Below are 137,216 nucleotides of genomic sequence, written 5' to 3'. Positions count from 1 at the left end.
ACTATTTGAAAGATGGGCACCCATATGCAATTCTAACAGATGCATCTATTAAGGGAAATATTAAAACAACTATTAAATTTTTTTCCCTCATATAGTGAAAAATCCAAAGACGTAGCTAACCATATAATGGTATATGTAGCAGATTCAAGATTATCAATGAATTGCATGTCAGCTTTCTGATCTGATAATCCCTCAGTGAATTTGGCAAAATCCAGAGTGTATTTACAGAATTTAATTAACAAAATGTTGGTTACGACATGTTCCTAATACCCGCCATCGATGGAATTTTAAAATTTTACATACCTTTAAAAAAATCTTTCTTAAATAAATTATAAAAGCTATCCTAACAATTTGAAAGTAGGAAATCTACTACATGCTGTTAATATGAAGTTACAATCAGAAGAATCTTTTTTAATAAAGATTCACAAAATTATGCTACAGATGTGTTCATAATTTACAGTAAAATTGACAATAAATTTTAAGGCGCCATTGCTAAAAATTTATTAAAATGTTCATTTTAAAAATCCTTATAGACATTGATGTCTTGTTTGTGATTTGCCAGAATATTCAAAATATTAATTTTACAATGTAAAAAATATATTTATTTTATGAGATTATATAAATAAGATTTTATAAAATATAAAAAAAATATGGAAAATTAAATAGTTATAATGTTAATTATATTTTATTGAGATTCAAATAATGGAACTAAACGATTATTGAGATATTTATAAAATTCCTGGCATGACATATTATAATTTTGTTTAACCTTTAGCTCGGCCTCTAAGGTTGTTAAAGCAATCCGATTTCTCTTTTTTCTCCAGGCACTAAAGCAATCCGATTTCTCTTTTTTCTCCAGGCACTTCTCATCAGGCTAAAAATGCGTTCCGAAAGAATGAGGTAAGGAGAAAACATACTCGCATATTTATTCCAAGCATTGGGATTTATCTTTATTACGAAAAAATTCTACCCATTTCTCTGCTTTTAGACCATCTAATTTAAGTATTCTGGCAAATAGTGAGAATTACTATCTCCTCAAATAAGACATCAATGTCTATCGGTATTTTTAATATATTAATTAAATTACAAAACCATCAATGATGGTTTCCGTTCCAAGGCCATAATATTAATACATTTGTAAATAGAGTTATTAAAATCAAATTTTGATTGTAAATATTCTAAAATTGCCTTAATAAAAATATCTGCCTCATTTAAAAATATATTAATTAGAGTTTTATTTGAACATTTTAATCTAATATTTTTAGCAATAGCGCCATAAAATTTATTATCAATTTTTAACTGTAGAGATGAATAGTGCTGTAGCATGATTTTGTGAAGAATCTTCTGATTACAACTGAATATCAACTGCATGAAGTAGATTTCCTACATGTGAAACTAATCTCAAATATGCTTCTGCCATTTCATCCTCGAAAAAATTTTTCAAAATTTTTGGACACTTTTTAAAATCTTTATTTAAGAAGTATTTTTTAAAGGGTTCTTAAAATTTTAAAATTCTATCTATGGCAGGTATTAATGATCCTGATAGGTAGGTGTCGCAACAACTAACACCATTTCAAGTCAGACCACTCCACCAACTTTTTTAATTCATTAATAATTCACACAAATTGAACGTTTCAACGCAGCAAACGCAAATAATGCATTAAATTGGACAGCATTTATTTTATTTTAAATTTAGACGTTCATATTAAAAATAATAAAAATTAACGGTTACATTTAAACATAGCTGCGTTTACGTTTAATTGTTTGCTTATTTAAACGCTGCTTTGAAAAGTTAAATTTATGCGCACTATAACTCTTTTACTTGATGAACTAAACCGTTAAAACATTTATCATAATTATTTCGACATACGGATAGTAGATTCTTTCCCTTCTTTCAAGAATTACGTAGTATATGGCATATACTGTCAATTGATATTAATTCATTATTTTGCTGCCTCAATTCGGTAAATACACTTTGGTTTGTGCCAAAATCCACAGAGGATTTATCAGCGCAAAAAGTTGACATGCAACTCGTTGATAACCCTGAATCAGGTATTACCATTATGTGGTTAGCTATATCATTGAATTTTCCACTATCCAAAGAAAATTTTTTTAAACATTTTTATTGAAATGAATTCTTGTTGCCCTAGATGCATCTGTTAGAATTGCATATGGGTGCCTATTTTTCAAATCGTCTAGAATTGACCTCTTGGATTCAGGTCCTAAAACATTTGTGATAGCCTTGCTCATTTTTGTTCTACCACAAGTAAAGTTTGCACTTATATATTGGAGTCGTTAAATATTATGTGGAAAAGATTCCACCTTGTGATAATAGAGCTCTGTGAATGTTGAACCACATGATAGGTGTATTCGATTTTCGCAACTGTAGTTGCATCTGTATTATTTTTTATTTTTGGAGAATATTTTTGTATTGCAATCTGTTGATATAATCCCCTATACTGATTTATGAATGAAATAATGTTGATTTATTATTGGATAAAAATAAAACAGGATGGAAAGAAATTTACAAACTAGATATGTTTTTCGAATAAATATTTAAAATTTATTTTAAAAATATAAAAATAATCAATTACTGTCTCACAAAATTATTATTTATATATAAAAAAACGTTTAAATGCTAAAAAAAAATTGCGAGAGAACTTAAAAAATTGCGGGAGATTTCCAATTCCGGTAGTTTTGCGGGAGTGAGATGTCTGCCTGCAAACGAAAAAATTACGGGAGTCTCCCGCTGATGAGAGGAGACATGGCAACCCTGTCTACGAGGCGATAGTTGTTAATATTCAAAGAACTTAGTAATTATTATAGCGTTTACTTTAATCGCTAACAATGCGTTGTCCTAAATATGTTATTTAAAAAAAGGTATTTTTGATAGTTTTATTTTTATTCCCACGTGATTAAAAGGTTTCTTGGTCTGTGGGTTCTGTAATAATAACATGATTTAATCACTCTTATATTTTGGTATGCCTTTTAATAATTTTTCTATAACCTTGCAAATACTTGGCATATTAACTATCCTAAAGTGAGAATATCTAAGGTCAAAATAATTTTTTGTGTTCTTTGTCAATTTCTATCTGTAGGTAAGCGTCACAAAAATCTAGTAGTAAACATACTACCACCTAATTTGCTTATGTCTTTGAGTAGGCTTGATTGATTAACTGTTAGATACGAATTTAAAGTTATATAAAGTCTCCATAAATTCTTACTACCATCTTTCTATAATAAATTTATAGTTTGAATAGCCTATTTAATTGAGGTTGTTGGATTAGATCACCACCCTTTATGACTTTACCCATCACTACAGATATATTTATTGCACTTGTTAAAATATTCTAAAACTTATCTAGATATAGATACAATTTTTATTATACATTTAAGGTTTTCATGCCCAATTTGTGATATAATTGTTAAAATTTTAATTTAGAATTTAGTTAGAAAATTTATTGAGTTTGATATTGTTGTAGCCGTTAAAAAAAAGAAGAAATAACTTTAATATAATACACTAAATGTCAGTCATTTTCTGATATTAATAATTAATTTTTCCTTGGGGATGAGGGATTGGTGTTGTGAAGGGGAGGAATTTTGGGGGAGATCACCTGATGCAATTGTTGCTGGGAAGAAAGGAAAATGATTTCAAGACTGAATGAAGAAACACAATGATTATATAATTATATTGATAATATATTGATTGTTTTAGATATATTAGATGACTTTTGGATACATTATATAAATATATGGATAATAAATATTAACCATTGAATTGAGATTGGTAAATATTGGGAGATTCAAAAGATATCTCATCTATTTTCAACATATATAACTAAATGAAAAATAATGATTGTTAGATTATAATGGGGATTTGGGGTTGAAACCTCCCCCCCCCCCCCTTATAACTTCCGAAAATTTTTTTTAGATTAATAAAAAAAAATTTCTAAAAATTTTTTAGTTTTTTAATTTTTTTAAAAAATTTTTTTCTTATTTGCGAATAATTTTATTTAAAAAATGGTTTCAAAATAAAATTATAAACGATATGAAAATGAAATATATTTATAAAAACAAATAAGAATTTCCAATTTTAAATGATAACATGGTTTGAAAATATATATTAAAAATTATATGTAAAATATTAAATAACAATAAAAATATATTGTAAATTTTTTCCATAGTTAAATTAGATATTTATATATTTATTAATAATTATATTTTTAAAAAAAATTTCGAATAAAGGATAGGGTTGTTTAAAAAGAGTTATTGTATACCCCATCAAATATTTAATTAATATTAAATCCCATATGTCTTCTTTGCATACCTGTCCTTCATGTCAAAAACTGATATATCTTAGAAAGGACGGATGCTTACAAATTCATGGTTCTCCTTCTGCTAGATGTCAATACTCCGGCCTTCCTCCACATTCCATTATCAACAATTCGACTTTTATTTCCGCAAATATCGTTCCACCTCCTCAAAATTCGAATTCAAGCTTTTCAGATTTTTTCCTTGATCATCCAAAACCTAACATTATTTCAAGGATCCCCAAAGGTGCAAGATTGACTGTGGCCAAATTCTTTACAGATTGTCTATCATCCCTATTGCTAAACTTTAGTAATGAAAACGAATGGCTTAAATTTCTTTTCTATAATTATAATGCTTTCAAGGTGCCAGACAAAACTTCACATAAATCCCTAACCCAGCAAATCAAGGATTCTGCTTCAATAGTTGTTCCTCATCTATACGAACACGGGAAGACATCTGTTGTCAAAAATAAAATGAAACCCTCTGCTATCGAGCTGAAGGCCAATTTAATCACTAAAAAAATTGACAATCTTAACATCAAAGGTGCACTTAGATTGGTTTCTACTCAAGACTCCCTAGCTGAACCTTCAAACGACACATATTTGAAGCTCTGCAAAAAACACCCTTCTACAACTATAACCCCTATATCTCTACAGCCTCACTCTACATGCGCATCACAATTTACCACTGATGAAGTGAGGAAAGCTATCCTTTCTTTTCATCGAGATTCAGCACATGGCCTTGATGGAATCCGTCCTATATTTCTCCAGGACATTACTTCCCCCTCTATATGTTCTCAAACTTCAATTCTTTCCAAAATTACAAACTTTTGCAACAAAATCTTAAAAGGTGATCTGCCAACCTTTGTTTCCCCTATTCTTTTCGGTGCCAGGCTAATAGCCCTTCAAAAACCCAATAATGATTTAAGACCGATTGCAATTGGCTCGACCTTTCGTCGTTTAGTAGCTAAAATGATTTCCTCTCGAATAAAGCATGAAGTTTCAAATATACTAAGTCCTTTCCAACTTGGTGTTGGTATACATGGCGAATGTGAAGCTGTTGTTCATCTAACGAGAATACACTTAAAAACCCAGCCAACCAGCGAATCTTTAGTCAAAATCGACTTCAACAATGCTTATTACACTCTTTCTCGGAATTCCTTTCTGAGCTCATCGAGTATTCTCTTTCCTGGTTACACTAAATTCTTTTATTCATGCTATCAACAGCCTTCCACTCTCCAATTTGATACTTATAAAATTCCTTCGATTGAGAGCATACAACAGGGAGATCCTCTAGGCTCTTTATTTTTCTGTTTAGGGATCAATGAAATTGTTAAATCTATTAACGAGGCATGTTCATTATCATTGCATGCATGGTACATCGATGATGGAATCCTTTGTTGTCCAAACGACGAAATCAATAAAGCTGTAATGATAATCAAGGATGCAGGGCTATCCATTGGTCTATCAATCAACCATGAAAAATCAGAATTCATTCCAATTAATTCATCAGAAAACAATTTTCATAATTTCAAACAGATTACTCTGGAGGAATTATCTCACTTAGGTGCTCCCGTTGGTGGACACACAGCCATATCATCCTTCCTACAATCTACACTCGAAACCCTTAATGAGTTGGCTGACCTATTTTCCCTTCTCCCCTCTCATAAAGCCTTTTTTTACTGAAAAATTTCTTCAATATCCCAAAAATTCTTTACGCGCTCCACTCTACCCCTATTTTTAAATTTCCCACTTCCTTATGCATTTATGAAAATGGGATTATAGTCCTAATCGAAAGTATCCTTAATCTAAAATTCCATGAATTAGCGTGGACACAAGCCACCCTTCCTACCAAGATGGGAGGACTAGGCATCAGATCCCCTTCCGATCTTGCCTACCGCCTTTATATCGAGCTGTCTTTTCCAAAAATTTAGTCAATCCTAATTCCTTAAATTCTGACTCTTCCTTTGATAGTGCCATCATTGAATGGAAATGTCGATTCATTGCCGACCAATTAATTCCAGAAACGAACAAGCAGAAGGACTGGGATAAGCCCATTATTGCAAGCTGCGTTGAATCTCTCCTTTCCAGCATGCAATCATTGGACCGTCCCTTATTCTCCTCTCTGCTTAATGGTTCTGGACATGAGTTTCTCGAAGCCATTCCATCCACAATTACAATTGACCCGAAATGAGCTAACTCATGCTATAGGCATCCGTTTAAATTGCTTAGTAACCCAACCGCACATCTGTGCCGGCTGTAGTTCTGCTGTTTTGAGTAATGGAAGGCATGGTCTACATTGTCGTTGCCGCATCGTTAGACATAACATTTGCAATTCTATAATTCTTAGAGCTCTGAGATCCGCTCAAATTCCTTATATTCTCGAACCCTCTGGTCTTTTCAGATCTGATGGGAAACGGCCTGACGGAATCTCTCAAATTCCCTGGAAGCGAGGTCAATTCATGGTCTGGGATTACTCTTGTATCGATCCATTGGCTCCTTCCAATCAATCTCTTAACATTCTGGACAACAAAGAGCTTCTAAAAATTGCAAAATATTCAGAGATATCCCAAGATCACTTATTCATTCCCATCATTTCCACTACCTTGACTACCTTTGGGAATCGTGCTCTTTCTTTCTTCAAGGAACTTGGATCGCTAATCCGCAAACTAACAGATGAACCTCGTGAAGGCTTCTTCTTAAGACAAAGACTCGCAATAGCAATTCACGGGGCTAATTACATCAGCTTCATTGGCAGCCTCATCTCACATGATGATTAGAATATATTTCAGAGACCTGCAAGCCCAGGCCCTAAACCTGGCCCGGCCAGGGCAGGGCCGGGCCGTATTTTAAATTTTTTAAATATACCAGGGCCGGGCCTAAAAATTTTTTTTTAAACATATCCGGGCCGGGCCGGGCCGGGCAGGGCCTAAGATTATTAAACCCGGGCCGGGCCGGGCTTTAATATTTTTTATAAAAATTTTTACATTATGAGTTAATAGTTATAAGATTATATTATATTATAGTTATGATTAATATAATATTGGGTGATGGTTAACACTACATAACAACCCACAGATCGATCTAATTATTAATTTCCTGCAAATTTATTCAAAGTATTAATATATTTTTTTATAATTCATATCTAAATTTTTACAACATATTTTACCAAAACAATCAAATAAAGGAATATGTTAAATAAGCCCCAATATTCAAGTATTATTAATATATTTTTTTATAATTCATATCTAAATTTTTAGAATATATTTTACCAAAACAATCAAATAAAGGAATATCACTTCTTAAAGTTTATAATACCTTTCAAAGCGAAAAGGAGAAATAAAATTGATTTTACTTAATATAAAGCATTTTTTAATTGAAAAATTTGTTTTACACAAGTATCATTTTATTTCTCTTTTTCTCTGTCCCAAATCCAAGCAATTACGTATGTAGTCAGGGACAGATCGCAAAATGACGGAAAACTATATAAAAGATTATATTAAATTACAAGAAGCTCAGGAAGTATATGAAATACCATCGACCAGTCAAATTACGACTGTTGTTAAACAAACTGAATCGTTTTATGACAAATGGGGCGATGGTAATTCTGGTAATATGTCAATACCCGATGATGAATATTATAATTACATAAATAATAAATAAAACATTTAAGGTGGATAATTTGTTAGAGTGGTGGGCGGCTCATCAAAGCGAATTTCCAATTTTAGCAAAATTGGCAATTCCTGCTTTAAGTGCAAGCTGTGAGCGGAATTTTTCCACTACTGGGAGAATTCTTGAAGAAAGAAAAAGTAATCTTCAACCTGAAAAGGTAGATATGCTTCTCTTTCTTCATGATAATTTGTGAATTTTTAATATCTTTCTTGAGTATAGGGTTTCGTCAATCATGCTTGTTTTTTACTTTTCAAACTGTCAAATATTTATTGCATTTATTATATTTACCTTGAGTCATGAAAGTTTTTAATCCAACATTTTTCATTATTTTTTTTACAATATTATATAATACAATTATCTTCTTTTATTAAAAATTTAATATTGTGCAATTAGATTATATTTTCAAAATACTATTTATATACATGCATTTTTTTAAATAGCGATTTATTTTTATTTTATAAATTTAATAGTAAATTAAATACAATATATTATATTCTCAAAATATTTTCCATTTTTATAAATTAAATATTAGTTTTATTTTTTTTAAATGTAATATAAAATATAGTATATGACAAATATTATTACCATTTTTATGAATATTAGTTTTATTTTTATAAATGCAATATAAAATATATTATATGCTCAATATATCCATTTTTATAAATAACAGTTTTATAATTTTTATAAATTCAATATAATATTCTCAAAATATTAGCTTTTTACATGTATTTTTTAAATAATAAGCGATAATACTCGCTGAAAAATATGGTAAAATACCTCATAGGTGAATTTTTGTATATACCAGATCGAATATAATTTTTAAAAATTCCGAGCCGGGCCTGAAATTTTTTTAAAAAAATATCCGGGCTGGGCCTTAAATTTTTAAATCCGGGCCGGGCCGGGCCGGGCCGTAAAAAATTTTTTAAAAAAATATCCGGGCCGGGCCTAAAAAATTTAAAATCGGGCCGGGTCGTGCAAATGGTACCTCTGCAGGTCTCTGATATATTTTATATAATTTTAATCGCGTTATATAAATTTTATAATATTTATAACTATATATTTTTTCGAATATAATGTACATGTGATTTTTTTTAAATTACGAAAAATAAATATTAAAATTTTAACAAAATAAAAAAAAAAAATATTAGATAGTTTTAAAAATTTTAATAAAATCATTTAATTAGGTAAATATAATGAGAAAGTAAAGGTGATCGCTAATATGTTCTAGATTAAAAAATTTTAATCTAGAGTAGTTTCTAGATAGTCCAATCGCTTAAATATTGATGCATTTACGATTGAGGATTTTTATAAGATATATATTTTTACTTCCCTTATTAATACATTTATATTTCAATTAAAGGAAAGATTTATCAGTCACAATTTTATTTTAAACAGCTTTTATTTTTATTTGCCCGTTGAGTCTAAATACACTTGAAACGAAAGAGGATATTAAGAAAATCTCAGAGTTTTATTCTGATGAATTATCAGGATTGTATGATAAGTTACTTTGTGATGTCGAACTGTGGTATAAAAATTTTGACAGAATAAAGTATGAGACCAAAATATGCTTTGCAGGCCCTTTCCATATAATTGCACTTTAGATTCTCTGCCTAATATCAAAACATTGCCTTTTATTTTAGCTACCTTACCGATTAGCACCTACTCTAATGAAATCTTTTTCAACTTTGAAAAGGTTAAAAACCAATAAGATATAGCACCGGTGAAAGCCGTTTAAATGGATTCGCAATATTAAATATTTATAAAGAGATTATTCTAGATAAATATTTGATTCTAGATGAATTAGTCAAATCTCAGAGAAAAGTAAACCTCTCTTTATAAATTCAAATTATAAAATTGCTATATTATTAATATGATCTTAGTCATAAAATTTTTATATTCAAAACGTAATTATAATGAATTCTTAGTCATAATATTTATATATTATACTATTTTTAATAAAAAATATTGCATTTGCACTAAGAAGTGATCTGCCTCGGGGCTAATTTTTCAACCCCGCCCGAAATTATTTTATAAAAGATTTGCCGGCCAGTACCAAAAATCTTTTTAAAAGGTTTTGTCGGGTTGGCCCTAATTTATTTAAATATAGAAATTCATTTTTATAATTACACAAAATAAAAGATATATGATATATGGCGTCTAGTTTTTATAAATAAAATCAAATATTTTTATTTTACATAAAAAATTTAACATAAAATTGATATATTTAGATGTATTTTAAAATATTTCCAAGGCCCGACGCAGCCCGAACCCAATTTTCCTACTTTTGCAGATCTCTAATAAGAATTATTTATGTTTTAGTAATATACTCATTTGTATTAATTATAATTGTTTAATCCTATTCAAAATATGACAATTATTTAATAACTGAGGATTGAAAAAGACCAAATCCAAAGCTCAAATTATAAATATTTTGGTTTCCTTTTCGCGCCCAGCGAGATCATTTGTCATCAAAATTTTTAATCAATTAATTTTTATATTTAAAGAAACTAATGGTTGTTACTTAGAGATATTAATTTATAAAACAATATTTAATATTTCGTATTTTATCATTAACCTGTCAAAATCATTATTTTATTATATCAAAATGTCAAAATCATTATTTTATTATATCAAAGTACAAGTATTTTTTGTTCATAAGAAATATTCCGGGCGCGAAAGGGTAAGCTTAATTTTAAAGATTATGATTATATTAAATTTGATAAAATAATATGTAAATATATATTATTTAGTATTATTTTTTGTATAGATGATATTATATTTAAAGAAAAATTGTTTTTAGAAATTTTATAAACAAAATTTTTCAATTAGTTATTTTACAAATTTTTACATATTTTTATATAGTTGTTTTAATATTTTAGTGTTTTATCATTTCTTTTTAAAATTATCCAATAACTATTTTAAATATTGAATAATAATAAAACAAAAAAATAAGTATCACAATTTAAAATGTGTTAGCATTTAGCAGGGACCCAGAACAAGGGCATCTTTGCGTTCCAGTTCTGGTTAAAAAATTGTTCCGTTTCGGTTTAGTTCTAGCTTTTGGAACGTATCTGAATATCATCCTTTTGTAAGTTTTGCTGGGTTTCTATTTTTTATCTTTGGACCTTAGAAACATTTCTAATTTATTATATTCTTGTCCTTTTTCAAAAAATTTATTCCAAATTACTTATATTTAGACATGTGCGCCGCCTGTATTATAAATAATATTTATGAATTATAATTAAAGGAAAAATATTAAATATTTTTTGAATTATTAAAAAATGCGATTTTATTTTTTAAAATCAATAAATATTATTTGCTATAAATTTGATTTGCAACAATCCATATAATACATATTCGCTCACTTTGGGCAGGTCTGTGACCAACGTGCTAGATAAAATAGGATTAGGACATTAAAATAGAAAAGGTATTGATATTATTCTAGATTTTATTCTTTTAATTTTTGATGCTTCAAATATTTTTAATAAAACCATAATGCAATTTACAACTCGTTATATACAATTTATTTTTTATCATAAAAGGAAATTTTAATTAATGATTTTTATTTTGTTGCCATTATAACATATATAAAAATAGCAGGACTAAAACAAATATATTAGATGCACATTGCAATACCCTGTAACAAAATATAGTATATCCTTGCAAGCAAAACCTTCTTTTGCATGGAAACATTTTGGATCCATAATATTAAATATTGACACAAATAATAAGATAACCAGTGTTGCTATGCTACAGATAAAGTCTTTAAAGATGGTGAGGATGAAAATAATTATTCATTTTCAGAGTAAATTTTTTGATTATTTTAAAAATATTTGTCATATTTTTAATTAGTTATCCAATCAAATCTTTTTCAAATCAACATGACTTATCATGTAAAGAAGAAATTGTTATGTTCTACCTCCCCCCCCCCTTTTGTCCCGTACAACTTATTTCTTTTTTTCTACTTGTTTCTTTTGTTTTCCCATCTTCCTTTATTTTGTTATGAAATTGATATATTTTACCTTATTTTTATATTGCATTTGAAACTGGTTCTTACCATCATGAATGATTGTATCGCGATTAAATAACAACTTTTTTTTTCCTTTTTGTTTGAAAAATTATAAAGGTTGAAAACAAAACACATTTTTGATCATTAATTATTTTAGTGTTTTTTTTTATGTAAATTGATATTTTTTTTTTATGAAAATTTATTGTGCGTAGTTTTTAATTATTTTGTAAATTGTAACATTTTAACAATAAAGTTAAATTACTAAAATTACTCTGGATGATGACAAAGTTAAAAACCGGTCCCACGAATTCTGCCGATCCCTCACCTTATCCCACGGTAGAACCGTTTGCTGTCGTGGCCTCAAACTAAACAGAAATATCTAAAAAAATTTAAAGTTATTTTTCAAACCCATGTAAAAGATACAACTGACCCTATAAAAGATAAGAAATGGATTCTGGTAAAAAAAACTGTTGAATTTTTATCCATCCAAAAAGGAGTTACTATAAATTTATTTTTATTATTTTTTAGTGAAATTGATCATTTAATTGTAAAAGAATATGATAGTCCTCCCATAGCATCTCTAAAATATGCTTACTAAATTTGATCATAGATTTCCAGTAACCGATCTTCAGGTAGTATTTTAAAATACAAAAATCATTTTTTATATTATATCTCTTTGTTTTATTTTTTTACTTAGGTGTTAGGAGCACATTTGGATCTTCGTTTTCAATTTATAAATATAGTAAATGAAAATTTAAAGGAAAATAATATTACTCCGGTGCAATATGTCAAGTTAATAAACTACCAAATCAAATTAATTGTATAATTTAAAAACAAAAAATAATTAGAAAATATTAACGGGCAACAAGTCAAATACATAAAATTAGTAAGCAATATTTTATTGACTCTCTACGGCCTTACACTGATGAATTAAACAATGTGAAACGATGGAAGTTGCTTCAAAACTTGATTATATGGAATAATGTGGATCATCACAATGTAATTTGTATAATTTTTGTTTATTTATTTTGGTATGAATTTTTATATTATGAATTTTTGGTATTATTTAATAAAAGGGGTTTTTTTAATGCATTTGTTTCAGTTAATGTTATAAATTTCAGCTTAAATATTGGCAGGGGTGAAAGTAAGGGGTTTTAATAATAAACTGGAACAACAAGACTATTTAACTAGTTTAGAAAAAGAGTGTTATTCTTTTCGCCTTATAATTCAGAGATAAAAGATGTCTTAGATATTTGAAAGATAAGAGCATTGGATCTTCCTAAACTTTCAATATTAGCTAGAAAGGTTTTGTGTGTTCCAGCTATGAGCACACCCAGCAAGCGTGTATTTTCCATAGCTGGACACACTCTGAACTCTAAAAGATCATTATTATGTATTATAAATCTAAATAAAATAATATTTATACATGATAATTATAACTTAATAAAACCATTAAATTATAGTTATAAACATAATAAAGCATAAATTTTATTTTAAAAGTGTTTCCAGTGAATTTATAATTTTAATTAAAAAAATTTAAGCTAGAAAAATATTTGATGCCGCACCGCTGCCGCCAATTTTTGTGGCGGAGTTTAAATCGATTCGCCGCCGCCAGCCGATCATTTTAAAAAAAGAAACGCCGCCTCCGATAATGCTGTCGGCGCACATGTCTACTTATATTTAATGCTTTATCTTTAAAATTTTTAATATGTTCCCATGTCGTCAACAAATAATTTATAGCTATATTATTCCTCTTCATTCAAAAGAGACTAGGATCTAGATATAAGGAAGAAATTTATTTATCAGCATTTTTTGCCTTTTGTTGAGAGCTGAAATTAAGTCTTGTGATAAGAAAGAATCAATTTTTTGAAGTTGAATTATAAATTTACCTGGACAAATCTCTTTTTTGAATATTAAGCTTGCTTCCTTTAGCGACTTTAATGAAGCTACCATTTTACAGTTTACCAATCTTCGTCAGCGATAAATATTCCAGGGTATACCATTTTAAAAATTAACACGAAGTTCTTAAATCAATAATTTTTAGTATATTCTATAATGAATCCCGTCTACTGGTACAATCAAATATGACGAAAAACATTCATCTTCTTAATTTGATACGTATAGGTAGACGTTATTAGCTTTTATATCTTAATCTAACTTTGATGATAATTGATCCTAGTTTTTTTCCTTCAAATCATCAAGAATTCCAGTTGTAATATATGCGCATAGTATCTTATTCCAACTAAAATGTTATGCTCGACTTACATCACATATTTTAGTAATATTATCATCGATTTTTTCTAGAAATTATTGAATCATTTATTATATCAAAATTTTTATTTTCAATCTAATTTTTTTTTAAATATATCAATAAATTTGAGCATATTATGACCACCATTGTCAGCCGTTATCGAGTATATATTTATTTCATAAATTTGCAAAACTTCTTTGACTTTTGAAATTATGTATTGGCAGAGCTTTCAACTCCAGGATAGATAAAGTTAGTAATTTTAAATTATTTTCTATAATATATTGAATATATTCCTAAAATGCTTCTATCAATACGTGTTGCTTATTAATTTATGACTAATATCACTAATAATTTTATTTCTAAAATTTCTTGACCTAACAATATGTCTATGAAAATTAAAATGGCCGTAACTGGTTACTATTTATTAAAAAAAAATAAAGTCTATAATAATCTCATGAATTATTGTTAAGTTAGTTTAAAAAAAGGTTATTTATTCACTATTTTTATAAATGAGTTTTTAAATAATCTTAAAAATTTTTAAACTTTTAGCAATGGGATCAATAGAAAGCAGTCTACTATTAGATGACATAGTGTAACAAATTCATCCCAAAATATTTTCCCACTAAATAGATTGAGATATTATGCTTCTTGGTAGTGCTAGTAGTTAAACAATAGAAATTTCGGTTTTTTTTCTTTTTTCTTTATCAATATTTTTTCCGTTTAAGATGTCAATAAATTTCCTATGATGCTTCCGTTTAAGATGTCTTAATAAATTTCCTTTATGTTTTCCAATAATCTAGGTTTCACAATGCCGTTTGATTGATTTTTTATTATTATCAAAAATAAAATTGTCCATTTAAAATTTTATTTAAAAAAATTTATTATTATAGAAAAAAAACAGTTAAATAAATTTTTTTAAATTTGATAAAAATGTTTCCCCTCATTTTAATTTTTAATTTACTACTTGTTTCCTAATTGTTATTAATTTGATAGTTTTGTATAGTTTAATATGATTAATGATTATTTATTATCAGGGGCGGACTGGCCATAAGACCCGGTGGGCATTTTGCTCACGAGGCCGCAAGAAAATGTCGATTTTTGAGGCCGATCAGAGGAAAATATCAAAATAGAGGCCAATTAGAAAAAATTATTATTATGTTCACATTATTTTCTCTTATCATTTATTTATTTTTAATGATATCTCTATGATTTAAATATCACATTCCTTGAGAATTGTCATGTCGTTTACTATATTTTAATGCATAATATATTAATAACGTTGCTTGACGCTACACATCATTACCACGTTCTTTTCTTTGTTTTATTTCAAATGAAATGAAAACGTTTCCGTTTGAGTAGAGTGAAAGCTAAGTTTTATTTTATTATATTATATTTTTATACATTGATTTATTGTAGAAATAATATAGCCAAAATTTCTTGTTCTTAATTATTGAAATCAAATAAAATCCAGGTCGGTGAATCAGATGAAAGGATGGATGCTTGGGTGAAACAGAACATCTGGCCAAAATAAGTTGAGAAGGCTGCAAAAAATAGGTGAGATAAGGTGGTGGGCACGTGAAAAGGCTCTTAGATGGTATATAGTAAAGATAGCTTGCTCCCAATAACGATAAAGGCACTTCAATTTATAATAGATAATAAATAATTTGAGACAAATAAATAATTTGAGACAAAAACTTCATAATTTATGTAAATTTAAGACTCTAGGTACAGCTATAATATATTTGGAAATTTTTAAATAATGAGGCCACTGTCATATCTTGAAACTAAAAAATTAGGTACTTTGACAGCATGGGAAATGAAAGAAGGTGCTAAATCTTCTGTATAATCGATTATTACATCGATTCATAATAAAGCATAAAAATGGCTGCTAATTTAAATCAAACATTTTCATATTTATAGCTCCCGGAGACTATCTGAGACAAAATGCTCTGTAAAAAGATCGAATAGGATGAGCGAAGAGAATATATAGTGATAAATGCCAAGATAAACGTCCTCAAGAATCGATTGACCTTTATAGGTTCGAACTATTTCGTCATATAATTGATCTAATTATAAACAGCTTGTCGGAACTACTTTCGAATTGAGAGCTTATCTTGAATGTGCAATATTTGCATCCAAGACATTTTGATGAAATAAATAGTAAATGTATTTCTGAAAAGGCCTTGGAAAAATTATCACAATTGTCATATATATTGAGTGTTAAATTTCATAACGAATTATGTTCATTTGCCAGTGTATTCGAAGATTTGGTAGCAGAATTAAATGAAACGGACGATGATATCGCATGTACAAGTGAGGAGTCAAAGAAGATGGAATATTACAATATGATAATAAATCAGAGTGCGATAATAAATGTAACAAGTGTTTAATATGAGTGTATGAAATTCTTAAGAGAACAATATGCATACAAGTGACACTAATTTATTTTTGGCATATAAATACATTTTAACTTTATCCTTTACGCAGGTTAATTGCGAGAAAGCATTTAGTAAATTAAAAATTATAAAAATAAGCGGTGAACCTAATATTGACCAAGAAAAATTAGAAAGCGTTTTTAATGATGTCAGTTGAACAAGAACTATTAGCGTAGATTGAACTAAAAGATATTCCTGTATATTTGCGCAAAGGTTCAAAGTTAATGAGAGATTTATTAACGTAAAAATTATATATTTTCTTAATTCTTTTATTAGAATCTTATTAATATTATTTACATTATGATCGGTGCCTGATTTTATAAAAGTGCAGCAATTTTATTCTCTGTAATATTGTATTAACTGCAATAATTTTATATTTATAATTAATTGATTTAATATATTAAATATGCATTTTTATTATATTTGACATGTGATGTATGGTTTGAATTTATAGTGCAATATCGTTGTAATCTAATATAAAATATAGATTTTCAATGAATATTATTTTATATAGGTAATGAATATGATTTTAGATGTGCATTTTTTTAAAAATAAAATATATGATTATCGTATAATACTATTCTTTTTTTGTTTACTAAAAATGTAAAACGTTTGAATATTTTCAAAAATAAGAAGTAATAAAAATCATGTAAATCAAAGAAGCCATTTAAGGGAACCCGGTCGAAGATTGGGCAAAAGCGGGCAGAAGGCCCGCAAAATGGGGGTATGGGGGCGAAGCCCATATATAAACGAGGCCGCTATAAAAAATGTTCATGAGGCCGTAGCCTCGCCAGCCCGCCCCTGTTTATTATTATAAAATTATAAAATAAAATAAAAAAAAAAAAATTTCCGTTCCATATCCCTGGTATTTAGCTATAATATGGTTAAATATAATTTATATTGTATTATAGAAATAACAGAATATAGTACAATATAAGAAATTTATAGTGTAAAAATATATAAAGAATAACTACGTCGTCTTTAGCAGGAAAAAAATTAATTACAGGGTTTCCCATTCAAAAATGGAAAATTCCCAATCAAAAAAGGAAAAGTTTCAATCATAAAGGGAAAAGTCAGACAAAAGGAAAAGGGTCAATCAAAAAAAGGAAAAGGTCATATCAAAAAAGGAAAAGTATCGACCAAAAAAAAAGTCCCAAAGATTTAGGAAAATGTCCGAAAAAGGAAAAGTGTCAAACAAAAAAGGAAAAGGTTCAATCAAAAAAGGAAAAGTGTCAAACAAAAAAGGAAAAGGTCCAATCAAAAAAGGAAAATTCCCAAAGGAAAAGAAGTGTCAATCAAAAAAGAAAACTCCCATTCAAAAAAGGAAAATCGTTATTTTTTAAATTTTTTTAAAAAAATATAAATTTTTATTTTTCTTACTATATCTTTTCTTAACTTATTTTTTCCCTCATTTTTGATAATTCTTTTCTCTTTTTAAAAATAATTTATAAATTTTTCCTGTTATTTTTCTTCACTGCTTCTACTCGACTTTTTATGTCATTTTTTTAACAATCCTTTCCTCTTTTTTCACCTTACATTATTTTAATTTTTTATAATTTTTCTACTTATATCAAATTATTTAATTACAATTGCTAAATTAAATTAATTGTTTGGTTATAATGTACCTTTTTAAAATTAAATATTTGAACTATAATACCAAACGATATGTAAATTAATAAAATCTATTCATTTTTAGATTCTTTAAAAAATAAAAAGCAAAAAAGAATAAAAAAAATGAGAAGATAAAAAAAAATTGAAAAAGTTGAGGAAAATAAGGATTAAAAATGACTTAAAGAGATTGAAAAGGTTAGAAATGTATGTAAAAGATTACAATATAAATCTAAAAAATTATAAAAAGTCAAAATATATGTAGGATAAAAGAGGAAATAATCATCAAAAATGACATAAAAATCGAGTAGAAGCAGTGAATAAAAATAACAGGATAAAATAATAAATTATTTTTAAAAAGACAAAAAAATTATTAAAAATGAGGAGAAAAATAAATTGAGAAACGATGTAGTAAAAAATTTATAATTTTAAAAAGATTTAAAAAATAGGATTTTTTTGAAATGACACTTTTCCTTCCCTTTTGGGAATTTTCCTTTTTGATTGACATTTTTCCTTTTTTGATAGAACCTTTTCCCTTTTTGTTTGACACTTTTCCTTTTTTAATCGAACTTTTTCCTAAACTTTGGGACTTTATTGACACTTTTTCTTTTTTGATAACCTTTTCCTTTTTTGATTGAATTTTTCCTTATTATGATTGAAACTTTTCCTTTTTTGATTGAAACTTTTCCTTTTTTGATTGAGACCTATTATTCCTGATAATAGGAAAAAATATGAACAAAAATGTACAATAATGCTTAATGATATAAAATATCTGGAAATAAAAATTTAAGTTTTTAATAAAAAAAATCATATTTTTATAAGTAATACCTTATTTTTAAATTTATCGTCAATATATGTTTTTTTTACCATCAATATATTTTTTTTAATATACCACGCATTCTTTACGCTCTAAGAACTACTCCTGTTTTTAAATATTTTAGTCCTTTGAATGTACATAAATGGGAATCAAGGAACATACCGAAGAGATTCTAAATCTTAAGTTTGAAAAAATTGCTTGAACTCAAGCTTCTCTCCCAACAGTATTTGGCTGTCTTGACATCAGATCTCCTACTGATTTAGCTTTAACAACTTTTATCCTAAGTTACTTATTAACACAACCTATTATTAGCGCTCACTCTCCTGAGGACGATTTGTCATACACTGTGGCATTAGATCAATGGAGATATCGAATTCTTGACGACATCCCTTTATATGGCACTTGCAAACAAAAAGAATCGGACATCCAAGTTTTTACTTGCTGCATCGAAACTACAATGAAGCCTGCAACCCCTAGACCGTTCTCTCTTTTCGTCACTGCTAAATGGCTTTGGGAACGAGTTCCTTGAGGCTATCCCTTTTGTTAATCTTCAATTACAACTCATCAAAAATGAACTCATTCATGCTATTGGAATCCGTTTTAATTGCTCAATTACCCACCTTTGATCTGGATGTAATGTTCCTGTTGACTCGAAAGGATGACATAACCTGCACTGCTGTTCATGATAGGACCCCACATACAATCATTATACGTGCCCTTAATTCTGCGCAGATATAATCGATTCTAGAATTTAGTGGTCTTTTTAGATCTGATTGTAAAAGTCTAGATGGCATTACCCAAATTCTTTGGAAGAGAGGTTTTCCTGTATGGACCCCCTTAGCCATTGCAAATTTTAACCATGTAACGACTTTTTCTTGATTTAATGAGTACATTCATAACAAGTTCTTCTATTTTAATGTATTTAATAATCTGAGAAGTTGTTTTATTTTTTTTTAAAAGTTTTAATTTAAATATTATTATAAATTTTTATCAAAATTTTTTAAACCTTTTCTAAAATGACGATTGATGTTGATACAAGTATAATATATTTTTCAAACATAATATTTATAGTTAGGAAATAAATATTTCATTTTATTTAAGAAGTTCCTCATTCATTTGGCAGGTAACAATGGATAGAAGGAATCTCTGTGTTAAAGTCTCAAGATATAAAATAAACAATGGTAAATGACTTCACCATTCTTATAACGGTAAAGTAATTTTAGACTTTATAAGAAGAAAGGAGTTTATAAAAACATTTATAACCGAATATTTAAATCGCCATTATTAGCCTTAAACATAAATATAAAAGTAATATAATTTTTAAAAATCCTAAGCGGGCAGAATTTTTTTTTAAAAAAAATATCTGGGCCGGGCCTGAAAATATAAAACCTGGACCAGGCCGAAAACATTTTTCTAAAAAATATCCGGGCCGGGACATGCAAATGGTACCTCTGAAGTTCTCTGACTAAAATAAGTAGAATTGAATCGGTTATAATTTTATCATTTGAAAAGGAAAATTACATATGTGAGATTAGATAATAATATTCAAATAAATTAACATAATTATTTATTTTTATTCAAATTAGCGCAACTTATAAAACAAATTTATATAATAACCTCTTAACAACAAAAAATTAGAGGTAAAATAATTTAATAAAAAATATTAATTAAATGAAAATGATGTTCGCCATTTTTTCAAATATATCAGTATCTAAAATGTATTTTATTAAATGAAAGCAAAAATTAAATAATCAATATTTAAAAATATAAATAAAATTATAACTAATAGAGTTTATTTAGGTAAATAATTACGTTTATACACAATGAAGAATAATATTAATGATCATCCCAATTATTTATAATAAAAAATTTATACAATGGATAAGTTTCATAGATAATATGTATTAAATTTTTATATAATTTTGTAAATTGGCTTTAATTTAATAATATTTTTTATGGAATTACTTTCACAATTGATTTCTATATTATTCGGATTGTGATAGAGTGCATATATTTATGGGTTGCAGTAATTCTATACCTATAACTAAAACAGGAATTAATATTGATAACACTAATTCAATTTCTAAAAAAATAGCTACTTTAAATTGTGATGTGACCAATTCATTAGATGATATCAAAAATCGACAAGCTAGACCTGAAATAAGTTAAATCATTTAATAATTTATATGTAATTTCAATTTAATTCAGATGCTTTATCTAATAGATTTTTGGCTGTAATATATTTTTGGAGTATATAATAAATAATATAGATTTGGGGGGTTTATTTCGGAAAAAACAAAATTTTAGATATATCATTTCAAGAAAAAGATATATATGGAATACTTAAAATATCTTTCATAAATTCTTATTGATATGCCAATGTCCTAACTTCACCTAATGCCTATGAATTTTCTCTTTAAAAGTTAAATATTTTAATTGGTCTTGAAGGCAATAAAATAATTCCATTATTAAATAAAGCTAAAATAAATTTTAATAATATTCCAAAAATCATTATAATTTTACTAATTATTTTCCTTTGACTCGCTGTAGTACTACTTGTCCCTTGACATTATTGATGCATGTATTTTGTCAATAGGGAGTAAAAAATATTGCGGTAGGGAGTTAATTTGGGCCTTTTGCTTCCAATTTCTTTCCTCATGAAGATGGTGATAGATTCTTATTGAAGTGTGTGTCATTGGTTAACTCAATATTTAATCTAGAAAAATCGAAAGCCTGATGATTTTGTTTGTATGAACAAAGGTTTAGACATCTATTAGCAAAATCTCGAGGCTTAGAGCAATATTTTTCTAGCTAAAATATTGAGTTAGCCTTTTAAAAATTGACTCAAAACTTGCCGTTTAACAACACTAATTAAAATATATTTTCTAGTATATGTAAGAATGATACCCTTTTTAATTGGCTTGGGTTAGCGTATTAAGTTGATGAACAAAGGGAAGGAAGAGATATATTTGTAGTCCCAAAATATGTAGAGGACCCAAGGTATGATTATCATACCACCAAGCCTTCATTCATCTACACGAGATAAATTTGTGGTCTCAAGTGATTCGGAATGTAGGCGGATGTCAATTTATTCATGGCTTATCGCTGTGTGGCGCTCGTGACGCCCTTGACTATATACAATTGAGGGCGTGCCTATCCTTTGAATCTACTGGTGATTTGCATTTGATAAAAGCATGTGGTCCAATGTCACAACTTGACATAAAACAATGGACTCTCATTTGTTCGTCTGATAAGAGATAACCAAGGTTACAATTAGGGAGTGATTCTAACCATTCATGAACACCAAGTCTAAGCTGATTGATGCAGTTGAATGTAATCTAAAGGTAGATTGAAGGATATATCGGCATGAGCTATAAAATATAAATTATACTTTTAAAGGCAATATGTAAATTCACTACGAATGTTTATTCAACGATCATATTAATGTATTATATTGTATATTTGCATTTTAAAATTTTTCAATAAAAATAACTAAAATTTTCTATGAGTATCTGACTATTTTTTTTCTCTCAAAAAATCTTTCCTCCTTCAAAAAAAGCAGTTGCTCCCCCCCCCCAACTATTCCTGGCTACGCACTTGCATTCATCTCATAGGTTTAATAATATCAATTAAAAAAAGTCACCTTAAAAATGATTTCTCCACTTTATTTAAAATATGGTATTCAAATGAATGAAATATTTGATTCGATTTGTAAAATTGGAGCATTATACTCCTTATTTTTTATTCATCTTTCATATAATGTAAAATCAACTTTTATTGTCAATTTTAAATGTTTTTAATATATTTTCATTAGAGACTACAAGGTTAATCAAAAATAAATATTATGATTAATTTAAAAAAAATAAAACATATAAAAAGCTAAATGAACCGAAAAAATTTATATGAAGTGCGAAAGCGGAGAGAACGGATATAAATTTGTTTTAAATATACTTAGTTTTAAGATTTTAATATAACTAAGGACAACTGAAATAGAACTGTATCTATATACTAGACGGTTCAACACTCTGGATTAAACTGCAGCTGCAGGTAAATTTATTTATATACTCTTTTAATTAATTTCTGATTTATTTTCTTATAATATAAACAAATCATTAAAATTAAATTACAGAATCATTTGATGATAAAATAATATAAATTAATAATGATATATATTTCTTTCAATCTGATAATAAATATCTTTTCATTGCAATCAAAATAATTAGAATAAGAAGATAGGTAATCGATAATATTTATTTCATAAGGACGCACATTTTATTATTAAAAATTTAAATATCATTTTATTTCTTGGATAAAGTTTGGTGAGTTATAAGAATTGCAGGTATAGGGTTGGCTTATTATATATTTAAAAAAAAATAATGAATTTATATTAGCTTATTATTAAATATATCCAGTAATTCAATTAACAACTTGTTTATATTATAAGCAAAAAAGAAATTAGAACCTTAATTAATAAAGTATATAAATAATTTATACCTGCAGAATTTTTAATCTAGTCATTTACAGCCTCTCTAGACATTTTTAAACACCAATATTGAATATAAAGCTGATGTTTATTATGTAAAATTATTAATAATATATTATCGGAATTAAATAAAATATTGTGATAAAAACTTAATAAAAATTATTAAAAAATAAAAGTAATAGGAAATATGGTACATGTTTTATAGCTATCAACAGCATTGATTCTCAGATTCAAATGTGTTGTACAGTGTAATATAAAGAGTTGACTGAGGCAAATTGGTAAAATATGATTTTTGAGGACCTCATTTTTTTAGATCTGATTTTATTTTTTCGATCAAAACGATTTATTTATATATTATGTAAAATAATTAAAAAACATGTAAAAATGAAATTTAAAACCCATAAATTAAAAAAAATATATTAAAAATTATATTAAAAAAAAATAAATAAAATTTTATATAAAAAAATTAATGATAATGAAATTGGATAGGGAAATTTTGAAAGAAATCTGTCGACGAAGGCCTACTCTTTCGTTGGGATCACTGTAATGAATCTCCATTTTTTGCCGATGGTTTTAATAAGATTGAGAGCCTCCTTTCCGAAAATCCCTTAGGTGGAAGTGACCATTGGTATAAAAAACTGTGTCCAAGTGGCTGGCGTATTTTCTTTAAGATGCCTTATAGATGGCGGAAAATGGGAGATTAAATATCGCTTCAAATTAAAAGCAAATGTAGTCCCAGGTCAGTGAGAGACCGTTTGAGATATATACCTCGGTGTAAATTTATTTCTTCTATTTTTAAAAATAAATGTACAGTAATAGTTGGCATATGAAAAAATGTCTATAATGATTAAACATATATTTTTCCACATAATAACTAAATATTTTATAAGGGAATGCTGTTCAAAAAAAATCTCCGAAGATTATTCTAAAATCTTTGTAAATTCCTTGGTATTTTTTGCTCAAAATTTTATTATATTTTGAAGATATCTTTGTAAAAAATCTAATAGGATTAAATCAATTTTTATTATATTTTGAAGATATCTTTGTAAAAAATCTAATAGGATTAAATCAATTTTTATTTTATATATCTAATATTAAAATAAAATTGTTTCCTACAAATTATTTTTAATAGTTTCATATAAATATTATATTTGTAATAATCGATATTTTAAAAAATTTTCAATCTTTTTTAACGAAAATAGGAAAAAGGTAAAAACAAGATTTTAAATTTGATGCAATACTAAGTCAATAATAATTTTATTTAAAACCTAAAGAAAATTGTCAAAAATATATATTATAAACATGTTGCATTGTAATTTCCAAGATAATGTATCCTGATTAGGTTATAATCGTCATAAACTTTATTTTATAATTTTTTAAATATTATTTATGTAAAAATATATTTTTATATGTTGTAGTGTAATTTCAGTGATAATATATCCTAGTTTAGTAATATTTGTTATTAATGTTTTAATACCATTTTTTTATTTTTGCAGAATATATTTATTTTATTTGAGAATAATATATTTAAGAACAGTTTCAATTTAGAATACAACATAGAAGATATCAAAATGAAATTATGAAAATAAATATTTTATATAAATTTCATCTTAAAAACATTTAAAAAAAATTTAAAAACATATAACCCTATAGAGGAGTGAATGCTTAGGAAATTGGACCGGCAGATGAAAGAAATCTGCTGATGAAGAGAATCGAAGTCGCCTGTAATCTATCTTCTTAGCTTAGGTTTTAATAAAAAAGGGCCTTATTTCTGAACATTCCTAAGATGTTGTTAACTATGAACGCTGTGTTTGTGAGGCCAGTATATTTGTTTTTTAAGGAATTCTGCCTTTTCTATTGCAGAAAATGAAGATTAGACTTCGCTGCAAATTTGATATAAGTATAATCCCTGGTCAGCGAGAGACCGTTTGTCCAAAGAGATAATAGATATACCACTCGAGCGTAGGGCGTATTCATTTAAAAGGATCACTTTTTCAAGAATAAATGGGATATTAAATTTTTGATAGCAAGGAGAATGTTGTTGTTTGTTGGAAAACTTGCTGTGCATGAGATTGTAGGTTTCGATTCGATGGACTGGCCACAATTGATACAAATGGCGGGTACAACTACATTACAACCAAGGAGAAGAACTATAGATATGGGTAGTTGTTCACCAGTCATGAGGAGGCCGAGATACTGGGAATGGCTTCCATCTATTCATAGCCTTGAATTTGATAGTATGTTAATGGGGTTTTCATCGAAAGGACCGGTTTGAAATGAGGTATTAAAAAACTGGCGATCAGAAGCATCCCAGTCTTTTTAAATGCTGGACGGCAGGGGCAAACTATTGCTATACCAAATGGTAAGGGCCTTAGGTAGGTTAGGATCTAGTGGATACATTATTGATAATAACTTGAACGGCTAGATAAAGCGTGTCGCGGAGGAGTATGAAATTTTTTCAATATATTTTCTAGGAAACCCTTAATTTGTATTCCATGAGGAACTAGTAATTTGCTACGTTTGTAGATCCCAGTGCAGAGAATTTTGGGAATATTTGTTTCTATTAAAAAAAGATTGATGTATAGGAAGGTAATTAAATTATAAATATTTCAAACATGTTGAAATGTAATTTTAATGACAAATTACTTGCCATCATAATCGGTTTTTTAATCTTTTTAAACTAAAATTTGCCGAGATAGATATCAAGCATATTGCAATGTAATTCTAAAATTTAACATCCTGGATAAAGATTTTAATATTTTAAAATAAAAATAGGTAAAAAAAAAATTTCAATAATGATACATCCTGGATAAAGATTTCAATGTTTTAAAATAATATTAAAATGAATACTTTAAACATGTTGCAATATAATATCATGATAAAATTTATACTAGTTACTGACTGTCTTAATTGTCTTTTAAAACTTTTTAACAATCTCTAAAATAGGTATAAATAAATATTGAAATGTAATTTCAATGGGATTATATATTCTAGTTATAGTAACATAGAGGTTGAGGTGCTTTTCGCCTATCTAAGAAACGCCAATAAATGCCAATTACTGCAAAAAAGCGCCAATATAATTTTTTTTTGATAATTCTTTTTATATATATATATACTAATTAAAAAAATATATATTTTATAATTAAATTAAAATATCGACTATTTGTGTTCTCAAAAAAGAATCGTAGTTATGTCGGAATATTTCCAGTTGTATTTTTTGTTTTATAAATAAAAAGTAATTCTTAGTAAAAGTCTGATTTTTACGCCCAGAGTTTTTAAAAAATTAAAGTTTTAGGCGAAAAATGACATTTTTGTAAATAGAAAAATTGTTAATATTATTGTATTTTTTTATTTCACTAGTGTTAAAGGGTAACTGTTGGTATTAGATTGAAATAATATGACACAACTAAAATCCCATATTAAAGATCTACCGAGGGCCCATGGTAGTAATTTCTTCAGGTCTTAATCTGTCTGCAGGGGATAGATTAGTGGGCTCGAGGTGGTGGTATATGAGAGGTTATTAAACATGTATTTATTACCTGGTTAATTGAAGAGTGGCGTTAATGTTGCCATTGTGCGTATAAGCAGTTCCAAACCGTGTCTACCTATCGTATCTTCTATAATAATACATTTGACATAGATATAATGCTGGACCATGTTACACCCTAGGCGTAATCTGATGGTAAACTCTCAATTGTTCATCGGGTCAGAGATGTCCAAGTTAAAATTTTAAAAATTTATCTATGAAAAGCCTAAAGGAGTTAAGAGGTCTGCTGAAATTATTTAAACAACCAACCATATTGGGTGGTTGGTTGTTTAAATAGAAAAGTTCTGTTTTATTTATATTAAGTATGAAGCCTGAAGAATAAGAATCTGTTTCCACATATCAGAGACCTGCAGAGGTACCATTTGCACGGCCCGGCCCGGTTTTAAATTTTTTAGGCCCGGCCCGGATATTTTTTAAAAAAAATTTTTACGGCTCGGCCCGGCCCAGATTTAAAAATTTAAGGTCCGGCCCGGATATTTTTTAAAAAAAATTTTTACGGCCCTGCCCGGCCCGGATTTAAAAACTTAAGGCCCGGCCCGGATATTTTTTAAAATTATATTCGACCTGGTATATACAAAAATTCACCCCTGAGGTATTTTACCATATTTTTCAGCGAGTATTATCGCTTATTATTTAAAAAATACATGTAAAAAGCTAATATTTTGAGAATATTATATTGAATTTATAAAAATTATAAAACTGTTATTTATAAAAATGGATATTTTGAGCATATACTATATTTTATATTGCATTTATAAAAATAAAACTAATATTCATAAAAATGGTAATAATATTTTGAGCATATACTATATTTTATATTGCATTTAAAAATAATAATATTAATATTTAATTTATAAAAATGGAAAATATTTTGAGAATATAATATATTGTATTTAATTTACTATTTAATTTATAAAATAAAAATAAATCGCTATTTAAAAAAATGCATGTATAATAAATAGTATTTTGAAAATATAATCTAATTGCACAATATTAATATAATTTATTTTATAATATAAATTTTTAACAAAAGAAGATAATTGTATTATATAATATTGTAAAAAAAAATAATGAAAAATGTTGGATTAAAAACTTTCATGACTCAAGGTAAATATAATAAATGCAATAAATATTTGACAGTTTGCAAAGTAAAAAACCAGCATGATTGACGAAACCCTATACTCAAGAAAGATATTAAAAATTCACAAATTATCATGAAGAAAGAGAAGCATATCTACCTTTTCAGGTTAAAGATTACTTCTTCTTTCTTCAAGAATTCTGTGAAAATTCCGCTCACAGCTTGCACTTGAAGCAGGAATTGCCAATTTTGCTAAAATTGGAAATTCGCTTTGATGAGCTGCCCACCACTCTAACAAATTATCCACCTTAAATGTTTTATCTATTATTTATGTAATTATAATATTCATCATCGGGTATTGACATATTACCAGAACCATCGCCCCATTTGTCATAAAACGATTCAGTTTGTTTAACAACAGTCGTAATTTGACTGGTCGATGGTATTTCATTTACTTCCTGAGCCTCTTGTAATTTAATATAATCTTTTATATAGTTTTCCGTCATCTTGCGATCTGTCCCTGACTATATACTAATTGCTTGAATTTGGGACAGAGAAAAAGAGAAATAAAATGATACTTGTGTAAAACAAATTTTTCAATTAAAAAATGCTTTATATTAAGTATTTTATTTCTCCTTTTTCGCTTTGAAAGGTATTACAAACTTCAAGAAGTGATATTCCTTTATTTGATTGTTTTGGTAAAATATATTCTAAAAATTTAGATATGAATTATAAAAAAATATATTAATACTTTGAATAAATTTGCAGGAAATTAATAATTAGATCGATCTGTGGGTGTTAGGTAGTGTTAACTATCACCCAATATTATTAATCATAACTATAATATAATATAATCTTATAACCATTAACTCATAATGTAAAAATTTTTATAAAAATATTAAGGCCCGGCCCGGTCCGGGTTTAACAATCTTAGGCCCGGCCCGGATATATTTTAAAAAAAATTTTTTAGGCCCGGCCCGGCTCGGGTATATTTAAAAAATTTAAAATACGGCCCGGGCCGGGCTTAGGGCCGGGCCTGCAGGTCTCTGCCACATATTAAAGTACATAGTACATTGGCCTAATAGCAACATATTGTTCCATCGTCTAAATACCTTAAGTTAAGATCTAAGTTAAAAAAAAATTTAAATTAAGCGACCAAATTATGAATTCTAAAACAAAATAATAGAGGTCCTAATAAATCCTTTTGCTGAATACTCTCTTGAGACATTATTGTTGTTAAAATTGAAATAAGACAAATGATAGGAATTTTTATTTTAAGTGTTGGAATGGAAATAAGATGGTCTCAGACCTTTGAGGTTGCTGGATGAGGTTTTGTTGATGGAATTGATAGCATTGAGGATTATGTTACTGGCTATAATTTATATTTGATGGTCTAAACAAATGGGCAGATTTAATATGGAAGCCTCACGGTAAAATTTAAGGAGTTGTAATATTTCTGAGTTAATAGGGGCAAGTTTATTGCCTAAAAATACTAATTTATCTTAATGTAATTGTTCTTATATCTATGTTATAATAAATGTTTCTTATTGGCATCCATTGGTGCTTATTAGTGTTCCTTAGGCGAAATACTTAATGGAAGAAATGGCTACTTATCGGAGGCGGCCCTTAGACGAAAAGATTGGGCGAATATAGTCAAAATGACTTCTTATTGTAGCTCCTTACGCAAAAAGCTATAGGTAAATTTTAGGCAAAATAATTACTTTGGCGTTTATTGGGTCTTCTTCAAAATAGCGATATGCGAAAAAGCTAAAAATGTAGTCAAAATGACTTCTTATGTAGCTCCTTACGCAAAAAGCTATAGGTAAATTTAGGCAAAATAATTACTTTGGCGTTTATTGGGTCTTCTTCAAAATAGCGATATGCGAAAAAGCTAAAAATGCGCTTTTTAGCGATAAATAGGCTAGATGTTTTAGGTGAAAGGTATATAGGTGAAAAATATTAGCAAAATGTCTAGAGTTGAATAGCCGGTATACTATTTAAGGAACCCATTTTAAGAATTATAAGGATTTCAAAGTTAAAAAATAAACTTTTATAAAACTATTTAAATTTTACCAGTAAAAATTTTTATTCATTTTATTTATAGATTCTGTTTACGGTATTTTTATATTTTTAATATGTTTACTTATAACATGAATGATAATAATCAAAATTTCATATATTTATATAATAAATTATCAATTAATAAACCATTCATATAAAATCATAAAATAAATGCCAAATATTTGTTTATGAGATAAATGCATCAATTAAAACAATATTGTTAATTCAAACGTTTATATTATTATTTAAAAAACTGATTTATTGATTTTTCTCAATCTTTTAAATATAACAAAAATAAATCTAATGTACCTCTATTCAATTTAATTAATGTCAAATTTGTTTACTATCATTATAAATTTAATAATATTTTTAAAGCCAATCATATTCTATTTTTTTTGGTTTACATTTGTTTATAATTTGAATTCTACTGATTATTCAATTTCATGAGAAATTATTTAAAAGATTCATAAATACTTTTTGTACATCATTTAAATAAATATAATTAATAACCAAAACATGTTATGCAATTGCGTAAATGACTACAACTATAAGAGATCCAATTAATAAAACAGAGTTAATTAAGCTTAAAAATGGTTATTGTGATCATTTGTCTTACATAAAAGCCTTTACGTGTCTCCCCAAAATTTTTTCTGATTTGGCGGCGAACGTTTTTAAGGAAATTTTCAGCCAAATCACTATATATTGTATAAGGGTAGCAAATAATTGAGACGAATATGTAGATTTATGTATTTGGGTATCTTCAAATTTTGCGCGTTATTCATAGCGTCTCTGTTAATGTTGGAGGAGGTGTGTCCGTTCCCATATGAAAAATTTGCCTTAAACTAAAAACATAAACATTTAAATATAACAAATATATTTTTTGAAAAGTTCATATAAAAACTATTATAAAATTGAATTCTATTTAATTTACTCAGAATATGTATATTATCATTTTCAAAATCTTCAAGTTCTAATTTAAAGAAATACTAGATTGTAATATTTATCATAATCGGCTCATATTTAGCCATTTAACAACTATTAAGTTATAATGATACATAAAGTAAAAATCATTAAATATTATATACTAGGCCAATTCAAAATGCATTGAATCGATAAATTTTTTATTCTCATATATTGTCGAAGTTATTTATTACGAATTTAACAAAAAATTATTATACTGATGATAAAAAGTATGTCTTCCAGTTATAAGCAAAATTAAAAAGTATAATTTAATTTATAATGCCAAGCCAATTTTAAGACAAAGAGTTTTTCTCATATTTTTTTAGAAAATCCGATTTTATGACAACAAATTAGTTCCAACTGAGAAAAGCTTTTCACAGGCAGTTGATGTTCCTTTTATAGATAGGTAATTCCTTACAATTTGTGAGAGTATGTGGATCCAGTATTAATTTGGCTTCCACCACATTAAAGAGTCAGTATAACTCTTTGCTAATAAAAATCTATTAGCACATGAATATTATTTTGTTTAAAAACAATACCTAGACTGTTTTTTTGAATTTCATCATTATTTGTTTGACGATTATTATTATCAGCTTTAAAAATAAAATAGTATTTATTTAAATAGGGGTAAATTACATATCTGAATAGCTATTAATCTTTTTAAATTTGCCCGTTAACTTTGATATAATCAACAAATATTGATTTAAAAAAGCCTGGTATCTAGTATTGTGGCTATAATTGCATCATTACCAGTTAAATTATAATATTCCAATAATCTATCTGCTTATTTAAAACCATTTCAAAAAAATTTATGGAAATCAGGTATTCCATTTTTTAGATGGTTAAGAATTAGAATGTAATAAGGTATAACCAAATTCTCCTTCAATCATTTGATAGGTGCTATTCCACCTTTATAATCTAATTATGGTTTTAAAAAATTAGGGGGAAAGTGTAGTGAACTACATATAATATAAAATAAAATTAGTTTGGGGAATTACGAATCATGCTGATTATGGTTCTCAGTTTTAAAAAAGAAGGAGTCAAAATTTTTAAAATTTCCTTTAAATTTATTACATGGGTAAAGAATAGAATGTTCCCTATTCCATATCAATAAATATTTTAAAGTAATCAATAAAGATTTTATTATTAGGTGCATTATTCAATGTTATTGTAAAATTTTTATTCTGTAGATTTAAATATTTTCAATTATTTTAACAAATATTTTAAATAATTTTCTCTCGAATGTATTTCGATTGAAAGAGAATCCAAAAGTATGTTATTTATTTTAAAACTTTCATTAACAAAATGGGCTGTTAACCCTAAAAAGGAACTTGTGTGGGGCATAGATATAAAAAAGCTAATATCTTTTATAATTTATTTATTTTTAGTTTGAAAATTATAATCTAATCACTTTAATTTTTTATTTTTATCATGGGTTTTTTATTCATTGTTGAACACATTTTAAAGTTATATAAATTTTTATATTTTATATAAATTAATATGATATATAAGCTATTATATATTAAAAAATTAAAGAAAAAGTTTTGGAAGAACGTGAACGCGTTTTTTTTTTTAAAGTTAACGATGAACGTAAACGCGTTATATTTTTATCAATGTTGACAGCGAACCTGGTCAATTTTTCTGAAAATGTTATAGCACTAATAAATACCATTTTGAGTTAGAATAAAATAAAAACGAAAATATAAAAAATATATATAAATATCAGTTTGCAAAATATCACAGTAAATAAAGTAAAAACGAAAATATAAAACAATGTAAATTCTAATTTCCAACGGATAACAACAAAATAAGGTAAATATGAAATATATATATATACTCATTTGGTACTAAAATTAAAAACAAAGGCTAAAAAAATTTTCTTAAAGAATTTATAATGTTTAATCGTAAACTATAATTTAATAAACCTTTTAGTTTTATTACAAAACTTGATATCAGATCATGCTGCATCGGTGTCATATTAAAATTAGTTATATGATCATATGTATTATAAATAAAAAAAATGAATATTATAAAAGTAGAGAAAAAGTTAGAAATTAATGAAATAGAAAAGGAATTCTTGAAATCAGAAATTTTAAAAATAAATTGATAGAAATGTGTGACGACAGTATGATTAGCAATATAAAAAAGTATGGAATAAAATTAAAATAATTATGAACATATATCAAAGAGAAAAGGAAAAAAATCGTGAATATTAGAGAGATAAATAAAATGAATAATGAAAATGCATATTATGCCTAGAGAAAATTTTAGAGGAGAAAATTAGAATTTAAAGGAAATTACTTGCACAAATGGAAATAATAGGGAGTATAATGAACAAGGTCAGTATTACCTAAAAATTTCGAAATGAAATGCATAACTATAGTAATAATAATTTTGAATATAGATAATATATAAATAATTGTAAGATAAAAGAGAGAACATTTAGAGAAATATATATAAAAAGGAAAAAATAGTATAATGAAGCATAAGAGGATGGGTTAATAAGAGATTCGCACCGAATAAATCACAACCGATGTCTTATAATTAAAAAATTTTGAAGCATGATAATTGCTATGTGATAGCATTAAAAATATGCAAAGTATTTCTATGCAAAAAAATTTAGGACACACACAAGATAAATGTCGGTATATCATAACCAATAAATAAGCATTTCCTTAGATTAATTAAATAGAATCGGAAGAAAATATGCCAAAGGTATATGATGATATAATACCAGGTCGGAGGACGGTATGGGTCTAATATTATATTTTCTAGCGGGTCTGAGTTTTTTAATTATTTTAATAGGGGTCTGGAGTGAGATTTAAATACAAAAAATAGGCCCGGGTCTTTTAAAAAATTTTTACTGCCCACCTAGGCTGTGAATCAAGAAATTATGGTTCATGAAGGCCTCTGACCACAATACGGTAGAGATGGACAAAAGACGACAGATAGACATAAACATCTTTTTGTTATTTATTCCAGATATATTCAAATTTAATTAAATATTGATTCTGTTATATTGTTTGGCCCCTGATTGTATCCTTAAAAAAGGGAGGCGGGCGGGGCATGTTCTGAATGTTAGTCTTTTAATTATTTTTATAAGTAAAATCCTTCTTTGTTCACTATATAAAAAATATTTATAGATATTATTGATAAATTTTGTTTTGGAAATACGATCAAAATAAAGAAATGGATAGAAATCAAAATATATCAAGTGCAAATTCGGAATTATTTAATAGATTAACATTATTAAATTGTAGTTTATTATTTATTAATAAATTAATTATTTTCATATTAGGTTTGAAATCAGCTATATTGATTCAGCGATGGTATCGAAGGTACTTAGCTAGACTAGAAGCAAGAAGAAGATGCACATGGCAAATTTTTCAAAAGTTAGAATATGTTGGAGAGCAGGATCAACTTAAGGTAATCTTTATCTTAAAATTAAATTTACATTTTATTTTAGCTTTATCAATTTTTCAAGGATATTTTAGAACAAAAACCTATGCTTGAAACATATAATGCCAATAAAATTTCAGGACAAGCATTTACAAATACTATTCGAGATAAAATAGGTGAATATAATATTATTAAAAATATAATTTTATACCTTTGTACAAATTATTTTCAGTTATGGATGTAATTTATTTTCCAGTATACCATTGATTTTATCTTAATTCTAAACAGTTTTAAATTTTGGTATCATTTTGAAAATATCTAATATCCATATCACGTCTATACTGCGAAACTTTTTCCGCAAAATAGACTATCGCAAATACATTACGGTGAATAGATATTTTCACGAATGCATTACTGATAATGTATTTACAGCGAGAAAGCGAATGCATTACAAAATATTATAACGAATGCATTAGAGCGAAGGTATTAAGCGAATGTGCATTGAAAAGAATATATTAGAGCGAAAACATTACAGCTAATGCATTATAGCTAATGCAATATAGCAAAAATAATATCGATGCATTACAGGAAAATTAATACCGCGAATGTATTATAGTGAATGCATTATCGGGATTGATGCAATAGTGATTTATTTATATATGACAGATGGTTAATCTAATTAATAAAAATAAAGTATGAAATTTTTTTATTATTTGTATATTTTTTCTACTTTATAATAAGACGCTCATAAATATTTGAAGGGATAAAATCGATTACAAATTTTTTTTATAGATCTAAAAGATTACCAATATATATATAATGCGATGAAATCTGTAATGAAAATTTTTTTTACAAATTTGAAATGGCCATCAATATATTTGAAGTTATGAAATCTATAAAGAATGATTTTTTTTTACAAATCTAAAATAACCGCTATATATTTGAAGTGATAAATATAATAATTTCTTTACAAATCTAATATGGTCGCCAATATATTTGAAGAGATGAATTTATAAAATAAATTTTTTAAATTATAAAATCATAATAATATTTATTTAATCAATTTTTATATAAAATAAAAGGATAATGTTTAAAAAATTCAAATTATTTATATATTGTTTTCAAATTTGTGGTATTGAAGATTGAGTTAAGGCACGAATTTGATAGCTTATTAATTAAAACCAAAGTAAATAATAATATGTTATATCTTTCTATATATATTCATATTATATAATATAATTATTTGCATAATCATACTCCTCGAATTCTAAAAATTATTACATAGATCTTTGTTATACCATAAATATTAAAATTTATATAAAAAAAACTATTTTAAAACACATATATACCAGTGACGAAGCGTCCATAGAAGCAAGGGAATCATTGCTTCCTTGAAATTTTTCTTACAAAATTTTTAAATACACTTAATAAATCTTTGTACTATGCTAAATAAACTAAACTGACTTCGTTAAAAAAATTAATATAATTTTTATAACGTTAAAAATATTAATATAATTTTTATAACGTTAAAAAGATTAATATAATTTTTATAACGTTAAAAAGATTAATATAATTTTTATAACGTTAAAAAGATTAATATAATTTTTATAACGTTAAAAAGATTAATATAATTTTTTTAACGTTAAAAAGATTATATAATTTTTATAACGTTAAAAAATTAATATTATTTTTATAACGTTAAAAAATTAATATTATTTTTACTATATTAAGAAATACTATTATTTTTACTATGTTAAAAAAGTTACTATTATTTTTACTACGTTAAAAAATTTACTATTATTTTTACTACGTTAAAAAAATATACATGAGGGCAGCAAATTTAATATTGATAATTTTTTTTAATAAATAATTATTAAAAAATGTTAAAAAAGCAAATAAGCTAAAATGGCTGTCAAAATGGCCCCTATAAGTTTGAAGTGAGAGATTTATAATGGAATTGTTACATGGTAACCAAAATATTGCAATCTATCCATTCCACAATTACATAAGTTTCATAAATAGCTGGGTTTATATTAGATCTAGGAGTCTCTATTAATTTTATTCATTATAAAAAATCTTATATCAGTAAGTTGGGTAATTTTTATTTAAGATGTGTTTTATTTTGAGAAGTATGTGAAACTAATGTTGATAAATAGGTAACTAATAATCTCATATTTTAGCTTTAAGTTTCAGTCATATACCTCTTATATATTAATATTACAAATTCAACTCCATTTTCCATTTTCATAACATTAAATTATTTATTAAAATTAAAATAAAAAAAATTCTTATAATGACTTTTGCAAATATATTAAATCTTATAATATATTATAATTATATATCAAATAATGAATTAATGTGAAGTCATATTTTCATAGTAAAAAATAATATATAATAACAAACATTTATACTCTACACATATAATTTCATTAAATAACACAAATGAAGAAAATATAATCTTTAATATCAATATTAAATGTAAATAATATTTTATAATATTAAATACAAAAGAATTCTATAAATATTAAATGCAAAACAATTTTATAAATATTAATTGCAAAACAATTTTATAAATATCAGATGTAAAACAATTACATCATTCATAAAAGGTAGGGTGAGCCTGATTGACCAAATAATACACATGATAAACTAGACAAAATCATTTAGAAACTAATTGTAATAGTTTGTTCACTTCTTTAAAGAACATTATAAAATAAAAATTCATATTTTACTTAATATCTTTTTTTATCCTAAGAGGTATAATTAGTTATTGCCAACAGTTATTGATAAAAAAATATTTGAAGGAATTATTTCCAAAAATTCTTAAAATATAATATTTACAAATTATAAATTGAGTAATAAGCTTAAGATATTTGAGCATACAAATTTTAAGCTTAAGCGAAATTTAGCGAAAAGTTAAGCGACAAAATACTAATTATAACTTAAAAATAGTAAAGGCGGTACGATACGAATTTTACTATTAAAAAATAAGCATTGCGGAAGCAAATAAAAAAATGCTTAAATTTTTTTATATAATATTTTTTTCCTTACTTTTTTAATAAAATAAAAAATTTTTCGTTTTTAAAATCCTTAATTAATGTTTAATAATTATAATTGTATTATTGAAAATTTATTAACATTATCATTTAGCTCAAGAAATTTTGATGCGAAAAAATTAATTATTGAAAAAGTAAGACCAAAACCAATTTTACAAAACTTTAAAAGAAATCAAAACTTGCATCTGTAATTATTCTATCGATAAATATGAAAAATATGAATCGCTCACTGGATGTGAATTTTCTAATTCTCTATATTGTTGGTCATGCCTATTATTCCCAAAGGAAAAATATGCTTGGAATGATAAAGGATTTTCGGATATCAATAATTTTTCAAAGGCAGTTAAACGGCAAAGAAACAACCGCTCATTTGCAGTCGATGATTAAATTATAAACATTTGGCCAAAATCGTATTGAAAATATGATAGATTCGATGCGCAATATCAATCGAACAGCATAATTCTAAAGTCAAATCAAACAGAGAAATATTGAAAATATTGATCTCTATATGTTTTCTTGGAATTCAGAAGCTCGTATTCCGTGGTGATGATGAATCTTCTAATTCAGTAAATAGAGGAAATTATATTGAATTAATTTATTTGTACACGGAAGAAAATTTACTATTGAAACTTCATTTAGAAATAGTGCAGTTTTTATTGGACTATCAAGCAATATTCAAAATGATTTGATTAATTCTATTTCATATATCTTACCCCAAAATATATTAAATTCGTCGAATTGTTAGATATTAGTAAATTCCAAATAACCAAAATTTCCCAAAATATTTATTATATAATTTAAACGACACTTATTCTCAATTTTTTGACTTATACAAGCTGGAAACCAATTAAAGGTAGTGTTTCCGGATGTTTAATTTAGAAAGAAAAAAAATGTTAATGAAATACTTGAATTTTTATATGCACCGATTTGATGAGTTTTAAAGAGTTTTTTAAATTATGCTAATTCATCTTAACTTTTACTTTAACAACAGCAAGTGCAGAAAGGAGTTTTTTATCTTTAAAAAGAATCAAAATTTATAGCAGAAACAGGATGCGCCAAAATCTATTATCAAATCTATCTTTGATTTCGATTGAAAAAAAATTATTAAAAAATTTAAAATCTAGCGATAACTTTTATAATGCAGTACTATTTCATTTCACTCAAAAACAAAGACGAATACCACTTATTTATAAATCTTAATTATGTTTGAGTTTGACTAAAATAAATTTATTTTTTTGATTGCTTCCCTAATAGTAAACTTGACGCTTCGTCACTGATATATACATATATAAAAAAAATAACTACAGACAAAATATTTATAACTTCCTTAATTATTCGAATATATATAAACAATAAATAATTGAATATAAAAAATCTATTACTATCAAATTATTCTTTCAACCAATCACAATACCCCACTACTTGAAATTGATCTACATATCATCTTTATAAAAGATTTACTTGGTAAGTCTTCTTCTTCTTGCAAAGGCATTAAAGAGTTATTATTAATCAAATAATGTTGGACATAACCTCATTACATAATTCCCTCCACACGACCAACAAATTATCTTTCTCCTCTTTCCAAGATCCGACTCCAATCTTTTGTTCGCAAAAGCCTATCTTGTCGGTTCTTATCATCTCCCCTTATCTTTATTAAGCTTCATTCTCGAGCCACATTCATCCAATTTCTAGACTCCTCCGATCCATCTATTTCTCTAATCTCTATTTTGATTATCTTGTTTCCTATTCGAAAATAGGAGGCCATTTACAACAGAATTAAACTATATATATTCTCTCTCCTTGCTTCTATAATCTTACCCAATATATATTGTTAGACATTAAACCATTATGACTCTCATAATTTTAACACAATTTCCTATGAAATTTTGTTTTTCATAAATATAACTCAGCCAATTATGTCTATCATCAATTTTAAGACCTATAAATTATGATTCTCATAATTCTGGCCCAACTTGTTTATCATTAAATTCCAACATGCTTAATTATATTATATCTATCATCAATTTTTAAACACATAAAATTATGATTCTCATAAAATTATGATTCTCTTAATTCTCAATTGTTAAAAAACAAATCAATTATGTCTATCATCATTTTAAACACATTGTTATTCATGATCTACACATTAAGGTCTTAAGTGTTTAATGTCTTGAACATATTCTTACTTGTCCTTCAATTTCTACCTCGACTTTTTCTCTTTCTATATTTTTCTTTACTACACTCTTCCCCCATTTAACTGGATTTTCAAACAATAGTATCCAAACCAAACATTTAATTATAGCGTCATTTTGCTTTACCTTTTCTTTCAAGAAATCCACTTCAATTGATGTTTTTCTACCTAAAAACATCTAGAATGTTCGTCTCTGGCCATTATTTCCTTGTTTTTTATGGGTATATATTAGCACACATATTACAGGTTTCACAACTCTTAGCTAATTCTTCTATTTAACTATTCATTTTGGGTCACCAAATATATTCTCATGCTTTATTCTTCATTCTTTCTATGCCTTGATGTCCTGTATATACCTCTGCTAAAATTTTAATTCACTCTTTATGTTTTAAAATGCTTTATCTTCACTTTTCCATTCTATATCTCCCTTCAAACAAGCTCTAATTTTTATTAATTTTTCATCTTGATTTGATATCTTATCTACTATCTCAAAAGTTATAGGCCTTTCTCTTGCATCTATCTTTAACGCTTTTGTTAATATTTAATTCTTCTTCTTCGTTGATATATTCTAAACTATCAATTATGGGCTCTATATCTTTGTTTTCAATTTCTTTATTAAACAATCTCGATAATATATCTGGTAAACAATATTGTTAACCCTCTCTGATATTTCAAAATCGAAATTAGCAACTAATATTAACCATTTTTTCAACGTTGGTGAAACCATTAATTTTTTATTATCTTTTTTGAACAACTCTACCAACGGTTTATGATCCATATATAATAAATACTCTCTACACTTAGTCAAACCAAATTTGACTGCTAAAGCTTCCTTATCTATTGTTGAGTAATTATTTTCAGTACTAAATTGTCTGAACAAAAATAAAATCGGCGTTTCTACATTATCAATCATTTGTAACAAAGCTCCTCCTATACCATCATTAGATCGAGCCGTTATGACTCGTTATGGAGAACGGGACGCCACGCTTTCAGCTGCGCGTGATCCTTACGAGGCCTGCCTGGCTAATCCCTAAGGATGGCCCACTGCTAAAATAATATCTAATGTCTCATAACAATTCAAAATAGGTTTTTCTACCATCTTTATTTTTCTTCAATATTTCAAAACTTTGATTATGTATTATTCCCCATTCAAATTTTTTATTTTTCTTCAATAACTTATACAAAGGTGTAGCTATTTCAGCGGAATTCTGTATGAAACGATGATAATAATTAGAAGTTCCTAAAAACGATTGTAATTCTGTTTATTATTAGGTTTCACATGCTCACAATATTTTCTATATTCTTTTCAATCGGATAAATTTCATTTCCTTTTATTATATGTCCTAAATACGTTATTTTATTTATTCCAATAACACTTTTTTTTAACATTAGCTCTTAAACCATTTTCTAAAATTAGTCTAACACTTTAATATTATGTTCCTGTTCTGTTCTACCTATATCAAAACATCGTCTTAATAATACATGATTCCACTTAATCCTTGAAATAAAGCATCCATAGTCAGATACTTACAACCCAAATGGTAATCGGTAGAATGCATACAATCCTCTATGTGTTGTAATTATATTTAATTGTATTCTCGTACATCCTAATCTGTAAATAAGCATTAGACAAATCTATATTCGAGTCGCTACTTATTAGCCAATGCTCTATTCTTGGTAGAAAATATTTTACTGTTATAATCCATGAGTTTAATGATATTCTATATCTATGCCTAATCTTAAGCTATTATCTGGTTTTCTTATGGGGACTAGCGGTGTCGCCCAGAAGCTATGCTATTGGTCCTATAATTCCTTCTTTTAACCATTTATTTAGTTCCTTATCTCTTTCTTCTATTCAAGAAAACGGTAATCTTCTTAATCCACAAAATATAGCCTGGTAGTTTTCCATTAATTTTATATCTACTTCAACATTTTTTAGAGTATCAAATTCTTCTTTAAAAACATCCTTGTACTGATCTAAAATATTGTTTACTTCATGGCAGAATTTACTTTAAACAATCTCTTCCTGTTTACTTTATTCTTAATTATTTGTTTGTTTATTTCGTCTGGAATTACCTCTATTAAATTTATATCTCTTGATAAATTATTCTCTTCGATCTTGTCTCTAGATTTAATCAAAAATTCTGGTGTTCGATTTCTAAGTTTATCGAGAACTAGTTTAACTTCTAAACTAGGTAACATAATCTTATAAATATCACTCTTTATTATTTCGCTATTTATTTCAGAGATAGTTTCAAAAAAATTCCACCAATTATAAACATGACCTATCGCCTTTATGTCACACCAACCTAAAATTGGTTTAATTTTCAACGTAGTTATGTTATCCATAAAGTTATACACTTATTAATTCCAGGTAACTTTATCCTATAATAACCTAAAATTTTAACATCTAATTGTTTGACTTTTATTTTTCAAAAAATTCTTTTTCTGGCCAAAATCTATTAAAATCTTTTACACTCATCAGGTTAATTTTAGCTCCTGTATTATCTATTAAAAAACATATTTTTGCTTTCTCTATCTTTATCTTTAATTCTCCGGCATCTATTTTTCTATAAAAAAATTTCTAATTCAATCATTCGCAAATTTTAACAATTCAAATTATTTGTTATATATATTTCTAAATTCCTACTTTCAATATTTATATCTCTTTCTTTATCTATACTTCTATTCGTTGGATTTATAGCTAACAAATTTAAAAATTTATTATTATCAAAATAATTATCATTAAAATTTAATCTTTCTCCTAGTCATTTCCTACACCTTTCTCGCGTGTGTCCCTCTTGATCACATGTATTACATCTCAATACAAAATTGTTCACTCGACATTGCTACATGGACCTTCTTGCCACATCACGCGCATTTTAATATAGTTGACTCACATTGACGCGACATGTGACGCTAGCCATATGACAACAAAATGGCTGCTTGTTTCCTGCCTTACATTATCTTTTTCTAATATCAATTTTTTAACTTCCTAGCTAATTTTTCTATAAATTCTTATATAGGACGCATTTCTTCCAATACTTACACCTAAAGCGAAACTTAAGAAAATGATCATAATAATTAAAATCAAAACAATATTATTAACTAAAAATCTACCAAATTAAATTGATTTATTTACATTATAACTAGTTAACTAACCAACGGATTAACATTAATTTACGAAATTATAGGGATGCAAGAAAATGGCTATCATTAATAATAGAATATATTATATATCATAAATAATTATTGTTTTTTTAACCTTAATATCCTATTATTTATAAAGAATTCTAAAGGTCCCTGTTATAATTTTTTTTTATATTTTCCTCACACCGAACACCACTTTTCAAATTTATGGTATTTGAGTTAAGGCATGAATTTAATAACCTTATTATTAAATTAAAAACAAAGTGAAAAATAATAAGTTATATCTTTCTATATAAAATCATATTATACTCGTCGAATTACTAAAAATTATTACATATATCTTTGTTATACCATAAATATACAAATTTATATAAAAAAACTATTTTAAAATACATGTATATAAGAAAATAACTACAGACAAAATATTTATAACCTCCATAATTCAAATTTATATAAACATAAATAATTGAATATAAAAAAATCTACTATCTAATTACTCTTTCAACCAATCACAACATATTGTACAAGGAATATCCATAGGAAAAATATGTAGAAATAAAATTATTCTAATAAGCTCATTTCTTAAAAATTACTACTATAGTGATTCTACAAGAGCAAAAAAATCATTACGATAGTGATTCTACAATAGGTAGTGATTTCACTTCTTACACCGGGCCCAAGAAACGTATGTTTTTCATGATATTTCGTATTTTATTAAAGAATATATAATATTACATATTTTTTAAAGAATATATATTTCGTATTTTATTAAAGAATATATGATATTTCGTATTTTATTAGAGAATATATGATATTTCATATTTTTATTAGATGCTTTATTAATAATAATAAACAGAAAATTTTGCTATAAGAATCACGAAGATGAAAACAAAGAAGTATGTTATAATATTAATGCTATATATATAGTATTTTGCATGGGAGTGTCGTTCTTAGTATTATGTTGCTGTAAATTTTTCAGTTTCAAATCCTGGGAAAATGATAGTTGTTCAAAGTTCTAAGTGGTGGTTGACGACTCGGATAGTCCGGTTATTAATGAAGGGGTATTGATCGTTTCTGATCCAAAGAGAGATGCGTTGACTTCGACTCGATTGAAAGCATCATCGATTGCGGTCTTGTCTATAGCAGGTCTGTTGAACAAATCCAGCAGTGAACGCTACCCTATCTAATGTCTAGATAGTTCGTCAGATGGCTTATCGTCGGTGGGGATCCATTGGATGTATTGTAATGTGGCGGTGAAGTCAGATAACCCTAATTTGATTAGGATTTGGGTGATGACTATTTCGAATGATAGGGATCTTGATCCGTCTTTCTTATAGACGTAATATGCGACGGTGGAATTCGTGAAGATAATGGGCGGTGTCCCGTCCTTGTTGATGGGTAATAAGGCGCTGACTCCAACCGTTAATACTTCGTGTTGAAATGCGCAATGGCGTGCATTGGGACTCCATGAGAAGGGCAGCTTCGGTGAAGGAAGGACATGTTATCGTAACCCCAAAAAAACAACCATATGAAGCTGTTGGAGGCATCGACGTATAATGGGTAGATGGCATGAAATCTTAGCTTGATTGGGTGTTAAAGGGCATCGATAATGACTTTCGCCTTTATCAAGGCCATGTATGTAGCAACGATAGACGTGAGGGGGTAATTGTTCACCTTGGTGTAGTAAGGAAAGAAGAGCCTTGACTTATCTATAATTTTATAGGCGAAGTAGTTAATAACTTTTAGTACTCAGGCTGCGAACAGACGGCCTACATAATAGATTTCCTAAAGAATTCAATTTTTTAAAGGATAAAGAACTATACTGTATCATCACGTTTGAACCATGATAATGAAGAATTTTAATTTAAAACATGTTTTATGCGCGTTTTGCTTTATTTTTTTTTAAATTTTAAGATCTATTCAACTAGAGGTCATCATTCCCCATTAATGGACGAGTCTATGTCTGGGGGGGCAGGAATATTTTTATCAAAACAAAACATAGATATGGGTATCAAATAATAGCTAATTTAAATATCTTTTAATTCAAAGCTTTCATTCTTGGTCTTGATGGGTACGGTAGGACGTGGTGTGGGGGGGGGGGGGTAAGAATAAAAAGTATCGATATGGGTATCAAATAAAAGCTCATTAAAATATCTTTTGATTGTAATAATAATTATCACTCAAAGGGGGCCGGTCTAGTCCCTGAGGGGTCATGAATATTTTTATCAACATAAATATCGATTAGGGTATCAAATAAAGTTAATTTAAATATCTTTTAACTGAATTCATTCTTGGTCTTGATGGGTAGGACTTGGTCTAGGGAGGGGGGTGAGGGGGATAAAAATATTGATATGGGTATCTAATATATGGTAGTTAAAATATCTTTTGATTATAATAATAATCATATCTATAAGTGAGCGGATCTAGGTCTCGGGGGATGGGGGTCAGGAATATTTTTATCAACACAAAATAACGATATGAATATCAAATTAAAGGTAATTAAAATATCTCATGATTGTAATAATTATACTATAGTAGGCGGTAGATCTTGGAGGGTCAGGAATATTTTTATAAACACAAAATATTGATATAGGAATCAAATAAAAGGTGGTGTTAAGATATCATGAAAATTATTATTAACATAAAACATCAACATTGGTATCAAATAAAAGTTAAATGCAACATATTTAGACTCCAATAATAAATATCACTATAAGCAGGGGTCATATATAGTCAATGATTTTTAAAAACTCATTGTTGCCTAATGATAAAATTATATGCTCGCAACTTAATCTAATATGTAATATTTTTAAGTCTCAAAATTTCTGAAGATTGAAACTATTGATCCACAAATTTTAAAATGACATTATAAATGTTTCTTATTGCAGTTATAAATTATTACACTTCTTTACAAGCAAAATCATCCCTATTATTAAATTTTTTTTCAAGCCATATAATCAACACATCATTTATTTATTTTTTTTAATTGAAATTTAAAATATAATTTCGAGCAATTATTTATTATTTAAACAAATAATATTAAGTGACATTTTCTGGAGCAATTAATGCCATTTTTAAAACATTGGCATCTTTTATTGTTACAACTTTTGGCAATTGCATGATTTACAATTGCCATAAGAAGATGCACTTCTTGATGCTGTTATTATGGAAATAGTCTTATTAGGAATGGCTAAATTGTTAAATTTTATTGATATGTGAACGTTCGTTATTAAAAATAGGGGATCATTTTTTCCCAAATTAGTTCCAACCTATAGTTACTCGCTTCCATTTGGATAATTTTGGCTTCAATATTTTTAGGGCATAGATTTGATCTATCATTTTTATATTGAGATCCTATACGTGATCCCCAATGAATAATTTTATTTTTTAAATTATTTTTGTAAACATTGTTTTGCTTATTCATATCTATTAAATAGGCAATAGACGAAGGTCTAGCTAAAATATTTATAATGCTATTGCCTATTGAGTTTGTGGCATTTTTAACTTGCCATAGTATTGTGTTGCCTATTTTATATTCCGTTTTCTCCGAAAGAATATATTTATTAATAGTGTAAAATGATTTTTAGGAATTCCCCTTTTTTATTTTGTGAGCAATCACTATACCCTCAGATTTATTAGTAATAGTATGGTTATAAAACAGATATAAAGTATTTGTGCAAGTTGAATTAGAAACTATGGTGAAATCTGGTTTAAAAATAAAAATATAAAAATGAATAGTTAAATTAGTAGGCTAGAGTTAGAAAGGTTTAATTCAGAATGTTACACAGATCTCACCGTTCAATGATAACTTATTGATCGATTCTAATCCCGATGAAATGAGTAAAAAATGAATAATAAATATTGTTAACCAATTTAAATCTTAATTTTAAAATTCTATACAAACCTCACCATATAATGACAATGGATTATTCTTTTTCTGATGAAAGTAATAAAATTAATGGATATTTTACTAACTCTAGCTTACTAATTTAACTTCATTTTTATATATTTTTTATTTTAAACCAGATTTCACGACAGTTTCTAATACAACTAGCACAAATACTTTATATCTGCTTTATAACCATAATATTACTAATGAACCTGAGGGTATAGTGACAAAATAAAAAGGGGGAATTCCTACGAATCATTTTACACTGTTAAATATATTCTTACGAGAAAACGGAATATAAAATAGGCAACACAATACTATGGCAAGATAAAAATGCCACAAACTCAATAGGAAATAGCATTAAATATTTTAGCTAAACAGTTTTCGTCTATTGCCTATTTAATAGATATGAATAAGCAAGACGATGTTTACGCATATATAATTATTCATTGGAGATCACGTACCTGATCTCAATATAAAATGATAAATAAAATCTATGCCCTAAGAAGCAAAATTATCCAAATATAAACGAGAAACTATGGGTTGGAACTAATTTGGGAAAAATTGATTTACCATTTTTAAAAACGAAAGTTTATAAATCAATAAAATTTAAGAATTTAACCATTGCTAATAAGACCATCTCCATAATAACAGCTTCAAGAAGTGCATCTTTTTATGGTAATTGTAAATCAATTTGCAATTACCAAAAAAGTTACAACAATTAGCTCACTATCTTATGGCCAGTTGAAATATACAATGTTTAGACTGGGCCAGAAAATCAACTTTCATATAAATTCAGCTCACTAACTATTACAGTCTAATTTTATTTTAAAAATTATGGATTGAGCCACATATATTAAATTTGTTTGATATATTACCCTTAAATGTTTTATGGTAAAATCATCTGGCACATCATACAGCAAAATTTATATCCTGTTTATCGAGATTAAAATATTTTGTGAATTTTGAAAAAGGAAATTCTTATATTTGATATTCATTAAAATTTTTATCCAAGAGTGAATATAATAGTAGAAAAGTATTTTAATTAGCTTCTATTTGAGAGTCATATAAATATTTTGTGTTGATAAAAAAATTTATTGACCCTCCAAGACCTAGACCCCATTTAGAGTTTAATTATTATTACAATCAAAAGATATTTTAATTACCTTTTTTTGATACCCATATATTTTTTTTACCCCCCCCCCCTCCATTCACCCGCCCCCCCCCCAGACCAAGTCATAACCATCAAGACCAAGAATAAATGCATCCAGCCAAAAGATATTTAAATTAGCTTTTATTTAATATCTATATCGATATTTTATGTTGATAAAAATCTTTTATCACTGTTTAAACGAGATAATACCGTTTTATCATTCCTTAAATTAAATCCCTAATTTTTTAGATCCCTTTAAAACCCATGATGATCCCGGATAGTTCTGATCTCTTTAAAAATTACGAGATATATATTATCAATGCCACTATAAATTTAGAATATTGTCCATGTATTTATTTACTTAAGTTAAAATAAAAAGTCTCTAGATCCTATATTAAGGCTCTAATTTAATTATATTGTTAATTAATTAAAAAAAATTACTTTATTTATGTAACAAACCTAAATCCGAATTTGGATCCAGATTGAGTTTTCAATTCTTAGCACCTCTTTTTTTTGTCTTGAATTGAACGAGAAACAAATCTGGTAAAATTTTGGAATGTTCAAAACCATGCCTGTGCACCTTTGAAATCTTTTAATGATTTCTATCTTTTTATTATCATAAATTACTTTTTTGTTCTCGAGATAAAAGAAATTATATTAATTATATACATTGGCCTTTATACCAAATATCATTAATTAAATAAAATTTTAAGCATTTTCTTCTAAATTTAATAGGTTTTCCATTATTAGATTTTAAGTATTGAATGATTTCTTCACCTTAATTTTTTCAAAATAAGTCTTTATAAATTATGAAGTTTAAAAAATAGTAGCAGGAAATATTAACAACTTTTTTTAAATTAACCTGTCATATTCATAGCATTCATATTTTATTAAAATTAATCGCCAATGCGAGTATTATATGCGAGTATTATATGCGATTATTTAAAATTGAGGTCATTATCAGGTCAAGTGATATTTTAATGCTTAAACCCTAATAATTTTCATTTGATTCCTACTAAAAATCGTTTGTTATTTTTTTATTTTAATAGAGCAAAAATTTCCTTTATTTGAAGACGAAACAAAACTAATGATGCTTACTGCCCCTGAAACGTGTCCCCTTCAAAATGATGATTTAGATTGTCCAATAATAAATTTTCCATTTACAGCATCTGACATTAAAGATATAATTAAATCTTTCAAACAAAAAAAGGTAGCTAAATTTTAATTTAAAATTATTTAATTTATGAAAGGTGTTACCTGCTTATTATGTTTTGAAAATATTACATTTTGCTCGAAATATAATAAAAACATGTCCAAATATTCGCTTAGCAGATACATCAATATCCAAAAATATAACTGTTTGTGGTGATTTCCATGGCAAATTAGAAGACTTATTAGTAGTCTTTAATAAAGTAAGTATTATATATAATTAATAATTATCAGAGACTTTCAGAAGTGCCATTTGCTCGTCCCGGCCCGGATTTTTTTTTTAAATTTTCGTCCCTGTCCTGGTTTTATATATTTTGAGATCAAGCCCAGATTTTTTTTCAAGATATATTATATTTATTTTTAATTTTTATAGGTAATAGTGGCAATTTAAAATATTTGGTTTTAAAATATACGGCACAGCCCGGGTATATTTTTAAAAAAAAATTTAAGCCTGGTCTGGGTATATTTAAAAATTTAAAACACGTCAGGCTTAGGGCCAGGCCTGCAGGTTTAATAATTATCATTTCATAATTTTTTTTTAGAGTTAAATATAAGATGATTAGAATTTAAAGATGTAAATGCAGTTATTTGTTATCTATATAAATTTTATTTGACTTCATTATTTTCTTATTATCTATGCTATTTTATTTTGGAATTTATTGAATTTTTTTAATATTAATTATGGATCAATTCATATCAATGTGTTTATTGGTTGTTTGCCGATTATCATATAATTTTAACATGATTTATATATTATCATTAGTTTATATTTTTCCTTGATTTGGGAACCATTTTATAGAGGAATAGTATTGTTTTGAATGATCTTAAACTATGGCCAAGTAATTTTACTCTTCTTAAGGGGATAAATAAATTTATGTTACATTTATTTGAGAAGATTGAATTGTTATAACTTCTTCTGAAATTGAGTATTTAACTAAAGGAAAACCTAATAAGGTTAATGTAGTGTACATTATATTTATTATATTTTTAATTACAGCTTAAGGTTAATTATTACATTTATTAATGTCTTCAATAGTTGTATATTTATTTCTTAATCGTAATAGAAAAAATAGTATACTGTTCTATTTATTTTCTCTTAATACAATAACATATAAACACTTATAATACACAATAATTTTACAAAATATCTGATAATAAATATATTCTTGTAAATTGATCTAATTCACTATCTTTAAAGTTACTCGGTTAATCCTAAATTTATCGAGTCACATTATTTTGTTAATGACTATAACGAAGTTTTTGCAATTTAAAAAGAAAATCACAGTATTGGACTTTGAGAGAGTGCTCCAATAGCGAGAAGTTGGCCTAGAAGTAATATTAAAATATTGCTGACCAACTAAGTACCAAATATTTAAGTCTAAGTTAAATTTGAGTTTTATTTGAGAAACAAAATTATGTATCATAAAATAATCTTTCTTTGAAGGAATTTATATGGACCAAAGATGAATGTGGTTATGAACCCATAAAAACATTTGGTATATTTTCCAAAGAAGGTAAGGGTTCTTGGGATATATTTTGTTCTTAAATAGAAAAAGGACTTAATGGATGTTTGAATTTCTCTAAGTGTAATTTTTTTTAATTATGTTATAATGTTTTAAATTGTTGCCTATTAAAAGGAATGGTATATAAAATTTATTTCCACTTTGTGTCTAATATTACTTTGATTTCATAGGTGGTTCGGAATTTGTTGCCTAAGGTTTAAAAATTTGAATAGTTTTAGCGAAACATGGCTATTAGTTGATGCAACTATTACGATAAAAAATTGATTATTTTTTTATGTTAATAAACGGTTTAGAGTAATTTTTTAAAATAAAGAGGCACGAGTAATTTTTTAAACACGAGTAATTTTTTAAAATAAAGAGGCACGAGTAATTTTTTAAAATAAAGAGGCACGAGTATTTTCTCAAATTAGTTATTTTTCTGACCCCCAATTATACATGAACATTTTTAATAGCCTGTAAAATCTGACGGATATTTTTCCTCTTCATCTCTATATTTATCCATTTTTATACCCTCTATATTCATGAACAATTCTATGATATCGGGCTTCATCACCAACTGACCATTTATTATATTGTGCTATTATCACAAACTTTTCTAGTAGTGCTTAATAGACTCAAGTTGGGCTTAAATTTATCTTAGAATGTATAAATTGGTAATACAAGGGAGGGGCTATTTATTAAAATAACAATAATTTTTGGAAAAATAGTTGTGTAAAATTAAATAAATTTATGCTGGAAGGTTGGCTAATATTTACTATTAATCTTGCCTTCTGTTCATTCTAAAGTGTTATGTCCAGCGAGTAGGTAAACAATGTGAGTGAGCGATGGTAACAAAGAGAACGAATGTTTTTTAAATATATAAATCAGAAAACAAAAAAATTTGCAAAAATTATAATTTATCAATAAATTCAAGATTTAAGTTAAAAAAATTAAGAAGCAATTCACAATAAATGTTCTTTTTTAGTTTAAATTTTACTGGTAAAAAAAGTAGGTTTAAATTGGTATTGTCAAACTACTATTGCATCCATATGCAGCCCTGAAGACTTTGTTTATAGAATATTTGAGAAAAATATTTAATAAGAGATAGTAATTAGTATTAAAGCGTATAGCTGGAAGTTAAGCTAAGATGTTAAGGGGGGGGGGGGTATTAAAATATTTACTCAAATGATTGCACTAATTATTTAATAAGTAAATTAATATAAAGCAAATGGTAGAATTTACCATTCTTCATATAATAGGAGAGTATTAAAAGATACATAGAATATAAAATTCGCATATAGATATAGGATTAAAATTACTAATGAGAAGGATATTTGGTATTTATTTATTTGTGTAGGAACAAGTTATTAATTAGTTTCTAAATATTAATTAATTTTAATCAGAAAATATTAAAAAGTTAAGCAAACAGTATTATCCTGTGAAATTTAAAACTTTTATTATACAATATTAATTTTATGTTAATAAATTTAAATTATTAAGGGTAGTAAATTGGATAAATAATATTGTTATGTTATATGGAGCAAACGTTAAATTAAGAACAAATATTTATGAATAAGTTATTATATGCTTACAATTGAGGTTTTTCAACAAATAAATGTTGTGATAAAATTGTAGAAATCTAACTTTTAATCCAGGATATTTATGCAATCTCCAAACAAAAATATAATTTGTTAATTTTATGAAATAAAATTTTTTTAATAAAAAAGGTTAAAACTAATTACTGCCTCTAACATTATCCTATTGTAATATATTGCATTAATAATTAGTTAATATCCTAAGAAATATATTGAATATACACTATGCCATGCATCATACAAAAATCTCCACAATCCACTTTTTTTAATAGCGGTTGATTCAGCGCACTACTTGTTTAAAAAAAATCGCTAACTGTAGCTATAGTGTTGTTTAACGGCTTATCCGAGTCAGCTCTAACAGAGCTGACCCAAGATTCGGGTGGTTTTTTAAGATTCAAAGTTTGAGTCATTTTTATGGCTTGACCCGAGTCGCCGCCAAAAAAATTGACCTCAAAACATGGGCCGATTATTTGATCTCGACTCAAAGTTTGGGTCGTTTACTTCGACCCCCACGCAAAATTCAGGTCGTTTTTTACGACTTCATTGTGTTCCATTTTTCGACCCGACCCAAAATATGAGTCGTTTTTTTTATCTGACTCATTGTATCAGATATGTAATTATAACTAATGAAAAAATATTTTGGTAATAAATCCTGATCAACTTTCCAAATAGGTTGATCTATATCTTGGGGGGTCAGGAATGAATTCAACTTTTGATAACATAAAAATTAAATATGGGTTAAATAGAGTTAGTAAAATATTTTTTAATAATAATGACGGTTTTCAGAATCATGATGGGCGGGTTTTAGGGGGTTTGGGTTTAAAATCATCAGGGTCAGGTTTTAGGGGATCACGGAAATTTATAAATTTTTACAGTGAATGATACAGCAAATAAAAAAATATTTCAGCTACAGCTATATTGTTCATCTTTCTAAATAAGCGGGTCTAGATCCTCGGTATCAGGAATGAATTTAACTGTCTATAGCATATAAATTCAATAAAAGCTAATTAAAATTTTTATTATTAATAATCATGTACGGATCTTAGATTCATGATGGGCATATGCATCAACTTGGTTTGCAAGTTTGGCAGTTTTGACGATAATTTTTATTAAATAAAGTAACAAATTATCCTCAAGTGCTATTAAGCAATTCTTTTATAAAAATAAACTTAGAAATTATTTTGCATTTACTCAAATAGACAATTTCTGACCTGTTCTTATAATATGTCAAAAATCATTGAACATATTTCAATATTATTTTTCGAGAATTATATAAGAAATATTCCTAATTTTTATTTTAGATATTTAACCTATCTCATTTAGTTTTAGATAATGTGTATAATATGCCTATAACCAAGGATCCAAACAGAAACAAATTTCGGTTCGGTTCAGGTTTAAAAAACGGTTTAAGGTTGAGGTTCAGTTTGTAAAAAATAAAAATATCGGTTCGGGTTGAACCTCTAAAAACCGGCTAGAACACTTTTTACTCAAACTTACATTCGAATTATGTATAAGGAAGGATATTTTTTTATTTCATCATTAAAATAAAAAACACATACATATAACCTCATTTTTTAATTGCACATTATAAAGTAATATTTAATTTATAAATACAATAAATAAATATCATGATTAATTTTAATATGAACGATATTTAACTTTATTTACTTAAAAATTTTTATTAAGCCGCACAATTAATATATTTTCAAGATTCGTCTCACTCAAATAATCTATAAGGAGATAGTTTAAATTTAATTGTTGAAAAACATCTTTCTACACTAACTTGGGTAGCCCGCCCTGCCAATGTGATATCAAATAATTTACATAATTCTGGGTATCGATTACTCTGATTTATTCAAAAGTCTAAAATATTCATATTTTTATAGGTTTTTTAGAAAAATTGACTAAAATATTTATAATATTCTCCGATTTTTGTAACAAATTTTGTTTGTTACCATCTTTTTTTTAATAAGACTTTATCCTCTTCAGATGAAGATTCATTAACTGGCGTTGATTTATCTTCACTAGAATCCTGCTCTCTTATGACAAAGTTTAAAATTTTTTTTCATCAGTCAGAAGCACTTGATATCTAAATAATTTAGAAATATCTTATTATTTTTTAAATAGATAGAAAAATAAATATAGTAAAATAAATTTTTTAATTAAGGTAAATAAAATTATTAATTAAATTTATTTAAGATATAATAAAAACATACCTTAAATCTAGACATAGGCATTACAAAAAGAATCAATAATATTGGGCTTGATTGGTAGGAGATTAAACAAAGAATTATAAAAAATAATAATTAATATATATTTTTTTACGAATAGTTTTCTTGATAAATGATTATTCATTGGAAAAAATTGTATTTTAGTTTAAGAAATTAAAGATTTTAATTTATATTTAATTATTTGTAATAAGAAAACTGAGTTTAAGTTGAGGTCTAAGAAATTGAAAGTTGAGTTTAAGTTGATATCTAAAAAATTGGTGCTCGTGACCAGTGGATTATTCTAATTATTGCGGTTTTAAAAGGTAAAAAAAAAAAATTTATATTTATTTAAAAATAAAAATTGTAATTTGTATAAAATAAAATATGAAATGGGTTATTTGTTTAAGTTTGATATTGAGCCTCCTATGTTTGATAAGGTTTTCATTTATAGGGATTTTTATTATCAAGTTTCTTAATAAAAAGATTGAATTGGATTTAATTGGTCATTTATTTACAATATAGTTATTTTTAATAGTATGCATAAATTGCCGAAATAAAAAGATGTAAAAAAAATGATATAAAAAAATGCTACATCCGTAATTTATTTGAAAAGAATATTGGACTTGAAAATAGTTTAAAATTAGTTTTTAATGAAATCAAAATGATGAACCAAAAGTGGAAAATTTTAAAGGATAAGTCCGGAATGTGTGGAGAGATCGGTGGTTACACTCCAAGAATTAAAAAAAGTAACCAATGTTATATAGCATGATGTATGTAAATGATGAATCTTCTTCTTCTTCTCCGTTTTATGGCGGTTTCCAAGTTTACTCGCATCTATTTACCCAGTCATTTTTTGCCATATGTTTTGCATTACCATTCCAATCATTTCTATACCCAATCTTGCTCGCAATTCCTTGCTAGTTTTTCTCTCCCTCAGAGATACCCCACACATCCATCTAATCATCATCATCTCTGTTCTTTCTAATTTGGCTTCGCGAGTCGCTTTCATTGCCCATGTTTCACCGCCATAAACTAAATATCTCCTCACACAACTTACGTAAACTTTCCCCTTTAACTTCAGAGATGTGGAATTTAAATATCTATTGCCTAGAATTGAAAAAAAATTGGCCAATTTAAAAGGTGCAAAATATTTTTCCAAAGTTGATTTTTCTTCTGCGTATTTAAAGTTACCTTTAAAGGAGGATATTCATAAATTTACACAACGACTCCTAAAGGATTATTTGCCCTTTGTAGGTTACCGTTTGGATTAAGTGTGTCAGGTGATTTTTCAGCCTACCATGGCATTAGTTTTCCAGGGCCTAGAAGGAGATTTTATTATATGGATGATGTGTTAATTACTGGTGTAACATCGGAACAACATAATCAACGTTTGAAAGAAGTTGTTTTCAAAAGAATTCGTGATAAAGTTTGAGGGCCAACAGAGAAAAAAAGTGTTCTTGGGGTAACAAAAGTTATATATTTAGGACATCAAATGGGATGAAGGCTTTAGCAATTTAAAAAATATATCTAATATGATGCCGCCAACCAATAAATCGGAGGTTCAATCATTTTTGGATATGTTTAATTATTATCATAGATTTTTGAATGATTTTGCAAGGAGTGCACTACCTTTATATAAATTATTACCAAAGAGAGTTCATTTTGAATGAGCCAGTGAACAACAAATGGCATTTTAAATGTTAAAACAGAAAATTGGGGTTGAGCCTAATTTGGTGTGTTTTTGATTTAGAAATAATATTAGCACATGATGTATCTAACCTAAAGTGTTGAAGGTGCATTATTGCGTTTAATTGATGGTTTGGAAAGATCAATTTTATTATTTTTTTCACGAGTTTTTGAGAAGTGGAGAAACGATATTCGGTTATTGAACAGGAAGCTTTGGCAGTCTTTTTGGTTTAAACAAATGTCGGGAATCTTTAAGCCGAAAAAAATATGTAATTTATACCGATCATAAAACATTAATTCATTTATTCAAAAAGGATAATCGAGCATTAATGTTATCTCCCAGATTAAAATGTTGGTTGTTATTATTGAGAAGTTTTAATGTGGAAATTAGATATCGTCGAGGCAAAGAAAATTGTTTGCCAGTTATTTTATCAAGGTTGGGATCGAGTGAAGAAGATCTCGACTTTAATATAAATAAAGTAATGGATAAAGAGAAAGCATAAGTTTGTTCTCTTTTACATATGCTAAAAGGTGGTCCCACAAATTGGGAAGATCTTAAAATCAATACTATAAAAGATAAATTGAGTCAGATAAAACTATTACTAACGGAAAAAAAACCGTGGAAAAATAATTGAAATTTATAAAAAAATTGAAAAAGAATTGTCCGTGGTGGATGATTGTCTAACGCGAGGTATTGGTGCTGTAATTAAATAATGGAGTAAAATTGTTGATTTATTATACATGCCGAACATCAGGGTGGTGATGATATGAATTGGGCTTGTGAATATGTATGGTGGATAAAGATATTGAAAAAATTACTTCCCTGTAATAATATTTGATTACAAAAAAATTTGTCTCCATCTTCTCAATGGGCCTAGTATGGGTAAAGATATTGAAAAAAATTACAAAATATAATAACATTTGAATAATAAAAAAGTTGTTTCTATCTTCTTAATATGGCCTAGTATGGGTAAAGATATTAAAATTTGCGTTGACATCATAAATGACTTTACCATGTGGTATTTTTGTTGGACATTATAAATTAAAGAAAATTAAAAAAAGAGTGTTTATAAAAATAAAATTCCTTTGTATGGTAGACCCTGTGTCAGGCGAGTACGCAGCGGGGGAGGAAGGACAGGGGGACAAACTCCCCCCACCCCAATGCCAAAAAATGCAGATGCCGAATATATTTTTCAAAAATACTAATGTATATAGTAATTTATGTTTGGTAATATTTATTCCTATCTCATATTAAATATATATTAACTACATTTATTTATCACATTCATCTATTAAGTTATTTTAAATTAATTTCGATTTCAAGTTTTCATTGGCGTAATATTTACCTATTATTTTCAAATTTCTAGTGGCGTAATATTTATCTACCATTTTTAAATAATAAATTTTCTGAAACAAGAAAGTGCAAGCTTGTCCAACGAAATGGAGTCTCCGCCATCAAGCAGTAACTGCTTTTATGGAGTTAGAAGAGCCGATTATTATTGCTATTACTGAAATATCACAATGGCCTGAAAGAAATATTTCCTCAGAAGCAAGAAAATTATTGGATTCAATTTTCAAATTTTTTTTCTCATTAGAATGTATTATTTAATTATACAACTATTTTATGTAATACTTTTCAAAAACATGGCATTGACTTGATTAAAAAGATGAGAATAGCGGAGAGCATTTTATTAGAACTCTAGGAAATTAGGGCTAATGTTAATGAAGAATTTAAATTTTATATGTTATTGTTTAGTCAAAAGGATAGCTATACGTGTTTAATATATGTCTCCCTTGATTTGCAACAAGGCAAGCTCATCGTCAAAACATTAGTATAAGATCAGTAGAATATTATCTACAAATAAATGAAAGCTTTTTAATTCATCATGTTGCACTTACCAATCTGCAGATATTACTTCCACAAAAGCCTTCCCAATATTTTTCAGATGGTGATAGAAAAAAATAATATTTGTTTAATGCCTTATTAGCTGAATAGCTATGTTTAAAAGATTAACTAAGATATAGTCCCAAAAAAGGCTATGGATGCTTTGTATAATCTCAAACACAGTTTAGATTATATTCCCAATGTATTAAAATGATTATATATATATATTAGCAACTCTTCCCATTAGTAAACTAATGAGAGAACATTCTCTTTTTTAAGAAGAATAACAGAGCCTTGCATCGGCCAGGATTTTTTTTCAAAATTTTTTTCAGTCCAACCCTGGTTTTTTTTAAAAGACATTTTCAGGCTTAGCCCGGCTTTTTTTAAAGTAAAATTTTCAGGCCCGGCTCGGATATTTTAAAATTAATTATATTTATTTTTGATTTTTATAGCTAAATTCAAATATTTGGTTTTAAAATATACAGCCGGCCCCGGATAATTTTTTTTTTAAATTCAGGCCCTGCCCGGGTGTTTTTTTAAAAAAAAATTTGGGCCTGGCTCGGGTATATTTAAAAAAATAAAATATGGTCCGGCCCAGGAACTGGGCGTGCAGTTCTCTGAAAAACATACCTAAGATACAACTTCTGAAAGTGGATTGAATGGTTTGGATCTTTTAAATATTTATAGGCATTTGACGTCAAGCAAGGATGAGTAATTGAAAAATTAGCTCAATCCCAACGAAGGTTATTACATTGTAAATATAATACAAAATACAATTATTCCTTGTGTATTAATATTTATATTTCCAACATTTAAATTTTATACTTTATATATAAATTTTAAAGGCTCAAAAAATTCAAATTTCTAGTTTGGTTTATTTAAGTGATTCACATGGTGGTTATATTCACTTTCTATTTTAATTCACATTTATTTTATAGTCTTTTATAGTGTTGTTAATTTGCTTGGTTGTAAAATTTACGAACCAATTTTGTGCTCAGGCCTGCTCGGAGCACAGACCCTTGGTTCAAACCCGTGGTCGGACCCTTGGTTCAAACCCGTGGTCGGACCCTTGGTTCGGACCCGTGGTCGGACCCTTGGTTCAAACCCGTGGTCGGACCCTTGGTTCGGACCCGTGGTCGGACCCTTGGTTCGGACCCGTGGTCGGACCCTTGGTTCAAACCCGTGGTCGGACCCTTGGTTCAGACCCGTGGTCGGACCCTTGGTTCAGACCCGTGGTCGGACCCTTGGTTCAGACCCTTGGTTCAGACCCGTGGTCGGACCCTTGGTTCAGACCCGTGGTCGGACCCTTGGTTCGGACTCAGGGTTGTTTTTATTGTTAGATAATATAGATAGCCCTGCAAGCAAGTCAGTTTCGGGATTAAAAAATTTATATCTGGTCGAGTTATGGTTTAATTTATAAAATCCAAAATTATAGTTTACTGAGAATAAACGGAAGAAGATACTATAAAATTTAATAATAAAATTAAAATGCTTTTTGTTTAAATAAATTTAAATATTTTCAGACTCAGGGCTAAAGAAAGGAGGAAGGTGCTAGGCTAGTAGTGCCTAAAAATCAATTGGTATATATCAATAACTGAGATAGGGTTTTAGAATAAGTTACAATGGGCTCTAGCTAAATAAAAATTTAATTTGCATAGCCTCTACTTGGGTAAAAGAGTAAACATGTTTTTTTAATCACAGTTAGTGTTTGTGATTTTGTAGCGAAATATACAAAAATAAAATTTTTATAAGGAAAACTAAGAAAAATTATAAACCTTATTAATTTATTAATCTTATTCTAATTATAAATAAAAAAAGCTTTATTATTTTATTCTACATTAATCACAATAGTGTTGAAAATAAAAAATAATTTTTTTTTAACCCTTGAAAATGAAATATTATCATATAATTTCTTATAGCGTGGTGGCTGGTGTGTTATATAAATACATATTGTAAAAAAATCACATAATGTAATAAAATAATAATATACAATATCTTTAAAAAAAATATTTATAAAAAGTTTTATTGATGATTTATATAAACTGAAAGAGAGAAAGAATTAATATGTTGTAACACATTTTCATAATGTGAAAAAACATTCTTATATAGATTGTAAAAACATTTTGATAAAATTTTTTTAATAATAAGATAAGAAGAGTTTTTAAACTTTAATGAAGATTTACGTCAAAGTTATATATCGAATATAATTTTTTTATGTTTTGGACCCAAGTTTAAGTGGGAAAATGAGAATAAAAATTTTCTAAGATTTTTAGAATAATTTTTTTTTTAAATGCACATTATAAATTTTTTTAAATTTAAAGTATTATTACAATATATTAATGTTACTTTTATTAGTTATCTAAAGAATGGAAATCAGGATAAGAAATTTGATAATTTCTTAATAAACATAAGTGAAAGAAAATTCGAATTTAGGGTTTTCAGATAATTCTTATTTTTTTTTGGTTTTAAAATTAAATAAAACTTAAAATAACGCATACCAAAAATCATCGAGATGTGCCACCAACCATTCCATAACGGAAGCCCCCACACTTCAATTTAACTTTCCGTAATTATTGTAAAAACTTGTTGAGAAAAATACATCCTTTTTTAAAAAAACTTTTAAAAACTTGAAAAATTTTTTTGAGAAAAACATTATATTTTTAAAAACTTCCGGTAATTAACTTACATTAAAACCTATAATAATTCTTTCTTAAATTTGCGACAATTTTAATTTTAAACTTCTATATTTTATAATTCTTTTTAAAAAAACTATATTTCCATTTTTTTAAATGTCAAATTTTACTATCGCTAGTATTTTGAATCTATCTCCAGTTTCAGGTGTTAATATAATATTCTATTATTTACTAACCTAATATATTTTAGGCACTACTAGCACATTCCTCCTTTCTTTAGCCCTGAGTCTGAAAATATTTAATTTTTTTTAAATAAAAAGCATTTTAATTTTTATATTAAATTTTATAGTATCTTCTTTGGTTTATTCTCAGTTAACTATAATTTTGGATTTTATAAATTAAACCATAACTCGACCAGATATAAATTTTTTAATCCCGAATCTGACTTGTTTGCAGGGCTATTTTATCTAACAATAAAAACAACCCCGGGTCTGAACCAAGAGTCCGACCACGGGTCTGAACCAAGGGTCCGACCACGGGTCTGAACCAAGGGTCCGACCACGGGTCTGAACCAAGGGTCCGACCACGGGTCTGAACCAAGGATCCGACCACGGGTCTGAACCAAGGGTCCGACCACGGGTCTGAACCAAGGGTCCGACCACGGGTCTGAACCAAGGGTCCGACCACGGGTCTGAACCAAGGGTCCGACCACGGGTAACCAAGGGTCCGACCACGGGTCTGAACCAAGGGTCCGACCACGGGTCTGAACCAAGGGTCCGACCACGGGTCTGAACCAAGGGTCCGACCACGGGTCTGAACCAAGGGTCCGACCACGGGTCTGAACCAAGGGTCCGACCACGGGTCTGAACCAAGGGTCCGACCACGGGTCTGAACCAAGGGTCCGACCACGGGTCTGAACCAAGGGTCCGACCACGGGTCTGAACCAAGGGTCCGACCACGGGTCTGAACCAAGGGTCCGACCACGGGTCTGAACCAAGGGTCCGACCACGGGTCTGAACCAAGGGTCCGACCACGGGTCTGAACCAAGGGTCCGACCACGGGTCTGAACCAAGGGTTTGTGCTCGGGGTTCGTGCTCAGAGCTGGTTTAGTCGATTTTTAGACCAAAACCCCGGGTCTTGGTTATATACAACCAACCAATTAACAACACTATCTTTTATGTGCCGGTTTATATATATAATTTTTTTATAATTCATATAATATAAAATTGTGTATAAGAAATAGTTATTAGTCCTAATAAATTTATACTCGTTTAAATAACAATAATATTTCTTTAAAAAATTTATTATCCCCCCCCCCCCCCACATCCCAGACCAAATTCGTGCATACGCGCCTGCCCTCTGTCATTTTTATTTGATAGTCCAACGGAACAATGTACAATATTTTGTTTAAATAATAGTAAATGGCTGTCAAGTAGAAAGAAAATTTTTGTCCCAAAATTTTTATGCATCAAATTTAATAATTGTAAATTATTAAATAAATAATTGATAGTATTTTTACACAATGATTATCAGCATAAAAAATCAATAAAATAAATCATTTTTTTATTAAATTGTTATTTTATAAAGTTTGTAAAATAAAACTCGGTATTGTATATCATGCTACCATGCAAACCTAATCTCATTTGATTAATTTTAATTAATATTTATTCCAAAGAATGTGAACCTGAAAATTCAATAATTTCAGATATAAATCATAAATAAAAAAATTTTTTTGTGTTACAATTGACAGTCTGAAAGACAAATAATATGACCATCCTTTCAATCTGTAATGAATAAACAAAGCGATAATTCAGTGTCCAGGCCAACAAATACTTCAATGTAGCGTAACCGTGTAGCCAGACAGTTTTGGAACAATATACTATGATTATTAACCTTTTCATCTGACTTTATTGATGATAACTCGACAAATATTTCATTGATGTCGAATGACAATACCATAGTAATTATTCTCATAAATTCTACCATCATAAACATAAATATGATCTGGAAAAATCCTCTTAGTTTATGGCATGTCCTAGTATTTGAAAAATTTACAATATTTTTTTTAAATATAGATGTCAATCAATAATATTGCTCCTTATTGATTGGTAGGCCATTAAACAAAGAATTATGATAAATAAAAATAAATCATATATATTTTTTTTACCAATAATTTTCTTGATAAATGATTATTCATTGGAAAAAATTGTATTTTAAAAATGGAAAATAAAATTTTCAAGAATTAAAGATTTTAATTTATATTTTAATTTAATTAATTGTAACTGAGGTTAAGTTTTTGAAAGTGAGTTTAAGTTAACATCTGAAAAAATAACTATCTGTGACAATAAAATATAAGTTTTTTTAAGATTATTTTTGTATGATTGATATCTATTTTGTCCAGGTGCTACGCAAGAATTTGGTCGGGGGGGGGGGGGGATAATAAATTTTTTAAGAAATATTGTTTTTTAAAAATATCAAGCATAAATTTATTAGGACTATTAACTATTTCTAATACACAATTTTAAATTTATGAATTATAAAAATTATATGTAAAGAATCACTTTAATGACCCAAAATAGAAATTTGAATTTTTTGAGCCTTTACACAAAAGGTTTCTTAGGAATAATTGCATTTTATATGTTATATATTTACAATGTAAAATCCAATCTTCGTTGTGATTGAGCTAATTTTTCAATTATCTCATCCTTGCTTGTCGTATAATGCCATTTAAAAGATCCAAACCTTTCAATCTACTTTAAGATGTTGTACTTCTTGGTATGTTTTTCAGAGACCTGCAGGCCCGGCCCCCGGGCTGGACAGTATTTTAATTATTTTAAATATACCCCGGCCGGGCCCGAATTTTTTTAAAAAAACACCCAAGCCGGGCCTGAAAATTTTATTTAAAAAAAAGCCGGACCGGGCCTGAAAATTTAAAAAAAAAAGCCGAATCGGACCTAAAATTTTTTTAAAAAACTCAGGCCGGGCCATAAAAAATCTTTAAAAAAAATCCGGGCCGTGCCCTGCAAATGGTATTTAAAAAAAACTTAAAACTTTATTCGAATCTAAACTTACACACTAAAAAAAAATCTTAAACACAAACTAAGAAAAAAACAAAAACAAGTCAAACAAATTCCCGAAACTACAAAAATCACCAAACAGACAGGAAATATAACTCGCGAAGAATGATTTTCTTTATTAATAATTTCCGAAATAAAAGAAAAAATTTTCTAAAAAAAGAATAAAAAAAAAATATAATAATAATAATCATTATATAATACTTTTACATATATCTATATCATCTAATCTAGGTTGATTGGCATTCCGCGTTAACAAAAAAATATAAAACATTTACGTATTTACAAATACGACAGTTCTCTCATTAGTTTACTAATGATAAGAGTTTATAAACCCTTTTAATACATTGGGAATTTATTCTAAAATGTGTTTGAAATAATGCAGAGCATCCATAGCATTTTTTGGGACTATATCAACCATTGTTAATCTTATAAACATAGTTATTCAGCCAGTAAGGCATCATAAGATTTTAACATCTTCATAATAAAAATCTAACAAATATTTTTTTTTCTATCACCACCTGAAAAAGGTTGGGAAGGCTTTTGTGGAAGTAATATTTGCAGATTAGTAAGTGCTGCATGATGAATTAAAAATTCATTTATTTGGGTTATAAATGTATCTGTATTTAAGATACACTCTTCTACTGATCCTATATTAATGTTTTAACGATGAGCTTGCCTTACTACAAGGAGGGAGACAAATATTAAACACATATAGCTTTACTTTTGACTCAACAATAAAATATGAAATTCTTCATCAACATTAGCTCTAATTTCCTTGAGTTCTGATAAAATGCTCTCCCCTATTCTCATCTTCTTAATCAAGTCAATGTCATGTTTTTGAAAAGTAATACTTAAAATAGTTGTATAATTAAATAATACTTAAAATAGTTGTATAATTAAATAATACATTCTAATGAGAAATAAAATTTGGAATAACCATTGAATCCATTAATTTTCTTGCTTCTGAAGAAATATTTCTTTCAGGCCATTGTGATATTTCAGTAATAGCAAATAATTGGCTCTTCTAACTCCTTAAAAGCTGTTACTGCTTGATGGCAGAGACTCTATCTCGTTGGACAAGGTTGCAATTTCTTTTTCCCTGTTGGACAAGAAGTTTCAGAAATAATAATTATTGACTAGAAATTTGAAAATAATAAGTAAATATTACGCCGGAAAACTTGAAATCGAAATTAATTGATAAAATAATATAAATGTGATAATAAATGTAATTAAATATATATTTAATATGAGATACGAATAAATATTAACAAATATAAATTAATATAAACAATAATATTTTTGAAAAATATATCAGGCATCTGCATTTTTTGGCTTTGGGGGGGGGGGGATTTGTCCCCATGCCCCCCCCCGCTGAGTACGCCAATGATTTTGTCCTTAGCTTCTTGCAGGCAGTACGAGCTTTATAATAATATTAGAAACTGAGCAATTAAATGCATGATCCACCACAAGTTGTAAGGTATGAGACAGTGGTGTATCCAGGATTTTCCTATAGGGGGGAAATTTTTTTGGGGGGCTTTGCCTCCAAACCCCCTTTGGCCAGCTTTTTCCTCACCTTCGGCCGGGTCATATCTTTGATCTATTCTTTTAAATTATTTATAATTCAATAATAATTATATTAATATTTTTAATTTTTATTTGAATTTTGGTTCCTTTTATAAATTAATTATTTAGGAAATTTTTTTTTTAATTTTTAAATTTAAAATTTATTAATAAAGACAAATTAAATCTGACAAAATGATAGTATAAAAATAAATTCATGTCCAAAACATAATTCTAGAAAATTCAAGAAATTTAACAAACAAGGACTTCATAATACAAAGTATAATAATAGATATAATACAAATATAATAAATGCAAATGATTATATGAAGAAGAAGGGGGGGGGGGTTTAAATAATTTAGAGAAGAAGAAGAAAATCAGATTAATCGGCTCCTCGGGGAATGAACCTATGTCTTGTAAAATTAGATTTTATAATCTGAATTCCTATGCGTTGACGTAAGTAGTCGCTTTCTTTTGGGTCTCCTGATTACTAATTCGCGCTTATGAATATAAGAAGAAATAAAAGTTATAACCCAATTTTTATTTTAAGTTAGGTATATTATAGATAAATTTTTTTTAAAAAATATAAAATTGAAATAAAGTTTAGTGTCAATTTTTTTTTTATATAAAATTTGCTTTAAAAACTAGCCTCAGCTTAAATTCTCATATAATATAAATATAAAATTTTTTTGATTGAAAATTCCAGGGATTTGAACTCAACCTGAACCGAGTAAACCCGGGTTTTTGATAAAAAAATCTGAACCCGAACCGAACCTGACTGAACCCCATTTATAAAGTTTTTAAAACCCCGAACCGAACCTTTATGAACCCGAGTTCAGGCGGGTTCAGTGTATTGTTTAAAATCATATATTAAGATATTTGTATAATTGTTAATACAAATTTTAATAATATAATTGAGATTTTATAATATTATAATACCTTTTAAGTGAAGTGATAATAAATTTTAAACAACTTAATTCATTTACGCCATTTTTTAATTTTTTTTAAAATTTATTTTCAAAGATTCCTATTATTGGAGTGTTAAATAAATTTAAAGCAATTAAATACATTCACGCCATTTATTTTTAATTTTTAACTTAGTCTCAAAGATTACTAATTAAAGGAATGAACAAGTCATAGTAAAAATTATTATATTGATTTATTTTTTGTTCAGATTAATTTTTAATATATATTAATGAAGTGTATAAAAATCATTTTCACATTTGAAATTCATTCTCTCACCTCATAGATCGAGGATGAGTGAACAACTCCTGGATGCTAATCCGTCTAAATAAAATTTTAAAAATTGATATATGACTGTTTTGTATTTTTAAATGTATTTTGCCTATAAATAAAATAAAAAATTTATTTTTATACCAAATTTATGTCTACTTTTTTAAAATATAATTCATAAATTCTTAAACCCGAGCTGAATCCGGAACCAAACCCGGGTTCAAAAATATTTCCATAAACCGAACCCGAACCAAACCCACATTTTATTTTTTTACTTAAACCGAACCCGAACCGAACCCGGGGCTAAAATTTTGCCGGGTTCGCATCCCTGGAAAATTCTAATTGTAGTGAGTATAAAATATTGACTAGAAAATTTTTTAAAGAACAAGTTTTTATAACTTATTAAATACAATATTATATAAAAAATTTATTAAATACTAGAATTATAATGCGATTTTTAATTTTCGTGGGAATTTTTCCAATTCATCAAGAATTTTCTTTGTCGTTGGAAATAAATCTCTGTGGATATTTAACATAGCTAACCCATTTAGCCGAGAAGTAGTATTTTGTAAATAAGTTTTCAACCTTCTCAATTTGAAAAAGGTCCTTTCATTCGTATATGTTGTAATAGGCAAACATGCAAGAACCTTCAAAATAAATTAAGCCTCCTTATACCGATTGAGCGCATCAATAGCAGCTCAGGTAAAATAATAAACGTAGTAAATATTTATACCACAATTCGAATTCACTGATTAAATTGATTTCAGTATCAACATCATAGGAATAAAATTTTGCTAAATATTTAATTATACCAATAATGGCATCAGAAAACGAAGAAGGGTCTTTAGGTAATAAAATTTGAAGATTACCAAAGACTTGTTTTTTATCTAAAAACCGTACTTTAATTTGCGATAAAAAAGTATCTGAGAATGGAATGAAATTGGATATTTTATAAGATTTAATTCAACGTCTATATAAATATTATGAAATATTCAACTACATTCATTCTTCCTGTCCACATTTTCCTCCAAATCAATAACTTGAACCAAATTATTTCTACATAGTAGTGAGCTATAGGAAAATAATTTATTAATGCAACTAGCAGTAAGGATAAACTCTGCTTGATATTGAAAAATTTTGATGGGGGAGGGGGTCCGGGGGTCGGGGTAAAATTTTTTATTATCTTAAAATAATATTTAGAAAAACAGTCAAATTTGCTATGGGGGGTGAAATTTCCCCCCCATTGGTTACGCACCTGGTATGAGAGAAGCTCATCATAATATTATATTGAGAATAAAATTGATTGTTAATTTATTAGGTTCATTTGTAAAACTAGTAAAATAATTAATTTAAAATATCTATTTATTGGTTCTTCTTCATCATTTCAGACATTTGATTGTCATCATCACTTCCTCCATAAATAATTTTACCATCTTATTAAGATTTGTCCCATTGTCGGTTTTTATATTGTATATTTATGATGTTTTGATTTCATAATCCTTTAGAGTTTTAAATTTTCTGCAGTGGGCTTGTTAGTGTAGAACAATTTTTGTTTTTGAATATACTGAAGATCAATCCCAATAATTGACCTGTCTAGACGAGTATAATCAATTTTTAGAAATATAACTTAGCATTTTTTTTTGATTATATTTTGCCGAATATTTAAGGCTTAGATTGAATATTTTGATAATTAATTTTAATATTCTCATGCTTTCTAATATAAGATCATGATTTTTTTTAAAAACCGCTATCATCGATTACTTTAATGGCCTGCCATTAAAAGTGACCAACTCAGTATAAGCAACGATTATTATTTTAGTTTTACTGTTATTGTTTGTTCTTTTAAGCTTCTTCTATCGTCTCTTGGCTTGATAACATCTTAAACCTTTTTATTTTATTGGCTTTTGTTGTGATATTTTGTTAATTTTATCGAATTTTAGAGGTGGTTTCTTTTTTGTGACGCTCAAGATTTGCTCCATGATGGCCTTTTTCATTTATTTAACAATCAGTAATATTAAATTTTAATGATAGCAATATAATAAAGTTTATAATAATTGACTGACACTAATCAATCAAACAATTCGAATATAATTAAAATTTTTGCAATATACTAGTATACATTATTTTATAAGTGTAAAATCATTAGGCTCTAACCGGTTCAGAGGTATTTTAGCGGTTTAAAAACGGTTTTTAGAGGTTTAATGGTTCGGCTTGGATCCCTGCCTAAAATCCCATTAAAATACCAAAGTCGCATATTTGTCATAGTATATAATGCAAATATTAATTTTATTTCAATCAGAACTTTAATATCACTTAAACCCAAATTTTGGAAATGTAACCCATGAAATCGCATCAAATTTGTGAACCGAAATCTGAATTCTTCCCAAAATTTTATTAATCAGATTCGATACAATTTTTCTAAAATATTTTTAGCCACACCTACCAGATTATAATCTCTGCATAAAACATCTACAATCTATGATACATTAATAATATTTATTTAAAATTTTAAAATAATTACCTAACATTTTGATTTTTAAATTTATAGCTAATTCTATTTTACAGTTTAATATTTATATTAGAAGACTTTTATAGTATGATAATTTTGTTTTATAAAAATCTAATCTCAATAAATACAATTTTTTTTTAAATTTCAAAAACAAAAATGATTTTTAAAAATAAACATAAAAAATTTCCACCAGTTGCCACACGATCGCATATATATTATTTTTTAATAAAAAAAATATGGAATTTTTTTCATTATAAAAAACTTTAAAAATATTAAATACAAATATGAACAATATTGAATTAAAAAAACAAATAAAGATATATTAAAAATGAAATAAATCTATGAAGAAAAACATTAAAAAGAACTAAAAAATTATTAAAAAAAGGTACATATCACCCTTGAGAAGAGTTAATGCTTAAAAAATTGGGCCAGCATGATAATTTGAGCAGTCAGGCGAGATAAGGTAAAGGCTGAAAGAGAGAGTTGTAGTGGGGATAGGATACCAATACCAACTGACTGACTGGGAAGGGTAGCCTGAAGCCAGGATCGGAAAATTTTATATTTAGGAGTCACTTAATATGGTTTCATGAGAAACTAATAAATCGTGCATTTGAAGATCGGTGAGAATCTAAGGGTGTAGATATTTTTGCGTATATTAAAATAGTTTTTGATTATAAAAAACGATTGATGGGCGGGGAGATAGTCAAGTAATATTTTTTTAGACAAATTGTAAATGGATTTGTTATAAAGAGTTTCGATAGACTTTTCACCCCCTATCGGTGATCCAAGATGTGTCATTTCGTCGTTGATGACGTGGTATGTTATGTCTAAAAGAATGGGTGTAGGATTTAGGAAGAAAATCTCACATTTGAGGAGATTGAGTGAAAGACCTGTAATATGTGAGTGATCCTCAATGATGGGAGGGATGGACAGTTTGTGAAAAGGATGCCCGTAAGGAATCTAAGGTAAGGATTGATTTGGATTGAATTTCCTTCTGTGGATTCCAATGCAAAAGAGAACAGGACCTATGGTCCCAGTTAAATTCCCTCTTAAGATTTGATTATGTTATTATTGTTTTTAGAAATGTAAGGCTTGAATAGCTATGGGGAATATATGAAGAGTATTCAGGATATTTGTTGCAAAATAAAAGAATGAAGTTTTGACAGAATTATATTTAATAACCTGGTAAGGTTCTGTAAAAGAGCTTCTTAATAATTTAGTTTTAAATATAACTATGTCTTGTGGTGTATATATGCTTCAACATGATATTATTTATAGGAAGATATATTTATATCTTCTCTGGTGTTCTAACAAATTTATTTTTACTATTCAAACTAAAGAAGGTGAAATGTTTGAGACATTGTTGACATCTTTTTGAAGGTTTAAGATTATGATTGATAATTTTATAAATTTAAAGACTGAATTTTGATAGGAAAATCCAAGGTATAGTGGAAAACGATATAATGAGAACATCTATTTTAGGGATGGATTTTTAAAATATTAAAAAAAATAAATATATAAAAATATTAAAATAGGATAAAGAAAAAAAATATTATAAAAAGTTAAATTAAAAAACAATAATAATAAAAAAAAAAATTTATTATTAGTTTAAATGATTTTTGATATAATTTTTTGGTATCACTGAAACTAGGGGATATTTTTAAGGCTGTGTCCTAAATTAAAAAAAAAAATTACTCAAAAGTTTTGCGAAATGCACAACTTTCGTGGGAAGGAAGGAAGGAAGGAAGGAAGGAAGGAAGGAAGGAAGGAAGGAAGGAAGGAAGGAAGAAAGAAAGAAAGAAAGAATAACATTATTCAAAAATATTAATAAAACGGAAAAATCTTTAGTCAAAGAGATTGAAATCAAACGGTAATTTATTTATTATTATATATTATTATTTTATGAAATTCAAAATTATTAGTGAGTTAGAATTAATAAATATTTTAATCATTAATATATATCTATAATTTTTTAAATATTTTTCATTTTTACTTGCATTTTATAGAACAGAAGAAATAGAAATACAAAAGTTAAATAAGGCTGAGCATGAAAAAAATGTACAAATACAAATTGAAGGAAAAAATGGTAAAGGTAGGTAGCATATATTTTATAAAAATAGGTTAGGCATTGATATTGATAATGAAATAAATTTAATCAGTGAATTCGAATTGTGGTATAAATATTTACTACGTTTAGCTATTTTACCTGAGCATGCTATTGATGCGCTCAATCGGTGTAAAGAAACCTTGGCTCAATTTCCTAAAATTTTGAAGTTGTTTTTTTGCATATTTGCCTATTACAACATGTACGAATGAAAGGACTTTTTCCAACTTGAGAAGGTTGAAAACATATTTACGAAGTATACTTCGAATCTTGGATAAATGTGTCAACTCTGTTATATATCCTGAGAGATTTGGTTCCAACGACAAACGAAATTCTTGATAAATTGGCAACATTTCCACGAAGATTAAAAATCACATTATAATTATAGTATTTAATAAATTTTTTTGTATAATATTGTATTTGATAAGAAGTTACAAAAAACTTGTTTTTTAAATTATTTTCTAGTCAATATTTTATACACACTACTATTAGTATTTTCAATAAAAAATTATATTCTACTTATATTGTTTGAGAATTTAAGCTGAGGCTAGTTTTTAAAGCAAATTTTATAAAAAAAATGACATTAAACTTTATTTCAACTTTAAATTTAAAAAAACTTTATTAAATATAATATACCTAACTTAAAATAATAAAAAATAGGCTTGTAATATCCATAAGCACGAATTAGTAAATAAAAGTTAAAAATAGAAATATAATTATTATTAAATTATGAATAATTTAATAGAGCTAAAACATAAGACCAGGTCAAAGGCCGGGGGAAAGCTGTCCGAAGGCCAGGTAAGAGGGGGTTGGGGGCAAGCCCCCCAAAATTTCCCACCCCCCTATAAGAAAATCCTGGCTACGCCACTGATGTGAATGATTTACTACTTCCATATTTTATTTTATTTGAAGATAATCATGAATGCCAAATTTAAACACTTATATAAATCCTCAGAAACTAATATTACTCATATATATAAATATTTAAGGCTGATGGCTTATTACAAAATATTATTATTGATAATGAGGGCAATCATTGTACACAAATTAATTATGAAGAATACCCTTATTCCAAAATATTTTATATACAGTTTTTAATTACCATTGAATATTTAAATATGTCAAAGTTATAGCATTTATTTATAAATATTCAATAAAAAATGTTTTTTGATTATATTGTATAAGTGAGTGATTTGTATTTGGAAGAAGACTGCTAAAATGACTTAAATCACATTTTATAAAAATTCATTAAACAATAATAATTTTTATTATAAAAATATACAAAATTATAAATATGAAGATAATATACAAAATTATAAATATGAAAATAATATACAAAATTATAAATATGAAAATAATATACAAAATTATAAATATGAAGGGAAAATTTCATTTAAATTCAAAAATTTGTTTCTGATTGACTATATCATAACATATCTTGTGTGTTTGGCTCTAAATCCTAAGATATAAATTATTATATAGTTCTAATTTAATGTTATAATACTTGTGATGATATTTGTACATTTAACATATCTTGGATGTTTGGCTCATAATCCTAAAATATTGATTACTACATAGTTCTAATTTCTTGTTATAATACATGTAGAGATATTTGTATATTAATATCATCCTTAGATTGTTTCAACTAAAACTTGCTTCAGTATGCTTACATATATACTCCACATTTTCTTTTAGCTAGTAAAAATCTTCAATAAATTTAAGGTGCAGCACCTGAACCTAAAATATAAAATAATATTTATATAATCTCGTCCCATTTGACTTTACTTGTAGTTGTATCTCTATATAAGGTCACTAATACATCACAAATGTTTATAAGGTCTTATATTTTCCATCAACCACAAATGTCTATAGGGTCTTATATTTTCCATCAATTGAAATTCGTTCGCCATTTTTATTGGCGCAATTTGCAAAAGTTTAATAATAAAAAGATAAAAGTTTTACGAATCGTAAAATTTTTAATAATCACGTAATTTGCGCAAAATCGAAAAAATCATTTAGGCCAACATTTTAATTTTCCATTAAAAATGGCTTATATTATTTTTTTCGCTAGATTCGCGCAAATTGGGCGATGCAATTATTATTCAATTTTTGATATTTAGGATACAAAATTTATTTATACATTTGTTTGTGCAATGTTAAAATAATTATAAAAAATAAGATATAAAACAGAAAATTTTTTTAGTGTTAAAATTTAAAAATAACAAATTAAGCGAACATGTAACACTAATAAAAATCAAAATATTTATGAATTTGGGCCATTTTTTTAATCCGACCCAAAATTTAGATCGTTTACCTGACTCAAAATCGATGACAATTTTTTCGATTAAGAGCCGACTCGAGTTGGCTCCAATAAATATATTAATAAAATGAGTAGAAAAGCTAATTAAAGTCTCTTTCAGACTAATTTATTTAATAATCATTTTAATGGGGCGGGTCAGAAATATTTATAATTTTAGCATCAAATTAAAGCTAATAAAAATAATTTGGTATCAATACTGATCATCTTTCCAAATAGGTAAGCCTAGATCTTAAGGGGTCTGGAATGACTTTAACTTTTGACGACGTAAAAATTCAACATAGGTATCAATCGAAAGTTAGTTAAAATATATTTTATTAATAATCATGGATCCTAGAATCATGAGGAATATTTAAAATAAAAACAAATTAAATTTATAGTTTTAATTTTAGCATTATTAAAAATGAGTGTTAAATATTAGGAAACAGTTTGCCTTCATTAAATTTTCAAAATTATTCAAATTATTTTAAATTATTGTTAAATATTTAAATAAATATGAACTGTTAAAAAATTGTTAAATATTTTAACTTCTCGGTGATTTAATTTTAAAAAAAATATATCAATTAACCTAGAAAATTAATAATAATAAGAATTTAAATTATTTTTTTTAAATAAATAATTGGAATTTGTGACTAAAATAAATAATGGAATTTGTGACTAAAATAAATAATGGAATTTGTGACTAAAATAAATATTGTGTGTGATGTAAAAACCGTAGGTCCAGTCCAAATATTATTTCATTTTTAAAATTTTGGTTCCCTTAAAATTAAATTTATCAATTAACCTAGAAAATTAATAATAATAAAAATTATAATTAAATTTTTGTGACTAAAATAAAGAATGCTATGCATTAAGGAGCGTCAGACCAGACCTAGAAAATTCCAAAAATTAATATGATTTTATTTCTAAAATTTAAGATTCAAAATTTTAATATCTCGGCGATTAAATTTAAAAAATTGTTTTATCAATAACCTAGAAAATTTATAATAATAAAAACTTAAATTATATTTTTGAAATAAATCAGTGAATTTGTGACTAAAATAAATATGGTATAAACCGTATCAATGTGTTTAAAATGATTAAATTTATATAAGCCATATAAATAAAATTATGTATATAAATAGTTTATAGTAAATCTAGATGGAGTCCTTTTCTAATTAATTCAGAATTCAAATTTACCTATGATATGTATAGTAACGTCAATATAAAATCAAATTATAGTTCTGACCCAAACAAGAGGCGGAAAAAATGTAATGAACTAAAGGTTCTAGCCTAGTTCATCAGCTCCTTTTTGTTTCAAGATTAGATGCATTATCTAAAACTGATAGCGGAGTTTGATTGATTGTAGATTTCTTGGTGCTTCGAAAATTAAAATAAATATATCAATGAGATGCGAAATATCCGCCCATTCTCTGCATATATTGAAGATCCTTTTTCAGACGCCGTTGTCTGCAAGCTGGATTTTAAAAAGGCTTTTAATTCAATATCAAGAAATTATTTTTAAACATTATTTATGAAAAATTTCTAATGTATGCAATATTTATTGAACAGTCATTGGTCATAGAACACCTCTCAAATTTGGGTATTATACAATTCGTTCTGGGTAGGGTTTAACAAGGAATCCATAGCATCGTTCCCAAAGATTCCCAAGGTAACAAATATGGGCATAAAAATGGCATTCTTAAACTATTTGTTCTTTTTTAAAGTTTGGGCATGGGGGTTGGGTAAAGTTTGAAATGCTTGAATTAGCCGAGATATCCATACATGTATTGTCCCAGTTTAGGGGAAGGCCCTTAGACCAATGTTTTAAATTATATAAATGTTTAGAAAAAGATGAAGGGTCTGAATATTAAAAATAGTGTGTGATTGGCCTTAAAAATATCAATTAGAGTGGCATGGCCGAGTATTCAAAGCCTCCACTTATAGCGAATTCCATTTAATGGGGTTTAAAAAAATCGAAAGTGGCTAATGCATAATTTATTTAACAATATCTTGTAGATATAACTTCTGATATTATCGAGGTCTCCTTCCTATTTTAAAGGATTAAATGGCTATCATTATTTATATAATTCTTGGATTATATTATTTTTTATTTTAGGATTGAAGGCCTCAATAATTTTCCCTTAAGGGTGTAGTGTGATAATTTGTGTGGAGATAATTATGAGGGTGCTAGTCAGATGCAAAACTCTTGATCTTGTGTGAAATTAACTTTGCCCGAGAGTTCCAATCCCCATGAACCATATTCTAATACAACATTAAACAAGAATAAAAATAAAAATGAAATTAATTTATAAGAACTATATTTTGAATCTTAACATTCACTCTGAAAACTAGGTTAAAATTAATATTTAATTAAAAAATAAGATAAGATATAATATATAATTAAATTATGGACAAAACCTTAACTCAATATTAGTTTTCAATAAAATTTAATCCATTTTTATGGGTAATATCATCTCTGACATCATAATTTTGTACTTATATCATATTTTGCACTCATATTATAATTTTTTACTTATCATAATTTTGTACTTATATAATTTTTCACTTAAATCATAAATGCATTTATATCATCATAATTTTACACTTATATCATGATTTTGCTCTTATATCATAATTTTACATTTATAACTAACTTATATTTTAAATAGTAAAATGTAACGTTAAAAAATCATTACTTTAATAGATATTTTTCAGAAATAACAAATGACCTCTCTTAAAAAACGCCGTTAGTATATAGAACATAGAGTTAATATAAAAAAAATTGCCAAATTTGTTTAATAATGTAATATTTATATTTAAAGAATCATTGGATTATATTTGTAAGGGTTGGTTGGTGAAAATTATAATATATAATATTTGCTCACAATTGCAGAGCTTATTTTTAAACTTTAATCTATTTGAATTAAACAAGAATTTTACATCAAAAATGACATAATAATACTTTTTCCAATGAATTGCCAAAAAAATTGGGTTAAGAAAAATTAAAAAGTTTTTTATTACTTTTGATCTGTGGCCCTAAAAAGGTCTTTTTTTATTGTATTCCTCTCCAATTTTTAAGATTAAAACGTGAAGAAATGGCATTTTAAATTTGAATGTTATATAAAAAGCAATTCTTTATTTGACTAAGCTATTCTCCTTTTAATGTATAAACTTAAGTTATTCCTCTGAGCATTAAATTATTTTTCTTTAGAACGATTAATCAATAAAATTTATAGGGAATCATAAGAAAATATTACTATATCTTTTTTATAATCAGAATGGTTTTCCATCAAATCAAAATCCATATGTATTTAATGGTGACTATGTGGATCGAGGTAAAAATTCATTAGAAGTAGCATTAATAATGATGTCGTATTTTATATTGTATCCTGACTCTGTTTACCTTAATAGAGGTAATCATGAAGATTGCCTAATAAACCTGAGGTAAAATTATAATTCAAATATTTATCATTTCATTTATTAAGGTATGGTTTTCAAAAAGAAATAATCTACAAATACAAAGTAAATAAAGCAATTTGTTATAAAATTAAATTAAATAATGTAGAAACATGAATCTGGGAAAATAATAGCATTGTTTTCAGATTTTTTTCGTTGGATACCCTTAGGTACAATAATAGATAATAAGATTTTTGTCTGTCATGGGGGCATATCAGAAGATACAGATCTTGCCTATATTCAAACAATAAAAAGATATAAAGTAATAATTTTCCAAATTAAAATTTACCACGATTAATTTTTTCATAAATTCAGCAGTAGCCCCATTAGGGGGGTGAGTGGATCGAACCCCTAAAAATTTGATGAGCCCCCTCGATTTTTCAAAATATTTTTTTTATACCACTAAAAAGGGATAATTTTGGATAATGTTAGCTAAATGGAAAAATATAATTTTGGATAATGTTAGGTAAAAAAAAGGTTAATTTTGGATAATGTTGTAATTAATTTTAGATAATGGTAGCTAAAAAGGGGTAATTTTTTGAGTCCCCTGAGGGTGTAAAGGCTAATAACGCCCCTAAAATGCAGTAATGCAGATAGAGAGTTTGAACTATCAATAAAGTCATATTTATTGGAGAGTCATAAAATTGACCAATAAAACTTTAAATTTTTAATAGTTAGTATTATATGCTCCAATAAAAATACAATAATATAGTTAATTGTAAATAAGTCATCTTTAAATTGACAAAAATATTTGTCCTTCGTCTCACTTCAAAATCGTTTAACTAACAAAATTTTCATGATGCATTTTTTGCAAGTTTATTAATGTTTTCTATCATATCTAAAAAGCTCTTAGGTAATAATCAATGGAAATGCCTTATTTCATCATTATAATTATTTGAAACTTCTATAAAGCTTGGGCAAAAATATGTATATATATTCCACAATCTACTTTATAATTTTTGCATTATTTGAATGATTGTTTATTCATGTTTTAGATAAGATTAGGTATATTTCATTGATTTAATATTTATTTTAGAAATTTTATTTTAATTATAAATAAACTAGTAAATAGCCCATCAAAAATGACGGAGAATGAGAATTCCCTCCTTTATTTAAAAATAATATCTAATTTTATTCTTTATTACCACTCCCCTCTTCAGGCCAGGACCAATCCTTAAAAACCAAATGTAAATGCTATGTTTTGAGTCAAAATATATTTAAAGCTTTTGCTTGATACCCATAACAATATTATTTGTTAATATATTAATGATCACATATGCCTAATATTTAATATTAAAAAATTCCCAAGCAAGGTCCACGGCCATAATAATTTTGAAAAAATTTCCCCAAGCCAAATCAAAGATCATGATTTTGATAGTTGAGAACTGAAATAAAATATTTAAAAAATCATAATGAATTTAAAAATACAATCAAAATCAAAGTTTCATGGTCATTGAATTTTTGATCAGGCCGAGCCCAGGCCTGCCAAAAAATTTGGTTTAGGTCAATGTCTGACCCATAGTTAATATCAAAAAAAAATTCCCAAGCATCCAAGCTGATAATAATTTTGAAAAATTTTCCTCAAGTCCAGCACAATATAATTTATAAAAATATTTTTCAATACCTTCCTGACCCATAATAATTTTGATTTTTTCCCAAGCCTGGAGATAGGTAAATCTCTAAAAACCATATCAATTTTTTTTCTTTTTAATCCCGCTCAATCCTACTTCAAACCAAGGCCAACCCATCAAGACTAAGAGTGAATACTATTTTTTGAGTAAAAATATATTTAAATTAGCTTTTACCTGAGACCCATATAAATATTCTGTTAAATATTACACCTATGCCTAATATCTATTTTTAGAAAAATTCCCAAGCCAGGTTCATGCACGTCATAAGTTTGAAAAATTTTCTCAAGCTTGCCAAAGACCATAACAATTTTGGTATTTGAAGAACTGAAATAAAATATATAAAAGTCATAATTCATTTAAAAATACAATCAGAATTGGGGGACATTGTTGTTAAATTACAATAGAAATAAATGGCAAAATTTTATGAAAATTGCATAGGACTTGGTTTTTTGATCAAGCCTGGCTATGTCTGATAAAAAAAAATTACAGGCCAATGTCTAGCCCATATTTAAAATTAATAAATTTTCAAGCATCTCTATTTTAAATTTTACCCAATATGATTTTTATCACAATTTTAATTTTATTGTCCTCATCATTACGTCATCTCATAATTAGGTCAGCATTATGTCATATTATAATTGTGTCAAGTCATCGTGACATCATGATGAGAAAAACCATCCAATAATTTGTGATAACTTAGTTAGGCCAAGGCCGCGATAGTTTTCTTTAGTTTACTAAATTTAACTTTTGGTAGTTATTATAGAAAAAAATTAAAACTAAATATATTTATAAATTTCCTAATTTTTAAACAAAATATCTTGCTATAACATAAATAAACTTTGGTATTTAAAGGTTGTAACCGAATTTTCTTAAATAGTGTCAAACCTGACTAATTTGGGCACTTTTGGGATAAAGATTTATATTAGGACTCAAAATTTGGTCAAATTAGAGAGGCCCAAATTATCAAGAGGAAATAAAAATAAAATTACATATATAAAGCGTGTTATGATTTAAATAAACTATTTCTATTACTGTAAAAAGCTGAATAGTAAAATAATCTATTACTTACATATATTATATTCTATAAGGTTAAATAAAATATATATTATATTCAACATTTAGCCAGCAGAAGAATATTAATCTAATTTTTCTAAGATTATTCAATTAAACAGTCTCCGATTTTTGTATTTATAAAATTAGGGGTTAAATATATTTTTATTTAAGGTGACAATATGTGAATAAATACAGATAATTTTTAATTTTTCCATATTAACATTTAAACTCAAATTCCCAAATTTTTTTAAACGGGCTCAGGTCGGACTAAAACAAAAAATTCGGGTTAGGGTGGAAACACTAAAATTTTTAAATTTGGGCTTAGGTCGGACTCGGGCTGGTGAAAAATTACTTTATAGATCTCTAATTGAGATAGATCAGAATAAAAGTTAGTCAAATCGAGAATGAGTTAATAAGAATATTGATGGTCTGAATCGCAGAGTTGCCAGATCTCCGTTTTTTAAATTTTGTTTACGCCAAAATATGCCCTCTATTGAATTACTTTTCTCCCGATTTTCTACGCTCTGACACGATTTATCTAAATAAATTCTCCCGATTTAATTTTCTAAAATATAAAATAATTAAAAATAGCTTAACTAGAAATATACACTACTATTTTTTATTTAAATTTAACAGAAATTTAAAAAGGCATCTTGTTTTTTTATCCATTGAGATAAGAAAAAACAAAGATTTCTAAAAAAATATATTTTTCGTTCCAAAACTTTCCAATTTAAAATATGATAAATCTTTAATTTTGAAACAAATTGTTATAATAAATAATATAATAATTACTTCCTCTAATTCTGATGTTGAAAATAATTCTTATGTAAATTTGAAATAAGAATTTTATATACTTTTTAGAAATCAATCTATAAAATATATTTTAGAAGTTAACAATTATTATTTAAAATTTTACATTTAAATAGCCTAAGAATTTTTGATTAATTAAATAAAGCTTTCTCATAATATTTCATTTCTTTTCCAATTCCCATTAATCTAAATTATATATAAATTACAGTTTAAAGACAAGTTTAACATCCAAATAAATTGCTGTATCAAAATACCTGGATTTGCATTTATTCAAAGGTCAAGAAGATAAAAAAAGTGGTTTAAATGCAATTTATATAATATGCATGTATGATATACAATACAAAATTTAACATCAGCTTAAGGAGTCCTTGATTTAAAAAGGCCTTCAACAAGGCAGAAATATATTTCCAATTTAAAAAATAAGGAATCATCAAATAATATCCAATCATAACTTCAAAAATAATTTATGTCGATAACTTCAATAGATTAAACATTCGCTTAGTTATTTATCTATAGATTGTAATATAACTTATACCTTCCTTCCTGATTCAAAAGAGTCAAAAGCATATAAAGTAGAACAAATGCCTCAATAAATCATAGTTCCCGAAACTGAAACACAGCTTAGAGGATATGAAATAAAATCATCCATTTTCTCTATTAACGGATGCATCAAATAAATAAAATATTAAAAAATTCCAAAAAATGTTGTGCTATTTCAATAAAGATAGAAATGATTCAATAAACTTCTAATAAAAAATTTATCGGACTTGGGAAAATTGTAGGATATTGCTTCTATACTTGTGCGGCGCTTTGAAAATTGCAACCTTTCACTATCAAATGTATTTTTTGTGCCTATCAAGTGTGACGGAAATAGGCAAAGTGTAATGCGGAATTATTAGTTTTAAACAAAATTATCCTTGGTTGCCTGTGGCATACAATTTACAATGCAGGAAGTAAGAGGCATGTTTCATTATCAATAGATAAAAATAATTGCTATTAAATGTTATGCCGAATTCAGCAGATCCACAAACAGGGTAGAATTGTTCCAACAAGATAACTATCATTAATACGAAATGAATTATTTCAGGAATTTTAAATATAATAAATTAATAATATATCGAATTTGGCTCATGAAATAAATGGGTACTTTTTTTCAAAGAACATTGAACCAAATTTTGAAAAAAATTGCAATATAATACGTTACCACATTCAAACGCTAATTTAGAGCACATTATTAGTTTAATAAATAATTTTGAAGGAAAGATCGTAATCGGTTATCTTTATCAGCTTTAGAAGCGGAGTTGATGATCAAACATTTTAAGTAACAAAAATTAAAAATTTAATTAATAACAATTTGAAATATGAATATAATTATTTTTTAAATAATATATATTAATTTTTTAAATAATATATATTAATTTTTTTTATTAAAAAATAATCTACTTATATTTTCAACATTAATAAAATAATAGTGATTTAAAAAAAAATATACGATCTTCCTTTATTTTACTGTTGCGTATTAAATATACTCATTTAAATAAAAAAAAAAATAACAGGGAAAAAAAATTAATACCATTTATTATTAGTAATTTTTTTTTTGAATTGTGGCTAAATTCTCCCGCTTTTTGTTTGAAAGAATCTGGCAATCCTGATTTTAAGTTTTTAGCTAAGGTTCATTTGATAGAAATTAGTTTACCAATTTTTTTATTAGGTCTTGGGCTTGTTGAACAAAAGTTGTAAGTTTAGTGATAAACTCCATAACGGAATATATAAATTCGATATATCACTGTATTTATAAAATTTTAATTTCTCTGAGTCTATAAATCTGCTTAAGTTAGAGCCACGGATTTTAAAGTAAAATAATAAAAAAATCAAATTTTGTTTTTGAATATGCATAATTTTGTATCCCATTGATAGAATATAATGCAATTTATTTTTCTTATAGATTACATTATAGCTAGAAAAAAGTCATATTATAAAATCTTTCTTTTTTTTAATGAAATATCATATTTTATTTTATAATATATTTAACTTAATATTCTCAAAGTTTTTAGAATTTGATGTCTTGATTTTAAAATTGAGATTTAAATTTGATAAAAAATTAAATAGTACAGTTAAAAAAGCTTTAAATCATTATATTTGAAATAGGGGAGACCGGGAAAAAACGATAGGCATTTTGTATATTTACCATAAAAATTTTAAACAAGAGTCAAATTAAACAAATTATAGATCAATAGCCCCATCCCTCATCTATAAGATAAAAAAAAGTGTAGCCCTCTATCTATAATATTTTTGGAGCTATGATTAGTTAAAAAATTACTCATTATCCTGGGTTCAAAGTAAAATGGATAAGCACTAAGGTAAAGTGGTTAAAAAAATATTTGACACATATTTTTTGTTTTATTTAACAAATATTACAAATTTAAGATATATTTATGATTTTTATTTACAAACTAATAAATACAATAAGGACATGTTTCATTTTAATAATTACCAATACCAGTTCTATAGACTTAAAATGATATTATTAAATTCAATTAATATCATAATTTTAATAATGCTCAAATCAATATTAATTTGGTAACCTTAATAAAAATGTTCAATGAAATATATAATGTATTTCATCATTTTAATAATGTTCAATTCAAATATCAATATTAATTTGGTAACTTCAATAAAAATGCTCAATTGATATTGTATTTCATATTTAATAATGCTCAATTCAAATATCAATATTAATTTGAGAACTTTATTAGTAATGTTCAATTGAAATATATAATAGTTAATACTCAATTCAATTACAAATAATTTAATTTAATTACTTGTTTAGGTATTCGTAGGTGTAGCCAGGATTTTCCTAAGGAAGGGGGAGGGAATTCAAAAATTATTGGAGGCTTCGCTCCCAGACGCCATTTTGTACTGGCCTTCGGCCCGCTTTGCCCGGCCTTCGGCCGGGTTACCTATCTATATATATTCATAAAATATTTTTACAAGATAGGAGGTTAGTTCAATAAAAAAAATAAGCCTGAAAGAAATATGAAATATATTTTTATTAGTTTATATAAAATATAATAAATTACTTGTATATACATTAATATAAAAGCATGGTAATCATTTATTCCAAACAAATATAAGAAATTTATTTATAAAAAGTAAGTAGACAAATAGTTGATATTCTTCTATTATATAGAATTGGTTACAAAATACTTAGTAAAATTCCACTTTTACAGACATATTTGACAGTTAGATATATTACAGTTAATATTTTAACAAATTTTACTAATCAATGCTCTTCTTGATAATAAATACAGCAACAATTTGCATTCAATTATTTAGCGCCTTCTATTTATTTAAAAAAAAATGATATTAAAAATTAATCGTTATATTATTCATCCCACAATGTCTTTAAACGATATTTTCTGATGTCCTTATAAATATTTTATAGTTTTCTGTAAAATATATAATTCGTTATATTGGTAAATTTCCATATGATAATTGATAAAATTAGAAATACTGTAAATCTACGACATATAATATTCCACTGTTTGTATTGCTTTAATTTTTTTATTTGATCAATGATTTAATTTTATCAATAGTTTTGTAATGATATTTTACTTTTATTAGGATAAATAAATTAAAATTACTCAATTTATAAAAAAATATATTTGATATATTATATTATTTAGTAATTTTATGGTTAATTATAATATATTTCATTTTTGTCTTATGACTTATGTTTAGCTTATGTTTCATTTCTTTAAAAACATTTTTGGTTCACTTTTTTTATATATAAATGCTTTTTCCAAAAATGTATAGATGAATAGTTTTAGTTTAAGAAAATATCAACTTTTACATTCTTTCTTTCAAATTATTGTTTAAGATATATGCATACATTTTTGGGGGTCAGGGAGTTGGAGGTAGGACTAAGGGGAATCATTTTTATTAACTTAATATGATATTCACAAAAAGTGATAAATTTCTGAAGGGAGGGAAATTATTAATCCCATGTAGTCACTCAATCTAGATTCTTCTTCATTTGTAAATATTTGTTTATGATTACCTGAACTTTTAATACCATTTTTATATCTTCTTCTCAACGTTGTATAAGGTATGTTATATTTTTTAGCAGAAAAATTCAATGAAGTATTATTTGTTATTTTATATTTTATGACTTCATCTATTATACTTACATCTCTGATGGTTTTTCTTTCAAATTTCTCATTATTATAATAAATGAATGAATGAAATTTATTGTGAATAATTATATATTTTAACCGTTTTACCTATAAAAGCTTTACCCCAAGGTGACATATAATATAAATATCGTTATTGCCTAACTTCTAGTATAGCTATAGATGTCAGATAAATTTTATTTTATAGCTAATACATTAAAGAACTTGTGTGCCAAATTTTGAATTCTGAGGATATATATATTTTACTAAAAGCAAAATATACTAGGGAATGAATTATATATTTTTTGGGTAAAAAAGAGTTTTTTGACAAAATATATAAAACCAGGGAAGTTTTTTAAAAGATGAACATAGTTAAAAAAATTTTTTATAGATATTCCTATAAGTTTTAATGAATTAATCATAAGTTTAATATATTTAAAATATATGGTGATTTAAATGAGAATTTGATTGAAAAAAGATAAAAATAGGGGTTGACATTTTTTATACAAAATAAATGTTATTTACTATTTTGTGCTCTCATAATAAGAGTTTCTGTACGAGAACATCAGCTAACTCTGTATATAAGTATAATAAAAATGTACCTGTATCCAGATACAGTTGTAAATTGTATCGGTATCTGGGTACGTTTTTAGGCTATGTACCTATATCTAGATTCATATAATAAATATCTTTTAATAACGCGGCAAATTATTCATTTATATCATACATACTTTAATTTATAAATTATTCCCCTGAGTTTTTTCGGGTTTTTTCCTGGCCTTTAGGTTATTCCTATCTGGATTATGCTTTAAAATTTTATAAATTAATAATAATTCTATTTAAAAAATAATAAAATATTGGAAACATATATTTATATTTTATATTTAGTACATATCCATGCTTAAACCAATAGCGGATATGACTTTAATTGCAAATAATAATAGTCAATCTTCTATTACAAGTCTTAAAAGCAATGCTAGTAAGCAAATTACCTTTGATGAAGATGTAAAAGAATGGAGACAGGTGTTATTATATATAAACTATTACTCAATAAATAATCTAAGTTATTAGATCTTTTGTGGAATGATCCAATGAATAAAATGGGTCAAATATTTAACTATGTTCGAGGAGGTGGTATCATGTTTGGGCCTGATATAACAAAAGATTTCTTAACTCGACATAATTTATCATTGCTTATACGATCACATGAATGCAAACCTAGAGGATATGAATTTACACATGATAATAAAGTTTATATTCTTTATTTTTTAAATAAACCAAACTCTTAAACCAATTATATGAAATATTTAGTCAATAAAATATCTTCTGTCCAAAATTAGTGGCTCCATTCGACATTTTTAGTATTTTTAAGTTAGGATCAGATTTTGAGTTATTAAATATAAAATGTTTCCCATTCAAAAAGAAAAAGTTCCAATCAAAAAAAAAATATAAAAGGAAAAGGTCCGATCAAAAAAAGAAAAGGTCCGATTAAAAATGGAAAAGTGTTAATCAAAATAGGAAAAGTTCCAAAGAATTAGGAAAAAGTCCGATCAAAAAAGGAAAAGTGTCAATCAAAAAAGGAAAAGTTCCAATGTCTTGGAAAGTAGTTCGATCACAAAGGAAAAGGTTTAATCATATAAGGAAAAGGTTCAATCAAAAAAGAAAAAATGTCAATCAAAAAGAAAAACTCCCATTTAAAAAAGGAAAATTGTTATTTATCCATTTTTCTTAAATTTGATTTTTTAAATATTTTCTACTTATTTTATTTATAACTTTTTGCAATTTCTCTATTTATTTTTGATCTTTTTCTTAATCTATTCTCATTTCTTTTTTCATCATTTTGTTTGTCTTTTTAAAAATAACCGATCAAAAGGAAAATGGTCAATCAAAAAAAGAAAAGGTCAATCAAAGAAAGAAAAGTTAGGCTTAGGAAAAAATCCGAACAAAAAAGAAATGTCAAACAAAAAAGGAAAAAGTTCAAAAAGTTTCAAAGATAGGAAAAAGTCTAATCGTGAAAGGAAAAATGTCAAACAAAATAGGGAAAGGTTCTATTAAAAAAGGGAAATGTCAAAAAGAAAAATGTCAATCAAAAAGGAAAATGTCAATCAAAAAAGGAAAATTTTTAAAAGGATAGAAAAAGTGGCCATCAAAAAAGGAAAATTTCCATTCAAATAATGAAAATCGTTAATTTTTTAAATATTTTCAAGAAAAGAATAAAAAAAAATTTGACAATTTTTCTTATATTTTTAAGTCTTCTTAAAAATATTTTATCATCTTATTTTATTCAAACTTTTTGTCATCTCTTTAAGTCATTTTTAATCTTTATTTTTCTTATCTTTTCTGAATTTTTTTTTATCTTTTAATTTTTGATTATTCTTCCTTTTTAAAATTAATTTATTTATTTTTCCTGTCATTTTCTTCACTTCTCTATTTTTTATCTCATTTTTAACAATTTTTTCCTATTTTTTCGCCCAACATAACAATTTTTTCATATTTTTCTCCTAATTTTTTATTTATCTTTGGCAATCAATTTTTTTATAGCATATCAAATTATTATAACAATTAGGATGTATATAATGAGAAACAAAATATATTAATCATCAATAATTTTCCTTCTTATAATTTGAAATATACGTCCCCATATTTTCGAATAATTTTTTGCATTCTCGTCAGATATTCCTCTCTTCCCGTGCTTTATAAAACGAATTAATTCCTTTTTTATTAGGATTTTGTTTCTGACATAATTTCCCATAAATAAGGCTATATGGTGGTAAATATTTTATTGCTCTTCTTCCTTTCGATATGATAATTGTATATGATGAAATGGAATATTATCCATTACAAAAATCATATTCATCATATTACTTTCTTCAAAAAGATTTAGTATTTTATTTACAAAAGGGCTAAAGTGTGTAGCGTTGTAAGGGCCATCAAGAACATTAAATCTGAATATTCCCGCAATCATTTAGAGCAGAAATGTTAAATAATTTATTGTCTTTATCCCTCTTTTTAATAGCCTTTTACTTTATTTAACTGCCCATAATCATCGACAAATTGATATTAAAAACCGCTCTCATAGATAAAAATTAATTTTTCTTTCATATATGTTACATCCGCAATACAATATGGGTTTTTTTGCAATCCCGATATTTGCTTCTGTATTTTCTCTAAATGATGGTGTTATCCTTTTGAAACTCTATACCTAAATTCAGATATTAACTTGATACCGTATTTTTTGATATTTCTACATCATATCTTATTTAATCATTTTGGAAAATTTTTTTTAAGGATAAAGTGCAATCCAAATTTATACAATTTAAAATTATTCTGAATGTTCCTGATTTAATTTCTTGCCTGCACGTAAGCTTCCTTAGGTTTATATTTATATCAGTTTTTTAGCTTATTATAAAACATTATATATTTATAATACTATCCGTTTTTAACACATAAAAAAAACTGATTGTTTGCCATAGATAAATAAAATTAAGTGAAATTTGAAAAATAAAAATATAAGGAGAAAAAAATCTTAAAAAATTGTTATATAGGATGAAAAAAAGGAAAAAAAAGGAAAAAAAGGAAAAAAAATGTTAAAAATGACATAAAAAAAGAAGTGAAGAAAATAACAGGGAAAATAAATAAATTATTTATAAAGAGACAAAAAAAATTATAAATGGGTAGAAAAATAAATTGAGAAAAGATAAGAAAAAAAAATGATAAATAACTTAAATAGATTATAAAAAGTTAGAAATAAAATAAGAAGAAAAATAAAAAAAAAACTAAAAATTTTAAAAAAGTAACTATTTTCCTTTTTTGAATGGCTTTTCCTTTTTTATTTGACACTAAGCCTTAGGAACCTTTCCTTTTATTGACACTTTTCATTTTTTGACTGACCCTTTTCCTTATCTGCTCAAACCTTTTCCTTTTATGATTGATACTTTTCAACAATTAGCACATAGAGCCCTTAAATTCTGGATTCACGATTAACATTTAGAATTATTAAAATAATTATGAAAAAAAATTTGATGTAATTTATTAAATAATATGCGAATTATAGCTTTTAACAATATTTTCTGCTTCCAATTACTATGAAATGGGTAGTAATAATGGTGCTTTCGTTCAAATTGACCCTGATCAAAATTTGCATTTCGTCGAATATTTAAGCACAGAACATATTTACAAATATTCTCTTAATCAAAGGTAATTATTCTTTTTTTATATGTTATAGGAATGTAGGGTGATGATTTTTATATGCATTCTCATATCTACACTGATAAATAAGCATTTATTTCATAAACCAAAGTTGGAATAAATATCATAATCAAAATTCTAAAAATATCCCAAGTAGTTTATTTATACTTATTAATAGCATATCTAAGTCATGTCTTTCTACTTGTTTGTTAATTTCGTCTCATTCTATTTCTTATTTCAATATCATTATTTCCCTCACATGTATCGAGAGGATACCGATATATTTATTGGAGGTTGGCTTCATCCAATATTGGCAGAGTAGATTGATATTAGCCGATAACTCATCCGATATCACTAATCCGATTTTATTTGTTATACACATTTGCAATGTTGTTAACGTTACTTTAAAAAAGTAATGCAATAGCTACAACTATTTTCTATAAAAATCTAACTCTACTAATTAGATAAAATAGCGGCTATAGTTGTTACATATTAAATGTAGCATAGCAAGGCACTTAAAAAACTATGTCTAATTTTTTTTCATAAAGTAAGGGCGAATATATTAAAATTTAAAATATTAATAAATATTTTTATAATAATATTTTTATAATAAAATATTTTATGATTTTAATTAATACATAATGTATTTGTTTTTAAAAGAAAATGTCTCTCCATATTTTTATCTAAAAAACATATTTTTCACTATAAACATCCTGACTAAAAAATCTCTCAACTGGCATATAGGTATTATATTTAATGGAGGATGGTTTTGAAAAAGAGAACTCTGATTGTGAGATCTGATATATGATCTCAAAAAATTTGATATATAATCAATATTATTTATATATCAAAAATTCGAGGACGAATCTTCCTTCATAAGAGCTGTAATTAATTCATCAAACATTTTTGGGATGTTAAAATATAAGTAGTTTTTTTTTAAATAATAATATTTTATCAATTAATTTTAATCGTGGGATTTTCTCTGTTGTAATAATTATACTTTAATTATTATTAATTTTCATACCTTTAAATGTAACTTTAAATTGTAAGAGGAAGTTTTGTCTATATCTTTTGGCTTACATAATTTGTATATAACTGAGAGAGTTTCACTATCAATATTTACTTTATAAACATGGAATACTCCTGATTAAGTAAAAAGCCCCCTTTTTTTGTTTTGCCTTTTCCTAAATAAATTAATTATCTAAATTTTTTTTTTTTAAAGATAAATCTTTTATTAAGAACTTTATAATAATTAATACATTGAACGTTAAAATTAAAACATATATATGTAATTTAAAAAAATATATATATTAAAAATGTCATGTGAACTATTTATATAAAATCTATAAAAAAACTGTATAATAAAAAAAATAAAATAATTAGTATAGTAAATTGTATATTGGGTGGGAGGAGGTCAAGAAAGAGAGCCATGGATGGCAATGCAGTTAGATCTGCATATATCAATAGATATGCGCTGTCTGAGATAGAAGCATTCCTGTGGGTCACCCGTGATGGCGCGGATTTTTTTACCGAGGGATTTGATGAAGGTTAGGGCATGATTGCCAAAAGAACCGGTTGTGTCGGATACGATTGGTATGAGATTGCAATTGGTTAGGGAAGTGTATTTATTAATTTTCGGTTTTTAGCTCGCATGAATGAGTTCTTATTAAAGGAGGGAGCAAATCGGTCGATGCAGGTATAGTCCCATGCTAATGGAATTCCATTACTCCATGCTATTAATGTCAGCCCATCTGGACGTATATTATTTTCGGTTGAGAGGCCACAGGGTCGAGGGTTGTTGGAATTTGAGCTGAGCGTAGAGCACGGAGAATGGTGCCGTTAACTGCACTGTGTCGAGAATGTCTGCCTTTAGAGAATCGACAATGAAGAGGATGATGTCCAAAACAATCAACGGGTTGGGAACATAATGTACATGTGGAGTTGGCCAGTATATTACAACAAAGACGGAGACCTATTGCTATGCGTAATTCTTCGTTTGTTACGAGAAGTCCTAAGTTTGAGCTGGGCAAAGCTTCTACCCATTCATAGCCCGATAATCTATAGACATTTATGATTATGAGTCTTCTTTCAAAATTTTATACCTTTTTTTTTATTGTGATAATTTTTTTTAAAAACGGTTTCAATGTAGAAATAAAATACGATATAAAATATCAAAATAAAATATACTAAAAAAAATAAATAATTTTACGGAAAAAAATATATATAAATTTTGTATAAAAAACAATAAAACATGTCTAAGGTGTTGGCAACTATTGATAAAAACACTGTGCTAATGATACCAGCATTTTTTTTAATTCTGTTATAGCAGAAAATGGGATAGTCTTTGCTGCAAAATAGCAATTATAGTCCCAGGTCAGTGAGAAACCGTTCATAAAGAGGAACAGGGATAACGTAATGTCTTTTAGTTTAAAAGGACCATTGTTCAAGAGTGAATAGCGTATTAACTTTTTGAGGGAAGCAAGGCGAGGTTACCATCCGCGGGAGAACTTGCAGTGTAAGGGATGGTAGACTTTGATTCGATGGACTGGTCACAATTGATGCAAATGGAGAATAAAGCTACATTACAGTCAAGACGAAGAGCTATGAATATGCATAGTTGTTCAATGCCTTTATTAGAACTGGGGATGGCTTCCAATCATTCATGGCCTGGCTTTGAATTTTGTCTTATTTGGTTTTCCTCGAAACGCCTGTTCGAGATGGATATTCGAAGGAACGGGTTATCAAAGCATCCCAATATTTTTAAATGCTGGAGGCTGATGGCAAGAGGTGAAAAGGTAAGGGCCTTAGATAGGTTAGGATATATAGGTGGACATTATTGATGATGACTTGAACGGTTAGAAGGGATGAAATAAAGGCTGATAGAGAAAGTAATATAGAGATCGACCGATGCCACCTTATTGATTGAGGTTGTGGCCTGAAGCCAGGATGAGTATGAAAATTTTATATTCAATATATTTTCACTTAGAATCCGTTATTCTGTTTTTTTATTCTTTATTTTGCTTAAATATTATGCAAATTTAGTCATATAATCAAAACCCTACGAGTATTAGGCATGTAAATTTGTTTTAATCTCGGATCCAACAATGTTGAAACATATGATTCTTAGCACAATAAATCTTTGGGATATTTCTGCATTTTAACCAAGATATTATATAGAATTTATTTTCCTGTCTTGTTATTATCTTTTTTTATATTATTTAAAATTCATATTTATAATCTCCATATATAAAATTAAAATCACAACTGTAGGATTTTGGGATCTGATGTATCAAGTGTCGCTTTATAGAAGAGCTTAAGAAAAACCTTCACCCTCTTTAATGTCTTTTTTTTTAAACTCAGTAAAAAAATCTTTAAAGTATTTTATAATTCAAAAAAAATGTAATTTTTTTAAAATTTAAGTTCATATCATTTATTTCATGTTTAAGGTTTCTTAATATCGATTGATTCCCTAGTAATTATTATATCGTCTAAATATAATGCTACACCAGCATGCTTTTAATAACGAATCCATTGCTTGTTGAAAATTTTGAACAAATTTGAAAAAATTAGATAAAGATAAAAAACTATAGACCTTTGTCTTTTTACCTCACCCATATTGCTATGTAGTCCACTACTGGTTTTTTTATAATTTTTTCCTCACCATTTAGAAATTTTTAATAAGTGATGTTTGATCGACATAAATAGTTATACTTGTCTCTGTCCCATATGCCCCAATTCCATACTCGTAACAATAGTGAATAAAAAAATAGTTAATCATGTAATATAAAACACATACAAATGATAGAATAGGGTTTAGGGTTTTATTTGATTAATTATTTATAGTAAGAATAAATTAATATTTAGTCAAAAAAATTAAAAAAATATTTTACAACTTTACTGGTATAACCATATTTCTTTGGGTAAATTTATAATCAGCTAATGTAAACAATTTATTATTTGTCGGGATGTGTATACATAACTATCTATCTTAGGAATGATAAATTTTGGACCTTAGTTTAGGTTCGTTTAAAGAAAATAAGGGGATTACACGTTTCCTGTTGTACTATGTACCCAGCCCAGTGTACTCTACTCTACCTGGTATTCTTGATAAAAAAGTTATTCATAGAATTTGGCTCTAACCAGTTACTGCTTTAACAAATTTTTAGTATATGGAAGCTTCTTGCTATGACCTTCATATTTGCTATCGATATCTGCATTCTCGTATATTTTAATATGCAAGTTATCAATAATGGTCTATTGCAAATTATTTTTTTAGGGAAATTCATTAATAATATTTATACTGCTTCCCGTGTCTAATTTCATTCTGCAGGCGCGTACGATTTGGTCTGGGGGGGGGGGGATATTTTTAAGAAATATCATTGAGCATAAATTTATTAGGACTAATAACTTTTCTAATACACAATTATAAATTATGTGAATTATAAATTATGTGAATTATAAAAAAATTATATGTATAAACCGGCATATAAAAAACTATAAAATAAATGTGAAATATAAAATATAAAATATAAAGTGAATATAACCACCATATGAATCACTTAAATGACCCAAAATAAAAATTTGAATTTTTAAAGCCTTTAAAATTTATATATAAAGTATAAAAAATTTAAATGTTGGAAATATAAATTAATACACAAAAAGTTTCTTAGGAATAATTGTATTTTGTATGTTTTGAGCTAATTTTTAAATTATCTCACCTTGCTTGGCGTTAAATGCCTATGAATATTCAAAAGATCCAAACCATTCAATCTACTTTCAGAAGTTTTACTTCATAGGTATGTTTTTCAGAGACTTGCGCCCGAAATTTTTTAAAAAAACACCCGGGCTGGGCCTGAAAATGTTTTTAAAAAAATATCCGGGCCAGGCTTTATTTTTTAAAACCAAATATTCGAAATCGTCACTATTAGCTATAAAAATCAAAAATAAATATAATTTATTTTAGTTTTTTAAAAAAAAAAAACTGGCCGGGTCGAAAAAAATTTTGAAAAAAAAATGCGGACCGTGCCCTGCAAAAGTACCTCTGCAGGGCTCTGTTGAGAATGTTCTCTCATTAGTGTACTAATGGGAAGAGTTGCTAATATATATATATATATAACCATTTTAATACATTGGGAATATAATGCAAAGCATCCATAGCATTATTTGGGACTATATCAACCATAGTTAATCTTTTAATCATAGTTATTCAGCTTAAGGCATCATAAGATACTTTAACATCTTTATGATAAAAATTTAAAAAATAAAACCCATTCATTTATTTGGGTTATAAATGTGTCTAGAGATGGAGATGGGACATTTGTTTTACAATACTCTTCTACTGATCCTATATTAATGTTTAAGATGAGCTTGCTTGCTGGAAGTGGAAGGGGGCAAATATTAAACACGTATAACACTGCTTTTGACTCAACAATAACATATAAAATATGAAATTCTTCATCAAAATTAGCTCTAATTTCCTTGAGTTATAATAAAATGCTCTCAGCTATTCTTATCTTCTTAATCATATCAATGTCATGTTTTTGAAAAGTATTACATAAAATAGTTGTTAATTAAATAATACATTCTATGAGAAAAAAAATTTGGAATAAGTATTGAATCCAATGCTTCTGAGGAAATATTTCTTTCAAACCATTATTATATTTTAGTATTAGCATTAATAATCGGCTCTTCTATCTCCATAAAAGCTTTTATTGCTTGATGCCGGAGACTCCATCTCGTTGGGCAAGCTTGCAATTTCTTTCTCCCTGTTAGACAAGGAGTTTCAGAGATAATTATTATTTGACTAGAAATTTAGATAAATATTACGCCATTAATATCTGAAAATTATAAGTAAATATTACGCCAAGGAAAACTTGAAATCAAAATTAATTAAAATAACTTAGTAGATGAATGTGATAAATAAAAGTAAAATATATATGAGATAGGAATAAATATTAACCAATATAAATTAATATTAATAATAATATTTTTGAAAAATATAATCTGCCATCTGCATTTTCTTCCAACCCGCTGCTTATGCACATGTCATTCTGTTATTATTATTATTTGATTTCATGTCCACCCAAAACTTTGGATTAGTAGGGTGTATCTTATTAATAAGATTTATTGATTTCTTTGCTATCGACTTAATACATTTGATTTGAATTTGCAATACTTTCTTCTATAGTTACCTCAGCATTAATGATTGGTATAATTATTTTGTTGAATATTTGATCCTAATCATGCGCATAGCCAAAAATTTAATTAGCAGAAAACAATATTTAAAATTTTCTAAAATTCTTTAAAAATATCTTGTTATTATCGATAAGATAAAATGAAAATTTATTAAGTCTAGTGACTGTAAAAAATTGACAATTGCATAGTTAAATAATTTATAAAATTGTCAAATATAATTATTAGTTATAAATTTATAAAAATGCTGGCTGTAAATAAATGTAGTTAACCAGATTAACCTCTGGCTGAAGATAGTTTTTTGGCTAAATTTAGTTTTACATTTTTTGAACTTAGCTGATTACTACCTTATAAATGCTTAAAAGTAATTTTTGAAGTTAAAATAAATAAGAATTATTGATTATTAAAATATTGCTCTCTACTTAAAAAATTAAAATATAGATTAATGCTCGAAAATATTCTTACATTTTTAAAAATCGGAAGCCGGGCTATTTAACAACATTACCTTTGAGATTTCACTAATTTTTAAATGATTTAATATTCCTATGTATATATTTAGAATATCTAACCAATCTAATCTAATTTCTGAGGTTGAGAATAGTTTCGAGAAATTTTTTATTCTTCTTCAAGAAAAAAAATATCCTTGTATGTGTGCAAGCTAATATTGTGGTCATAATATATAGAATTAGATTTGTAAGGGTTGCTTGATAAATCAAGAAGCCCAATATTTATAAAACTTAAAAGAATATCCAAATAGAAGATAAAGAGATTTATTAATAATATTCTTTTACTTAATATATGAATGATGGTAATATTTTGGTCAAGTCGAGGTATGCAAATATCAAATTCACAAAGCTTTAATATGAACTCATCAATTCATAATTTGCATAATTTTACGTCAACATTTGCCCTAATTTCTTTAAGCTCTAATATAATACTTTATACTATTTTCATCAATGATTTTTGAAAGATATTGCAGCAATTAAATAATTTAAGGATACATTCCTATGCAAAAAAAAGGAATTTTCGAGAACAGTTCTTTTGAGAAAATATTTTTTTCATATCACTATCATTTCACTAAGGGTATTTGTAGTAGGTCTCCATAACTCAGTTGAATAAGGGGACTATGACGAAGGTTTTATAAAAATAACTAATATTTAACATAATAGTCATATATAATTTTATTACCTTTTATTTGATTTTCATATTAATATTTTGGATTTAAAAAATATTCCCCTATCCCCCCTCCCGATTAGACGCGCCATAGAGTAATAATTAATATTAATATCAAATAAATTATCCCCCGATTAGACCCGCCTACTACCTCTTATCTGATATCCATATTAAATTTTAAACTTATCCCCCCCCCCCCCAGACTATGTCCAACTTATCAAATGTAACTGCCCATTATGTAATAAACATATTAAAGTACTTCCACTGGAGCAGATAGTTCGACTTTTGTATAGTGATACCAAATTTTATTATAATTTTAACTATTTTTTATATTTTGTACCGCCGTATCTTTTACAAAACAAACAATTAATCGTCGTACACAATTAATAATATATATATTTAAAATTCATCATATATTTAATTGCCTTTGAGGCTAATTGTTTCTATTACATCTATTCTCTCCTTTTTTGGGCTCTCGATTTGAAACGGTATAAATTGTTTTCTTAGCCGTTTTGGATAACGGCTGCTTGTACTTTCGTTCTCTACCACCGTTTGCTCATTACTATCGATTTTCATCTTATCATTTATGATGGTGTCTTTGTTTATTGAGTCTTGTATTGGGTCAATGTCTTTGGTCACCAATTCGTGTGTAGGATCAATGTCTTTAGTAATTGAGTTTTGTATAGGCTCATTTTCATTCATTTGTGGTGTAGTTTGCATCGTTTCTTCTTCTCTTCCCTCCTCTCCATTTTTTTAAATCGGAATTGTCGAACCTATGTTTTAACTGATTAATATGTCTTCTCCATACCCCTAATTTAGTTTCAACTAAAAACGTCATTGGTCCTGTTCTTTTAACGATGATACCTGGTATCCAATTATCCTTTTTAAAATCTTTTGCATATATTTTTTCATTTATATTAAAAAAACCTGGTAACTGAGGTATATATGGATGAGGATAAATTGATTTTATTAATTGTAAAGGTCCTATGGGTTGAAATTTAAGCATAATTGAACTTGGTGATTGTTTTGTGGTTATTTGTGGCGTATTTCGATAATTAAACAAAAAATCTTGTATTTTATTATAATCATTATGTTTTTTTAAAAGTTTTTACTAACCGCTCCGCTTCTTCGTTGGTTCTAGGGTGGTATGGGGCACTATATACATTTAATTGATAATTGTTTGCAAAATAAACAATGGGGGGCCATTATCCGTAACAATCGTATTGGGGTAACCGAAAATAGCAAAAAGTCTTAACAACAATTTTCTTACTTCAGTAAAATTATTCGTCGTCATTTTTTGTATTTCAGGCCATTTACTAAAACTATCTATTATTACTAGATATATATCTCCGTTAATTGGTCCGGCAAAATCTAAATGAATTCTTTCCCATGGTTTATTTGCGGAGGGCCATTTCCCTATGATCGTTTTATTGCCAGGATTATTTGTTTGACATAATTCACAATTCTTACCGTGTAATTCGATATCTTCGTTAATATTCGGCCACCAAACGTTCTCTTGTGCCAATAATTTTGTTTTAGTATAACCCTGATGCCCCATATGTAAAAAAGACAAAATATTTACTTGTAATTTTTTTGGAATTATGGTTCTTAATCCCCATAATATACACCCTGCCTCCATCGTGAGTTCATTTCGGCCCTGAAAAAACGGTTTTAGATTTTCCTCTATTATCTTGTGAAACCTTTGATAATATCGGGTCATTTCTTGTGCGTGCTTTTATATCTAACGCTGAAATAAATTGTGGAGCATCCGATACTATTAAATTAATATCTAACTCTTCCCAAGCAGATGGTTTACCGTCAATTGGAAACCGGGAAAGCATATCCGCATTACTATTTTTTTTTGTCCCTTGAAGTTGCAATTCATAATCATAATTTGCTAGTAGTAATGACCATCTTACTAATCTTGATGATATATCTGTTATTCTTTTATGTGGATTAAGTAACGATATTAGGGGTTTATGGTCAGTAATGATAATGAAATGTCTGCCAATAAATATTGTTTAAATTTAATTAATCCAAATATAATTGCTAAAGCCTCACGCTCTATCTGACTGTAATTTCGTTCGGCAGCATTTAATGTTCGAGACGCGTATCCAATCGGTTTTTCCTCGTTGTTAATGATATGAGATATAACTGATCCTATTCCATGTTGAGACGCATCAGCAGCTAGAATTATCGGTTTTTCCGGATTAAAATGTGTTAAAATTGGTGCTTCTGATATTAATTTTTTAAATTTATTAATTACAATTGTTTCATTTTGTCCATTTCCACGGCACATCTTTCCTTAAAAGCTTATATAATGGAGCGGCAATAGTCGAAAAATTGTTTATAAATTTTTGATAATAATTTATTTTACCGATAGAAGCTTGTAATTCTTTAACGTTTTTAGGTAACGGTGCGTCTAAAATTGCATTGACATTCTTATTTGTTGTCGTAATTCCCTCTTCGATAACGGTATGACCTAAGAATTCAATCTTCTCTTTAAAAAAATCACATTTTTTTATATTTAATTTCATACCGTTTATTTCTAACGTCTTAAATACATTTATCAAATTTTTCTTATGACTCTCAAATGCTTCCCTCGTAATTATTATATCGTCCAAATATACCGCTACTCCAGGTAATCCCTTTAATAATGAATCCATTGCTTGTTGAAAAATCGCTGGCGCTGAGGCTACCCCAAACGGAAGTCGTGTCGATACAATCCACTAGGCGTGTTGATTACTAACAGCTTTTTTGCCTCCTCATCTAGCTCTATTTGAAAATATGCTTCGGATAAATCTAATACTGTATATTTACACCCATTACCTAGTGTGGCTAATAATTCATTAATTCTGGGTAAAGGATATTTATCTATCAAAATATTTGCATTAACCGTTTGTCTGAAATCACCGCAAATTCGTAAAGATCCATCTTTCTTCAATACGGGCACAATCGGAGAAGTGATATTCGAGTATTTTAGTCTTTCTAAAACTCCCATGGATTCCAGTCGTTGTAATTCCGTATCGAGTTTTGCCTTCCACTCAAATGGTATCGGTCTACTTTTCATACATTGAAACTGAGGGTTGAATTTTACCGCTAAACTGGCCTTAAACCCTCTTAGTAAACCTAATTTTTTAGTAAATAATAAGGAAAATTTACGTACAATATTATCCTCCCAAACCTCATTAACTATATTACATTGATTTATTTTTATTAATTTTAATTTGTTCACTACCTATCAAATTAATCCCATTGTTTACAATAATAAATTCATGATATATAACTTTATTCATATAATTAACGGGTAATACATTTACCTTTAATATTGATCATTACATTATTATAAGATTTTAAAATAATATCCGTTTTTGTTATTGGTATTTTTAAACGGTAAACGTCTTCTATATTCAAAATGGAGACTGCCGATCTGTGTCAATTAAAAAATAAATTTTATCTATCAATAATTTCACTTCAAATTTTTCTCGAGATTCCTCTGGAAATTCCCAATCCTCAAAACTTTCTCGCTCATTTTCTGGAACATATATCGTTCGAATATATTCTTTCTTCCCACGATTCCTTCTGCATACTTTTTGTAAATGTCCTTTTATCCCACAATTATGGCAGATGGCATTCAAATTAGGGCACTTAGGTTTTATGTGATCTCCTAATCCACAACAATAGCAAATAATTTTTGATACTGGTTTGTACTTGTCATACTGCTCCCTTGTTACTGTTTTTGAGATTTTATTTATCTCCTTCCCTGCAGATAATTTTTCATACGACATCATTTCTGTAGTCTCCATTGCGGTCGCGATTTGTTTTGCACTTTTCCATGTCAAGTCCTGCGTGTTAATTAATTTCATTAATATTTTTCCATTATTAATTCCTGACACTAATTTGTCCCGCAATACTGTATTATACATATCTTTAAATTCACACGTCTTTGCCTTTATCTTTAATTTATTAATATACTCTACGATGGTTTCATCTTTTTCTTGTTCCATTTTAAAAAAATAATATCTTTCTAACATGAAATTAGTCTTCTTCATATAATAATTTTTTAAAAGTTTAATTATGTCATCATATGATATTTCCTCTAATATCTTTGGCAAACACAAATTAAATAATTTAGAATAAACCTCTAATCCAATATTCGCTAATAAAAATGATTTTTTATCTTCTATTTTTGCGATTTTAAATATGAATTCCATCTTTGATAAATAAACTTCCATATTGCACTCCTTTATATTATATTTCTCCATTTGAAACTGCGCCATTATAGAGATACCAAATTTTATTATAATTTTAACTATTTTTTATATTTTGTACCGCCGTATATAATATATCTTTTACAAAACAAACAATTAATCGTCTTACACAATTAATAATATATATATTTAAAATTCATCATATATTTAATTGCCTTTGAGGCTAATTGTTTCTATTACAGTTTGAACCACTCGAATCTATACAGTGGTTTTAGACAGGTGTCTTGCAACTTGAATCTTGCTCCCTTAGGTATTCCGGATGACGAATTTGGGTGTTAGTAATCGTATCAGGTCAATTCAGCGAAACTTTTATCGCGAGACACTTTTTCGCGAAACTTTTATCGCGAATGTCGTTTATCGCGAAAGAATATTATAGCGAAGGCAATATCGCGAAACCAATTCCGCTAATACTTTATAGCGAATACATTATAGCGAAACTTTGATCGCGAACTCGTTATAGCGAATTTATTTCCGCGAAACCGTAACCGCGAATACTTTATAGCGAATACATTTTGGCGAAACTTTGATCGCGAACTCATTATCGCGAATTTATTTCCGCGAAACCTAAACCGCGAATACTTTAGAGCGAATACATTTTAGCGAAACTTTGATCGCGAACTCGTTATAGCGAAACTTTAATCGCGAACCATATATAGCGAATTTTCTACCCCAAATGTATTTGCGCGAAATTATTATAACGAGCGCATGACCGCGAAAATTGTGAATTCATTTTAAGTGAAATCGATATATTCAATATCAATTTACCAACCGAAGTTTCTTAAATCATAAACGCTAATGTTTTAAGAATATTTTATTACGTATTGTTTATTTAATAAGCATGTAACCTCTATCTGATGTGATAGAAAATATATTAGTCTTCCTGGTCTCACTCACTCATGGTTGTAAGTATGGAGCGGACATTTTGGGTTAAGTTTTTAGCAGAATAAGTTAACCCTCCCCCCCCCCAACATAAAATTTAAAAGTGTGCTTTATGTCATTTAAAGTAATACTTTATTTCTAATCTAGATAAAAAAAATATACTGAAAGCTAAGAATTTTTTATTGATTTTCTCAGATTATTTTAATTATAGAAAATTTTACTGATAATTAATGCCTCCTAATTACAATTTTGAGATAATGCACATCGATATAACTTTGATATAATAGTAACTAATTCATTTGAATTATATGACCTTTCCTTTTTTTTCTATTCGCATTTTAATAAATAGAAATAACTGCAAAGTTATGATTAATCAAAAAAAAAATTCAAAATATTCTATATTACATAAATTTGTAATATTTATGAAGAATAAATTATGGAAATAAATCATTAGATCTTCAATTATTTTAATTTTTTATTTTTGCTGATTTCACAAGTCAAACTAAACAATATAAAAAAAAATTAAAAAACGTAAAATAGTTTTCATCATTTTTAAAAATAATACCAGTTCAATTTAAATCATAGCGTATTTGTGAAAACATCGCTAAACGCTTCTACTCAATTTGTAAGCACTTTTACTCATTTTTTCTAATAAAATGGAATTAAAAAAATCAGGATTTTTTGAAAATAAATATAAAATGTTCCAAATCAAGAAAATAAAGATATTCCAATATCGGGAAATCAGGGCAAAATGGGTTAAGTGTTTATTTATTTACTTTTACATATTTTACCACGAGAAGGGTGGGGGGGGGGGGTTGTTAAAAACATTTTCTAAATTTTGATAGGAATATATAAATGAAGGATAATAAAAAATAATTATAAAAAGTGGCTATATTTTAATTATATTAAATAGGTGTATTATTCAATTTTCTCATTCATTTTGTAAATTGCAAAAATTTTTAGGCACGGCCATACCTCCCATATTCTAAGAGTGATGTGGGATTTTTAATGACTAAAGGATAAAAAGCGGGAAAGCGCCACAACTGCAATCCTTTTATATATAAATATTAGTGAATAATTTTTTTCAAATTATAATTTACAAATTTAAATTTGAATTTGAATATAAAGTCAAAATATATAAAAATTAGATCCAAATCTACATATTTATCGGAAGGAATTTATTTTATTTAAAAGTTTATTATATATGAAATAAATTTTAACTCTTCGCAATTCATGTCAAAATTCTGCTTTACCATTAATTCGGCCTCTAATAAATCAAATGAGACCGAAGAAAAATTTTTTCGCCTAATCATATTCATTAAACTCATTTCTGAGCCAGCATTTGAATGTAGAATTAAAAATAAATTTTTAGATATTTTTTAGGCTTATATTTACATTTTTATTTAATTCTTTCTAAATATTCTAACTTGATCGTATCATTCAAAATCAAAGGTTTAAGCTATTTATATCTATAATTACCATAATAGTTTGATAATTCTGAGTAACTTCTTTATATGCTTCAACTTGTGTATCACAGAGGAATAAACAAGATTTATATATTTTAATATCAGCGCCGTTAAATTTGGCGGCTGAATAGTTCTACGAACTAATTGTAAATTATATCATTATTTCTTGCTTTATTTGTACCAATTGAGTATTTAAACGAGTATAGTAGCTCGTAAAACTATTAGTAACAAAATTTTGGCAAATCTATGATTTAAGCGACGGAAATAATTTATTCAGAAAATTTTATCGATGATCTGTATTAATTATAATTTAATTCGTTTAAGAGACAGTATAAAGAAAAAGTTTATTAGCAAAATAAGAAAAATTGCCTAATTTGGCATTATTGATAGAATGGAAAATAGCTGGTTTGCGCTAATATTTATTAATTCTTCAGTCATTTTTTTCACACACAAAAAGGTAATCGTACTATAAGAGAAATAAAATCTATATCTCCCATTAAAGCGTAAAACCAACCAAATTTCTGGAAGCATTTAATCTGGAACTTAAATCAATAATTGAAATTTATTACATTGATTCTTCAATTCATTAGATAGTTTTTCGACAAAATAAGATAAAATTGCCACGATTGGCAACATGCGAAAAAAACAAATATTTTTGGGTGAGCTCATACCATAGAAATGCCAGATTAGTACTTACTATTACATCAATCAGTTTTTCTAGTCAATAAACAAAAACTAATTTTAATAAGAGAAATAGACAGTAGCAACCTTTAAGTAAGAACAAGGTTGCCATGTCTCTCCCCATCAGCGGGACTCCCGCAATTTTTTAGTTTACACGCAAATATCTCTCTCCCGCAAAACGACGGCAATTGGAAATCTCCCGAAAAATCTACCGCAATTTAATTTCTCCCGCGATTTTTAAAAAAAAGTATTTTAAACTTTTTTAATATGTAAATAATAATTTTGAGACATTAATTGATTATTTTTATATTTTTAAATTAAATTTTAAATATTTATTCGAAAAACATGTCTAGTTTGTAAATTTCTTTCTATCCTGTTTTATTTTTATCCAATAATAAATCAACATTATTTCATTAATATTAGTCAGTACAGGGGAGTATATCAACATCGATTGCAATACAAAAATATTCTCAAAATGAAACTATATTTGCGGAAATCGTATTCATCTATTATGTAGTTCAACATTCACAGAGCTCTATATATATCATTACAATGTGGGTAGAATCTTTTTCTCATGATATTTAACGACTCCAATATAAGTGCAAACCTTACTTGTGGCAATAAAAATGAGCAAGGCTATCACAATGTTTTGGTACCTGAATCCTAGAGGTCAATTCTAGACGATTTGAAAGAATGGCATCCATATGCAATTCTAACAAATGTATCTAATAATGGAAATATTAAAACATTTCCCTCTATCCTTTGCAATTTCAACAAGAATAAGAACATTACATTAAAACTGTTAAAAAAAAGTCCTCAAATAGTGAAAAATCCAACGATGCTAGCCACATAAGGGTAAATATAGCTGATTCAAGGTTATCAATGATTTGCATGCCAACTTTCTGCGCTGATAATGCCTCTGTAAATTTTGGCCAAAACTAAAGTTACCGAATTGAGGCAGCACAAATGAATTATTACCAATTGGCTGTATATGCCATATATACTACATAGTTCTTGCAAGAAGGCAATGAATGTACTGTCTGTGGATGTCGAAATAATTGTGATGAAATATTTTAACGAATTTAGTTCAACTAAAAGAGTTAATAAATTAAAAGAGTTGGTGAAGTGGTCTGACTTGGAATGGTGTGAGTTGTTGCGATATATACCTATCAGGTGGTTGTCATTAATACCTGCCATTGATAGAATTTTAAAATTTTACAAACCCTTAAAAAAATACTTCTTAAATAAAGATTTTAAAGGCTGTCCTAAAATTTGAAAAAATTTTCCTAATATGAAATGGCAGAAGTATATTTGGGATTCTTTTCACATGTAGGAAATCTACTGCATGCAGTTAATATTCAGTTGCAATCAGAATATTCTTTATTAAAAATGATTCACAAAATTATGCTACAGCTCTATTCATCTCTATATTTAAAAATTGAAAATAAATTTTATGGCGCTATTGCTAAAAATATTATATTAAAATGTTCAAATAATACTCTAATTAATACATATTTAAATAATGCAGATATTTTTATTCAGACAATTTTAGAATATTTACAATCAAAATTTGATTTTAATAACTCTATTTACAATTGTATAAATATTATGACCTTGGAACAGAAACCATCAATTAAGGTTTTTGTAATTTAATAAATATATTAAAAATACCGAAAGACATTGATGTCTTATTTGAAAAGATTTTAATTCTCTCTATTTTTTATGATTCGCCAAAACTTCTCCTTACCTCATTCTACTCATCCGAGCGCATTTTTAGCCTGAAGAGGACTGCCTGGAAAAAAGGAGAGAAATCGGATTTAACAACATTAGAGAACGAGCTAATGGTTAAATAATGTATAATATGTCATGCCAGGAATATTATAATCTCAATAACGACGATAAACTTTTAGTTCTATTATTTAAATCTCAAATAAAATATAATTAAGTTTTAGCAAGGGCGCCATAAAATTTATTGTCAATTTTTAACTGTAAAGATGGACACATCTGCAGCATAATTTTGTGAATCTTTGTTAAGATTCTTCCGATTGCAACTGCACATTCTACATGTGAAATCATTCCTAAATATACCTCTGCCATTCATTATAAGAAATATTTTTTAAAGGTTTATAAAATTTTAAAATTCTATCTATGGCCGATATTAGGAACATATCGCAACCAACATTGTGTAGACTCGCTTCTGTAAATACACTCTGTTTTTTCCAAATTCACTGAGGCATTATCAGATCAGAAAGCTGACATGCAATTTATTGATCATCTCGAATCTGATATTATATGGTTAGCTATGTCTTTGGATTTTTCACTATTTGAGGGGAAAAAATTTAATAGTTTTATTGAAATGACCTTACTTTTGTTGAAATAGCGGAAGATCAAGGGAAATCCCTTTAGATGCATCTGTTAGAATTGCATATATATGCCCATCTTTCAAATCGTCAAAAATTGACCTCCTGGATTTAGGTCTTAAAACATTAATGATAGCCTTGCTCATTTGTTCTACAAGTATAATTTTCATTTATATTAGAGTCGTTAAATATTATGGAAAAAAGATTCTACCAACATTGTGATGATAAGTATCTCTGTGAATGTTGTACTACAAGATAAGTACAATTGCCGCAACTGTAGTTGCATCTGTATTATATCTTATTTTGGAGTACCTTATTATGTATTTAAACGTGATACTTGATAATTAAGCGCCTATCCCTATAATGTTATACACACACACGGTAGATTTCCAATTGCGGTCGTTTTGAGGGACATTCGCTTAAAATATATTTTTAATTGTAAAATTAAAATCGTTTTTTATATTTAAAAAAGATCGTTGGTTTTTTATATAAATTAATATAATTTAATAAATCAATATTTTATTGTATTTTGAAAAATAGTTACCGACTTTGTATTTATATAACTAATTATAAAAAATAATAGGCGGATAATTAAATCAATTCAAAATCCCAGCCGAAGGCCGCCCGCAAAATTTTTTTTTTAGCAATTATTATATTTTTTGCAATTTTCATGTTTCTCCCACATCTCCCTCAATTTGAAAATTTTGACCTGGCAACCCTGAGTATGAACCAAAAGTTATTAGAATTTCAAAAATTATCAAATTTAGATTGAACAAAGAATCTAAAGAAAGCAATTATAATAAAAAAATTAAATGAAATTATCATTATTTATAAAATCAACTTTTTTCCTTATTTCAAAATATGAGGATAAAGATAAAAGGATAACTCGATATTTTATACAAAAGAAAATTAAGCTTGGAAACTTTTCCGACAGATGACATAACTTGCGGCAACTTTGGAAAATGTTATATCAAAATGAGATGGATTGGTTATGGTAAAATCAATTAGGATAGCTAATTATTTTCATCAAGCCGCGAATAGGTTGAGCTATTAATAAAAAAAATTTAAAAAATAATTTTTAAAAAATATAACCAAAAAAATGATGTATTTTAATTTTATTATTCATGACATGACATGAAGCCACCCAAGCTCATTTACATTGTTATCAAATTAAATGAGAATATAGTATATTAAAAAATTTAACCAAATTCCAATATTTAAATAATTAATAACCTTAAGGAATTTTAAAGCTATATAACAAAATTAATACAACCAATTTTTTTCCAAATTTTTATAGCAAGGTCAATATCGTAACTTGAACTGCGAACTCATTAGAGGAGCATCATTGAAATTAGAGGGGGGATAGTTAGTTATGAAATAATTATCATTATTTGAAAAATTGGAAAGGGATGAAAGGTATTTTTTTTAAAAATTATTTATATTTGGCAGGAGGTTAAGTTTTGAGAGGGTTGATATCATTTATTTAAAAAATAATTTTTTTTTATTGAATATGTGAAGGAAAAAGTAGAGCATTGTCATAACATATCGTCTAAACCAATAGGTTTGTTTGTTAAATATATAACTGAAGTGTAAATTTTTAAAAGAATCACTGATTTGAACAAAGACTGGTTAAAAATAACCATGGGAAAAAAATCTGACAAAAACACTCCGATATAAATTTTTATGCTTTAATAAATAAAAGGAAAATGTAATCCTCGTTTTAAACTTTGCCCTTTAGTGTAATACTTGAGTATTATTTTAATAGTACTTTTCTAATAATGTTGCTCATCAAAAATGATCATATTTGTAAGGGGAGACAACTATATGACTCAAGGGCTAGGAATATGAATTTTAAAATAATTTTATAATGCATGACGAAAGGTAGTTATTTTTGAAATATTAATCCTGGGATTGATGTGGTAGATAAAGAATGTGTCACACACATATAAAAGAATTTGTAAATACCCTCATAAAATCTATATCTTGATGAATGAGTCTTATGTAACCAGCTAAATTTTATACCAAAGTATCCTATATTTTTGTCACAAAAAAATAATGAAAATATAAAAATTTTGAGACTATTATATAAAAACAAACAAAATTTTTATTATTGTAAATAAGAATTTAAAAAATTAAACATTCAATGTTATATTAATAGCGATTCCTTTAAGATAATCTAATCTTGATCGATTTTCGAAGTCAGAAACAATTGTTACTATTCTCGCATGTAGATTTCGATATTTTTTTCTCGGGGTAGAGGGTGTTTCACCAGAATTATATTGAGCAATTTTTAACTCTGTCAACCCTTGTTGTTTTTTTAAGCCTAGGAAAAATTATATAGTTTATTAGTAAATCTTTATACTTTTTAAATCATTTTAAAATATTAGATATATAGATAACTTGATATAAATTTCCACATGTTTGGATGGTAACTTGTTAGGAGGGAACTGAAGCATCTATGCCACCCTTCAACTGCGTTGTTGGTTTTCGCTTCCCCGTTCAGTGTTGATTGGTAACAATTCCAGAGTTCAATATTAAACAAAGCAGGTAGTCTGCCTCTTCCAAACGTTTTACCAATATAAGCTTTTTCAAAAGTTTCAATTAGAGGCTAAAGTAACAATTGATTATTAGAATAAAATTCGGAGTTTATTAGTAATTCAAATGTTTCAACTACATTTAAGGGTGGCACAAACGCCAAACAAACCATCATTCTAAGTTGTATATTAAATTCTACATCTGTTTTATATTTATGCGATATTTCTGGATATTTTTGAATGTTTCGCCAAAAGGATTGGCCAAAATGGAAATAGCAACATTTGTGTTGCCAATTGGGAAACACTTCATTGAAAGCTTTTACACTGGCCATTTCAAAATCCGTCATAATTTTTTTTGGAGTTGATATTAAGTTGTCACCTATAATAGTAAATATTCTTTTATAAGTTTCATAATCCTTTCTATTGGTCAATATATATATGAGAGGTAAAACATTATTATTTCTAATCCCATGAATTGTATAAATTTGCATAAATAAAGGTGGCGACGATTTAAATGTACCATCAGAAAACCAATGTTCGCATGAAGCTAAGAAGTCCAAATTTTTTCTTGTTCCAAATATGATAACACGGTCGGGAACCTGACACACATGATAAATAAATAAGCAATTATAATAAAGTGTTTCTTATCGGGCAGCTTATCGCAACAAAAATGAAAGATTTAGTTATATTTGTTCAAAAAATTTATAGAAAATCTTACCGGACCATCATCATGAAGTATGAAATCCTCATATTTATCTGTAATTGAATATTCATGCAGAATTACCAGCTCAATAAGGCTGCTAGTATTCGGAGGTGCAAAACTGTTTAAACTCCGCGTTCGGTGAATTATACGTTTCATAAGATTCGGTGATGGTAGTGCCATTGATATAGAATCACTTAATTGAGATACGTGTTTCGCCACAATAAAGTTTGGAGTTTCCATAGTATTATTCAAAGCTTCATTCTTAATTGAATTGATTATTTTCTTGGTTTCCATTTCGATTGGATTTTCTAGATGATTGTGTATTTTATTATTATCTTTTATCTTACCATTTTTTTTTGTGAGTCGTACGGGACATTTAAAAATATCCTGATTGATACATCTATAGTAATTAGTATCTGAGACTACTTTATCCAGGCGGAACAAATAATTTTTAAAGGTTAAGATCTCCTTATTTTTGCTTGATAACATATTTTATAAAACTCCGAAATAAAGAGGAAAGAATGGCGAAAATATTTATAATTTATAACCAAAGGAATGGCACCAGCCAGACGGGAAAATTTTTTTTTTTAAATTTCGGCAATACTTTTTTTTAAAAATAGTTATAATTTATCAAATATATCATTAATTATTTGTTAATTTTTAGTGTAGCTATTTTTTTTATTATATTTTAAAATTATTTAAGATTCAATAAGAACCCATATCAAAATATTATATTTAAATTAATTGAAATTAATGCCGAGTTATTATACTAAAAATTTTATCACGCCCCCTCCCCCCCCCCTTCAAATAAACAGAAAAGATAAAAAGATATCTATAAAGATTGAAAATAATAAAATTAATAAATATTTTAAATTGGGGAAATCCCTTATTTCACTTAGATGTAATTTATTTTTGAATTGCTATTCAAAATTGATATTCTAAACAGTAATGTTGTAGACTTTATTCATCTACACTGTTTAAGAATAGTGACTGCCAAAACCACGGTTGTGCATTTGACCGATCAAATATAGTTAAAATCAAATAAATATTATTTTATATTGAATATCATCATTTTCTTTAATATTTTTTAATCAATTTTCTTTTTGTCTAAATCTTCAATAGATTTCTGTTTTAGTAAGATTATTGACACAAATCGACCAATTTATTTCTGAAAAAGAAGTAGATCTAGAAATTGTTAGTAATGTCACTTCTCTTAATGGCCATGGTGGTCAAAGCTAATTCCACTGCTTGAGTTTGAAATCTGATTGTTTCTTATGGAAGTTACTGCTATCCCCATGATTTTCTATTAAACAAGCCGCTTTTATTTCTGAAATTTATGATATAGCTTGAAATATTTTGATCACCAACTTGTATGCCTAATTCTTTTATTATATTACATACTTCATTAAATTCACTATGATTAAAATGCTCTCCTTAATATTAGGAACTCAATAAGCATTGTGATCACATTTCACATGTATTTATATCGTTTTTTCTTTTTCAAACATATTTTTATATTCAGATCTTATAGAATATATGACCACTTGACCAGGTCAAATATTCTCCCGTTCAATTGACCCGTCAAAATCTAGTCATTTGACTGGTCATTTGACTGACTTGCTAAACCTGGCCAAAATTGATTGATAAATTTATAAATATTAAGTCATCAGACAATAAATAGGAATGCTACCCAGATATCAATTTCGCCAATAAATATCAAGATTTAACTAATAAACTCAATGATTAATATATTGATAAAGCTGAGTTCCTTGTGCGCGATTATTATAAAATAAGAACTTCGAAGGAAAGGATAGGATAGCGAAAAAAGTGTATTTCAATAACAAATTTCATAAACCAGTCTAAGTTAATTAATCATTGTAAAAATTTTTTAAGGTTATAAGAAAATTACAAACTATGTGAATTAAAAAAATATTATTCAAATAATATAATTATAAAAAAATGATTCAAAATAAATTAGTCATTATTAGCAATTACCGCGATATTAAATTCTCTATAATATCTTCGCGATATATGTTTCGCGAAATAATTGTCGCTACATTGTCTTCGCGATAATAATTTCGCTATAAAATTTTCGCGATTAAAGTTTCGCGGTAATGTATTCGCTTTAAAGGTTTCGCGATAAAGGTTTAGCTATAAAAAATTCGCGATATTTTTTCGCGATATTGCATTCGCGGAATAGTATTCGCTATTATGGATTCGCGATAAAAGTTTCGCTATAAAATCCATTCGCGATAAACGACATTCGCGATAAAAGTTTCGCGATAAAAGTTTCGCTGAATTGACATGGAACCGTTAGTGATACCCTATCACTATATTCTGTGTCAAACATCGGTTAACTTCAAAGGTCGCTCTGTTTGCACTGCAAGTGTAGAGGCGGCAGAATCATTAGGCATTCAATATTCAATAATACTATAGCCAGGGTCTTAAAATCTGCTAGTATCCCTTTAACCCTCGAGTCCACTAGCCTATACAATTCCAATAGTAAACGGCCTGATGGTTTTACAATGATCCCTAGAAAGGGGGCGAATTCCTAACCTGGGATTTCTCATGCATTGATCTTCTTGCCCTTTCCAATATTAATAAGGATGCTTTAATAGACACCGAGGTGAATAAACTCGATAAATATTCACCATCGTTACCTGCCAACTATGCTTTCCTGCCATCAATTACCACGACTTTAACATCGTTCGTCTCTCACGCCCTAGCCCTTTTTAAAGAGTTGAAACACCGAATCTCTGCTAGGACAGAGTATCTTACTACCTACTTCAGAGGTTAAACATAATAAAGTAATCATCTCAGCTTTATTCTATGAATGACCGAGACCTCGTGATTGAACATCTTGCACTTTGTATATGCTTAGGTTATTAAGCTGGCAAATAACGTTGGCGCTAAAAAGTATCTTGAATCTCAGACGATGAAAGATAGCAAAAATTAATGACAAAAACAGAAACATGGGTAATAATATGCAGACGAGAGGATCAGTGGCCTCCAAAGAAAAACCAATGATGCGTTTTGGATGAAGAATTTACAAATTTTAGCTTACTTAAATTATTAATATTATATAAATTTTAGCACTTTTACAAATATTACTTTTTCTTAATTGATATTATTATAACGATTAGCTGATTTTTAAAAATATATGAATATCAATAATACCTTAAATTCACTTATAATAAAATTTTCACATAAAAAAACGATTAAAAAAACGATTAAAAAAATTAAAGAACCGTTCGTTTCCCAGAAATGCGTTAATTCAAATAAGTTAGGTATTTGACTTTTCCTATTTTCTAAGCCTAAGAAAACTCAATAATAAACCAAAATAAGAGTATGCTAAGTAGTTTTCTAAAAAATGCACTTTCAAATTTTGCTAAAATTAAGATGAGCAAGGACGCATTCATTTAGACTAACTTAGTTATAATAGTATTTGACATGAAAATATATAATAATGATGACTTATTTATTAAGATTAACCTTTTTTGAACAATCCGCTATCAAAAGTTTAAAGAAACTTTTCTTTTCAAATAAATCTGCCCTACTTCAGGAATTCAAAAAACTAGACTTTCAAAACGAAGGTATATTGAAAAAGTATAATATAATAATTGGTTAAATTTTTTTAGATTTTTTATTTTTATGCTAAAAAAAATGTATGGAATTTACTTTTTAAAATTTATTACAACTATCAATTTAAATATTTTCTTTTAATATTTATAATAATTAATTTCCTTCATTAATTATCGCTCGTTACTGTTATATTCAAGGTTTTTATGTTTTCATAGGCGAACTACCTTTAAACAAGCTGTTATTCCGTTTACCCATCAGTGTTCATTAATTATCGCGCGTATTATATTGAAGGTTATTTTATTTTCTTAAACTTGCCAATATTGAGCGAACTAATCATTAAACATGCTGTTATTTTGTTTAGGCATCAGAATTCCTATTCTTTAATGATCGCGCGATTTAATTTTCTCATATTTCTAATCAATTTATTAAGTTATGCACAAATTTTCTTTAGTTGTTTTACGCAAAATCAATATATTTTTAATCATCGCGCTATATTTACTTATCCATTTGACTTATGGTATCTAAGAAAACTTGCCAATATTTAGCTTGATTCTAGGTAAATTTGGAGTTATTCCATTTTTGTATCGTGGTGTTTATTTTATATTTTTTTAAAATAAACACCGTTAATTTTAAAAGCCGAAAATAATTATATTAATCTTTTAAATTATGGCTCTATTATTGATTTTCTTATCCATTCGTGGCTTATCGTCTGTAGTAAAACTTGCCAATATTTAGCTTCATTCTCTTTAAATTTAGGGTTATTCCATTTTTGTGAGTTCATTATTTTTTTAAAAAATAAAAACTTATTTTAAAAGTCAATTTCTTATCGCTAAATTAATTACCGCGTTATTTCATTTTTTTTCTTTTTATTTATCTTATCTTTCCTTTTGGTTTAGTAATGAACTAATTACTTCAAAATTAAAAATTCATCCGGTAATATTTGATAAAATTCACGATCCATTCTCGCTTCTTTTTATTAATTTTTATTTTCGCATCTGGACATACCTATAAATACATTCACGCATTGATTCATTTTTTTACTCACTCAAGTTATTTGCTTTACACTCTAATATTTGGCATTAGCCTTTTCTTTTAATCACAATGGCTACTCACATTGAACCAAAATCTGCCCGTCCTGCCTGAAACTTACACATTTAACAAATGTTGGTGTATTTTATGTTCATTAACCAAGGATTAACAGGTTCCCTCAATCAAGACCATCATATCTCTTCAGAACGCTTATGCGTTTCCCAGCCCTTTCATAGAACATCCTTTAAATCACGCTTCTAATATATCTTTCTCAGACCTATTCCTCAATACCAAAAAACCTGACATCATATTAAGAAAGAATTCCCTAAGGTGCTAGGTTACAAGTCGCTAAGTCTCTCTCTGATGGCATCTCATCTCTATTGAACTTTAACAGTTAGACGGAATGGCTTAAATTCTTATTCTTTGGTTATAATACCGTTAGGTTACCTGATAAATCCTCAAATTTTCTTTAACTCAACAAATTAAAGATGACACCTTCAACCTTTCTCCCCATCTTTAAGAGTTTAAGAGTCTCACAATTTTTAAACAAAAAAAACTTCTCCTATAGAGCTTAAAGCCAAACTTATAAGAAAGTCGACTGTTTAAATATAAAGGTGCTCAAATTGGCCTCCTTTTATGATTTACTAGCTGACATCTATGTTTAGACATACTTAAAACTCCTTTCAAAAAACTTCTTTCACTTCAATGCCAATCACCCAACAATCTTATTCTCATTGTGCTTCGATTTCATTTCAGACGAGGTAAGGAAGGCAATCCTATCTTTCCACTGTGATCCCCTCACGGTCTAGATGAATCATACCCATATTACAGTACACTACTTCTCCATCTCACAAACTTCCATCCTTCTTAAAATCACAAACTTGTGCAACCAAATCTTATATGATGTTGTTCCCAGTTTTGTCTCCCCTATTCTTTTGGAGTCAGACTTATAGCTTTACAGAAGCCTAACAAAGATCAGATCATTAGCTATGGGTTTAATTTTCCTCCGCCTTGTCGCTAAAATGATTGCATCCAGTATAAAATATGAGGCCTCTCACCTTCTCACCCCATTTTAATTTGGGGTAGGAGTCGTTGGCGGATGTGAGGCCGCTATACATCTTTCGTCTTTATTTGGTGAGCATTCCCATAAATAAAACACTTATCATAATTGATTTTCTTAATGCATACAACACCCTCTTACATAACTCATTCTTGCAATCAACTAGCACATCATTCCCATACTACACCAAATTTCTCTATTCATGTATTCATGTTACCAATTTCTATTAATTTTATCAACTCTCAAAAAATACTCTTTGTCAACGGATCCAACAAAGTGATCTACTAGGATCCCTTGTAATCAATAATATAATTTAAACCATTAATTCAGAATGCTCACTTCCATTCCACTTCTGGTATATAAACAATGGAATCATTAGTGGACCTCAATTTTAAACCAATAAGGGCGTACCCATTATCAAGGAAATGGGATGCGCTGTTGGATTCATTGCTTCCTCCACTTTCTCTTGATATTATTCTTAGGCTTGGTAACCTCATTGACTTGCTACCCTCGCATAAATCATTTTTCCTCCTTAAAAATTTCTTTAACATTCCATGCACACTTTATGCTATGCGCTAAACGCCTATATTTAAATATCGTATCTCTCTCAGTATCTATGAAAAAGGGGATCTTAACGAAAAGATTTTGAATCTAAAATTTAATAAAACAGTATGGGTTCAAGCTTCATTACCCACCAAATATGGTGGTTTAGGGATTAGATCTCCCACCGATCTTTCTCTCACTATATTTATTTCGAGCAGGTATACTATCAAAACCCACAATCACATCCCACATCTCACAAAATGACTTTCTTTATGATATCCTGCTATGAAGAACACGCTTTGATGATTATCCTTTCCCCGAGTCCAATACACAAAATCTTTGAAACATGCCAGTTGTAGCATGCTTCGTTGAATCCCTATTATCTAGCAGGCTTCTAGCAGATCCTTCTATATTTACATCTTTGCTTAATGAATCTGGGCATCAATTTTTGGCTTCCAAAAAATTTTAACTCTAACTTACCAACAAAGAGTTAACTGACAATAGAAATCCCCCTAAATTGTACAATGACTTTTCTTCACTTCTGCTCTGGCTGCAGAGTCTCCATAGACAGCAAAGGACGACCCATCTTACATTGCAGGTCGTAAAAAGAACTAATCCTCAGGCACACCCATTGCAATTCTTTTCAGCGAGCATTTAAATTGGCCCAAATTCCAGTCATACCTAAACCACCAGAACTTTTTAGATCCGATGTAAAGCGGCCTCACGGAATCACCCTGATCATATGTAAACGGGGCCAATTTCTGGTTAGGGATTATTTATTTATAGACCTATTAGTTTTATCCAACCATCAAACCTACTTAAGCAAAAAGGACAATAGAAAATTTCCAAATATTCTACATTATCCCAATAATATCCACTACCTTAACCTACTTTAGTGAGCCTGCATTATCCTTCTTCATGGATTTAAGATCCCACATCTAAAGCTACTGGGGATCCTCGAAAATTCTATAGCTATCCTTAAAGCGAATCAAAGTTTTTATGGCAGTCTTCTTCTACAGATCTTCGTTAGACTCACCTTTTCTTCCTTATTCTTATCATTTTACAATATATTTTACCTTTATATTATTTAATATATTTTTTTTCATAATTGACCTATATTAATATGAATAATAAAAAATATGTTATAATAAATATATTTACAAAATTAAATAATGTTTTTCATTTACACTTTTAGGTGTGATACCAATGTCTAAATGGTGCGATGCTTTAGAAAATGTTCTGCAATTAAATCTTCCGTGGAGAATAATTTCTAAAAACTTAGTAAAACTGGATATAAATAATAATGTGATTTACAATACATTGTTTGATGATGTAAAAAGTTTGAACTCCAACAAATTTGTAAGTATCAAAAATTGTTATAATATTTACACGTATAATTAGGAAGGTGTTCCAATGATGGAAGCAATATATAGAAATAAAATTAACCTTGAAAATATATTTAGACTAATCGATACAGATAATTCAGGTAATATTACAAGATTGATCTAAATTTAAATATTATATTTAAATTAATTTAAAATATAGAGATAAGCTAAATTGAAGTTATTTTATTAAGAGCAGGTCTAGGTTAACAGGGTCTAAAAAAAAAGAGAATAAAATAAAAATAACACATTAAAATAAGCAATCGATAAAAAATGACAAAAAATGAATAGAAAATGTAAAAACCCTCCCAAATACTTATAATTATTTTTTAGGACTAAACAATTCCTACAAATTTAGGAAAATATTTAAATCTACAAAAAAATATTGCATGAGCGAACCCGATCCTGAATTACAAACTCAATTAAACTTTTTACTAAATCTGAACGAAACTTATTACTGTTTTATTTTTGGCACAAGTATAAAATTTTATATAGATAATTTTGATTTTATAGGTAAAAATTAATATTTCAAACCTGCATTATAATAATTTCAATTTAAAATTTATCGTAATAGTCATTATCAAACTTTAGATTTTTTATAAAATATTATTTTTACTAAAATATATTTAAAGCATGCAATAAATTTTTTTTCCTAATCTTAATAAAACTAAAAGACATTAATAAAGAAAGGAAATTTAGAAAAAATGATTAAGAATTTTAAAGCTTTCAATTTTTGATTCTACACTTTTTCTTATTTAAATAATATCATTTAATAAAATAGTTAACTTTATTTATTATTGATATATAAGAAATATATCTACACAAAAATTAAATTTTATTTTTTATCGAATAATTTTATAGGATTAATATCGTTATCTGAATTCACAGAGGCATGCAATTTTTTAGGGGAACAGTCTGATAATATATTTTCAAACGAAGATATAAAATCATTAGCTAAAAGCTTAGACCTAAACAGTGATGGTTATATTGATCTTAATGAATTTCTAGAAGCCTTTAGACTAGTAAACGAACCACCCAAAGATTACCATACATAATATTTATATTTTTATGCAAGAAAACTTGTTATTGTTTATTATTCTATTAAATTATAATATATCTACTTCCAATCATTTCCTATAATTTAATATTTTTATTTAATAAAATGATTATTGAGTATCAGATCAAGGCGTTTTCATTGATTCTTTTAGTCAAAATATTCTGGGAGCCGTTTAAATTTTCATCTAACCCCAGTAAATTTTCCCAGCAACAAACATTTGTTAAATTTAGAAATTGACAAATTATTATAAATTTTTTATATACAAATCGTTTATAGGTCATAAAACATTTTTTCAAAATATTTTCTGAGACCCTTTTTTCACAATATGAGGGACCTCAATGCTAAGAGCACTTATAGACCACGTGAACTTTTTGATATAAATTATAGGAACTAGCTTTATTTATCCATATATTTATAATCGTATATGGAAGTGGAAGGCATAACATAATATAAAAAATATTAAATAAAATGCCAATCATCGTTTGCCTTTATTGAAATTATGACCGTTTTTCAAAGCTGTTTTTGGATAATGTTACTTTGGTATTTTTGGTAATCATTCACATTTTATTCACTTTATTAATCAATCATAATGTACATTTTATTTATTAATCGTTATACAAGGAAGTCGTGAAAGGTTAAGTGATGTCAATAATCTATTAGTAAGTTAATCAACACCTATTATATTAATCATAAATATATATATATAATCATATCTAAATGACGAATATAACCATAATATATAAATAGAATATTACAATAAATTACTCCTTTACTACATTTCCCCCTATGTTAATTAAGAGACGCCTATATCTCTTCAATCATTCGTTTTGGCAGTTTATGTGTCCTCCCTCGTCTTGGTGTCTCCCACTCTCTCTAATCGCTGCCCCTAATCATCCGTGTCGTATCTGATACCACACTGTCCCTTAACTAGTCAGCATGTTTTTGTACACAATCTGGCATCTAAACTACATAAAAATATAATTCCTTCCTATCTTGAATTATCCCTTTTCTCCAACACTTAGTGGTTTTGTTCCTTATCAATACATGTTGACCAACGTCAAATCCTTTAACACTGGAATGTGTGTCATGTTCTCGACTTTATTTATCATTGGATTTATTAATCATTTCCCATCTCTGGTCTAGCCTAATCTACACTAGTTTTTATCTGAAGACCGAACATAAACTTCGCTAATGACTTACCCGTCGAACTATGTTCTCCCAGCCTATACGCTGCTACCTTATGAGTCATCGCCTCTTGCGGGTCATTAATTGATTCTCCACTGGCATAATACCTCCCTTTCAAGGTTCGAATGGTTCGTTCCGCCTGCCCATTTGTCTTCGGGTGGTACGGCGTTGAGCGAATGTGGCAAATGTTGTTTTCTTCACACAATCGCTTAAATTCTGTAGAAATAATTGACGTAATTGATGAACATTCTTTGAGTTAGGTGCGGCCTGGATTGCTTTTAGTTTTTCTCCGCTTGGATGTACCCCATTTTGGTCAATCACGACACCTAGAAACGAAATAGAATTCCTTAAAAATTGAACTTTTTCAAATTTGACTTTGAGATTTGCTTTCTGCACCCTTGAGTACTATTTTTAAATTAGCTTGATGTTTGGCGTCATTTTTACCGGAGATAATTACATCTTATGTTTTGAGATGACCAAATATTCTTGGGACTCTGGTTCAACTATATGTCCTTTAAATCTATCACTGTAAAATGCCCCCCCCCCTACTGAATCTTTACCAGTAAGTCATCCAGCTTTGGAATAACAGATCATATAATAGATGGAGATTTAAACTCACCTTGAAATCTGCGCAAATAGGAATCTAGTCATTGTTCTTCCTGACATTTACCTTTGGGGTTGCCCATGGCACCCTAGTTGTAAAGGAATCGATGGGCTCCAAAATCCTGCAGAAACAAGGCCATCCTCTAGTTCAACCGCTTTGCGTAATGGAAAAGGTACTCGACGAGCTGGAAACGATTTTGGAACAGCCATATCTTTTAATGAGTCGCACAGCGAAATTACGTAAGACGGTTTGCAGTCAAAAATGCTTTGACCTGTTTAGCTAACAAAGGCCCAATTGAGTCTTCTGTTAGTGATATCTTCGGCCCGCGGGGCACCTATTGTATTCGAGCGGCCCATTGGGGCTTCGGCCCGCGGGCACCGATTATATTCGAGTAGCCCATCGGCGCATCGTTGCGCTGGTAGCGATTTGATATTATTGGTTTTCTATTCGTTTTGAGAACCTGTTGTATACTAACCTGTCTCTAACTCAAACCCAAATGCTAACATCCATGGCAACCCAAACAGAGGTAGGTCATTTGACTTTATTATAATAACTGATGATTTACAAATTTCCTTCCCCACTTGTACATGAATCATGGCTTCACCCATTAGATCCAAAGGCATATTGTGGAAGATTTTAGTGGTTTGCCAATTTTCTCCCAAATATTCAATTCTGTAATAGAGGCTTGTGCTCCTGTATCATAGTTAAACGTGACACCTTCGCTTAGTCCATTTATTTTGGCTGTAATCTTTGCCCTTTTATTTAATCCCCCTATCCAAAGATTATTTATGAATCACATGAGTGAAAGTGTGGTTTCATTGAGTTTAAATTGCGATACACAGGCTTACTACGGCACGAAGTGTCCGGTTCTTTGGCACTTAAAAGATGTTTTGTCTTAAGCTGGGCATAAATATCTTTCATGTCAGCCAGCACATTTCTTATATTTATTATCAAACTTGTCTATAGGCTTCCTATAATTATTATCTCTCTTCGCAAACTCCATATTTAGCACAAACTGAAACGTCAGGGGTTTTTTGTTCACATCCAATGCTAACGGATATTTAGTCTTAAGTTCAACTTCAAGACTAGGTAGATCTATGCCCGCAATGATCTCTTAACCGGCCGTCAACTTATGACGGCGTAAAACAACACTCTTCGCAGTTATTTTGGTCCTATTGGCGAACCCCAATTGGTTCTCTCATTCCTAATTAACCTTATAAAGTCTAATCGACTATCAAAGATGGTTTTCTGCTCAAATTATATAGTGAAACTCTCCTTATCTTATCAAATTTAGTAGTTAGAATGGTTTTAGGGAATAAATATTTTTCGAGAATATCAATGCCCTTAGCTCTAAAAGTCACCACGAATAGGTCCTCTCCTGCTCTGTCGGCCTCTAGTTTTTTTATCTCATTTTTGCGTCCCAAAATTGTAACCAAGGTTCAATAGCCCCACCATTTATTTAATATTTTGCCAATTTATCTATTAAAATAGTGTTTGTTTTGGCCTGCGGCATAATTTATAAAAATTAATAACTATTCTCTTCTTGTTTTTATTAGAATATTAGAATCCTCTTTGCTACTTTGGTATTTTTAGTAATCATTCACCTTTTATTCACTTTATTAATTAATCACAATGTACAATTTATTAATCAATCGTAATACAAGGAAGTCGTGAAAGGATAAGTGATATCAATAATCTATTAGGATGTTAATCAACACCTATTATATTAATCGTAAATATATATATATAATCATATCTAAATGACGAATATAACCATAATATATAAATAGAATATTACATTAAATTACTCCTTTACTACAGTTACCAGCAATTTTATTTTTTATTTTCAAACAAAGGATAATAACTTGTTGAATTAATTTTTTTATATAATATAAAAAAAATCCATATCCCCATTTTTGTAACAGAAAACAAACTGGTTTGATTTTGACAAACGATTAAATGTTGCCTGAAATGGGGCTCCGGATTCTTTATTTTTAAGTTAATTTTTTATTAAAGTCATTGATAATAATCTTCTAAATTATAAATAAAATTAGATATTAATTATGATTGTTCCAAAATTATAATTGTTATTTCTTATCAAAGATATACTTCTAAAATAATAACATAAAATAAGATAGCACATACGCTATATTCTAATGTTTATATTTTTATATTTTTGTAAATCACTCTTAAATTACGTTATATATATATATGCCATTTTGTCATATACCTTTATATTTTATCATATACACAAAATCTTTTATTTAATAATATTTAAAACATAATCATCCTTTTACAATCTGTGTTCAGTATTTATAATATTTAAAAAATAATACAAAAATTAATAATAATTAATAACAGGATTGCCAAGTCGAGTTTAACAGGTCAAATTTAGTCAATTCACTGGAAGAGTATTTAACCTGGTTAAATAAGGTCATATACTCTAAAAAAATCTGAAGGAAAAAAAATTAATACTTATTTTTTGGGTGCCCAATATCAAGGGGACATCTCAGTAGTAGTGAATTTAAAGGAGTATGTGATATAATATAAGAATTGGTCATTATACCAGGTGGTAATGATCAAAATATTTCAAGTGAGATACTATATTTCAGAAGTAAAAGAGGCATGTTTAATAGCAAATTATGTGGAAAGCAGTAAATTCTATAAGAAATAATCAGATTCATGACTCAAATTAGTGGAATAAGTCTTATCTTTTCTGAAGATTTAGGCTTCCTCATGCATTGCATAATATACATTTTTTCATTACATTCCATAGTAAATTTTTCCAAAATTCCTTGTGTTTAATATTGCAAAAATACTATCTTTGGTGTCAATTAAGGATAAAATGTTGCATGCATACTTTATCTTATTGGGTAATATTATTTTATCTAAAGATAAACATTTTAATTTTTTTTTAATCTGTATTAACCATCATTTATTTCATCAAATTCTAATAGATCATCCTCAAAATCATTGCCAAGATCATTTAACTTACATATTCAGTAAATGACTTGTCAAAATTAGAGACATTATCTTTAACAGTAGCAGCAATTAGTTTATCAGAAATTCCTTACTCTCTATAGACTTCTTCCAGTAATTCTGAAATTTTATCAAATGAATGTGTTTAAGGTAGATATAATAGTATTCTTTGTATAAACCAAAATGAAACCTCTAATTTTTAATAATCATAAATTTATATATTTTTAGCAGTATTAATAGAGGTTTATCTTTTTTTATATAGGTTTGACAATCAGCTCATACCATATTTTGACTTGAATTATTTTTAAAAAATTTACGTCTATAATTTTAAGATTGGGATTTGATTCATGGGTCAAAATTTTTTGGGGGCTTGCCATCAAATCCTATTTTCAAATTTTGGCAATATTATGTGCTTTATTAGTGTCTAACTACTATAGTAGCCAGGATATAAAAAATATTAGTAACAGAATTTTGGCCAAATTTATGATTAATAAGCGACGGATAGCATTATTCTTTAATTTTATCAATGTTTATTCAATTGTAAATTAATCCATCCAGTGTAGAAAGAAAAAAATTTGCCCCCAAAACCTTCCATTTATTATGATCACTCAATATATCTTATTGAGTGTTAAAAATAATTATTTTAATTAAATTTTAGAGAATTTCATTATAGATTTTATTTATTATAAATACTTTAGTATAAATATTATTAAAAATTTATTGTAAATAACTATATTTAAAAAAATATATAATTCAATAAAATATAAGTAATTCTTGTACGGTATTTAAAAAAAATATAATTTAACAATTATAATTAATACAAATGAATCAAAATATAAATAATTTTTATTGCAAATACAATACTTTTATTAAAAATAGTATAATATAAAAAAATATATAAATATGATGACTAAGAATTCTAGTGTTGTTAAACGGGTCGATTTGAGCTGATTATTAAAAATGGCTAACTCAACATTTTATCCAGTATAATATTACGCAAGCATGAGATTTTGCTCAGAAATGGCAGAAAGGTCTAGACATCTATTAGCGATGTCTCGAGGCTTAGGCAATATTTTTCTAGCTAAAATATTGAGTTAGCCATTTTTAAAAATTGACTCAAAACGAGCCGTTTAACAACTATAGAATTTATTATAATTAAGTTTATATGACTAAGAACATATTATAATCATATAGCAATTTTATGATTTGAATTAATAAAGAAAGGTCTACTTTTCTCTGAGATTTGGCTAATTCATTTAGAATCAAATTTTTATCTAGAATAATCTCCTTATAAATATTTAATAAGGTTTATCCATTTAAGCGGTTTTCACCGGTGCTATTTCTTATATAGGTTTTTAACCTTTTCAAAGCTGAAAAAGACCTTTCATTAGTGCAGGTACTAATAGGTAGTAGCTAAAATAAAAACCAATGTTTTGATATTAAGCAGGGAATCTAAAGTGAAATTACAGATGGAAATGGTGTGCAAAGCATTTTTTGATCTTAAAGAGTATTCTAATCTTTCAAGATTTTTATACAAAAATTCGACATCACAAAGTATTATCATACGATCCTGATAAATCATCAGAATAAAATTCTGAGATTATCTTAATATTCTCTCGACAAGTGTATCAACAATTCAAACTCAACCGGCAGAAGAAAATAAAAGCTTTTTAAAAACAAATTGTGACTAATAAATATTTCCTTTAATTGAAATAAAAATGTATCAAAAAAATATTTAACTGCCCAACGCTGCTTGTGCTTTTAATTGTTGTACTATCTAGAGATTATTTGAAACTATTCATTATAATTTATACATTTTTGGAAAAGAGCATTTATATATAAAAAAGGTGTACCTAAAATGTTTTTTAAGAAATGGAATATAAGCCAAGGATAAGTCTTAAGACAAAAGTGAAGTGTATTATAATTATTAATAATAGATCCATAAAATTACATAATATAATATATCAAATATAATTTTTTATAAAGTGAGTAATTTTAATTTATTTATCTTAATAAAATAATTATAAAACTATTGATAAAATTAAATCATAAATTAAATAAAAAAAATAAAAACACAATACAAACAGTGGAATTTTATATGTCGTAGATTTATTGTATATCTAATTTTATCAATTATCATATGACAATCAAATAATTTTTACCAATATAGCAAATTATATATTTTATAGAAAACTATAAAATATCTTTTAAAGGCATTGTGGGATGAATAATATAAAGATTAATTTTTAATATCATTTTGTATTTAAATAGATGGCGTTAAATAATTGAAATTGTTGCTATATTTATTATCAAGAGCATTGATTAGTAAAATTTGTTAAAATATTAACTGTAATATATTCTCTAACTGTCAAATATGTCTGTAAAAGTTGAATTTTAAGTATTTTGTAACCAATTCTATATAATAGAGGAATATCAACTATATGTCTACTTACTTTTTATAAATAAATTTCTTATACTTGTTTGGAATAAATTATTACCATGCTTTATATTAAATATACAAGTAATTTATTATATTTTATATAAACTAATAAAAAATATATTTCATATTTGTTCCATGCTTATTTTCTTATTAAAATTAACCTCCGGCCTGCCTAAAATGAGGTATGGGGGCGAAGCCTCCCCAAATTTTTTAATTCCCTCCCCCCCCCCCCCCCCCATTATGAAAATTTTGGCTATGCCTATATGTATATGTTTAGCATCTTTGGATTTATGTGCTCAAAAAAATTTTTCCAACTAAATTTTTATTCATTTGGAGACCGGGGATATAATGAACCCGGGGTTATAGCGAGATATGGCTTTATTTTCTAGAGTATTAAACTCTAAGAGATAAATTTTTTTACCAAAACTATATAATTATATAATGCATATGCGGCAATAATTTTTATTTCTATCGGGCATCTTGAAGAATTTTTATAATGCATTATATGATTCGTACCTACAAAAGTAACTTTTTAAAACTTTACTATTTTTCAAAAATAAAAATTAATTTACATTTTTACCACCCAAAAAATTATCTTATATAAAAGAAAAAATCCTATTTTATAGAATATCAATTTACCAGAACAAAATTAATATTATGAATACTTCAAAATATGATCTTAATCAAAGTGGTGGCATTAAGGCTATTTTTATGAGGTTAGGTCAAACCTTTTTCTCCATTTTATTTAAATTTTAATATAGTTAGAAATTACAAACCCCAAACCAAAAATAATCAATATTAAAAACATTACAAATAGTTATATCACAGTTAAGAGATATAACTTAAGATTATTTTATCCAATACAAGACAGGTATAATATTGAACAAGGCAATCAAAGTATTTTATCAAAGAAGCAAATATGTGGGCTTTGCTCTAAAATAAGATTATAAATAAATGTTATTAGTTCATAATTTATTTTTTTGCACTGCTCAATCATTGACATAATACCAAATGTAATATTGTTAAAGATATTTTTTAAATTATATATATTTATAATTGAATCCATAACAAGTAAAATATATCAACGTTATTATAAATTATTTAATCACTTTTTTATAAATTTTTTATGAATTCTCAAATTCACTTTCATTGCGTTAACTAGAATTTAGGGTTACGCCAATATTTCTTCAAAAATTTTTATTAATACTTTTGGAAAATATTTAAGCACATATAATAAATTCCATATAAACTCTCACCAATTCCTCCTTCATATAATTAATGTTTACCATTGCTACCAAACATTCTAAAATTTAAACCCTAGTCATATACAAATGTTATTATCATATGAGCCTATTATACATTATCTTAATGTTATTGTTAAATTTAAAGCGTTGTGCCAACGAGTAATAAATCAGTGAAACAGAGTGAGATAGCTAGAGTAGCGAAGTGAACAATGATTTTTTACTTATTTTCTTTCAAATTATTGTATATTGTGATATATTTATACATTTATTACGAAAGGTTGGGAAATATTTAGGGAAGAAATTTTAGTTGCTTGAATGATATTTAAGAGAACAAGCAAACAAATTTTTGAAGGGGGGGGGGGAATATCCCTACATCTTTTGACGCCTATGGTTAAAAAATATAATTTTGATTTTAGATAAATTATTCTCTAAATATCACGTTAAATATATTTAATCATAAATTACAACATACAATTAAAACCGATATCATTAAATATAATAATTGCAAAAATTCTCGTAAATCTTTACAAATTTATAAATCAGAACATTGTACTTTATAGTATATTAAATCAACTGATATATATTTAAAATGTATCTTTTTCTTCGTTTGCCAATACCACCGGGTCCTTGACTAGGGAATCGTATGTTTTTTACTACATCATTTCCATTATTGCCGCAGGAGCTACCACAACCTTGTCGTTTGCCGACACCGTCGGGTCCTTGTTTAGGGAATGGTATGTTATTTACTACATCCTTTCTATTATTGCCGCAAGAGCCTCCACAACCTTATTATGATAATTTATATATAAGTTATCATTTATTTTATTATAATTGAGTTAGCCTTTTTAAAAATCGGCTTAAATCTAGCCGTTTAACATAAGTATAATTAAGTTAATCAAAGACCATAAATTTATATTTCATGCACACACATGGTTCCACCCATTATTACTAATCCTCCTCTTATATTACAAATCATATTAATCAAAAATAATATTGATAATAACAATAATTCTATATCAAATGCCTTAATTATGTTACCAAACTATTTAAATCCTACCAAGTCCAGTATTAAATAATAAATCTACATCAAATTCCTCAAATATGTTACTAAACTATTTAAATCCTAAAGTCCAGTATTAAATAATAATTCTACATCAAATATCTCAAGTATGTTAACAAATTATTTAAATCCAGCCAAGTCTACTTCATAACTTACCTGATTACAGTTGGTCAGATATATTCCTTGCCTCAGATTTCCCATCCATCCTATTCAAATTTCCAAGGGGGTGCACCACCAGCAGTTCAAATTAAATATTGTAAAATCTAAATTGAATGACAAAAATAATTTTTCCTCCTGGGAGAATATGTTTGATTTTTCTTTCATTCTTGTATCATAGAATAAAGATTGCCCATTGTCAAAATTCAATAAAGACAATATCATCATATTCTTAAATAAAATATTTGACTTAATACAAAAAGAAGCCACTTAACATAAAACATACAATCTGCTATAAAAAATTGACTCATTTCATTTCAAAGAAATTAAATAATTTTTAATTCTAAAGTTTTTCTACATTTTTTTTTAGATCTAGACTCTGTTAAATTGTACAAAGAACTTATTGACAAACATCCTACAAATACAAACATTAGTTAATTTTATCCAAAAAGACCTCGGTAATATTTACCAAGGAATAGGTTTCAGAAGCAATCAACTATTTCCTTATAGGCACAGCAAGAGAGATAAATGGAATCTGGACCATATTTTTTTGAGATCTAATAAATATAGATAATGTCATCTCATACCTGGTATCGCAGTAATAACAACTTAGTAATTTTGTAATCAAATGAGGGTTACCAAACAATTTTATCATTATAGTTTTGGGTCCACGACTAATAGCATTTCAAAAATCAAGTCGGGATTAATTATATGATACTTTAGCCCCAAATCTTAAGATTTTCGGAATAAAAGTGAATGTGAAACCTCAAGCCATGTAACTAGAATTACTCTAGAGAATCTACCTTCAGGGTAGTGTTGTTAAAAAGTACGATTTGGTTCGTTTTTAAAAACCATCCTGATTAAGATTTTAGCCAAAATAATAGTGTTAAGCCTTTTAGAAAGTGCGCAAATTTTCTGCCATCTATGAGCAAAATCACCAGGTTTACGCAATATTGTTTTGGTTATAATCTTAATCGAGAGATTTTTAAAAATCGATCCGATGAAAGAAAAATATATTTACTACCTCTCAAATATTATTATTCAATTTTAAAATTTAACAAATATATATCCATAAGAGGATGTTAAATGCATAAATATGAAAATATAATTTTAGGAAACCCGAATGATTATTGGTTATAGCGTTTTTTTTATATTTGGGTGTAAATACATGTGGAAAACCTAAAAATTAAAAAAATGATAGGTTTCTTTGTTAATTTATGAGTAGGTTTAGAATCGAAAAATAATAGAAAACTTGTAAGGTACATATTGCTGGCGTTATTAATCAAAATCTCTTCGTTTTTATTTATTATACGTATAATTGCATATTAAGAATTATCCTAAAAAATATTTTAAAAATATTTTGATTTTACAAATTGTGGAGCTCAAAACCGCACTTTACTAAATATTCGATTAACCAAATTGTCTAGTAGTATAAATTGATTTTATTATTGTTTTATATATCTATAAATACGTGGAAAACATTATCCCAAAAAAATATTTAAAAAATATCGTGATTTGACCGATAACCGACTCGTAACCGACCCAATGACTAAATATTGCATTGCTAGAGAGTAATTTATTTTATTGCTTAGATTCTATTTTATATATTTTGAATATAAAAATCAAAGGATTTCCTTATTTTCAAAAAAAAATGTTTTTAGACCCAAGTTTCACTTTAGTTTTATTTTCGGTTAAATTAAATCTGTCCAAAGGCCAATAAATATAAAAATGTAATTTTCATCAAACTACATTCCCGATATTTCAACTGATGTAATTCATTTGAGATGACATTCGCGATAATGCATTCTTGATAATAAATTCGCTCTTCGCGATAATGCATTTGTTATAATACATTAACCGCAAAATAAAATGTTGCTATATTATATTCATGCAAATGCATTTGCGGCAATGAATTCGAGATATTATATTGTAATGCATTCGCTCCTTTTGTACTAATGGAAATTTTCGTTTATACATTCGCAATATTGCATTTCGCGCTAAAATTTTCGGGTATTTAATATGTAACCTGGTGTAATAACTGAATATAAAAATAAAATTTATAATCTAAGTCATTCTGAACTGTGAAACGATGAATTAAAAACTGAACAAATATATTTAAAAACTCCTAAATCAATTATTATAAAACTGTGAAAACATAAATTAAAAAATGAACAAATTTACTTAAAAACACTAGAAATCAATGATTATAAAACGGTGAATTATAACTGACTGTGAATTTCGATTATTCTACTGTGCAATTAAATGATATCCATTTTGGCTGATTTTTTAATAAAATAAAATTTATCTCTACATGATAAAAATATTCATATATTTATTTTATATCTTTAATTTTCTTTTTTAAAATATGTTTTAGAGTCACTGGGGAACGGCTTATTGTTAAAAAAAATAACAAATTATTATTTAACCTGAGCTTTTTAATGTTGATTATAGCTATTAGTCATAGTTGTTATTTATGATTTCAGCTAATCACTATAGTCAATTAATATAAATATTTAAAATCCTCAATATAAATAAAATATAACATAAATAATTATAATAATTATTAAATTAATTTATATGATAATTTTAGACGATTGTGTTGGATCAAAGTTCAAAAAATATTTATATAATTTGCAGTGGCGAAGACAAAAGAGAGGGGGGGGGGGTTAGATAGAATTTTTTTTTTTAAATTTTTTCTTATTGCGAATAATTTTATTTAAAAATATAAAATTATATACGATATGAAAATGAAATATATATAAAAAAACAAATAAGAATTTTCAATTTAAGATAACTTAAAAATATATATTAAAATTTTATGTAAAATATTAAATAACAATAAAAATATATTGTAAATTTTTTCTAGCTTAGTTAAATTAGATATTTATAAATTTAATAATAAAATTTATATTGTTAAACTAATTAGATTTTAAAAATTTTAATTAATATTTTATAATTTTTAAATAAAAGAAAAATCATTTAATTTGGTAAATATAATGAGAAAGTAAACGTGATAACTAATATGTTTGGGATTAAAAATTTTAAACCTAGAGTAGTTTCTAGATAGTCCAATCGTTAAATATTGATGCATCTACGATTGAGGATTTTTATAAAATAAATATTTTTATTCCCCTTATTTATACATTATTGTAATTAAAGGAAAGATTTATTAGTCACAATTTTATTCTAAATTGCTTTTATTTTCTTTTGCCGGTTGAGTCTGAATACACTTGAAACGCGAGAGGATATTAAGTCTCAGAGTTTTATTCTAATGAATTATTAGGATCGTATGATAAGTTACTTTGTGATGTCGAATTTTGGTATATAAAATTTTGACAGAATAGAGTAGTTTTGAGACCAAAAAATGGTTTATAGGCCCTTTCCATGTGTAATAGCACTTTAAATTCCCTGCCTAATATCAGAACATTGCTTTTTATTTTAGCTACCTTACCGATTAGCAGCTGCACTAATGAAAGGTAATCTTCAACTTTGAAAAGGTTAAAAACCTAAATAGCACGGGTGAAAGCCGTTTAAATGGATTTGTAATATTAAATATTTATAAGGAGATTATTCTAGATAAATTAGTCAAATCTCAGAGAAAAGTAGACCTCTCTTTATAAATTCAAATCATAAACTTACTATATTTTTATAAAATAAAATTTTTATATTCAAAACATAATTATCATGAATTCTTAGTCATAATATTTATATATTATACTATTTTTTAGTAATCTGCATCAGGCCATTTTTTAAGCCCGGCTCGAAATTATTTTAAAAATGTTTTGCTGGCCCGAACCCGAAATTTTTTTAAAAAGTTTTGTCGGCTTGACCTGAATTTATTTAAATATAGAAATTCATTTTTATAATTACTCAAAATAAAAGATATATGTTATATGGCATCTAGTTTTTATAAATAAAATAAAATATTTTTAATTTACATAAAAAATTTAACATAAAATTGATATATTTTAAAAAAAATTCCAAGGCCCCACCCAACCCGGCCCGAATATTTTTAAAAAATATTAGGCCCGAACTCGATTTACTACTTTTGCAGTTCTCTTATAAGAATTATTAATGTTTTATTAATATACTCATTTGTTATCATTAAAATACATAGTTAAATAAAGGGGTGTTATTTATACTAAAGTATTTTAATAATAAAATAAAATCTATAATAAAATTCTCTGCAAAATTTTGTTAAATGCAAAAATTTAATTAAAATAATAATTTTTAACATAGAATATAATATATTGAGTGTCATAAAAAATGGGAGTTATTCTCTCTACACCGAATGGATTGAATTAATTTACAATTGACTAAACATTGATAAAATTTCCAGAATAATGCTTTCAATCGCATATTAATCATAAATGCTCAAAATTTTGTTACTAATATTTTTTTCATTTATGCTGGCTACTATAGTGGTTACACACTAATAAAGCACAAAATATTGGCAAATTTTTAAAATTTGGTTTGGCGGCGAAGCCCTCAAAAAAAATTTTAAACCCCCCCCCCCCTTATGGATCAATCCTGGCTACGCCACTGATAATTTGTATTTTAATTTAATTAAATAAACTTCAAAAATAAAATGTTATATGTTATTTCTTTGTAAAATTGAGCAAAAAACTAAAAGTGACCCATGGTTATTTGGGATGAATATAGTCATTTTGATCTTTGTATAAAATTACAACTAAAATATCATAAATAAACATATTGAATTTATAAACTATTTTCATTATTTTTCAAAGATAAAAAGAATTTGTTTGACAACTGCCAACGAGTTTTTAAAATTTTTAAAATTATATTAGTTTTAATTAACTTTGTATAGGCACAGGGACTTGTATTTTTGGACTGGGTGGTTCGTCATTGTCATAATTACAATCACTACCTAAAAAAAGATATTCATATTCATATTTAAATAAGTTTACATTTATCATTTCCATTGCACTGAGCTGCTATCATAATTATATTTAGGAAAACAATTAAAATTATACGAAAGCTATTCAAATATAATATCATGTTTATCAAAATCACTAGATATATTATTTATAAACATATATAAACTGTTAGTTTCTAGAATATATTAGGGATTCTAAATTATTTAATACTTTTAGGATAACCCGAAATAATTATTCCTATTTAAAAAAATGTAATACCTACATTGTTGCATTTCAAAGTAAACATTGTTTTGAGAGGTTTGGAAATTAAAATATATAATGCATACAGTGCAAAATTATATTTTGTATTCGGATTACGATTAACCATTTTGTCTAAAATAATATATAGATTAGGTCCTATTCTTAGAGCTAATTATATTGATTAGTGAATTAATAAAAGTATTTTGAATTAAGAAATAAATCCTTGATTTAATTTCTTGCAAATAAATTATTTAAACCTTTATAAATTATAATATAAAATTTGTGCAAACATTTTACTTATTAAATGATAATTTTTTCAATTTATCTTGATTTGCCTATTTTAAGAATATCAATGTGAATAATATTTATATATAACTATTCCATTCCAGGATAAATGGGCAGATAAAATTCAATATTAGCCTACTATGGAAACGTTTTAAGGTTGGACCCCCTTCCCCGCTCGCCTTTGTGAAAAATATTATAGGGGTAAATGGTGTTAAATTATAATTTTATATTGATATCTAGTCAAAAATTTAATTTCTTTTAATTTATAAAACTTATTTATTTTTTTATAAAATCATTTCAGAAAATTCTTCTTCTATTTAAAAAAGGTGTATGATACATATTTCTCATTAGACACAAAATTTTTATATACATTCTCCCTATCAGACTGGTTTTTTATTCATGTATTTTCACAAAATATAGTATCTAAACATACTATTTATTTATCATTATAAACAAAAATGTTTTGAAGGGCAGTAAATGGCCTTCAGTGATCAGTTATATCACTAATCGCTTAGATCTTGGTTCAAATCCAGCGTCTCATTTTTTCTGAAGCTAACTAGGTAGTTCTACGGGGTATGATATATAGAATGTTGGAAACGACCTCTTGATTCCACCTTTTAATATTTTAAAATAGGTGTTATTATATTTTAATAAAATTTTGAATAATGTTTTTAAAAATTAATTTGATCATTGTTTAATTTGTTACTTTTTTTACTAATATTATGCTAATTTTTTTAGTTACCTTTTTTATATATGTTGGCGTCCATGTTTTATTTTCCGTATTATGAATACCATGAATATCATGAATATCATAAATATCATGAAAATATTACCACGAATATTGATTATACCCATATTTCAATGCGTTACCACGAATGTATGCCATGGACAATGTTGCGTTGCGAATCTATTATAAATGCCTCTAATGCGAAAACATAATCGTGAATGAATTACAGTTAATGTATTAACCAGAATGCATTCTCGCAAATGGATTGCAGCGAATGCATTATCCGAAGCAATGATGATTTATTCATAAATTTATATTTTTAATATTTTGAAAACTTATTTCTTGATATTGTACATAATCGGAAAAAATATATATATATATATATATAAGATATTTAAAACATAAATGTTTAATTATAACGAAAAAATATTTTTTTTTATGGTTAAAATCTAAATATAGTTGCGATGCAAAATATAAATAAAATTAACAAAAAGTTTTTAAAATATAACAAATGACTATATTTGATAAACTAGGAGGGAAATGGGAGTGTTTCGAAGAAACATTTGTAGTTCCCCTTTAGGATTTCAAATTGGACTTTTTGTTTAAGAGATAGGGATTCGTTTTTGACCTCTGTCCTTAACGAAATTCTTCTACCCAATTGATTTAAGAACTTTAGGGATTGGGGACCGGTGTTTCCAAGGACGCTAAAAATTAGGGGAATAAATATAAAAGAGTTAGGGAGGAATCTATATTTATTTAACTTATTGGTTTCTTGTAATTCCAAGGGGTCGGTATTTCCGTTAGCCGGAAAGCAGGTAACACAAGAGACGTCCCAGACAAGTCTTTTGCCACCGTGCCAAGACGTTAAAGACATGCCGTCAGGGCGCTTACCGTCAGCATTTAGGAGACCTAATGGCTCCAAACTATTGGGGAAACCGACCGAAATCAAGGCTTTGCCGATTAACTTATTAAGGTTGTCGTGCCTCAGGAAACGGCCACTGACTTTGAGGCACGAGAAACAGTGTCTAGAGAAAGGGTCAACCTGTTTGTGACAGGCAGCACAGGTGTCCACAGAAGGGATAAGGCAACCAAGCCTATGGCCAATGGCAGTTTGAAACTCATCGTCTGTGAGTAACGTTTCCTTTTTACCACTCGGAATCGCGTCTAGTCATTCATGGCCGTTAGAGTTTTTTGCGTTTCTGAGCAGTTGAAGGTTAGTTAGATCGGGATACATACAAAGTTTTTCAAACGAGCATTGAAACATAGGGACCAGGAAGCTCTTTAGATGACAGGAAATTGGCTGCTCGGAGCCTTGGGTGATTAGAGTAAGCCACTCTTGTTTAGCTGAAGATAGAAGGGGATCGTCCAACTCGATAAACGAGGAAATAGAATCGGCGAAGGATATTCGAGATGAAAGAAAACACGCAATTGCCATAAGGAAGGGGGGTGAAAATCCCAGTTCACCCCGGTAAGCGGGCATAGAGGCGAGGGACCAATTGAAATCGGAAAAATCCTAAAAGGGATTCGAAAATGTTTAAATTTTAATTCGAAGACCTTAAGGAGAGTATTGTACTGGAAAACGGGGGAAGATTTAAATAAATGCAAGAATTTCGGTAGAAAAAGACATTTTTTGGTGAGAAAGAAGAACTGATGCTTGGGGAGATGAGGAAGATTCTTGAGTGAATTGGAAAGGGACTGGATCAAATCGTCAAATAATTAGATTCAGTCTTTTTTTTAAAAAAATTAAAATATTAATATTTGACAAATAGTAACTTAAAGCCATCATTTATTTTATTTATTCAAAAATTGTCTAGTCGGGTTCCCATTATGTTGATTCACCATTTTTCAAAATACATATATGAGATATTATAGAATTATCAAAACAATAAAATCAATTCTTTTCTTTCTTAGATAACAGTTAAAATTCTCTGCCAATTTGATTATAAACTAAAGAAAACGATGCTAGGAGACAAAAGTTGGGAATGCCAGAAAAATAAATTAATGATACACCCATATTTTACCAATTCATTTTTCAAATTTATAAGATTCAAAAGGTAATAACCTATTACTTGATATTTTATCGGTGTATGAAATTCGTATTTTGAGGACTCTTTAAAGCTATATAAACTGGTGAATATTTCACTTTTTCCTAGTGAATTCAGGAATAAAACTTGGTGATTTCCATCTTCTCAGGGCATAATTTTATCTTATTAGATCTTCTCTTGATAACATTTTTAAAGAAGGCAGGAACTAGAAATTAAGAAGAATAAATAAAAAAAATTAATTATTGTTTCCTATTTCAAAGTCACAATAATAGCAATTCATCAGAGATTATATAAGTTAAACTCTTGATTAAGCGATATTGATAGATGTTTTATGTCCATACTCAAAATACCGGAATAAAAAATTCAACCTTAAATCAATTATTCATTACATAAAGCACATTTTGTCAAAGAATAATAGAAATTATTTCTGAAGGTCAATTATCTGTTTGGCAAAATGTTTTAAATAAGTCTTGTTCTTAGCACCTTGTAGATTTAATATTGGCCTGAACCCTACCCCGAATTTTTATTTTTTTAGGCCCAAGCTCAGTTAAATTTTAATTTTAGACCTGAGTTTGTTTTATCCCAAATTTAATGGAACAATTAAATAATATAAAAACTTATTTCCTTTATTCTAATCCTATAAAAAATATTCTAATTTTTTCCTAGAATCTTTTTTATATATTTTAAGTCAAAAAAATGTGAAACCGAGCTTAGCTTTCAAAAATATTGATTTTAGAACCATGCTAATATCCAAATGAGGATAAATATAAAAATGTAATTTTCATCAACCTGACAGGTATTTTATTTGCCAGTATTCGCAATAATGCATTCGCGCTGATGTATTTGGTTAGTCCTAAAGCATTCGCTCTAATATTTTTGAGATAATTCATTCGCGGTAATACATTTGCTGTAATGCATTCATGTTATTTTCGCGGTAAACAATCACAATATTATTTTTGTGATAATACCTTGCTTTAATGTATTAGTGCGATAATTCTTTCCCATGATATTTTCTCCAGGTCAAAGACCTGCCCAAAGGTGAGCGAACATTATATCAAAGCCCATCTTACTTATAATTATGTAGGCTTTTTTTCTCAAGGATACCAACAAACCTTGTAACCCAGATATGAAGTTATATGAGGAGGAGCTACACCCAAGCCATATATATAAGTTTAGTAATGAGCAGGGTTGCCAGGTCAAAATTTTCAAATAGCGGGAAAGAATTGGTATTTGCGGGAGAAATATGAAAGCCGTAGAAATATAAAAATAAAATTGCTAAAAAATTTTTTTTGCGAATTGACTTAATTATACGCCTATTATTTTTTATAATTAGTTTATATAAATACAAAATCGGTAACTATTTTTCAAAATAAAATAACATCTTGATTTATAATATATTAATTTTATTTAACCCTTCACTACAAAGGTGGAAAAAACTCCCTTAACTACAAAGGTGGGGTCTATTTTACCCCAAATTTTGATTAGCTATATCTCAGAACATATTAAAAATTGAAATCTAAAATTTTGTGTATATATTTAAAAAATATTGGAGATAATAAA

The 137,216-nt window shown here is 27.2% G+C and overlaps 1 protein-coding gene across 1 annotated transcript; it reads left to right on the top strand.

Moving 5' to 3' along the window:
- Nucleotides 1-21,118: 21,118 nt before the first annotated feature.
- Nucleotides 21,119-117,851, top strand: LOC135930210 (serine/threonine-protein phosphatase rdgC-like). The gene is made up of 17 exons (XM_065466991.1): nucleotides 21,119-21,266; nucleotides 34,530-34,657; nucleotides 34,698-34,806; nucleotides 49,119-49,279; nucleotides 49,320-49,481; nucleotides 76,849-77,015; nucleotides 77,057-77,093; nucleotides 77,137-77,289; nucleotides 85,582-85,716; nucleotides 85,758-85,943; nucleotides 88,748-88,890; nucleotides 99,080-99,269; nucleotides 111,746-111,909; nucleotides 112,627-112,733; nucleotides 116,550-116,713; nucleotides 116,756-116,840; nucleotides 117,598-117,851. The coding sequence occupies exons 1-17, from the start codon at nucleotides 21,119-21,121 to the stop codon at nucleotides 117,789-117,791; spliced, it is 2,433 nt and encodes an 810-aa protein (XP_065323063.1). The 3' UTR covers nucleotides 117,792-117,851.
- Nucleotides 117,852-137,216: the final 19,365 nt, after the last annotated feature.

Source organism: Gordionus sp. m RMFG-2023, chromosome 5 (assembly GCF_954871325.1).
Source record: "Gordionus sp. m RMFG-2023 chromosome 5, tfGorSpeb1-WG-v2, whole genome shotgun sequence".
NCBI classification, from domain to species: Eukaryota; Metazoa; Nematomorpha; class Gordioida; order Chordodea; family Parachordodidae; genus Gordionus; species Gordionus sp. m RMFG-2023.
Note: the sequence above shows the minus strand (reverse complement) of the source record. Positions and strands in the feature narration are given on the sequence as shown.

Bases quoted from the DNA above. Each gene is read 5' to 3' on its own strand.
- LOC135930210 (XM_065466991.1), top strand. From the start codon at position 21,119: ATGGGTTGCAGTAATTCTATACCTATAACTAAAACAGGAATTAATATT. The intron at 77,016-77,056 runs GTAAAATTATAA...TCATTTATTAAG, and splicing joins GATTGCCTAATAAACCTGAG to GTATGGTTTTCAAAAAGAAA. The intron at 88,891-99,079 runs GTAATTATTCTT...CCCATTACCTAG, and splicing joins AAATATTCTCTTAATCAAAG to TGTGGCTAATAATTCATTAA.